The 117,015-nt window shown below is 42.7% G+C and overlaps 3 protein-coding genes across 5 annotated transcripts in view; 1 reads left to right on the top strand and 2 right to left on the bottom strand.

Moving 5' to 3' along the window:
• clcn5b (chloride channel, voltage-sensitive 5b) overlaps positions 1-24,609 on the bottom strand; it is a 35,304-nt gene extending 10,695 nt beyond the window's left edge. For 2 of the 3 annotated variants that reach the window (XR_011308757.1, XM_069671840.1), the window contains exons 1-14: positions 16,383-16,538; positions 12,548-12,717; positions 12,369-12,468; positions 11,646-11,833; positions 10,971-11,093; positions 8,284-8,490; positions 7,008-7,088; positions 6,637-6,871; positions 6,383-6,558; positions 6,047-6,187; positions 4,889-5,075; positions 1,040-1,182; positions 789-938; positions 456-561 (exon numbers count right to left, since the gene is read on the bottom strand). Coding sequence is in view for 2 of the 3 variants with exons in the window: in XM_069671840.1 (XP_069527941.1) it covers positions 456-561; positions 789-938; positions 1,040-1,182; positions 4,889-5,075; positions 6,047-6,187; positions 6,383-6,558; positions 6,637-6,871; positions 7,008-7,088; positions 8,284-8,490; positions 10,971-11,093; positions 11,646-11,833; positions 12,369-12,468; positions 12,548-12,717; positions 16,383-16,437 (2,062 nt within the window). In the remaining variant the exon portion in view is untranslated. Of the gene's footprint in view, positions 1-455; positions 562-788; positions 939-1,039; positions 1,183-4,888; positions 5,076-6,046; positions 6,188-6,382; positions 6,559-6,636; positions 6,872-7,007; positions 7,089-8,283; positions 8,491-10,970; positions 11,094-11,645; positions 11,834-12,368; positions 12,469-12,547; positions 12,718-16,382; positions 16,539-24,233; positions 24,384-24,472 lie in introns of those variants that run through there. The other variant, XM_069671841.1, reaches the window with a different exon arrangement.
• Positions 24,610-30,520: 5,911 nt separating this feature from the next.
• shroom4 (shroom family member 4) lies at positions 30,521-101,541 on the bottom strand. Its single transcript, XM_069672229.1, has 12 exons — positions 101,317-101,541; positions 72,562-72,713; positions 47,118-47,330; positions 40,596-43,560; positions 38,221-38,282; positions 35,713-36,540; positions 34,968-35,624; positions 32,988-33,117; positions 32,786-32,887; positions 32,534-32,704; positions 32,266-32,408; positions 30,521-32,115 (listed from the first exon to the last, which is right to left on the bottom strand). The coding sequence occupies exons 1-12, from the start codon at positions 101,437-101,439 to the stop codon at positions 31,959-31,961; spliced, it is 5,703 nt and encodes a 1,900-aa protein (XP_069528330.1). The 5' UTR covers positions 101,440-101,541; the 3' UTR covers positions 30,521-31,958.
• Positions 101,542-106,379: 4,838 nt separating this feature from the next.
• bmp15 (bone morphogenetic protein 15) lies at positions 106,380-107,959 on the top strand. The gene is made up of 2 exons (XM_069672626.1): positions 106,380-106,737; positions 106,968-107,959. Exons 1-2 carry the CDS (start codon positions 106,380-106,382, stop codon positions 107,957-107,959), a joined length of 1,350 nt encoding a protein of 449 aa, XP_069528727.1.
• The last annotated feature ends 9,056 nt before the right edge of the window (positions 107,960-117,015 follow it).

Here is a 117,015-nt window from a genome sequence, read left to right as displayed (position 1 = left end):
AAGCTGTCTTCACCTCAGCACCCTGCACAGAGTGACAATGTGCAGGGAGAGGAGGGGGCAGCTCTTTTGACAGTTTATTGTAAAGTCCAGACTCGACAGGTGTTTACTGGTTTCTCTAACGAGCGCGCAGCAGCAGCTCGCCCGGATAATAACCCACGTCCTGCTGACAGCTCCAGGCCGTCTCCACACATGGGGACAAAGTGTGCAATCCTTTAGTGAATTCCCCCCCTTCGAGTAAGTGGATGATATAATTCAAGGTGTGGCTAACTTCTTCTGTCAATCTCAATAGAGGCGTAGCAAAACATCCATCTCGTCCAAATATGGTCACTTCCTGCGCCAAAAACAAGACGGCGATGGAAAAAATACAGAAACTAACCAATGTGTGACATCACAGTGGCTACCTCCACTTCCTATATACGGTCTATGGTATATGTGTGTGCATACAAAGTTCTGACCTATTGATATGAGCAGGTCTCTTCTGAGTACAAATCCCACGAGCCGCTGGGACTCCTTGCAGACGACCACAGGGAAGCCGCTGTAGCGAGTGCTCTCCACCAACGTCTGGGGACAAAGACACAAAGTTATTTTATATCAAACATCTACAAGACCGAAAGGAAGAATGCTTTCAAACCCCCATAATGCTCTCAGTAGAAGTGGACACACTCTCACAGATCTGCTTATCTGTATCCACTTTACGTCTATCTCACCACATGTGCTTCCCATATTACTGTGTATTTATCTGCATTCCTGCGTGTCATGTTCCATTGTGCGCTGTGATGTGTCCTTACCTCCACCTCCCCTACAGTCATGCCCTCCTGCGTGAGCACGGCCAGCGCCGGGTCCGACCTCCGGGGCCTCATCACGTCCACGGCCAGGCTGCTGTGCTCGAACTCCTCTTTGGGCTCCAGGAACGGGTATCCGTTCAGCCTGATGTGAGCCTGCGTGAGGGGAGAGCAAACCGTCAAACCCTGACCTCTTTAATGGAACACACGTTCCTTTAAATGTACAGCCATAACATCCACGCTGCACACGCACGAACCTCGTAGATCCCCTCTCTGCCGAAAGCATCTGCCACCCATTTGCTGGTCATGGTCGCAGCCATGAGCGGGACGATGTACTCCAGACCGCCCGTCAGCTCGAACATGATGACGACCAGCGACACCGTCATACGAGTCACTCCACCTGCAGGGGGACGGGAGGGGGAGAGATGTTATATAATACGCTCGAGGGAGGCATCTTTGCTCGGGTTGGACCTGATCTCTGAGACTGCAGCCCCTTTTACACTGCCAGTTCAAGGCGGGATTATTAAGCCTCCTAAGGAATGCAATGTAAAAACACACACTGGGGGGCAGCTTCGTGACTGTGCTGCTTGGGTCAATGTAAAAATGGCAAAGGCAGCGTAATGGTGGAGCTACATCCCGCCACATGTTGTGTTTGTGTGTGTTATTAATCACATTTCAATCACTTCAAGTGTACATACTTAAAGGGCCAGTTCGCTGATTTTCAACCTCAGTCTTATCATGCTATTATGGGGAGCTAATGCCGTTATGGTAGGGAAAAAAAGCCTCGGCCAGACTACGTAAAACGTGCCATCTGGCGGAGGCCAGGGAGCTTGCTAAACTACACTTCCTCAATCTAGGACGCCCGCCTCCGATGTCATGTCTCCATCAAAGTCGTCAGGTTTGAAATGTAGACTGCAGACCTGCAGATTTTTTAGACGATCCACCGGTATATTCTTGTCGTGTTTCGGGTATTCCACTCCAGCGTCTCTCGCTGGGCCGTTCCTTTCAGAGGGAGGGGCGCAATGCATGCTGGGTGTTGTAGGAACGTAGAGTGGACGAAACCACGAGCTGTTTGTACAACTTTCTCCACAGCTGTGGCGCCAATTTCAAATATTATTGCTTCTATCGATTACAGAGAACACCAGCTTTGACGCTGATATTTGATCCGCGTATGCTGACGACATGCAGATATTATCCTGCATCCCTACTTAATAATGTTACTACAGGATGATTAGAGTGTATGAGACCGGAATACACAAAGGGCTAATGCCAGTGGTGTCCTCCTCCTGCCATTGATGACTAAAGAGCAGCATTATTTAGAGTCACATTTAGATTTTGACATTTCGTAACAGAAAATTTGAGCTCTTTATTTTCTGCTCTGATCCTAATTAAAACCACGTCTCTCGGCGCAGCTCCACTTTAAAGTGAATGCCACAGCTTTGTCCTCCTCCTCCTCCAAACAACCAATTAATTCAACGGGACGCTAAAGAGTCCACTGTGAGTGTTGTTAATTATTTACTGAGAACTTTCTATTGTTTGACTCTCAACAAAGGCATTATGAAGATGATTACACGCTGGGAGAGGATCACTTAGTGGATGTTGTGCATTATCCTTAAAAAGCTTCTTTTACGGTCTCTTAAAAGCAGAACAGTAAAAGAAAAAGAGGCTAAAAGGTCATTTACAGTCGATTTAAATCTTCCCCACAGCTTTAACTTTCTGTCCCCTTTATAAACGCGCAGCAGATGCCGTCGTAACTCCTCAGGCTGCAAGGGTCCAGAGGAAAGGAAGCTCACATTAGTTTCAAGATTGAGATGTATATTCGTGCCGTTAAAGCGTCTTAAGGTCAGGGTGTAGGGACACAAACAGCCTCTGGGTGACTGCTGCTACATTTATAGACTTGTTTTTTTGTTAGAATTATATACAGAAAGATAAATTAATTAAATTTAAATCACATGAGATATACGACATGTAGCTGGAGGTCATTCTCGGCCACGTGCGAGCGTAAAGTACAGAATGTGCTAAAAGTGCCACAAATATGTTAGTAACATATTTTAGAAACAAAGAAAGTTTGATTCTAAACTTTGCTCTAAGTGTCAGACGCTTCTCCTCATGGTCAGAATGTAGCGGCCAGCTGGTTCTTTAACATTCACACACTTTGTGACTGTCTGGTTGTTTGACTGAAGCTCTGACAAATGAAGTGGAAGGTAAAAGGAGGTGAAGGAAACGCCGCGCTCTCTCGTCTTCCATGAACACGTCTCAGATTCACAGGACATGACAGCAAACAGCAGCTAATGTGGGAAAGCTCAGTTTGGCTTAAAAATAATGTGGTTTTATTAAGAGCTGGACTATGTGGGAAATAAGTGACTTTGCGATGATGTAATATGCAAAACAAACTCCTCTCCTACTTTCATCACACTTGGTTCATCGACTCTGACAGCCTTATTAGGAGAGAGAGTTGGAGCGACACGTTCTTTATAAAATAAATACAAACAGACTTGTTGGCTGCAGTTACTTAAACGGTCATCCACCGTTTCAAACAGTGTTCAAAAATGTAACTTTAATCAGCCACACGACGGTAACTTCTGGAAACGAAAAGCTCACCGTCTCCTACTTCCTGTCGGCACACGCAACCCGACAGCTTTAAAAGGCGGCATGCGGGCGCCCGTTTAGCTCAGCGGTTAAAACGGCAGCCATGTACAGAGGCTATAGACCTCGATGCGGCGGCCCCGGGTTCAACTCCCGCCCTCGGCCCTTTGCCGCGTCTCATCCCCAATCTTTTCCCCCATTTCCAACACTATCCACTGTCCTCTAAATAAAGGCATGAAAGGCCAAAAAAACAAAAAAAGGCGGCATGTCCGCTCCGTGAACGCTCCGTTTATGCAGCCACAGCGTTAACGAGCAGGAACACAACAAGAATACTCTCACTTATCTGTGACAGCAGCAGCGCCGCGTGCTTGTTTACAGTGTACAGGCAAGTGACACACAGACTCTGCAGCTTAGCGGTCAGGTAACTCTGAAGAGTCCCGAATGTGATATCAGACGGACTTTTCCTGTAGCTTAGTGACTAAAAACAAGAAACTGGTGAGTTTTAATTTTGCAGCAATAAAGTAGCAGCTTGACGTGTTTCAGTCAATTAGTTCGCTATCGCACGTCCTGCGACATCGTAACTGCGTGCAGCCCGAGCTTATTTGTTTACAATTCGTCGGACAAAAAGTCAACCGATTAAAAATTATTTTAAAGTAGATTAAATGATAGATTACTTTTACTTATCAAGTCATTTCTGTATATAATAAATGTGTTAAAAATGTGACTTTTAAACAAGTCAATACTTCTAAATCTAAAGTTTGTCCCTAATGCTAAATACGTCCCCACGGGTTCATCTAGGAGCGTTACACGAGTGTGCGCGAGCTTCACCAAAATAAACTACAAAGAGAGTTCTAGAAGGAAAACGAAAGAAGCAGAGTGTGTTTCTTTTTTAATAGGGGGTTATGTGTCTTGGTATCTTTCTCAGCTTCAAGCATCATAAATTCAGCCATCATCTTTGTTCCATTATTTACGCCACTTTTAAGAGACTGCTATGTGTTCAATTTGACTGAGGAAAAATGTTACTTAGGACCTTGTAGCAACCCACGAGGGACTTCCCACTGCCTCCAATCACTTAACTAAATCCTCATGGTGACCTGATGCAAGACTCATTATCTAACTCCCTCCTCGGATTAAAATTTTAAATGGTTTTATGCGACCACAAAATGAAGTTGCTGCTCAGTCAGTCCATTTCACACCACTTATCTGGGTCTGGGTTGTATTTAAAGCAAATGGAGGAGAGATGTTGAGACACGCCCACATCCAGCTGCTCTCCGGGCATCCTGAGACATTCCCAAGTCGGACTGAACATGCAGTCTTTATCCCTCTGGCGTTCCCCCCGTTCTCAGAATAGATAGGGAGGCATGTTTAAAACACCCTGATCAGTTTAAACAGTTTATCTACTCCAGGCTGCGTCTGGATATCTAAGCTCCTCCTCTCCTCCTTGTGGTGGTGGCTGTTGACGCTATTTTTCAGTCACTGTATCGACTCTGTATCTGCTGAACGCTTAACACACATCTCACCTAAACACGCGGCGGCTCCCACCATAGCGTAGAGCCCCGGGGTGATGCAGTCCTGTCCCGGCGAGCACCACCCTTTGAAGATGAACGAGTCGTGGTTGTAGTAGGCCAGCTGCTCCATGCCGACGCCCAGCAGTCTGCCGGCTATCGCTCCGACCGCCATGCTGGGGATGAAGAGGCCGGAGGGAACCTGGAGGGACGATTGGAGAAGTGTGAGGCTCGACTTTTGTTGACAAAGACAATAATAAACAGAAGTGAACAATTAGTTTCAGGCATCATTTTAGCAAAAATGAGGGAAAAAAATGCTAATTTCAGCTTCTTAAAAGTGACAATTTGCTGCTTTTCTTTGTCATTTTTTCTTTTAGTCTTTGGGTTTTGAACTTGAGGGCGGTCGGGACTCGTTCTTTAACCCCAGGTTGCGCGTCTGTTCAACATTATGTGCAATACACGAGTGGATCGAGGACCCGGCGTGATTAGAAAGCATTGGTCATGATGAAAGAGAAAGTGCAGTTTTCTGCCACGAGGTGGCGCCAATGACCCGGCCTAGCGAGCGCTCCAGCTGCTTTTGCTCGGGAGGTCAGATGACAGGTCAGACTCAACACAGATGATAGCAAACTAGCTAACGTTAGCAGCCGTGGCAACGAGCAATCTTCATTATGCTCGATGCAACAAAACGGCAATGCTGCGTCTCAAGGAGCCGCGCATTTGTCATCTGTGTGCGTGACAGCAGTGGATCAGCTGTTCTTGGGTTACTAAGGGTAACTTGTTAACAGCAATCAGCTGTGAAGTCGGTGCTGATCGGGTCTGTTCCGCCCGGTCATGACCTCCTGGTTGAGTGCCATGTGCTCCACCGATGTCTGTATGCATCGTCAGCTTAACTGACTCAGTTTAAAGCATCTGTAATAAAACATCTGGAGCACACGTCAACCCCACCGGCATTTCTTTTAACCCATAAGTAGACCTCCACGGAGCCACATGACTGTGAATCATGCTGCTGTGAATCAGCGTGTGAACAAGGGAGTCCGTTACACCGTGTCTGGACTGAGTCACGGGTTAGACAGTGACATAAGGGGCCGGTCACAGAGAGGGGAACATCAGCGAAGATGCCGAGTTTGACGGGAGAGTGGTGATACTTGTGTGTGTCTGTGTGAGTGGACTCACCTTCATGCCAAATGTAATCACAGTGATCATCATCTTGAAGGCTAAGGCCAGGGCGAGCTGCCACAGAGCCGTGTACAAGCCCTGGCCTGCCGGCCGGTCAGCCAGGCTGTTCCCCACACCTGTTTCCGATGTGTTGGTCGGCTGGAAAGTATTAGCAAGTAGAGAAATAAATAAACACAGGAGATTTTAATGATTAAATAATAATAAAAAAAATTCTCTCTCCAAACAAACAAACATGTCATCATTCCCCAAAGGCATCCAGATTCCTCTTTGAACACAAACAAATCCCACAAACAAATCTTCGTCTCACACGCTAACAAAGAGCGAACGGCTGACCTGTTTGTAGCCGCAGAGCTGAGACGAATCGAGCAGCGAGCAGTCGTTGAACAGCTCCGAGATGAGCTCGGCTCCGCTCATCCTGGTGTAGCTGTTCGGGAAGGCGACCAGCGCGGTCAGAGCAGCGACCACCAGCACCTCGATGACGGGGTAGTGACCCAGGCGAGTGGATTTACCTTGAAAAAAGACACAGACACATTAACAGGCTGCTGAGAGGAAAGGAGAGCGTGTGTGTCCCATCACCGCACACTCACGTATCCTGCACCAGGCGATGTTGGCCCGGATGAACATCGCCCCCCACACGCCCCCGAATATTCCCAGCAGGATGAAGGGGGCCAGCTCCACCAGGTGCCACGGGGCGTGGAACTCCACGTAGAACAGCACCAGGCGGCTGTTTCCAAACGGGTTGATGGAGCGCAGCGTGAAGGCGGCTACGAGGGCGGCGAAGAAGGAACGCCACAGGGTCTTCAGAGGGAAGTAATAACTCACCTGGAGGAGGGAGAGGACAGAGCTAAAAAAACAATCTGAAAATGTGTGTATCCTGACGTAGTTGTGAAATTCTCGTGGTGGATTTCTAAGCCTCGTGCTGCACCAGACATCCTCTGATGTTCTGTGTCGCGCTCACCTCCTCCAGGCTGAACAGGACTCCTCCTATGGGAGCACCGAAGGCGACAGACACGCCCACTGCTGCTGCCGCTGATAACACCTACAAGCGGGGACAGAAACAAAACATCTGCACTCAGTTTGCATGTGTGAAAAGATTCAATAATATCAGATAACAGACTAAGACTTTAAAAACTTGAGGGAGTATTTTCCACCCAGCTGTCAGAGCCTCAAGATGCATATCTGGTATCTGAGATAAGATAGCATACACACAGCCTTACATGGTGTTGCCCCTTTACAAACGTTTGCATGCCTGTTCCAGCTACAAGCCACTCCGGTGACCTCCACAAATCCAGGGGTGGTTGTGAGTCGTCTCCCCCCTCTGTGAGATCAGCCCAACTTTTCCCAACAAACCTCAACATTCTGAGAGTGCGTTCCCTTAAAAACTAGCCTCCGCTCGCATGTGGAACATCAGTACGCATGACCTTCATCCATGTAAAATAAAGCAGAAACTTAAACAAGAAAAAGTAGGCAACAAAAGTCTGTCCTGTCAGCTAAAGTCTGGGCAGTGTGCAGTCCCCTTAAGAAGGACTGCCAATATAAGATGTTTTTTTTTTAAATGGAACATCTGCATCTTCTCCAAAACCTGGAAACCAAAGCAGAACAAACAAACAATCCCTCGAACTTCATCTGTTACCTCACAGCAGCTGCTTCAGAGCCAGAGTTCACTAATGAAAATAATGTTCTTCAACGACCTTTTTACCATGACGAAGACGAGACGTTGACGAGCTAAAAATAGATCGCTGATAATACAAACTAAATGTTTGACTAAATGTCTAATCTGTCTGTCAAAATACAAGCAATACATTCCTGTAACTGGGCAGTTAGAGATTACAGGTGTCACCAAGGTAGTTATGAAATTCCTTCGTTAATCCAGGCTGCTTCAGGCTCTGAGCATGCTCAGAAAAAAGGACGTTTTAACGCACAAAGGGAGCGATCGTCGGCTGCTGGCTTCAGCCACACTGTTTACATGAGATGCGATGATGAAAAGTGATCTTTAGATGCTGTGTCTACATTGTTCTTTTACTGTATGGATGATCTGCGGAATGTTAAAGTGATTATTTTGTCTGAAGCAAACAGGAGGGAGACCGGAGGGGGGTCATATTTTCTCAACAGAGAAAAAAATTTGATTAAAATGTGACTTTTTATAAACTAAAACTGGATATGTTTTTAGTCGACTAACATGGAGAAAAACTAATAAACATTTTCGTCCAAAATGAACGCTGCTCAGAGCTCACCTCTCGCCGCTTTGCCTCGTTCTTTCGGTACTTGGTGAACAGATGACACAGTATATTAGCGCAGCAGCAGGCCACGTGCACCAGAGGGCCCTCCTTCCCTAAACTGAGCCCGGAGGAGACGGCCAACACCAGCGTGATGGTCTTTATGAGGAGGGTCCACTTCCCCAGGTAGCCGCGGATGATGAAGCCACTCAGGATGGTTTTAATCTGACAGACACAGAGAGAGAGAAAGTTTGTGTGTGTGGAGACGGTCAGGATGTGTTGGTGATAATGTGTCTGTTTATGTAAGCGGGGGTCCCGCGTGTGTGAGCGTTTACTGAGAGAAAGGAAGTGTAAATATTTACGGAAGGGAAGGAGAGAAAATGAAGTTAATGTCGAGTGCGCGGGCGCGCCGACCCCGTCTGACCTCTCAGTGATGAGAGCGGATCCGTGAAATTAAAGTCAGACTTCATCTGAGGGAGAAAAAGGTTTATGTTTGCAGGGGAGAGTTGTGTTTATGTGTTTGGCTCTGTGTATATGAAACGGGTGAATCACTTTTGCGCTCGGATGGGTTTTCCACTTCCACACGTCTTTCCAGTAAGTAAGCAAATCGTCAGCTCTTTGCTTCCTTAGACACAAAGGAGGGGAGAGTAAACACTGACGGCAGGAGAGCAGAGGGGATGGTTTAGTTAAAGATATAATCTCACTGATCTTTTATACTGCTGTACTTTGCAATAAATCAATTTGAGTTGATGCTCTGCAGGAAAACTAAAAGAGCATGGGTAAAGGGAAAGAGAGACGCTCTGTCGTAAGGAAAACATCTTTTTGAGCATCTTTTTCAATTGCAAACAAAGAAGTTGGAACAATACGACTGTCCAAACAGTCCTCAGAGTAAATCCAAACATGTCCGCATGGTTTATTCCTGCTAATGTTTGTGGCTTTTGTTCAAAGGCATAAAAAATAAAAAGTTAAATCAACATGAACATGTGAGGTTAGAAATCCTGTTTATCATCCCGTTGTGGCCGATTGTGTTCCCTGCACTGTTTGTCCCTTTTGCCTTTCTGTTGTCTTCCCAGCTCTTCCCTGCTGATTGCATAATGAGCTTCACCTGGTGTTGGATGATTAAAAACCCCAGACTTGGCATCTGGGATTCTGTGTTGTGTTCTAGTTGCTTTTGTTAGACTTCAGTTAATGATTAGTATTGTCTTCAATAAATCCCTCGGTTTTGACTTTTTTAAGGTGTTTCCTGTGAGTTTGTTGGGTGGATAGTTGTGGGTGGGGCGTAACAAATGGGGGCTCGTCCGGGATCGAACGTCCATGAGGTGAGGTAAATGTGTGATTTGTTGCCTTAGTTTTAGCTTGGTAGCCATCCCTTTTGTTACATGTTAAGTAGAGATAGACCGATATTTTTTTTCAGGGCCGATACCGATACTGATTATTAGTAGTCAAGGAGGCCAATAACCGATATTTGGAGCCGATATTTATTTGCAGTAAAAGTGAAAAAATTGGTGTCAAAATTTTGAATAATACAAACTCCAACACTTAACTTTGTTTAAATGCCTTTAAGCATATGTTTATTAAACAAACAAACAAAAAGCGCAGGGAGTTCCCAGGGTCAGCAGCATCTCTTATAAAGTTTACTGAAAATGTAAATAAATAAATAAATAACTTCCTGAAGTTTTATTAAGTAAATAAAACAAAGTTAAATAAAATTTGCAAAGAATAGAAGTTTTTCTCCTCTCCGCCGTGTGTGTGAGCACTCTGCACTCTTATCGGCCGTCGGATAAAAAAATAATTAAAAAAAGGTCGATTCCGATATGCGTCAAAATGCCGAATATCGGCGCCGATAATCGGCCCGGCCGATAATCGGCCCGGCCGATAATCGGTCGATCCCTAATGTTAAGTCGTTGCTGCTTCCTTGGTTTTTATTTGAGCACCCTGATAAGTTAGCCACCGGGCAGGTAAGAACTTGCCACTTTGTTATTTTGCCTGTCTTCTTTTTGGTGGTAATCCTGAGTGGGGGCACGCTTCAGAGCGTTGTAGTTGGCTGTATCTAAGGTCTCCTGTGATGCACTGAGTGAAGCGTTTAAAGTCGCCTCGAGCTCGGCAAGCCACTGAAGACTAGTCAGGTCTAAGTTTGACATCTGGTTAGGCAGATAGGGGTTGGGGTGACTCACTACAGCTTGTTTCCCAAGTTTATACCATAAACCATTAAACCATAAAGCGGTTACTTGTGGTTTGTGACCTTTGTTCGGTGGTAACTGCACTCCACATTCGGCGGGTCACTTGTGAGTTGCTGTTTAGGTGTAGGTTTGCAACTATGTGTGTAGTGTTGACTACAATGTGACCATTTTGTGTTGTGGTTGTTGCAGTCCACATTTTGGTGTGGTCACTTGTGTGTGTGTGTTACTGCTTTCGTGTGTTAAATTGTGGCAAGTGAGTTGTGCTGTGACACTTTTGGGACTGGGATGTCGTCACTCCACAGATCAGCGGATCTCATTGCATTCTCATCGCATTGCGTCAATGATTCTGTGTTCCACGTTTGACCCCAGTCGACCTTTTTGTCAGCAGCAGTCCCATTCTGATTGACTGATGTAAATATTTTAAGAATTTAATACAAGAAGAAAAGGAAGTAAAGACCCAAAGTTTGTGCAGAAGAATTTGTCTACAGGCTGATTCAAACATCATTATTGGAGTGCAGTTTTTACCTCTGGTATTCCTGAGCCACAGGCGTACGGAGCGAAGGCCCTGACCAGCGTCACGGCCAGGAAAGAGAAGAGCAGAGCCCAGAAGATGTACATCAGGTAGTTCACGATGTAGGCGAACGCACCCTGCAGAGACACACACACAAAGACAGGCTTATTAGTGGACAAGTGGAGGTATATGATTGACAAGAGGCTGCAGGTTGGTGCAGTGGTTAGTTGTTCTCCTCGTGCATGCGTGGGTTCCCTCCAGGTACTCCGGCTTCCTCCCACAGTCCAAAGACATGCTCGTTAGGTTCATTGGTGACTCTAAAATTGCACATAGGTGTAAATGTGAGCTTGAAAGGTTGTCCGTCTCTGTGTCAGCCCTGTGATTGGCTGCCGATCAGTCCAGGGTGTAACCCCGCCTCTCGCCCCCTGCGACCCTGAACAGGACAGATGATGGATGGATGATTTAAGAACAGAAGCTCAGCTTCTGTGCTCTCTTGTGTCATGACAGCTTAAAACCAGTAGATGGAGCCAAAGCGCTGAGCTTGAGTTCACAGTCCCGAGTCATGGAATTTATTCAATGTTTTCCCTCTGCAAACAAAGCTTTGAGAAAGCTACTACATTGAAAGTTCATGGATCGAAGCAGAAGAACATATTCACTCTGGATGTATTTGGTTTATAATGTTCTCCTACCTCTGACGTCCCCGTGATGAGCTCGCCCCAGGTCTGCCACTGCGGACAGCGGTCCCTCTCCTGAAACGTCGTCTCGTTGGACGTCCAGCAGCAGTGCTCGTGGTTGTACCAGAAGCCGACGAGGCAGACCCCGTCCTTCATGTCCGTCAGCCAGTGGGCTGCGATGTCGATGCCGCCGGCCAGAGCGCCTGGATGAGAGAGAGAGAAGAAGTTAGAGAAATGAGAATCACTTGCCGCTGAACTCAGGATTCAAGCTAACATAATAAATATTTGCTTTCTTTAGAAACATGTCACCATCAATGCCTATTTTTAGCGCACCATGAGTGCTAGTCTGCTCTCCACCTGCTGTCTGTCGCCACATGGGAATTAACTCTCAGCTGGTGCAGGTGGAGGAGAAACAAAAGGAGAGGTATGAGCAGGTATGGGGGAGTTTTGTGCTTTTAATAGCCACGTATACACATTTTAATTTGAAATACGACATACAAAACACCACTCTCTACAGCGGGGTATGTTCCCATCATGCCCTATTTACATGAGGAGTTAGACAGCTGCTGATTTGAATGCTACACACACAGCGATAGAGGGGCTGGGCTTTGATATGGTCAGGCTACATGGAGCTACGCAGCTCTGCGGATGGTTCGAGTTTTTGTTTCCTGCGGCTTTAAAGATAAACTTGCAACACAGACACACACGAGGTAACGCGATTAAAAGTTAGCGCACTACCTGACATGAGTCCCACCAGCAGCATGAGCAGCCATCCAGAGAAGGCGTCACTGACGCTGTGCAGCAGAGCCACAGTCGACTGTCTGCTCTTATTAGTGATCTGGATGAGAAGACAAATAAACAGTGATTTGTGTCCTAATGCTACAGCGCTAAAAACAAGCCTCCGCTCTGCTTCATACCTCTCTGTGTCTGTCTCTGTCCTTGCTCTTCTCTCTGACCCAGTCGATGGTGTTGAAGTCCTCGTAGGTGCCCAGTCCGGGCAGCGGGTCCTCCAGAGGGTCCACCAGTTTACTTGGGCCGGAACCGTTCATACCTGCTGGTCGCTGGCTGCTGTACTCCTCATAAACTCCTGGGAGGGAGAGAGAGGGAGATGTTAGCATCCTAACGCACAAACTAGAGCATCTTGCTCGCATGCACGCTCGTCCTGCCTGCTCATTTTTTCAGTTGGCTCTAATGAGTTTCTAACGTAGACATATTTTGTTTGTGACTTGGAAGACATCTATTACAGACATCTTTCATCAGTTTTCATTACATACAAAAGTGTTGACTATAATAAGGAATGCACTAATGTTGTTTTCACTTTACTTTTTTCTTCAGGGGCGGAGACAAAAATGTTAAAGGAGCGATTCACCTGGAAAAAGCTGCTGTCAGTCAAAGCTGGTGTTCTCTGTAATCGACAGAAGCAATGATATTTGAAATTGGCGCCATAGCTGTGGAGAAAGTTGTACAAACAGCTTGTGGTTTCGCACCAATTCTACGTTCCTACAACACCCAGCGTGCATTGCGCCCCTCCCTCTGAAAGGAACGGCGCAGCGAGAGACGCTGGAGTGGAATACTGCCGTTTCGGCATTAGCTCCCCATGATAGCGTGATAGGACTGAGGTTGAAAATGAGCGAACTGGCCCTTTAAGTTTGCAAAGGGAAAGGAGCTTTTGATTGATTTGTATTTGCACAGTTAATTAAAATACTTTAAAAAAACACAACGTGGTTAAGTGCAGCAGCCTTTTTAAACTGACTTGCGCACACACACACACACACACACACACACACACACACACGCACAGGCCTTGAGAAAGTGCTAACAGAGGCAAACCCAGAATTATTGCTGACTCTATTGTTACAGAGCAAAGAGAAGGGTGCACAAAAGAGCAGCAGAAAATGTGTATTGTAACTCAATGGTGTGAAACTGATAGTCGTATTCTTCACAGTACTGTATAAATGAGTGTTTGAGACAGAGACACACAAATCTCTGAGATCGACAAACAGGCCGGAGTACGTGGCAGTCTGAGCTGCAGTTACCGGACCATCGGCGGCCAATCAGAAACAGCTCCTGAAGGAAACAGGAAGTGACACAGGAAGTCAGGAGGCTTCTGGCTGGAGTCATTATGAGACTCCAACAATCGTCCGAGCTGAAATGCAGTTTTGAGTGTTAATGGAAGACATCACATAAACATGGTGCTTCCTTTAACTAACACTTTACAGACTCTCATGTATCAGAGAGAAAAATGACATGTCGCATTGCAGTTAAGTTTGCACAGATGCACATGCACAACAGCTGTTCACAAAATGTCCTTTACTTTAAATCTACACCATCTGAGCTGCACAAACACCGGCTATATTTCCTGCATGACTGACTGTGCGAGGAGCAGAGAGGCATCCATGGAAACAAAAGCAGCCTTTCTACACCTGAGCCGGCAGGTTGGACTGGTTTTAAACCTCACTAAGAATGTCCTGAGCGAATGTTACTCTCTCAGCGAAGAAGAATGTCTGACTACAGCTAAATTAATGTGACGCCAATTTCCTTAATGTGGCATCTTGAAAGGAAACATCTGAAATTACATAACGCAGATATTTCAACACTGAGGAGTTTTTCTACCACTGGAAGACAACAGGGAAGTCAGAGTGTGTACAAAAGCAAAACAAGTAGCGAACGCTTCCTCATTCCTGAACAGAAATGTGTAAATATTTAAGAATACCGTCACGTTATTTGTTATGCACAGGAGCAGCGTTAAGGTGCCGCGCTCGCTGGCACACTTATAAGATGTAGTGTGACACGAGGGAGCGAAACATGTTTATTATCTTTGTTGCAAATCTGGGTCTGAACTTATGCAACACATCATAATGTATGTGGCTACAAGTCAGCTGATGGTCGTGAAACCTGTAATGTAACTCGAGCCAGGTGTGAGGGACTGAGCCGGGATGCACAAAGGTCTTTGAGGTTTTCAGAAGGCTGCTTTCTGAAACTTTAACTTTGCAAGCAAACTTCTGCACGCTGTCCAACTTGCAGAAAATACATTCATTCGGTTGCAACGTTTCAAAATTGACTGTTTGCCTGATGAAGGTCGAGTATTGAAACGTTGAAAGCAAATAAATGTATTTTCTGTAGAGATAGACCGATGTGTTTTTTTCAGGGCCGATACCGATACCGATTATTAGTAGATAACCGATATTTAGAGCCGATATTCATTTGCAGTAAAAGTGAAAATATTGGCGTCAAAATGTTGAATAACACAAACTCCAACACTTAACTTTGTTTAAATGCCTTTAAGCATATGTTTATTAAACAAACAAACAAAAAGCGCAGGGAGTTCCCAGGGGCAGCAGCATCTCTTATAAAGTTCACTGAAAATGTAAATAAATAAATAAATAACTTCCTGAAGTTTTATTAAGTAAATAAAACAAAGTTAAATAAAATTTGCAAAGAAATGCGGTGTGTGTGAGCACTCTGCACTCTTATCGGCCGTCGGATAAAAAAAAAAAATGGCTGATGCCGATATGTGTCAAGATGCCAAATATTGGCGCCGATAATCGGTCGATCCCTAATTTTCTGCAAGTTGGACAGTGTGCAGGAGTTTACGGATTTTCTTCTCTCCTACGCACCTGTCTTATAAAACAGCGACGTTTTTCTCTACATGAAACTATAACTCGTGTAACAGCCTGTGATGCTCTGCGACATGTGCTGCAACCGGTGCTGAGAGGAGTGCAAGCTACAGAGCGTGCTTTACTGCGATGACAATATTTCTAAATCAAACACAAGCATCATTTTCTGCATTTTATGTTCGAAAAAAGTTTTCACATCAATGCAGATCAGAAAACATGCACTGCAGCTGACAGATATATTGTTTGGGCTTTGATCTAAAAGTATTCAATCTGTTTAAAAATAAAAAGATAAGCTAAAAGCTCTGATGGCACACAAATTTCAACTATGCGATATTTGCCAACCAAATTTGCACCTTCAAATGCATCCACTGAAGGAAGACACAAAGTGCGACCTGTACACAAAAGTTAGAGGTCTAACTTTGTCTGGTTGAATTTTCTATCATGCATACAGTAAACACATTTACGCAGCTTAAACAGAAGAAATAAGGTGCATGTCTGCTTAAGATAAACAACCAAAAGCCACTGCTATCATAAAAGTTTATTTAATGTGGATTTGTTCCACTAAAACACAGCTGTGACTGAACTTTGCACCGTCGTCATGGCGCAAAAAGAGAGTTGCTAAAGCTCTGAGTCACACAGGATAACATTAGTACAGATACTGAGTAATAAGTACTATTAGAAGACCATGCAGAAAGACTTACATGATTCACGGAATAAAAACAAGCTCTGATTTTGTCCTGACAAAACGGCGTGTGTGACCCCGAACATGCATGTAGTAGGAAATCCAGCGACACTCACTCAGGTGAGAGTGTTTGAATTCATCGTCTATCCATCGCTGTGTCAAACACACACAGCGACCGAGAAAGGTCCATTCCGGTAACCACATGACCCAGTGCCTGGCGGCCCGTAAATGGTCTTAATGATTAACTCGGTCATGGTCAAATTAAAAGGCATCAGCGGAAACAAAACAAAGCCAAACTCAACTGAAGAATTAGACGTTTTTAACAGAATCTAGCGTGTTTGTACCTGCAGGAGACGCATGTACAGGTAGCAGTGAAGGTGTTAAAGATAAAACCTGTTGCTCAAGCTCGATCTGTGTCAGCAGAAGGAGGAGAAATCAGAGCCCTAAACTCACCGTTCTCAACCAGCACCTCCTCGTCCAGCTGCTTAGTCCAGAACTCCCAGGCCATCTCTCATCTCGACCCCCACGAGTACCCACAACTCACTACAACTCAAACTGGAAATCTCTTCCCTCCTCTGAACTCCTCAAGGAAGTGGCCTCCAGCAGAGCGACTCCTCATTGGCGAGGAAGCTCAGGGAGTGACTAATGATTGGCTCATGTGTCTGGGAAGTAGAGGGGTGGTGGGGGGGATTTGCTGAGCTGTTTTTTATAGGGTTTATGAGCTCACCGCGATTGGCTGAGGCGGTTCAGTGCGTAAAAGTGAGGTCACTTGTGTTTTTAAGGTCCTGACTTTTTGAATCTTCCGGGACCCTGAGAGTTCTGAGGAAGACGATACATGTTGCGTAACAGAGTCAAGCTGTGGGTGTGTTTATTTTCCAATTCAGTCCACTCTGGCAGTCCGAATGAAATGTTGACATGAGGGACTCACAGGATTCAAATCAACCAAACAGCACCTAATGGCCTCGAACCAACAAATGGCTAACACACTCTGAATACTGAACCCAACATATTGTAATTGACCTCAAATTAAACGACAGTAATCCTTCCCCTGCTATGACCTCAGGAGAAATGTTACCTCACTTCCTCTCACACAAAGGGTCCAAGTTAGCCCTCCAACACTGTGTGTTTAAAGTAGATATGGCTTAACCAACACATTCTTGTGGTTCAGCGCGCTTCAGTGGTGAATGCTCGCTGTACAAGAGAAGTTTGGGAGCAGATTTTTTTTACCAATTACTTTGGGAATTTGACTTGTATTTTAAAGCCCAGCTCCAGTCATGTTTTAAGACATATAAAAGGCTCTGCTTGAAATAAGAAATTGCAAAAAAAAAATGAAAAAATGAAATAAAAAATATGCAAATTTACTACCGCCCCCTCCGTTGTGAAAACAAAACACCTCACTGCCATCGTTTAGTGGCAACTTGTTGAAACGTAGCTTGAAATGTAGTAATTAGCAGTAGTAACATTAACGTTAGTAGTCGGTAGTGCAAAAATGACGATGGCGGTTACAGCTGGCTTGCGCATCGGCAAAGTGGTTGCCATTGGTTACACATAATGACATGCGTAGCGTCACCCCGTCTATTAAAGGGATTGGCTCCTTAAGTTTGTGATGTCTCAAACCTGCCAATGTGAAAACGTGTTGTTCAGCCTGTCCTTGGTACACTGCAGTTTAAAAGCAGACAGGCCCAGCCGTGGAGATGACTGCTGGTGTTGTCCCTGATATGTCTTGTCGCACATGGAGATGTTTATAAGATGAAACACTTGATTTTCACTGGAGGGGGGCTTTAAGATACACTCATAAACGTGAAGCTATTGTTTGTATCTGGGCCTTTACAATTAAAATCAGACATAGATGAGGGGTTTCTGGCAGACCCATACACTAGCTAAGTACCTTATACCTATAGCTGTGTATTTATCTGGCCTGTAGAGGGTGACTCCACTGGTTGCAAAAAGGTCCGGTTGTATACAAAACTAAATGACCCTATTAACTCAGAGACATTTTCCTAATGAGTTTATGGAACCAATCACTTGTTTTGAGTCCTCTTTAATACAGTATGATGTTACATTATGGTCCCATTTAGAGTAGTAGCAGTCTGCTTGTGATTAGCAAGTCAGAGCCTGAGAAATGACACACTGAGGAGTCTGCTTTTCATTTCTTTATTATTCAACATTTCGATTCAAGGCCTGTTTTTTTTTGCTAGCTAGAATTAGCATCTTAATTAATGAATTACAGATGCAACTTGCTAGCCAAGCTTGTGCTAGATATAAACTCAGGGTTTGCCAACTCCTCGCTCCTCCAAAGCTCCACCCTTTTGGTAAATTCTGACTCCAAAAAACAAAAAGGTGACAGTCAAAATGCCAACCTCAGGTCTTCAAAAATATAGCCTGTGAACAATATATAAAAATATATTGATATTGTGTAAACAATATATTGTTTACATCTATTTACAGAGTTTAAACTATGTCCAAGAGGCTTATAGAAGGGAAGCGGTCTTAAACGGTTACAAGTCCAGCAGCACTTCTAACATTCAGAGTAACTTTATTGTGAAACCTTTCAGCCAGTGTCCCTGGATGACCCTTGTTCGCACTACAAGCAGTTAGCAGAAGCACCAATAACAGGGAGTAAAAGCTAGACCGTCCAGTGCAAGGAGCTGAACCCTTTCCCAGCATGCGCAGAAAAAGAGAGAGAGAGGCAGGATACACCTAGGGCAGGTCAGACAGACTATCCCAGGGTTCTCTGAAAGATTTGAGCATGCTAATGGGAAACTTAAAAGATATCTGTACAACAAAGCACACGGGAATCATGCAGACAACTTAAGAACACCAAAAGCAGAAGGATCGCAGCTACATTTTGAATGTGCAGCGCAAACTGATCCAGCGTTAGCGCTTCTCAGAAAATGGGTCAACAACAGAGTCTGTGAAGCAACCGGAGCTGGTTTCCAGCGAAGAGACGTCCTGCTGAGCTCAGCACTCGCGCCGTGTGGTTCCTGAGGGGGGCAGAACCGCACTGAAATCTTTCACTCGATATCAACACACACACACACACACACACACACACTTTATACTGGAAAATTCGACACGCTGTTTTAGTCATATGACCGTCCGCAGCGCTGCCTGCCAGATACGTACACGGTATGTTATCTGTTGCTGAATGATATACACCCACACAAGCATAAAAAAAGCTACCAGAAAGACATGTACACACACACACTTAACAGACTGTCTCCAGCAAGGGTTTGAACCTTGAACTCTTGACGTCTTGTTGCCATGGGAATTGGCGTCTCATGTGACCCATGTGGCGCTTGATGACATCAAACATGCATCTTGCGAACGTCCTGTTTTGCAATTGAATCATGTGCACAGATGAAGTTCTTTATGTCCTTAAAGCTGGAAGATATGACGCAATACTTTATCTGGGAATCACAGAAACCTGCGCGGATGTTTCCGGAGAGGAAGGACTTCTGAGGAATATTTGTCAGCTCAGGATTTCCTTTCGTTTCTGCTGTGTTGGAGGCCGAATTAATAGAGTTCAAACCTAACTTCTACACCTGACTGAGAAGCTGGATGCTTCATACTTTGCCGCCAACATCCCACCAGGGGATTTCTGTCCTTGTGAGTAACCCCACTAAGAAGAAGATTATGAGGGTCTGAGTCACACCTGTTAGAGGTTAGATGCGCACGATTAGGACAGCAACAGAGCAACAGTTCCTTTTTTATCATTAAGAGCTAACCCACTATAAGAGCACTTAACCTCTAATTGGGGTTTAACACAGCGGTCTGTGGTCGTAGTGATAGCTCCTAACTATGAAGGGAAGAAGGGGAGTGCGGTAAAAGGAGGAATAGTCCAGAGGTGAAGCAGTGACAGAATTTACAGCTGCGAGAAAACCTCCTCCGCTCCCGTCTCACACAGTGGCCACATGTGACCTTATCGAGTCCACATTGTGGTATAAAAAAAAAAGAAAAAGGCGCCACACAAGCAGAGACGCTGTAACCAAAGCTGTGACTCATTCCTGTCAATCATTTACGACGGCTTCTTGACAGGCTGAATGAGAGAGTCGACTGCTAACCGCAGCAGCGCTCAGAGGACGTAATGTCACCGTAACGAGCAATAAAAGTGATAATCATTCGTTATACACAGGTGATAAAGTAATTGCTATGGATTTGAACTCCAGGCAGTAAAAAGACCAAAGTAAGCAAACATTTGGCAGGAAATTCCCTGATTTATTTCCTTACTCGGCTCTTGTGGGGCCATTTTTCTTTATAGGTTTTGTAAAGCCTTCAAAGACGGCTGTTTCAGGCTCCACAATGATAATTAAAAATATATTTCTGACAACATTTAGGACCTGAAAACAAAGTATGAAGGCTACTTGTTTCAAAACTGAGGCTGCAGCTCTCTCTGCTTCCTCGTGTCAATAAAACACAGCTGCAGTGACGGGGTACAAGTGGTGTCAGGAGTTACCCTTGGAGATGTTTTAAGAAAGCCTGCACGGTTTTAGCGTGAATGCATTTTTTCCTCTTATCACCTCCTTTCAGTCTCTTTGCTCCTCAAAAGAAACACCAACAACAACACAGGCAGCAGAGCCAGACGGCGAGGACAAGCAGCAACACGCTCACTTTCCCTCCGAGACCAAAGGATTTGATCTAAACGCTGGTATTTCTCTTGATAAACACAGAACACTGCGAGAGCTTGACTGATATCTCATTCGACTGATATAACGGGCCGATATGAGCCTATCACAGATACTTCAGCGATGGCGTATATGTTTTCTAATATGTTTTTCAGCTCAAATGTGTCCTGTATCAGCCGCTGTATTGGTAATCGTTGAATTTTCACTCTCTAATATCGGTCTAAAAATGTCCATATCTGCAGCGATTAAATGCCACATTGGCATTGGATGGCTGAAATTATAAGGAATAAAAAGCATAAAAAACATTCAGATTCCGCCTATATAAACAACAATCTTCTTCACACTCCAAATACAGCACAACAGGAGCATATAATAGGGATATACCGATTATCGGCTGGGCCGATTATCGGTGCCGATATTCAGCATTTTGACGCATATCGGCATCGGCCTTTTAAAAAACAAAAATTTTTAATTTAAATTTTTTATTTTTTTTTATTTTTTATCCGACGGCCGATAAGAGTTCATTTCTTTGCAAATTTTATTTAACTTTGTTTTATTTACTTTATAAAACTTCAGGAAGTTATTTATTTATTTATTTAAATTTTCAGTTAACTTTATAAGAGATGCTGCTGACCCTGGGACTCCCTGCGCTTTTTGTTTGTTTGTTTAATAAACATATGCTTCAAGGCATTTAAACAAAGTTAAGTGTTGGAGTTTGTATTATTCAAAGTTTTGACGCCAATATTTTCACTTTTACTGCAAATGAATATCGGCTCCAAATATTGGTTATCGGCCTCCTTGATTACTAATAATCGGTATCGGCCCTGAAAAAAACATATCGGTCTATCTCTAGAGAGATAACAGCGACTGAGAGATCAGAGCACCTTGATATTAATCCCAGGACAGTATTTGGACCTCCTACATCCTAACACTGAAGGTTAATGAGTCCCTGAGCAACAGTTTAACGATTACGACTGCATTTAAGAGGACTTGCTTGTCAACAAGTTCAAATGGCTGCTAATGAGCAGTTAGGGCACCAAGCAGCACTTTGCAGGGGCCTGAGTGGGAAAGAAAGGGAGGAAGGGTGAGCTGAAATACTAAAAAGGCAGGAAATAAAACTCCAGCTGAGATTATGTTCATCTGAAAGGCTCACAAAGGGCTTTTATTCTGTTTAGTTTATTCAATTATAACTGCACAGTGACCTCTTCAAGCAACATCTGCCATCACAGATAAAACCAGCTTTTTTTTAACTTGAAAAAAAGGTTGACTCCGAACGACCAAGGGTAAAATTAACGCTGATTTCCCCAGAGTCTGACACGCAATTATAAATCAGTCTGAGGGCGAGCGAAGCAGCGCTGCCAGGTTGAGACTTTGCAGCTCCAGTTCTGCTGATTCTCCTGCTTCTACTTGAATCACTACACAAACACACACACGCTCTTCTGGGTTATGATTTTCTTTCACAAAACCACCGTGTAATTTGACAAATACACTGCTGCCAGTGTAAAAGCAAGGCTGCATTTCTTCACTCTCTAAAGGAGCTGACAGAGCGGAAAACACAAACACACACGGTTCAAACCTGACAGGAGCTCCTTCCATTCAGAGAAACTCTCAAGACTTGCTTCCTGCTGGCACAGACTCATCTATCGGTGATGTCACAGTGACATCATGAGTAGCCAGGCAGCTGAAATCACATTTCTTAAGAAGAGTCCTTTTGCCGCCATGAGGGCTGCAATGAACACTTTCTTTTAATATTGATTAATCTGCAGGTTTTTTCAAGACTAATCGCTTGAAATTTGTAAAAAATAAGTAAATAAATGTCTTTAAATTTCACACACAGCCAAAAAATACTTATTTTAACATGATAAAACAGAAGAAATGTCTGCATGGAAAAACAGGAAGCGTTTTAAGTTACGTTAAAGCAAAGGAAGCACTGCAATGTTCACATTTGCATCGTCTCAAACAAGGCAACATTTGAAGCAGGTTTTCCATGTGAGGAAATATTCCGACTCGTCTTAATGTTTTTATCAAAACATCTGGGAGAACAGACTGCACCAGCACGAGGAGGGAGGTCACATGGCAACGTCAGCAGACATTATATCTATTTCATGACGTTTTATTTTTAGGGGAATTTATCAAAGATTTAAACCTGAGAAAAACACATAAGCTGGAGGTTTGTGGAGTTCTTAATCAATATGAATGACTCGGTGTTAGCCCTGCCAGGAGCTGCAGAGCTGGAAAATAAGCTCTTTTCTCAAGCCAAAAATGCTAATGATCTCTTTAGCTTGCACACATATATATTGATTCTTCTCTAAATGTTGCTGTTGGATCCCTGCTTCTTATATTATTATCTGAGTTACGCCATAATGAAAGCAAAGCAGTTATTCATGTGTGAGAAATCTCTTCTCTGTGTATTCAGAGTCATGTCGGGCCACCAGGAGTTTGTTGTGTTAAAGGTTGGAGTGGATGACGTCATCAGTAACCGGGCAGGCCTGGTACGTTTGTCACAGATTACAGGAACTCACAGATAGTCCACACAAACACGCCTATAACTCACGTTAATGCTTGTTTTTATGTTGATACAGTTTGTCTCCATGTGAGAGCATGAGAGCATGTGCTTACTGATTATTCAGATGAATGAGCACAATTCACTGGAAGCATGTGACAATCACACACACACTCATTATTTAATAATAATGAACAATTCAACAATTCATGCTGTGCAGTTGCGCCGAATCTCAGCTTAGCCATTCAGCCACATTAGCGTCTGTCGAACAGCCTTTTTATTTTTGGAGAGGAAATGACAACCACAGGTCTCTGCTCTGTTTCAAAGCGGCTAAAGGCCACAAAGCAAAACACAGGAAGGAAAATAGACCACTGATCTCAAATCTTTCAGCTCAAAGAGAACAGCTTCAGGTTCAAAAGCCACATTTTACGATGTCCTTACTCTTTAGTGCGATCTGGGGTTGAGGCAGATTCATATAAGGAGGCCATTACTGAGTGACAGGTCTTGCAAACGAGTTTGGTAGGAAAATATATGATGCTACCAAAGATAAAAGAGATAGATAGACAGACAAACATATAAAGACATTGCAGGTTATTGCATTCTTTTGTATAGGATATGATATAAGAGGTGCAAACAACCTTGTCACTCACTTCCTGCAAGGATTAAATCACAGGATGTAAAAAAAGTAAAAGATAGCATATAGAAAAGACAGGAAATAAGGGGGTGTAAAGATGAGGTTAAACCAGGGATGGTCAGTGTTTTAAGGTGTGTTAACTTATACACTTTGATTACATAAACCAGGTGATTCACGCCTCTAAAAATGGTCTATCCAAACTCCATTAAAAAAACAAGCTGTTTGATTGTCCTTTTGCTGATTGCAAGGGGAAAGAATGACGTTTTTCCTATTTACAAACCTGCATCCTGATGTAGTTATTTCGGCATCCTTTTGACCAGTTCATAGCAATTGTTCAATTAATTTCTTGCAGTTATAACGTTTAAATTGACATAAAATACAACGTCTTGCAGCCAATTCTATTATGTTTTTAGGGTGTTTAGCCAATACTTTTGCTGCACTTGTTTCTACTTCTATGCTTGATACTATCAGAGACAACCCAGAAGCTTCATGTAAATTAAATAAAATGACTTCAAGCAGCTCTATCTTAAACAGCATGTTACCTGAGCTGAGAGGGGGGACGTCATCTGTGTTGGAGAAGTCCAGTGTGCCTCCCGCGATGTCCACCATATCGTCATCATCATCGTCACTGGGGTGATGAAGGGCCTCAAAGCTCCCGGTGCGGTATCCGGCGGTTTCCATCCTTCCAAACCCTGTTTTACAGCACACATACAAGAGGGAAAGTGCGTTAGATACACAGATACAGCCTCTGGGATTATACACGATGAAAGACAGCGTTTACCTCTGCGACTGTCAGCTGCATATTTTCGATACAAGCTCATGAACATTGTCACTAAAAGACAGCGCAGCTAAAGTTGCTTCTTTAACAGCCTTCTGAGCTGTTTCTAGCGAAGTGGTCCGTTGGCTCTGTTCATATCACACAGGTCATCGTTGACAGTAATGACAGCGCATCTGCAGTTACAAGGAAGTTTTCGCAATAATTTCCGCTCCGTCCCACTGTTAGAGGAGAAACCAGCAGAACAACCGCGTCACGGTGGTAAAACAAACTGCGGTCGAGGAAAGTGGCAGATTATTAGCCGAGCGTTAGCAGCCAGCCGCTAGGCTTGTCACGAGCGCCTGTCGAACTAACTGACAAAATGTAATCGTTTGGCTAACTTCAGTTGACCGTTACTGCGCTTAACTCCACTTTATTTACACGTAGTTTTATAAATAATGAACGGAGATGCTTATTTAACCGTACCTGCGAGAGTAGAAAGCAGCCGTCCAGCCCCGGGAAGAAGTCTTGTGACTCGGATTTGCCGTCTTCTACTGTAGGCTGCTTATGTCAACAGTAGCCAATGTAAACTTAACGCTCCTTCACTGCGGCGGCTGCTCCTTGAAAATCCTGCGTCATGCTCCGTCCCCCAAAACGACGGCTTTAAAAGGCAGGAGGTGCTCTAACTGAGGCCGGAGTGGAACAATATCTTTGGTTAGATTCTCCAAGTAATATAATAGTGCAAAATTATCCGCAGTACGGCTTGTTTTTGCCACTTAAATCTGAAAACACAAAGCTAGCGTCAAGTTAGGTTACATAAGTTACAACTTCCGCTTGGGCAATTTATAAAGCTTCTATATAATAGTAAATATAACGATTTTATTGTCAATGCTTTATCAGACATTCGCGACAGCCTGTGAAACATCTTTATCTATGTTTGTTCTTTACACAAATTGTTTCTTAGTTTGCATGACACTGAATTGTGTCGTTTTATTTTGAAGCCGAATCAACAACATCCGGTCTAAATGCTAAATCATTGCTGCCTTGTCATGATCATTTGCACACCAGGGGAAACAATCGAGTCAAGAGCAATCGACGCTTCTCAAAGTGGGTCAGTGGAGCAGCTCTACTACTCGGTGATCAATAATATGTCTGGCCGACGCTGCTGTGTTTTGAATAATGTGGTTTCTGCAAATTACTACCCTTAGGTGTCCTGATGTTAGGGAAAGCCATAGAGGTTTAGGAAAAAGTGTGTAGCGTGCTTTATACTGCATGTTAACATTAAATATTAAACTCTTTCTCAAAGTGTCGGTGTCAGGAAGCATACATTTTGAAATAATTAAACATTTGATATGATTGAGTAATGATACTAAGTCTTTGTGTGTGTAAAAAATGAAATATAATGTATTATGTATGTAATAAACAGTGGCCATAATGTTGTATAATAGTGTAAAGCTTTAATTAATATGGCATAAGATGATGTGCAATAAAATAATATAACATACATAGTAAAGTACAACAATATAGCATAAAATATACAACACATAATATAGTATTTAGTATATGTGCATATATTCTGTGTCATTTCATGTTAGGTGGACCGGACCATTTCTAGGGATTAAAAACTGTTAAAAAGCGACACCTTGTGGCCATGTGTTAAGTAAAATGAGTTACTTTCACATTACAATTTGTACACATTTCTGTATCTCCTTATGTGGTGAATTTCTGTTATAAATTTAAGGATTAAGCAATATTTCATAGTGTTTTTTAATCCTCCATGGATTACCTAAACTGTACTGAAAATTATCTAAGCTTGTAAATAGCTCATTTAGAGATTTATGGTTCTCACTGGACAGCAGCAAGTAAAACACAAGATGATTTTATCTAGATGATGCATTGCTGTAGATTAAAACCACCCAAGAGTATGTAAATAAGTTAAAATTAGACCAACCTTACACATCTACAGCACTTAAATGCAACATAAACATTGATGCAGCAGTAATATCAATTCAGACACATCATATATAACAGCATAACTCTGACTTACTTGTGCTACTTTGCAGGTGCTGTTAATAATATAACTTATGTTAAGCATCTAAATGCTTTTGCATCATTGGTAAAGCATTATCCTCGCCTGGTTTATGTCTGTGTCTGTATCTCTTCTTCATTACTCCCCATGCTTTCTTGTTTCCTCCCACTCATTCATCTCTTTCTCCGCTCCGCTACTGCAGCGGACATAAACACGTCTCCACCCGGCCTCCCACGGTGTGTCTTCTTTTCGTAGGCCTGTTTCTCTTCACTTCCTTCTCTCTCCTTTAAATAAACTCAATCATTCTTTCAGTGGCAGTGACCTTAGAGTAATAAAATCCTTCAATCACACACCTTTAAGCTTTTTGTACCTTATACCTACTTAGTCGCGATATATTTCTCTTAGATGTGGGTCACTTTGCCCTCTGTGCTTTAACACGCCTCCATGTTTGGTCCTCCGTCCCTTCTTTCTTCTTCTTTTTACAGCTCTCGTTATATTCCCTCCAGTCCTCTGTTCCTCAATCTGGGTCAGGCAGAAGAATGAACTCCCTCGCCCCCCCAAAAAACACAGATTCTTCACTTTTACCACAGCTGTTTTCTGTATTATGTCCACAGAGCAGAAACCCCCCGAACACCACCACCAGCAACGCTCTCTTACAGTCGGCGAGCCCAGACATCTCTCCTAAAACACAGTCCAGCTTTTCCTTTATTTCTACGTACATCTTTATGTCTTCTTTTATCTAAAATAACGTACAATTCATGATCTTCCATCTGAGCATTGTTTCAACAGGGGTAGTACAAAAAAAGTCTCATGCTGGAAACAGGCTTTTATAATGTTTTTGATACTGAAAAAATGCAATCAATTGTTCTTTACTGGAATGACATTTTATGGAAGCCCATTCTTGCCAAGAAAGAAACATAAAACATAAAAAATTCCCATCATATGTTAAGTGTAACTGCTGAAAAATCAACCCCAAAAATTGTAACATAATTTTAGATTAGATTAGATTTTTATAAATATTGTCATTTGTAAAAATCTGTTCAATTTCAGAGCTGTAAATTTTAAATTGTAGGTCAAAACTTGAATCTTGTCATTTTTATATTTCTTATATTATTTGATTATAATTATCAATATATTTATTTGAACACAAGTAATGTTGCAGCTGGAAACATCAAGCTTATTTTAATAACTTTTTATACTTTATCTGTTGGGGACCAATAACAGTTATCTTAATCTTGATTATAAATCAATATTCATTTGTTTCATTAAAATGTACGGTGGTGCAGTGATTAGCACTGTCGCCTCACAGATACGAGGTTACCTAGTTCAAATCCTGGTTAGAGGGCCTTTGCATGTTCTCCCTGTGCATGCGTGGGTGCCCTCTGGGTACTCCAGCTTCCTCCCGCAGTCCAAAGACATGCACGTTAGGTTCATTGGTGACTCTAAATTACCCTTAGGTATGAATCTGAGTGTGAAAGGTTGTCTGTCTCTATGTGTCAGCCCTGTGATTTACTGGTGATGCCTCTTGTCCAATGTCAGCTGGGATAGGCTCCAGCCCCCCGCGACCCTGATCAGAATAAGCAGTAAGGACAATTGTAAAGTAAAGGTATCAAGTAAATGAAGTGGAGTAAAAAGCACTAGTAGAAGTATTAAGTCGTATAAAAGTAGTATAAAATGTAAATACTGATTTATACCTAAAAAAAAGTTTTAATTTCTTCCTGGCAGGTTTTGGCTTCCATAGAAATGACACCAAAGTCATTTAAGCACTATTACTAGAGTACTACATTGGAAATGACATCCATAACAGAAAATAGCTTGTTTGATGTTTAATATGACTAATCTTTTTCTGATAACAATTTAGTTTAAACTCTATAGTCTTGTAATTTAGGAACATGTAACAGTCTGAACTTAATTTATATATTTTCCATCCCATTGCTGTTTTTGATTTCTAGTCTCTGGTTTGAGACATTTATTAGGCTCTCTGGCCTCCTGCTGATCAGTCCTAAAACACCATAAGATCATCAATGTTTTAATGAGCTCTAGCATTAACGGCACAAGCACTTACTCCCTTCACCACGTCTCTCCGGCTCCCGCAGAGCAGCTGCCGAATGACTCCACTCCATCTCCGTCAACCTCCCTCGGCCATATTTACTCAACCGTCCACATAAAGAGACTGTTCGCCCAGGAGGGTATAAATCACAACAGGAGACGTAAAGCTTGTTTAAAATACTACTATTATTATTTATGGTACTTTTTACTCACAGGAGTGTTTTTGCACTTACAAACTTGCAATGCATTTACAAAAAAAAAAGGAATATATCAAAATTACAGAATAAAACACGAACAAAAGAAATATACTCTCTTACTGGTCCAACAAGCAACTTTTTCCTCTCTTGTCAAGTCTTTAAGTTTCCAGTCAGTTTAAGAAAACGGCAGTTATAGTACAAGAATACACGTGATATGTACAATACAGAACAATATGTGGACATCTTAAGATCAGGGTTTTTGGTGTTAAAACAGCAGGAATCATCTGAGAGAAAATCAAGTGTAAAACTGTGACTTAACTTTAACCAGTGAAACAAAGCAAACAATGTTAAATATGTCTGTGTTTTCACTTCACTTCACTTCAGCAAGTCCACCTTTTAACAGCCAAAATATACACACTTCCTCTTCCAAAGTCGCTCCTACCTCTTGCTGAGCTGCAGTTTTTGTGTTAGTTTTTTTATTTGATTTATTCAGACAGGCAGCTCTGAACTGTGTGAAAACATGTCCTGTCCACGGTTAAAGCTCCGGAGACTTGGGCAAACTTGCAAATCACAAGATATCAAGACAGTTAAGAGCGTATGTTGCAGTTTAACGGCAGGGTTTACATTTTTTTTTATTTTTGGCCCTTTTTTAGCTACAAGAACCGTAACGTTTTGGAAATACACTTATTGCTTTGTTGCTAAGATTAAGAGAAGATTTATACCTCACTCATATATCCGTTCTTAAAACATGAAGCTAAATTCAGCAGTCAGTTAGCATAGCTTAGCTTAGCATAAAGGCCGGAAAAAGAGGCCTCCGCCAACTTGAGCTCTTGCCTTCCTCACCTCTAAACCTCACTAACTAACAGGTTTGTTTAAACCGTCCAAGTGCAAAACACACAAGCAAGTTAGCTGGCTGTTTAAGTAAGCTCTGTGTTAGCTAGCTTAAACAGCTAGCTTACTTTTGCACTTTGGTTTTTCTATGGATTGAAAAAGCAGGATATGGCATGTTATTAAGGGGAATGGAAGGGCAAATTTTGTTAACCTTTAGACAAAGAATTTAACTTTGATTTAATCTGTAAAACTGAAGAAAGCTAGCTAGATAAGCTAGCAATATTAGCTATTAGTCTATTTCTGTGTCGTTTTTTCAACGGATTGAACAAGTAAGATATGGCGTGTAAATGAGTGAGCTTCAGAGGTGTTGTTATGTGTACGGAACCAGGCTAATTATTTCCCCGTTTCCAATGTGTATGCTAAGCTAAGCTAACTTACTGCTGGTTGTAACTTTCTAATTAACATAGAGACATGAGAGTTGTTTAAATCTTCTCATCTTACTAAACGAGAAGTGTTCATTTAGCTACAGTCTCCAGCAAATATCAACTGCACACATTAAATTTAAACTAAAGGGCTGTAAGAAAATGGCGGTTTGCATTTTAAAAGCGTCACTAAACTTTTGATCAAGCTAACGACAAAAACTGCACCTCCCCCGGGATTCATTCCCTGTCAGAAACATTAAGTAAACTTCACTCTTCAGTCTTCTTGTCTATCTTTTACAACCAATTTTTACAACCGATTCCAGTCGCTTCAAACCTCGAAATCACTATATACACATCGTATACATTATAAACAAAGTGTCCTCTGTACATAACCGTTAATATGTGACAGTATAACGAATGTGGGGTCTCAAACTCCACAGATAATACAGTAATGGGAATACAAAGTGATGATATTATGGTAGATAAACAGTATATGTAACGCTGAATGCAGGTGTCAGCCAGCAACAGAAAGAAAATAACACTAACTTCCCAATAATGCTGCAAAAAAGCCGTTTTAGTTTAGTTAACGGAAACACAGTTTCTTGGTGTGAAGCACCAGAAAAAAAACCCTCCTTTGATTCTCTGAACCAGGAGATTTAAATACAAAACACACAAAAAGCAGCATCTCAGTGACACATTCATCAAGCGAAAATGTCTTTGGCAACGTGGTGTGATACTGGTTAGTGTTGTTAGTGTTACAGTACATGTTTCAGGCACATATTGTGAAGCAGAGGTTATAATCTTTATACATCCTTACTTTATAAACTTTACATTCTTTTTTTAAGGTTTTTGCATTTTGGTCATTTTCTTAAGGGACACTTGGGGATAACGTCGTCTTCTTGAAGTTGTTTTGAGTCCATGTTCAACTTTCTTCTTCTTTAGTCTTCTTTCCTTGGCTCTAGTCGTTTATCTTTCTGACACCTTAGACTTGTGCCTCCTGTTTTGGTCTTGGCCTTCATTTGGTGTCGGAGTCGCGTCTTTCCCCTCTTTTCATTTAGCTGTTTGTTTTTGGTCCTGGAACTTCAGCATCTACATCTCTGTGAAGGCTTAAAGGAATACTTTGACATTGTTGAGCGCTAAAGTTGAAGCTAAGGCAAAAACTCTATATAAAAAGTGTACTTAGCCACTATTTGAAGCCTCTATTTTGGCATTTTGGCAGCCATCTTGGTTTTTTGGAGCCTGAAGTGACCATATTTGGATGAGAATTTGTAGCTAAAGAGGGAGCAAGGGAGGGTTGGCAAACTCTAAATTATGAGCTAGGCTAGCTTTAGCTTGGTTAGCAAGGTACAAATTGTGATGCTAATTTGGCTAGCAAGACACAGGCTTTGAAAAAAATGTAAATACCCCAAAACACTTCTCAAAGCGTCTTTTAGTAAAACCAAACGGCAAAGACATTTTTTGTTGCCTTGTAGAGCGTCAATCACAAAGCAGCCACGCCCCTAAAGAATATATTTGCGTAATTATCTATTGTAATGCCTAAATGGGACTTTAATTTACAAAATAAACGTCTTCCTGTATTGAAGAAGACTTGCACACTAGCAACTGAGACCATAAAATCCAAAGAAAATGTTCACTGGAGTAATAAATCAAGTGGGAAGTTGGCTGATTTTCTCATAGACTTCTATATATCACACTTTTGCCCGCTGCTGGTCATTAGAAAGAATGCAGCTTCAAGGCGCTCGGCATTGGCTTCATTTTTAAAACTGAAAGGCTTCGTCCACTTCTTACATACAGTCTTTGAAGTACGGACAGGAAATGGTTAGCTTAGCTTAGCATAAAGCCTCCAGGAAGTCAAAACGACATAAAAAGAGTGAGTGGAAGAAAGTAAATAAGGACCTGTCCCAAAATCAAACTATTCCTTCAAGAAACTTGGCTTGAACCTGGCTACACACCCTGCTCCTGCATCTCTTTAGGGTTTCAGTCTATCAATAATGTCCGTATCCCAGCGACATTCCCATTCCGATTCCCAGCCCCAGCCCCAGACTCTCCCTCAGCCCCCGCAGCTGCTCCTCTCCCAGCCGGATCTTGTCCTCCAGCTGCCGCTGCTCCACCAGCAGGGCGGCCTTCATCTTCACAAAGTGGCTACAGAGGAAGAGAAACTAGGTTACAATCAAAGAGCTAGAAAGTGCTGTGAATCTACATTAAACTTTATTTAGCATGCGTTATAGTTCTTAACAACACCCCACACATAACATACATAAGAGTAGATGAAAAAGGTGTATTATGTTGTACCTGTAGTCTCTGTGCTGCTCGGGGGAGAGGCAGCGGGCCAGCACCCGGCTGACGGCCTGCTCTCTGCGGTCCACATGGTCCTTCAGGTCCTGAGCCTCGGACAGCTGCCTCATGAGCTGACGCTTCTTCTCCAGCAGGGGGAGCTAGAGGGCAGCGAGAGGATGAGATGATGTTTGTGTGACTACATTTAGGACATTATTCTTGTGTATTTAAAGGCCGTCTTTAACCCCCCCCTGCCCTTCCTCTCCTCCCTGTTTTCCCTCCTCACCCTCTCGTGGTGCTCCGTGTCGGGGTCCAGTGTATCCAGCGTGGTCTCCACCCTCAGCAGCCTCCCGGACAGCGACAGCAGCAGACTCACCACCTTGTCCAGGTCGCCGATGAACATGCGGAACTTGTCCACCTCGTTGGGTTTGCACACGGACACCACCATGTTCTCCACCTGAGGATGCAGACAGAGTTATTTAACATCCTCACACAGACTTAAATGTTTAAGTTTTAAGAGGTTGAATTCTCTCCTCACCTCCTCTCCCAGCGTTGCGTTGGCTCTGATGTCCTCCTGCAGCCCCCTCTGAGCTTCTCTCAGCACGCCCAGTTTCTTACGGAGGCTCTCCATCAGCTGTTTCTGCAACACAGAACGACATCATCATCATGTTACTGACTAAAAAGAGCACATATAATAGATTTCAGACGCTAAGCAGCAGGACAGCAGCCGTCCGCGTTACCTTGTACGTCAGCTCGTCGTCCTCGTCCCTCTCTCTGTTGTCGGTGAAGTCCTTCATCTGGGACAGGAGCTGAGCCTTGGCTGCAGACGTGCTGTAATAGGACGAACAGCTGGAGCTCGCGCCCGACCGCCTGTCAGAGAGGAAACAGAGGAGAGAGGAGTTTATTTTATTTACGCAGAGATGAAACGCGGAGCGGAGCGACTGAACAGACACACGGCCGTAAAATACAGCGATTAGAGGAGAGTGCATAAACAAGAAACGCTGTAAGTTATATGAGACAAGACGGAAACAACAGACATGTGGGAAACATTTCAACTACAGACAAATAAATGAAAGAAAAATATATATAAACATGCAAACAATATTAAAGAATTCAAATCTACCTGATACAAAGAATAAAAAGGGAATAGATCATTTCTGATTGGAACTTTTAAATGACTTTCAAGTATAAATATAAACCTTATTCAATGTTTATGTTTTCATGCATTATTGTCTTTATACATGCATAAATTATACTTAATTTAAAGTGTGTTTTGGGGGCTAGTTCGGCTTTATTGTGTATATTTTTGCAAATATTTCACCTTAATTTTACTTAATGAGATGATTTTTTTGCACAGGGTTCCTGATCAAGATTTAAAGATGAAAACGTGTTTTGTTTATCACATTTCAAGAGTCTGATTTTGTTTACAGCTCCATTGATTTATCAACTTTCATTAAATACTCTGCTTTTAACTTTTAAACTAAACCAAAGGTTTGTGTCTTTTTTTTTTTGTCTATTTTATAAACCTTTACGCTTGGGGCGCTGGTTTAGCTCGGTTGGAGGAGCCCCGTGCATAGAGGTTCGTCGACATACTGCAGGTTCGCAGGTTTGATTCGGTCTGCATGTCATCCCTCACTCTCTACTCCCCACGTTTCCTGTCTCTCCTCAGCTGTCCTAAACAAAGCTCCCAAAAATCTTTACGAATAAATAAATGTTTACGCTTAATCTGTTAGTTTAGTTTTTTCAGTGTGTGCATGTTAACTGACCCAAACTGCCAGTTAACGTTTGAACTCCAGCCTCCTTTCAATATTTACTCTTTAATGGATGATTCAAACCCATCCATCAATCCATCATCTATACCGCTTATCCTGTTCAAGGTCGCGAGGAAGCTGGAGCCTAACCCAGCTGTCATTGGGCAGGAGGCGGGGTTAGACAGATCACCTGTCAATCACGTAGAGACAGATAACCTTTCACGCTCACACCGACCGGCAATTTAGAGTCACCAATGAACCCAACAAGCTTTGGACTATGGGAGGAAGCCGGAGTACCCGGAGGGAACCAACGCATGCATGGGGAGAACATGCAAACTCCACGCAGAAGGTCCACGACGTCCAAGTGAGTGTTGACATCTGACATTGATTTGAGGACACTGGGTCACATGACGTGGACTTTACATGCTAAAAATATGCGACAAAGATTCCTTAACTGACATGGTTCCCAAGGGTTAAAATAGAGCTGCAACTGACTGTTTGTTCACCGTCTTTTAATCTGTTATCGGTCTATAAAACGCTTTCCAAAAGCCCAGAAGACAACCTCAAATGTCTTATTTCGTCCGCAGCCCAGAGAGGATCAGAGGGTCAGTAAGAATCCAAAAAATATTCACATTCAAGAAGCTGTATCTCAACAAATAATCCCTCAATCTTTGCAGCTCCTGTTCGTTTTCATCTGAGCTCTGCAGGACTTTCTGTCATACGTGGCAACAACTGCCGTTCTGGCACCTGTGTCGGCCGAAACAAACACTTCACGAACGTTAACAAGGAGAGGAGAAAGGAGCTGGCTGTGTGAAGGTGCTCTGCAGAGGTTGTGGGAAACAGGGAATAAGCTTAGTGACAGGAACAGTTAGGTCTTGTACAAATCAAATGGCCTGTGTAATTAATGCACCACACACACACACAGACACACACATTCCACCCCTCAGGCTTAAGCCTCTCTCTCGTTACCTATCCAGGCTGTCGGTGTTGTGCTCCGTGGCATTGTAGGCTCCTCTCCAGCACTCCGTGCCCGACTCCCCCTCACTGCTCTGGGGGAAGAGCTCCTCCAGGCTCAGCCTCTCTCTGCTGCTCTCCCCGGCCTCCAGCTCCTCCTCCACAGAGCTGCTCTCCGCCCTCGTCCTGCAGGGCGGCGAGGCCTCAGAGTCCGGTAAGGTGTCGATATCCGTCTCCAGGACCGTAACCGGTAGAGCGAAGCACGGGAGCTCACTGGTGATCGGCTCGTCCTCCGTTGGAAGCCCCTCGTCCTCCTGGAAGTCGTCGATGTCCGTTTCCATTGGGATGTCCAGGTCAGCGTCCAGGCTGTGCGCGGGACTCGGGCTGAGGGTCGTCTCTGATTCTGTTCCTGGTTCTGGGATCTTCTGCTGGTCGACGCTCTGGAAGTTCATACTGAGCTGCTGCTGCTGCTCGTAGTCGATGGAGAAGTAGGACTCAGGAGGTAAAGCTGTGTCGACGCCTCCATTTTCTAAGACAGGTGGAAGTGTGGACTCGCTATGAACTCTGGGAGATGGGGTTCTCTCCCACTCGGCTCCTGGTCTCATGTTAGACTGAGGTTTCAGAGTAACTCGGTCACGGTCGGGGCTGGGGCTGATGTTCTCCTCGCATACGCTGCAGAGACACACAAAGTTTATTATCGCATAAATATATGATTGAATTAAAAAAATTAACAACATAACTTAGAAATGTTTGACTGTACCTGCTCTCTGTTGGTGGAAGAGGAGGGGGAGGTAGTGGCGACAAATCCTCCACCCTCTCCTGCTGTTCTCCATACATGCTCCTCAGGTCCCTCTCGCTCTGGGGCGGAGCCACCGGTCTGAAGGCCCGTCTGGAGAACATGGGACTGGGCGGAGCAACTGTAAAAGGCTGCTCCTGAAATTCAACCTGGTTCTGATTGGACGGAGCGTGGGAGAAGGCGTGTTCCTGAATCTGCGGTTGGTTCTGATTGGACGAGGCGTGCGAAAACGTCTGCTGCTGGGTTTGACTGCAGTTGCAGCGCCGGCAGCCCTCCGACACATCCTGCCTGTCTGGAGGAAGACTGTAGGACCGCTGTCTGGATGTTTCAGACGAAGAGATGGAGCAGGGAGGGATGGAGTGAGGAGCAGCAGAAAAAGACGGGGAGGAGAAGAGGGTGTGGTGGGACGCACGCCTGCGGTGGAACTGCTCCCACTTTGGGGGCGGTGGTCTCGGGGGAGGCGGCGTCTTCTTCCTGTTTGGCCGAGCGGTGCTGGCAGCTTCTCCTCCCCTGAATCCGCCCGCTCCTTCCTCCACCTCGTTCAGCGTCTGACTGGTCGTCACAGAAATGGACGGCGACCAGCGGTGGCTGCTGTCGAAACGGAGGTCATTTTCAGACATGGCTCGTCCTCGGAGTGAGAGAGGAGCAGGCGGGGGAGGGAACGCGTAGCCGTTATGGTCATCACTGCGTTCATCCACCTGCCTGGAGCTCCATCGACCCTGGTGGGGGGGCTGATGATACTGATTAACGCTCTCTGGAGGTCTGGACTCTCGTCTCCAGCTTGAGTAATCCCTGTGAAAAAACAATATATTTCTTTATAAACACACAACAACAGAATAAAGGGGCTACAAAGAGGCAGGAAAGCACCTGTTACTCTGCAGCAGTGGTTCTCAATTAAAGTGTCAATATTGAGGCTGGTTGTGTCAGCAATAATTACTACTTAAGTCATTTCTTTGCGCTAACCATTTCAGCCATTTCTTTTGGTGAACTATTTTCTTTAACTGTTTATCCAATTCTTTTAGATAACTATTTCAATCATTTCTCTAAGCTAACTATTTTGACTCCCCCCCCCAACACTTTTTAGCTTCCCTTTTACACTGTTTATCCAACAGTTTTAGCTAACTAGCTGACTAGTCATTTCTCTAAGCTAACGATTTAAACCACTTATTCATTACTTTTAGCTAACTATTTCCACTATTCTTTTAGCTAATTTAGCCATTTCTCTAAGCTAACTACTTCAACAGCTCATCATATACTTTTAGCACCGTTTTCAAATGTCTATACAATTATTTTAGCTAAGTATTTATCCAACACTTTAAGCTAACAGTTTCAATCATTTCTCTAAGCTAGCTTTTTTTAAACACTTTTTAGCTAACTATTTCAACTCTTTATCCACCACTTTAAGCTAACAATTTCAATCATTTCTCTAAGCTAGCTTTTTAAAAAAAAACACTTTTTAGCTAACTATTTCAACTGTTTATCCAATACTTTTTGCTAACTTTCTAAGTCATTTCTCTAAGCTAACTATTTCAAATGTTTATTGTACACTACATATACTCCAATTATTTTAGCTAACTATTTATCCAGAACTTTTAGCTATTTTAGACATTTCAACAATTTTTCCAATTACTTTAGCTCATAATTTAAATCAATTTTTGACTACTTTTAGCTAATTGTTTGAACTGTTTACGAATTATGTTTAGCTAATCGTTTAAACTGCTAAGTCATTAGTTAAATATCATCATTTGAACAGTATATCCATTACTTTTAGCAAACTTATTATTTCAACCATTTCTTGAGTACTTTTTTTTTAATGTTGATCCATTACTTCTGTTACCTGATCAGAATTCTTTGCCTACTTACTCACTAGTTTTCACACTCTAATGCAAAATAAACAAAATTGTTCCAAATTTCAGTTAAAATATTGTGGGATTCTTTCATCTAATATATAAAGCTAGATTTTTGGGGTCTCTGGGGTTAATAGGGATGAGATTTTTAAAGACACATTTCCTTGAGAAACCCACTTTATAAAACAAACACAGCTGGACAGAGAAAGTGGATAAATTACACTAAATGTCCCTTTTTTTGCATTCCAGACTCACTGAACTGTTCCCGTCTCAGGTCAAATATGAGTAGAGGCCGACATCCTAACATACAGAAATCACCATCCAACCACATATCATTATGGTCACATTTTAAGCATGGATGATTGCCCCACACACTTAGAGCTCATTACAGTCAAATCACAGCCAGGCATGACTGAGTGGGATTTCCGCCCGTCAGGGCACAATGGAGCGACCCCACCTAAAGTCTCCAGAGACTCACTCATAGACAATCAGACAGAGATAGAGCGAGTGTGTTTCTGCATTGCTTTGTCACATTCACAAATGTTACGAGATAAAAAGGTCAGAAAAAGACTTATGTATGTAAGTGTCTGTTTATGTTCTCTTTTTGCGAAAGGAAATAGCTCACCTCTCAGTCAGGCTGTACTTCCTGTTGAGCTTGGCTGTTTCCTGTTGCCGGGCGGGATACGTCTGTGGAAGACATTTAAAGCCGGTTATTAACACCAAATGGAATGGAGGAAGGCTTCAATTTGGGTGTTGCTCCACCTTGCTATATACTTCAATGATGATGAGGTCAATTGAGTTGGAGATATTTCTCTGCTGAATTTGGACTTCCATTTCTTTCATTTAAACCTCCCAATGAAAGCGCTTTGCTTCTGACCTCAAAATAAAATGAGGCTTTGCTTATTATAGCTACAAAATTGGATAAATCTGCACTTTGACCTTGGTTATTAACCCACCACAAACTCATTGCTTTCACATTACTGGTCAGAGATACATCAGTCAATAGATGCAGAAGCAGAGGCTGTGATAAGCTGCACAAACACACCAGTGGGGTACGCAGATATTTCCTGTCTGTAATGTAAATGTGAACATTCAGATGGTGTTTTTGTTGGAATGGTGGGATGAGAGTTTAACATATTTGGCCGTCACTTGCTGTCGACAGAGAATAAAATCCATAAAATGGTAACATCAGATAAGTTTGTGATAATACACTCTAAACCACAAGTACCTGGATTGCTTCACTGTATTTAAATTCTTAGCCTCTGGGGTTTAAGGGGCATTAAGTGATTTATAACTTCTTTTGGCCTCCATTGTTGAACAGCTAGAAGTAAAACAGACCATTATTATGCAGAGAGCAGTGAATTTCTTGAGCCTTGCCTACTCCTTTAAGCAGACATCCAACAGAATCAACGTTTTTTTAATACTACTTCTGTTTTTTGACTTTTGTTCTTTGTTTGAGAAAAAGGACATTTAGAAGTCAGCACATCTGTTACTATTAAAGACATTGGAAATTGTCAGCAGCACATATAAAGTAATATCAATCTCATGGGGTTATCACCAAGACATTAAACCAACCACCTTTGAAGGGAAAACAATCCCAACATGGAGGAAGTTGGGGTTCAAAGCTCCTCTGAGAAAACACCAAAAGCTGTGTAAGATTGAACCAAAAAAATGCTGAATTCATGATAGATTTATTCCAAAACAAATGTCGGTTTGGCTTTGCTCAGTGTCAGATGATGAGGTTACTAATAGGTTAAAGTGCAGTCGAGGTGCTGCCCCCCCTGCCAAAACATGTGAATCAGTTTGCGGTAGACATGTAACCCAACGCCGCTATTATCGCTGACACAAGTGTCCGCCGCTGTTGCCCAATCTCCCTCAGTTCTACGAGCTATTTCAAAGATCTGCTGTGCTTTCAATGAGAATTTCAGACATCGACCACATGCAGGATGCGAAGTTCAACTTCAAACCAACTGTTCAACCACGGAGGACTTGGACCGAGCGGACACTTAGCTCCAACATCCAAGTTTGGCCACTCGATCCCTTTCTGTTGCTGGTTCTAAAGAATCAAGATAGATTTCAGTCTCCAGTGGTCGTTTCAGTTCAGCCCTAAACCGCAGTCTGATTTCAGCGAACTGCAAAGTTTATGTTTCAACTCTAAAAGGCGTTACTTTCAGTGCTTCTGGGACACAGGCTGTTATTAAGCTTAGCAGGCCTGCTGTCGGTTTTGAGGCCAGGCGGCTTGTATACATGTCGTTAACGGACACATTTAGAATTGCTGACAGATTTATTTTTCTGCTTGAAAAATGATTCACGATTTTTTTCAGGTCTTATGAATATAGGAATTCCTTTATCCAGGGTTCGACATTAACCGTTGGGACAAAAAGTTATTTTGTGGTCAACAAATATTACACATAGGTGGCCTGCCTTGGCCACCAACTTTAGTCCTCATACTGTGAGCCTCCATCAACCCACCATTATGGCTAGCATCCTATTCCCTATTCCTTTGCGCTTGTCACTTGGTCCAAACCTTTGCATCCAACGTTATTATCAAAATGACTGATGATGGAAGTGTAATGACTTGACAATTCCTTCTGACACGATGCTAACGCATTAGCAACTAAGGCCAATGTTCTTCATGCTCAGTGCACCTCATGTGGAACATATTTCAAGCCCAAATGCCACTGATGGATACTACAACTCACTCCAGACATTAAACCCCTGTCCATTCTTGTCTATAAACCTGACAACAATCACAAGTTTATAAACCAGATCCCACAACTAGAGACTCCATTGAGAGCTAACTGGGCAACCTGTGTTGTGTGTTCACATCGATGCATTCTGTACCAATCGAGGCAATGCTTGGAGATGCCTACGCCCAAGACCTACTGCTCTGTGCTTGTGCTATTAAAATAGGGCCAAATAGTTTTACAAGGATGTGTTCATGGACATTTTGTTGCAGGCAAGTATAAGACTGGAATTTTTGAGTGAGAGCATTCATACCTCTGTAGGTGTGTAGATTCTTGCTGGGTATCCCTGATGAAGAAGTTGCTGGTTCTCCAATGGCTGGGAAGAGGTGTTGACTGGATAAAAAGCTGATCGCGGTACTTGATTCTGGGTTTGACTATGAGAAAAGGCCTGAGGCTTGGGCTGAAAGTCGTGGAAGTCGTCCTTGTGTTGGAAGTCTTGATCTTTGTCTTTGATGCCAGACCTGCCATAAAAGTCCTGATGTGAGGCAAGCTGAGCATCTTCTTCCCTTTCCTTTTCTCTCGCTCTCTCAAGCTCCTTCTCCCTTTCTTTCTTGAGACTCTCCTTCTCTCTGGCCCTCTCCATCTCTTTTTCTCTTTCCAACTCAAGCTCACTCTCTCTTTCCCTCTCCCACTCTCTCAGCCTCTCCTCTCGTTCCCTCTCTCGCTGAATCTCTCTCAGTCTTGCCCTCTCCATTTCTAATTCCCTCTCCTGTCTTTCCTTCTCCTGTTGCCTCTCCCTTTCTCTCAACCTCACCTCCCTCTCCCTTGCCCTCTCCTCCCGTTCTCTTGCTTGGTCCCTCTCCCTCTCTCTCTGCCTCTCTCTGCTGGTACTCACAGACATCCTTCTGGCTTCTACAGTGCTTAGAAGCAGGGCAGTTTCTTGTTGAAGGCCGCCCTGGTAGGAGTATCTCCTTTGTGTTGGGTGCTGTCTAAGCTCCCCTCCCTGAAGCTCCGGACACTGGGAGGGTCTGTTCTGCCTGCGACTCGTCATACTTGACCCATTTGACCCTGACATACCCTTGCTAGTCTCCTCAAAAAACTTCATTCTATCTGCAAATGGAAGGATATCTGACTCGTCCATCCGAGAACAGGAAGATGAGCGACTGTAGGAGGAAGTGGATGAGGAGGTGAAGGCACAAACTCCATGCCTTGACCCTGTAACTCCCAACACCCTCTCACCTAAGACTCCAGACCTTCGGTCTGGTTCTGGTTCTGGTTGGAGTTTATGCTCAGGGGTCCAGCGCCAGCGGCGGGCTTTGCCAGCAGGAGCAGGTTCCTCCACAACTCTGATACCAACACCGAAACTAGGAACTCCTGGGTCCAGAATCTGGACAGATCTGGATTGATTGTTGCTTTGTGAGAAGGTTGTTGCTTGAGGCTGAGTCTGCAAGACATCATGGTTTGATTCATTCGAGGTGTTTGATTTCTCAACTTGTGCTGTGGTGTGGGTGTCTTGGGGACTAGAAGGCAAGGTAAATGCAACTTTAGTACTCCTTTCCTGGACAGACAGATCTGGTTCTGGCCCCTCTTCATTGAGATCTGGAACCTCTTCTTCCTGGACAGTTTCCCCACTACAAAGCAATTTTCCTGGGCCATGGCTTCTCTGAAGCTGAGCCTTTTTCCTCTGGATCTCATTACGGAGGTTGGTAGCAAATCGCTCGCTACGACGCCGGTTGCGACGATGATTCCTGGATGAGTTTGACTTCCTCATATCGCTTTCTCCTTCTACATCCTCAACTTTTTTACCTTCGCTTCTTACTCTGTCCGCTGCTCTCTGCTCCTCCAGCAAGGTGTCAACACTGCCAGCAGCACTAAGCGGCTCAAAGTCTCTCTCAAGTATTTGGTCAGAGATCAACCTTCCTTGGGTGGATGATCCCGTGGGGTCACCTGGTACGCTCACAGAGCGACCCCAAGGGTGGTGATGCTCAACTGAGGGCGAGGACACTCCATTAACACTAATTCCTTCCAGCCTCTCACTTAAACCTAGATCATCATCATTCCCTTCCAAGAACACAGATCCTGGGGTGGAGCAACGGCTACCACCCAATTTGTTTGGGGTGTGGAGGTGGTTTTGAGAAGCATCTTTGTCTTCCCCCTGGAGTGATGAATGGGACCACTGGCTACTACAAGGGGACAAGGAGCGCTCAGAAGGGTTTGACTGATTGTAAGGCTCCAATGAAGAGCCGTCGCTGTCAAACTGCAAAAGCTGAAGTTGGGTAGCAAGGAGCTTCTCAGGGGCACTGTGCCGGTGCAGGTCCCGAGAAGAGTGCTTGTTCTCAGAGTCTTCGATATGAGTCTGCCCTTGACCCTCCAGAGAGGATTCTGCTGGTAAGGAATCAGGGCTGGAGGAGCTGAAGGGGTTTAGGGAGGCTGTCACTGGTTCAGAGAGTTTATCTGAGGAGGTGTCCGTATTACAGTCTTTATTAGCACTAGTGTCACATCTGATATGTCTGATATCTTTAGTCTGTCTTTGGATACAGTGTGTGTCCAAGGTATCCTCTTTGAAAATCACAGTTTTGCCACCTTCTTCTGGTGCAGAGAAGCCATTATGGATTCCCATACCAACATTCAAAGGGGACTTGTTTTCCTCATAGTAAGAAGACACATTGGAAACTTCAATAGGAGCAGAAGTGCAACGTTTATTAGTGGAATTAGGGCGGCTCCGGGTTGCCCTAAAACTGTCCTTCCTGGTTGGAGGCTGAGGAGGGCTCTTCTTTCTCTCAGGTCCTATTTCTCCATTCCTTATGATTTCAAAATCTTCTCCCCTCCGCTCCTCCTCATAACAGCAGGAGGAGGGCCTCTCTTTTACCTCCACAGGCCTTGGTCTTGGCCTGGTCAAAGACCTGGACTTCAGTACAATAAGCTGTGTCTCATCCAGGACTTCACCACACGTACTTCCCAGGGTTGAGGTATCACCAACAGGGTAGCCTCGACAAGCCGGCCCGAGACTCTGGAGGAGGTTATCCATGGAGCAGGCCTCACCAGGCCTTAGGGGCACTGTTGCGTAGTCGGATGTGTTTGAGCTGGCGGAGAATGAGCTGTAGGCAGAGTCTCTTTTGTTGTTGAAGAGGGTGGGATCAACGGGTGAGTTCTGAGAGTCTGAATACGGATGTGTGGTGGGTGTTGGTGTGTCCAAGCTCTCCATGGAGCCCAGGGAACTGCTTCTGTCAGTGGAGGAGTAAGGTCTGGACAGCTGACCCCACTGCAGGGACAAGTCACTGCAAAGACATGGAGATAAAGAAGTATGATTTAAGTGTTTTAGAAACAGATGTCAATCAACCCTTTCGGACTGTTATACTTCAGCTTGACCTCTTGGAACTTGTAATGGGCTTTTGGCCATGTTGTCTGACATTTTATAGTTATTATAGAAAAATCTAAGACTAACATTTCCCCTGAGCAAAATTCTAATTGTTAACATGTTTCGAAACTACATACAATAAGTCATCTTTAATTTTAAAGTGGCAAAATGTGATGTTCCCCCAAGACATATACAGTATATGCTCTGCAATAAAACTTTTGAACTGTACAGCTGGGGAATCTGTTTTCTATCAATCCTGAGCCAAAGATCCACAGCAGCCCCGTGGGTTTTTAAAGACCCTTGGAGGAAGCCTCTTAAGGGGGAGAGGGATTTCCTCCTCATCAACTCCCACTGCCCGGAGTCAAAATCTCTAAGTCATCCCTTGATTCCTCTCTTCCTCTTTCATTCCTTTCTTCTCCTTGTGGATTCTTCCTGTCCCATCTCCTTTACATCAAATGTGGTTTCATCGCAAAATGATTGAAAAACATTTATGGAATGATTATGTGACATAAATCAAAACAAATTTGTTTCATTCTGCTGGATAGTGGGTCTGTTAAGTTTTGAATTGATTAAAAAGCATGGACTTTCTCATTGTTTAGTCAGTACCAACTAAAACTTTCACCTCAGGGCTTTACAATCTGGACAACACATGGCAACCACTATCCTTAGAGGCCTGACTCAGACAAAGTGAGCCTCCCAAAAAACCTTATTACTCAAAAAAAGGGATAAACCTTTAAACCTCAAGAGAAAGAAAATGCTGACATACAATCAGTCTCATAAATACATTAATACATGTGGTTGCTAAACTAAAACCTGCGTGCCATTCAACCAGAACGTCCCTGCTTTTAATGTGACCTGTGACCTATCTTGCACATCACCATCCTCCTTCTGTTTCCTTCTAATTCTAACGGCCTTATTATTGTTAAAAAAAATCCTAAACAATCCAAACTTTTTGGACAAAGCTACATAAGACAGAATGATGGCTGACAACAATGGCTGCCTGAAACTGTACAGGATGTATTTAAAAAATGGCAGAACAACTGTAAAGTACATCCTAGATTAAGAGCAAAAACTTGCAACTTGGTATCAGTGTTTTATAACAAAAGAAGAACACACTCAAGGGGGAAAGGTTCCATTATCTGCATGAGAAAATTGCCTTTGAAGGAAGTGAGCAATGAATGAGAGAGGAGAGGCTGCTGTATAGATTTGACCTGGGTGACAGAGAGAGGAAGAGAGGAAATGAGACGGGAGCTGGACAGGAAATCACAGTCACCCCTGCCCAATCAGACGGCAATGTGGAACATGTGAGTGTGAGGGTTGACACAGACAAACCCGCATACACAAATACAGATTGGGTTGATTCTCCGTGTGGCATCAGATAAACTCACAAACTTGTGTTTTATCCTTAAACAATTACATATTTAGTTTTAGCACTTCCACAAAAACACAAACACACATATGCAGACTGTACAAAATGTCACTCTCCTTCACACAAACACAGTTTACTGAATGTCTTCCTCTCTTTGTCCACATGTTCTGGGAGTCACATGCTATTGTCCAGAGTTATGCCGGGAGCAGCCTCCTCATCAGATGCTGTGTGTGTGTGTGTGTGTTTGCGAGATGAGATCAGGCAGGGAAAACTGTGGGAATAAGAGACCCGCACACACACACACACACACACACTGCTATCTAATCCACGTGGGACTATTAAATCTAATAGCGGTACATTATATCACTGATTGTTATCAAAAGGAGAACAGAAGACGGCGCTGACGTTCCATGAAGCTGACAAACAAAGACAGACTATTTTTATTGTGAGTCAATAAAGCGACTTTGGTAACTTCCTCTTTCTCTCTAAAGGATTACAGTTTAGCTTTGTGAGATCATACTTCAAACAAAGACTACTGTGCACACATACCTTCTTTTTTTTTAACCTGGCTGCACAAACAAATGTCTTTTGTTCTAATTGTTTCACTGTGGTTTGAAATCATGCATCATTACATTTAGAGCTGAAACAATTAGTTGTGTAATCAACAGACTAAAATAAAGCAACTGTTTTTATCACAGATTAAACATTTAAGTCCCTTTTTGGACTTTTTCAAAGTCAAGTCAAAGAAGAAATCTGAAGATCTCACTATTGGCATTTGGCACATCTAACACCTTTAGTAATGATCAAATGCATCAGTAATGAAATTAATGTTAGCAAACTCTGAAAAGACACTGCTAATTACAGCTTCGATCGGTGTGGTATGACCAAAACCTTTTGGTGGCTAATGTTAGCTAATGTTAGCAAACTCTGAAAAGACACTGCTAATTACAGCTTCGATCGGTGTAGTATGACCAGTATTTTTTGGTAGCTAATGTTAGCTAATGTTAGAAAACTCTGAAAAAACACTGCTAATTACAGTTTCAATTGGTGTTGTATGACCAGCATCTTTTGGTGGCTAATGTTAGCTAATGCTAGCAAACTCTGAAAAGACACTGCTAATTACAGTTTCAATTGGAGTAGTATGACCAGCATCTTTTGGTGCCTAATGTTAGCTAATGTTAGCAAACTCTGAAAAGACACTTCTAATTACAGCTTCAGTTGGTGTGGTAGGACCAGTATCTTTTGGTGGCTAATGTTAGCTAATGTTAGCAAACTCTGAAAAGACACTGCTAATTACAGCTTCAATCGGTGTAGTGTGACCAGAATCTTTTGGTGGCTAATGTTAGCTAATGTTAGCAAACTCTGAAAAGACACTGCTAACTACAGCTTTAATTGGTGTAGTGTGACCAGCATCTTTTGCTGGCTAATGTTAGCTAATGTTAGCAAACTCTGAAAAGACACTGCTAATTACAGCTTCGGTTGGTGTGATATGACCAGTATCTTTTGGCTGAACACATTTTAGGGCTTTTATGCTGGAAACTTTGAAGTTTGAAAGTTTGAAACTAAAGTTAGGACAATTTTTAAATGACTCATTCTCGGGCCAACAAAAAGATTTCACCATCACAACTAAAAACCTGAACCTGGCCCCCAAAGTCTGACAGTCAGACAAAGAACAGGTCCGATTGGTTATCACTTCGGAATGTTTAAATAGAATCCTAAAATAGACCAATGGGCTTCCTGCGTGGGCAGTGTTGACTTTAGAACACGGTGATGTCACCTGTTTCCCGGCAACTGTTGGACTTTGGGGAAGACTCACAGGGACCAAAAAACCCCCGCAGTGACTTACACCCAGTGTCCTAAGATGTCATGTGCTCACAGTGTGAGATTGAAACCTACAGTATGACACAATGGCTGTGCGTTTAAATTCCCACGTTAGGCAAGTTTCTTTTAGGTCAAACTGAAATAACTTCAGATACAATAAAATAAGGAAGTTAGCCAAAAGAAGAGACTATATTTGTCTTTTATAAAGCTGTAAAACAACTTAACAGTTCCATTAAAGACGTGATCAGTAAGAGTCAGTCAGTATTGTCTGATTGAAGTCCTCTCACCTGTTGTCAGTTGTGTGCCAGGGTAGTGTGTAGGGGCCGGGGTGGAGCTGCATGGCAGACAGAGGGGGAGGAGGGGGGAGAGGAGGGGAGTCGGCAGTGGCTCGGCAGGGCAGTGGAGGAGGAGGAGATGGTGGAGGGGGAGGGGGTGGGAGGGGCAGCTCCGATAGCTTTGCCAGGTGCCAGGAGTGAGGCCGGATGACGGGAACGCTGCGCCTGTGGAGAGGAGAGGGAGAAGCTCGGGTGAGGCTCAACGACAACAAGAAATGATGACGTACAGAAGTTCAATAAAAATTTTAATGCAACCTTGTCTAACACCACTTTGAGCCCGTTTACATGTCTTATTATGGTGCATCATATAATTGGATTGTGCTGACATTTCTCATCTATTAACATAACATTTGATAACACTGACAACACCCAATTTCTTTGTTGCCTCTGTCAGCATCCAGTCTCTCCTCTGCCATGGTGTCTGTACTAAAAATGCTGAGCTAAGACCGGCTGCAGAAGAAGTCTGACAGAAAGTTGTGCTGTAGTGCAAGAACAGATATTTGGGGCACTTAGCGAGAATGAAAGACGTGCAATTCTGCCTATGACAAGTCAGTGTACCATCAAAATGGATTTGAACCGAACCCTGGAGCGTTTGTCCCCTCGGTGCGGTTCGTTTAGGTGGTGCGAATGCCGGAATGAAACAACCGGACCGTGGTCCGCTAGAAAAGACGGGTCTCGGTCTGTTTTCAAACGAACCACAGCCCGGTTTGATTCTGGTGAGAAGATAAACGGACTTAAAGCCAGACCAAATACAGGAAACAAACTAAAAAACTGTCTGACATTTGCAGAGACACACAAAAGGCAAAATGCAACATTGTAACAATTTGGTCTTTGATTCGGACCAAACAAACGGACTTTAGCTGTGAATGCGCCCTAAGACTAAAACAGCCCTACAATTAATCCTGCCTTCCTGAAAGTTTAAAACAGAGATGACCTAATTCCACATTCAAGTCTTTTAATTGGCTGCATTTTTGGTGCTATGGAGTTAAATTACGTTAACTTTAGAGTAGGGATAGACAGATTATCAGCCAGGCCGATTATCGGCACCGATATTCGGCATTTTGATGCATATCGGCATCGGCCTTTTTTTTGGTGAAATTAAAAAAAAAAAAAATTATTATTATTTTTTTTTTTAATCCGACGGCCGATAAGAGATCAATTTAAAACTGGGTTATTTTGGCTCTGATGCATATGCTTAAAGGCATTTAAACAAAGTTGCTTCAGATATTGGTTATCGGCCTCCTTGAATACTAATAATCGGTATTGGTATCGGCCCTGAAAAAAACATATCGGTCTATCTCTACTTTAGAGGTGGTCTACCGTCATTGATATTAAATGACTTGAACTGTACAAAATATGGATTTGTATGTAGCAGTTTTATCCTGCTAACAGAGCTTCAATGTACTTAGATGTGTTGTAATAAAAGATATGCCTCTGACCACGTTTACGACCCGTACTTTTGTTTGGACGTCACCATTAAACTGGATAGTTTGAAAGATTTGCGGCCTGTTTGCACTGATAACAACTGGGGAGTGACTTACAGTCTAAATATAGGCAGGTAAGCTTTAAAACGTTGGCCAAATATATATAAGCTGCAGTGTGTAACTTCATTCTATAGGTACATGTGCAACATACATAAATTAAAGTTGTCATCCTTTTCCCCTGACGGCTAATGTAATTTCCGTTTTCTACAGCAAGTCACTTTTTCCATTTTGCAACCTCATCATGTTTGACTGCAGGATACCAATCTGAAGCACGACTATATTTCTTGCCTAAATGAAATGATTGACTGAGGCTAGGCGGCTGAGATGACAGCCTTATTTGCAGCCTCAGTTGTAAGTGTCTCAGATGATCAGGGCTCCCATAAAACTTAAGCCTTACCAGTGATACCTTGCCAACCCAAATCCTGTGGAAACAACTTGTTTGCCCTTCTGCTGGGCTGCCATTAAAAACTCATCTAACATGTACAATATGTTCTGCAGTCAGATCTGGAGCCAGACATTCCAGCGTATCCCATGATATTCACTAATTCCCTTATACAGACTTCCGATCCCATATGCCGGCCAGATTCAATTCAACCCCCTGCAGACAGTGTGCGTCTGTGTGTGTGAGTGGCTGCGAGACAGAAAGAGAAACAAAAATAGAGTCTAAAAAAAACTGGAAACAAGGATAGGAAAGAGAGAACGCACAGTCAGGTAAAAAATGTTACGAGTCTGAAAGGACCATTATGTGGATATCTTTCAGATTATCACACAGTTGGGAATATTGCTGTTGGATAAAACTAACATACAGAGCATGAAAACAATGAAAGCTGCTGACTGGACAATACTCACGCTTGACTTTGACTGAGTTGAGACATGTAAGACCTCTCTTCACTTAGATGCACCACAACATAGACTTGATTAGATGACTTAAGACTTTATTGGACTCACCTGACTAAGGACACAACTTGGACAAGTCTTGATTGACCACAAACCTAACAAGACTTGCAAGTGACTTGACACTCGGGTAGACTCACTTCAACTTGTTTCTTGATTGACATGAAACTTAATGGGTCTCAATAGACTGGGATAGACCAATTTCTGTGTGGCTCAAATGACCTCAGAACTGACAAGACTAAAGATTAACTTGGACTTGACATGATTGACATGATTATTAACAAGATTTGAATTAGACTCGTTTGATTAGTCACTTGACTTGCTAGACATGTCTAGACTTGTCTGGACTTGCGCTTGACTCCTGACACTTTTCTCGATTGACTTGAAACTTAGGACGACTGGAAACTGACTTTGGTGTGGCTCAATTGACTTGAGACTTGACCAGACCCAATTGATTCTGACTTATCTTAAGACAATTGATACTTAACAAGACTCAAACTTAATTTGGACTGTCTCAGTTGCCTTGAAATCCAACAGGACTCTGACTTGTCTTGAATCTTTCTCAACTGACTTGAGGCTTGTCTAGACTTGCGCTTGACTCTTAAACTTGTCCCAGTAGACTTGAAACTTGACAAGACTCAATTGACTCCAACTTATATTTAGAGAATTGGAACTTGACAAGAATCAAACTTTATTTGGGGGTGGCTTGTTTGACTTAAGACTTGACAAGACTCAATTGAATTGGACTTTATTGATCAACATGATTATTACCAAGATTTGGTAATCAATCAATTAGACTCGTTTGATTAGACACTTGACAAGTCCTTACTTGGACTGACTTGGCTTGTCTTGACTTGAGTCCAACTTTAGTTATAATTGTTTCAATAGACGCGAGACTTGCAAAGACTCAATTACTTTGGACTTGTCTTGATGTACTTGATATTTAAGTTGAGCTTGACTTCCCTTTTTTTATTTGACCCTTGTCCAGTAGCCTGACATGAGACTTGATGAGACTCTAACTTGAGTTGATCTTATTTCAATAGATTTGAGAGACAGCAAGACTTGTCCTTGACTAGGGTTTGTCTCATTCAACCTAAGACTTAACTCAAACCTGATGGAATTGTCTCAATTGACTTGTCTTTGTTGACTTGGGCTTTGACCCCAAAAGACCTGAGAGCTTTTTAAATGGTTTGATCCCCGTCCCTTAATGTGTCTTTGGTGGTTATTGCAACACTGAGAGTACAAAGCTGTAAAACGAGACTATTCTGGGTATTTCAGGGGAAACTTTGGAGGTACGATTTTGGGAGAGGAATGCGGACCCTGGCACGACGAGGGAAAGGAAAGGACCATTTCTGAGTATTATTGTTTATGATAAAGCAGGAGCAGGAGAACCACTTCCAAAATAAACACCCTTGTTTCCTGGTTCTGAGCTCCTTAAGAGGGATTTCTATCTGAGCCCACTGATTGTTCGACTCGGCTGACAATGTCCTTAAATTATCCCCTGAGAAAGTTTATGTAGAGCCTGTGTGTGTGTTTCTGTATGTGTGCATATGCCTGTATGTGTGTGTGCATGAATATGTGTGGGAACTATCCAAACTCGAGCAGAAAAAATACCATTATCGAACCTACCACAAACACTAGCAGACCCCCCTCTCACCACCACCTCCTCTTTTCTCCCAGTTTAGTTCTGAGAGATTGATGACTATGAAACCAAAATAAACGATGTGACGCCAAAGTAAGACGTGGACCTCAGTATGATAAAAACAAAACTCGAATGTTCAGTTTTGCAACTTAAGAATGTGATAAGAAAAGCTACTGTAGTGTTTTGTAGCCATGCCGGGAGAGAAGGGAAAGTTCTTCCAGACCAAATAAGCAATGGCAGTTTAGCAAATTCCTCAGAGCAGTGCTTGAGGGGGGTCAGCAATCTTGTATCCCACAAATTTGAGGGTTTATAGTTTGACAAACTGCATCATTTACGCATGACTAAAGCTGTGACACTTTGTATTCTGTTTACGTTAGTTGTTCATTAACACCTGGTTATTAGCAGACCAAAGTTAGTCCAGCTTCAAACAGGGTTAAATTTGGTTTAAACTTTTTATGCTCAATAGACTAGATAGCGTCATTAAAATGTTGTTAAAACAAGGCCATACTTGTCCATCCAACTACAGAAAATATATTGTTTCTTCCGGAAGGGGGGAGTAAAAACTGACAGTCGGATAAATCTAGAGCTTCAAATATCTTCATCATTCATCAATAAATGGCTTCGTCTATCAAATGTCAAAAACAAAGGTAAAAGCCAGAGAGTTCCCAGAGGTTCAAAGGATCATATAGCTTGTCCAAAACTTAAAATATAAACAATATATGTCATTTACAAAACTCTAAAACATAAAAGCTAAATAAGATCTACCTGAATATAGAGTTATACCTATAAAAACAATTACAAAGAAAGTACTTAAAGAATGATTTAAGGATGTAAGGTCGTCTGGATGCCTTTAGACCAACAAATAAATCTTTCTACCTTGTGGTTTAAGGCATTTGTTGGTCTTTCAGATTGTATTGTGTGGGTTTGGGGGCGACCTGCTTACTATCAAGGATGTTGTCTAAGAAGACAGAGTGGCCTAGATACAACAGAGACTTGGGTTCAACCTTAAGTGACAAGCATCCACCTAGGAAAGGATACAGTTCTGTTCCAAAAATGGGCACACTGGCAGAGTTTCTTGGGGAGTCAAGTGTTAAAGAGGATTCCCAAGCTTTTGTTCGAGCTGTATTCAGTGACAGCTACAGAGGCTCCATAAAGTCTGAGGCTCTTTCATTTATAGGACACAGGAAACACACCAAGGTACTGGCTGTTACTGTCCGTTCGAGGTAGCATTTACCAAGGCCAACTGCACAAGCTGATAATCCCAAGAATTCCCCCTTTTCCTGTTTCTGACACGGTAACCCAGTTGGCTACCTGTCTCTGCTTGGAACAACACGCAAACAGGAATCACATGAACCTTGGTTTTTGTTGGCTTACACGAGGAAACAGCGTGTTCTAGATGTGGAAACTGAGATAATGAGCAACTTGACTGCTGTTGTAGCGACCGCAAACAACCTTGAAATCCAATCATGTTTGAAAGACACGGCAAGTTTCTATTTATAAATTCTCAGGGTGCTGATCTTGATAAATACAAACAAACATATGCCGTGGAATAAGGAGAACAGAACTGAAACAAACAAGTAAAAAGAAGAAGAGCGGGTAATTCTGGACAGCTGTCAAAGGCCGAGAAATTATGAATTCTCTGTCTTGCAGCCCTGAAAGAGCCTCTCTGAAAGGGTCTGCTGGAATGTCCCACTTAATGGTCAGAAACTGCAACAGCTGACTGATACCGCAAAGGTCAACGCGCATAATCTGAGTCACACACAGTCTCAATACAGTACAGAACGAATGCCAGACAAACAGATTTGGACTCTAAAGCACTGATAAGGACGGGAACATTTCGGATACGGGAATTGGAAAGAAGAGTAAGACTCGTACAAGGCTTGGAGATTGAAAGATTGTAAAGAAGAGGATGAAAAGATTGGGAACCAGGGTGAAAAAATGTATCATGTGCTCCCCAACCCCTCCCTGGGAGGATGAAAGCATGGCTACTGTTGACTCTACACGCCTGAAAACTTCAGATTTGTTGGGGAAGTTCCAAGAGGTAAATCTTTAAAGTTTTTAAAGAGAAGTCAAGTTGAACTTTTAGTCTTTAACGAGTCAGCAAAATCTGGAAACGCAAGAGTTTTAAACCTACCAGACTCTGCAGGTTGAAGCATCCGCTGTCAAACTGATTCCAGCCCAGTTCTGAGCATCCCTGATTCCCCGAGTTCAAGTTCAAACGCGCTCACGCAACCACAAGGACTTCTTAAAGCCCTCCTTTTCTAGATGAATCGCCTCCTCGACAACTCTATCCTTTTCTTTCCTTCCTTAAGCCGGTTGAGGTTTTGAGAAAGAACCCGGTCTTGTGAAGTCAGCAACATCTGAGACATCTGAGAAGCGTGCAAAGAGCTGATGTCCATCTGAGGAGTAGCTGGCAGGTTCTGACCAACCGACGATCCTCACATCCCCTCTCCCTCCTTTTCCTCTCTTCCTCCTCCCTCGCTCCTCTCGCTGGAAGACAAAACACGGCTATTTCTCCCTCCTGCACTCTGCATTTCTCTCTCTCCCACCCCTCTCTCTCTCTCTCTATATTCCCATGTAATTCTCTCGCTGCCTCTCTCGCCCCCTCCCAGGCAGGATGTGTGAGTCAGTGGGAGAGGAAGTATTGTGGAGAGCAGATAAAGTGGTGGACGGCTGCTAAAATAATACCCAGAGTTTCACAGTGTTATTGTTTGACGGGGGGGGGGGAAATGCAGAGGTACTTCCTCCTTGTGTGTGCGTGTGTGTTAAATGTGCGCGAGTGTTTGCAGAGCATGAAAATGAGATCGAAAGAGCAAAGAAAGCAGACTGAGATTGCTGGACGGACGAGGGGGCTTTTTCACTTTGGCAGAGAGACGAGGAAAACAAAATGTGGTGAAAGAAGGGGAATGTAAGAGATGATGGGAGGTCTGCAGGAGAAACAGGAGTCTGAGGAGTAATTACACACGAAAACAATGAGGGGAGGTGATGGTTTAACACAGGAGAGGCAGATAATATTTGACTTTATCACCTTCCTTATCACTGAGAGGCATTTCTTTTAACGTGCGTATCAAATAACGATGGCTTTGACCATGACACCCCGTGCTCCTGATAAGTAATATTGTCCTTTGCTCTGCGTTTTATTGTCGCTCTCAAAGGACGGGAGAATCGGGCACTGAGTTGAAGGTGAAATTGTTATGCACTCAGAAAAAGGAGTTAAACTACAACTTTAGCTTTGGCTACAGGAGTGTTAGAGTGATATTTCCCTGATTCAACCATCACAAAAACAAGAGGACAAGTCTGGTCTTGACTTTGGTTCGGACAATTGATTGCTTTTCCTGTCTGTCAGTTCATTTATTGGTTAAAGGCCTGTCCTGCAAACATCTTTACAAGCATTGAATATACACTACCAGTCAAACGTTTTGACACATTTTCTCATACAAGTGAATGGGAAAGTGTGTCCAAATGTTTGACTGGTAGTGTATCTGAGTTACCTCAGTTTCGTTCTCTTTGGCGGCACCAATGGCGATTAACGGTAATTGCTCTCCACCTTGGCAAGGCGACACCGGTTGTGACTCTTGATTTTCCTCGCTGACGGTGGCTTTCCTTTTTAGACTGTTTGCCTTCATCCGAGCGTCCAATTTGTTTCTTTTTCTTTGGATTTTCACTTCTTTTTGAAGTTGTATCTGTCGTCTTCGATCTTTTCTTTGTTTGTTCAGCCATAGTAGATTACTGTTTACTCGCAACACTTGCAGAGAGCAAGTGTTGGAAAAGCAGCCGCTTAGCTCCGCCTACCCTCTCTGGCAGACCAACCACTGCTGGCTGATGGAAAACGTGTCACTAACTGCTTGTGATTTTTCCCACGACAGTCGCCACAGACACCCAGTCTGTAATACTGCAAATGCAAAGGCTTTCATCAGTGGGCCATCAGCTCAATTGTGTTACCTCATTCGGCGATAGATAGTGACTTAACAGACATTCATTTAAATAAAAATCTTCAAGATTATTAATTTAAATGGCTGTAATAACTTGTCATCGAAGCAGTTAAAATATATCAATTTTCATCTATTGGTAAAGAGCAAGACAGCCCTCGCCAGGATGTGTTTTGGGTGTTACTATGGGTCAAACAAACCCAGGACTTTTACTCTGGAATCCGGGGTTTGTTTCCTGTTTGACACCAAAAGTCAAAGTTCAGCTATTTAACCGACACAAATCATCTTTTATAGTTTCCTTGGCATACCGTAATTTAGTGTTGCTAACTAAACCAAACCAAACCTCAACAGTGTCTCAATGTCTCACCATATGTTTGTTTTTGCTACTATTTTGACAAAGGTCCACTAACATTTTCTCTGTCGCTGCACACTGGTGAAAATAACTGTTACCATGATGGAAAAATGTCACCCAACGGTGAACTGGCCAATTGGTAGGTGCAGGAAGACCGTCTGAAGCGTGCTAATGGAGGCGAGAACGAGACACAAAATGACCTTCCAAAGCAGATAGAAGACATCATAGTCCACTTATAAAGAGTCTGCTGAACAAGCTGAAGTATTAAGCCTTTATGGCAAACATCACCCGAATCTCTTCAACTGTCTCTTTGGCTGACCGTTGGAGGTAAACACACACTTTGGTGTCGTCGTATGACCAACTCATAGATTTAACGTCCGTTAGCGACGGCTGGTAAAATCTACATGTGACTTTTTTCCTACCCGACTGCTAACCCGACAGCCGATGCCGCCTGTATCGGTGTCACTGCTCTCTCCTTGAACCTCGCAGGGCAAACACGAAGAGGTGTGAGGGTCCCGCGTTAACCGCGTTGAAGTTTAACCAACCGCACAGCGGCAGACGCTTAACAACATGAGGCCCTCAGCGGGCTTCAAAGGATTTCCTGGAGACTTACATCTCCTGCAGACTCCGTGTAGATGTGTGTGTGTGTTATATACATGCATGTGTGCAGATTCCTCACATTCCCTGTCTTCCCTTCAAAGGGTGAGGGGTTAACTATGCCAGAAAGCCTAAACAACCTCACCTCCTCCTCTCCTCTCTCCCTTTGTGTTCCTGCAATCAGGAGCTATTTGTTTGCTTTATGGGTCTGTGTGTGTGTGTGTGTGTGTGTGTATGTGTATGTGTGTGCATGCAATCAGACTCCTTGTTTGTTTGCCCTTATCCTCCTTCATTATGAATTTCTGTATGACATGCATATTTGTAGACATGTTTTTACTGCTTGAATGCACACATATGTACATGCAGACACACACACACACACACACACACACACACACACACACACACACACACACACACTCAGTTTTTAAATACCAGGTAATCAGTACAGTGAGACTAGGCTCATACCAGAGGTCGAAGCAGGAAGGGTGAAGTCCGCTTCAGCATGTGCAGCACAATGCTCTGTTTGTTGCTGCTCGATCCCCTACATTGTGTGTGTGTGTGTGTGTGTGTGTGTGTGTGTGTGTGTGTGTGTGTGTGTGTGTAATCACTACTGCCATTTACTTCATGCGATTGTCAGGAAGGCTTTAAGAGAGGTTTTTTCTGACACTAAAGCACTGAAAGAAACAAGAAAAGGGATGTTAAATTGAAGCATTTGAAAGAAGATGAATCAGTATTTTTAAAAGTAGCGAATGGATCTAAAATGTTCATTAGTATCAAAGAGCTAAAAGGAGCTTAAGTGCCTTTTAAAGGAGAAAGCAAGTGAGAGTGACGGAGAAAAGGAAGCAAAAGTGTAAAGCCCGACACACCAAACCAACATCCGGGCCAAGGAGTTGCACTTGAACACACCGCAACCTCTACAGCCAAGTTCTGTGCCTCACTATGCAGACGACATTCAGATCTACATCGCAATGTCACCAGGGGGCCATGGCCCCATACGAGCACTAGTTAAATGCATTGAACAAATCAATAAGTGGATGTGCCAACATTTTCTTCAGTTAAACAAAGACAAAACTGAGGTGGTTGTTTTTGGAGCTAAGGAGGAGCGATTAAAAGTCAGCGCACAGCTTCAGTCATTAGTGTTGAAAACCGCTGACCAAGACGAACCATCCCGACCCCTCAGGTCATCAGGGACAGGTCTGCTTTCTGTCCCCAGAGTCACAACCAAACATGGATTCAGTTTTTATGCTCCGTATATCTGGAACAGACGGGAGTACGCACTTCAAGATAATCCTCCCCCCTTCCGACAAAAGTATGCAAAACCTGATTATTTGATGGTTCTAGAGCTGATCTCTCCAGATGTTCCTGTGGTGTGAGGGATGTCCGGAGTGATTTTACTTCCCCCGATCTGCTCGGAAGAACGTCGTGGTCGCACCGATTTCAAATATTAAACATGTTCAATAGATACGATCCCATGTGTGGGTGGAACCCCCGAGGACAGCCGAGCACGCACTCTGTGGATCGTCACGTGGAACCAATTGGCAAGCAAGCTGACTGAACAACAACTGCAGCCATGGCGACAACATGTACAGCTCATGTTCGAGCCGTCTCCACCACTTCATCCAGTAAAAATTCCAAAAACTATCATCGCCGATTCTGCCTGCCCGTCGTCCGCCATGTTTGTTGACTCTCCACTCTCGTTTGACCGCGAGAGATTCAGTGAGCTTTCCAGCAGCGAGAGTCGGACTCTTGGTTGTTGGTGAATGAATCTGTTAGCGTGTGGTGTGCTCAGATCGTTGCTCTGCACACGCTAGAGGAGCAAAACTGTTCAATCTATCTTTATTTGTCGTAACGTGTGGGCTCTCTCACTTTTTCAACATCTGTTAAGATTTTAAGGGCCACAGAGGCTTCCAGACATTAACCAATGACTGATCCTCGGTTAGTTGTGTCAGCGCACTAAGAGTACTGAGAGACGTCAGTGTCAGCTGATATAACAGCAAATAAGCATCATAAAATAACCATGTGAGGCTTATTTAATAGATTTATGTCATGTAACAAGTCAATAAAGTTCTTCGGTTTTTTTCCCATAATAAAGACTTCTCATTAAAACTTCCTAATTTAATTTAAATTTTCTGCTTTGTCACAGCATACTGTAAAACGATCATATGACTTTGTTTAACTTCTGTTGCCGACTCTTGTTTCCTTCGTCTTTCTCTTTGTTTTCTTTGATTTAACGTCATTCATGTTGAACTGGTTGAGATTGTTTAACATTAGAGAGAGCTGGTATGAACTCAGGGGAGCAGGTATTCTCAAAAACATGAAGGCACGGACAAAGTTAAAGCTGAATAGTGTAAATGTCAAAGGGGTAAACCCGTGGAACAGCTTTGATGTAGAATTAAAAATGTGTTCTTCACTCTGTACATTTAAAAAATGTTCAAAAATAAGGTGATAAACAAATATAAAACTAATATATGATGATTCTTTCTGCTTATTACTTGTTCAGTATGAACTCTTTTGGAACTTTTCTTTTCTCTTTCAGAAGAAAACTTTGTTTTTCTCTGTTTTGGTGTGATACAGCAGTTGTAAAAAGGGTAGGCATAATAAGCCCTAGCTTCAGCCTACACCTTTTCGGTGGGTTTATCCCCAAATGTATTTATTTGTAATGTTAACTTCTGTAGAGCTATTGTTAAAGCGGACCGAAATAAATACATACAAAAACAATAAAAACTGGGTATGCACCATCTGGGGTTCAACAGAAAGAAGGACGGAAGCTACTACGGAGAAAATTGGCTCTTATTTGATTGGAAGTGGAAATAATAAATGATTGTCAAAACACAATGGAGATGAGCTCGCTATAATCTCCTCTGTGTTTCGCAACTGTCGTTAAATGTTGACCCCCCTACTAGACTCGCACAGCCTGAGAACATCATGTTCACTCTGTTAATATAACAAACTTTATAAGCTGATTTTAATCATTTGTGCGGCTGTAATTCTTTCTGTCTGACAGTTTACTCAGCCCCCTTTCATTCTTCTAAAACAGATGGATGGATGGATTAAACACGAGACCTGCAGAGGACGTTTAGGGCCAGAAAAATCCAGATAAAAGAGATTATATTTGGCTGATTTTATGCATCATTACATATAAAATGACTGTTGTGCTAATAAATGTTATTTTTAAAGTGAAAGCACAAAAAATGTCCTGAAAGCATAAAGATTTAATGTTTTTTCCTCGTTTCATATCATGGTAAAGTGAATTCATTCTTTCAAAATAAAAGCATCTTTAAGTCTTAGTTTGCGTTGACATTTTAAAGAGTAAACAATAAATATTTCCAGATAAATCCTAATGAATAACGTCATCATCGCAGCCCTATTTCAGAGTATTTTGGATGTTTTTGAGCCACAGGTAAGAATGTGAATATTTGTTGTAAAATGTGATGAAACATGTAGTGGGCGAGCGAGGTCACAGAGTTTAAGGGATTCCTCTCTCTCTGGACACATGAGATTTATTGTGATGATGCTTTATGTCCTGGTTCTTCTTCCATAACACATCTTTTGAACATGTGTGTGTCCAAGTTGGCCTCAAGGAATTTGTGTCCATCTGAGACGACCACTGTATGTGTGTGTGTGTGTGTGTGTGTCTTTCTTTGTGTGTGTGTGTGTGGGGAGTCAGGCTAGTGTCATGTATCATGGAGTTGTGGTTTAATGGGCCAGTTAATAAAAACCAGGCCAGAGGAGACAGATAAACTGTAGCAGACCACACGCGTAGAGGACAGACTCACCCACATAGATATTCAGGCACATATTTATCCACACACACACACACTCTTCTGAGGCTGCGAATTTATCGCAAGTTTTAAGATTCCTTTCGGTTTCTATAGTTTGTTTCTTCACTTGCAGACTCTAAATTAATTCTATGTGAAGTTTTACCTAAAGCCTTTTTGGATTACAAAATATCAATGTGCAAACAAAGTGAAAGATGCCGCTTGTAGTGATGAACCCTAACTGTGCGTTCACACAAATATTCTCCTCGCGTTACTCGTGCAAGTTTGACTGCCTGATCAAAATTCACGAATATTCGCCCTTAGATGGAGGAGAGGAAGCGGGGCTTATCTCCATGGTTACCAACAGCGTCAGGAGAATCTCGATGTTGATAGGCTTTCTCTTCACCACGTGACGCGAATTCGCAGAGAAAGTTACATTTTTTCAACTCACGCAAATTTGTATCACGATCATTCGCGTCTAATCACGTCATTGCACTGACTTTGTATGGAATCTTGCCGCAGATTCACGTCTATTTGCGTTCGGTGTGAATGCACAGTAAGAGATTTATCAGCTGACTCTACAGTCTGCAGAGCCTTTTAGCATCTTTTAGCTAATTGATTTGGTTTAGTGGCGTTAAAACTGTGTTCCTAAATAAACTTGCAGCAATGTTAGTCAATAAATCTCTAAAACGCTGTTGTTAACTACCTGCTCAGCACCAAACGGCCGAAAGGTAAAGTTTGTAACCAAGTGGTGAACATAGTAGCATTTAGCATCTTTAGAGCCACAATTTTCCTTTAGAAGGTGGTGGAGACCAAAACTGAGCAAACAGAGAGTGCCATTCAGTTTATCATAACAAAAGACTTGTGAAGGAGAATTGCCAATTTCAAATGTTCAAGGGGCCTTCTTAAGGCAGTATATCAAAGGAGATAATAACAGCAATATACATTTTGTATGTTGTATGTTTGTTATGTATTAGCATGCTTGCTAACACACGGGCCAAAAAACATACTTACTACTACTCCATAGTCCATTTTTTAAAGTCAATTCCACACATATTTCAGTCATACGCTCAGACCAGTTAGCTGAAATTCCATTTAAATTGCAGACAGCTTGAGTCATTTCAAGCTCCTTCTTTTCCAAGTAGATAATTAAAACCAAAATGCTCCCTGAGGCACAACATTATTATTTTTTCCTACTTCATACCATCATGGTTTGAACATACTGAGCATTGGTGCAGATCCTATCAAAATAGCATGTAGGGGCAAATCAAATACAAGACTACAGGTGAATAAATTGAGCATCTGGTGAGATTTAGAGTCTCTGTTGTTATGTGAACCAACTTATTTACCACCCAAATGAACTGCCAACCTCATAAACTACACTTCTTTATCCCCCGGGCGAACGCCGCCCCCCGTTTCTGTTCATCCTGTTGTGTTAACGCGTTCCAGCAGACGGGTAACACAATGAACACAAAAACACACATTTTTCATACTTTTCTGTCCACAATGTCCATAATTCATCCATAACAGCGTCACAGCCAAAGTCATTTACAGTCAGGGCGCTAATCAGACCCAGGATGGTGTCTGCATGCGTGTGTTTATGTGTGTGTGTGTGAGGAAGAGGTCTTGAGGTATGCAAGGAATGTCCATTGTTCACTTTGGGAAGGAGTGATGGGGGGCAGACTATTGTGTTTCATGGTTCTTGGCACCGCAGACCTCAGTCTTGCTCCAGTCTCCAGGGACCCTGTGGTACAAAAAGTCTAAACAACGGGATGTATGTATGTGTGTGCGTGTGTGTGTGTGTGCCCATCAATCTGTCTGCGGTCAAACTCCAAACAATCATATGACTCTTTGTGTGTGTGTGCGTGTGTGCGCCCGGCAGTCTAAAACAAGCTTCTACTAACAGAAAACCAACAGAGGAACTAAAATATGGAGTCAGCATGTACACAGAGAAGATCTGGAGCGTCTGAGGATCAACTCTTCCAGGAACAGATGAAAACAAACGTCTCAAGTGAGCAGGAATAAACAAACTGTGAAATTGAGCAGCTCGCAGGTCCAAACACAGGACTGAAACAGAGACGGATCCGAGAAGAGGAGGAGGAGAAGTTGTAGGATATTTCAGTAACCTTGCTCTTTGTTTTGGCTCCATATTCAACTAGGAAAAACATCCACACGGTGTTTGGACACCTGACAATCACACCAATATGAGCTTGTTGGATTTCCCATTCGCAAATAATAGCCAATAATAATTGGCCATTACAACAAAACAGCCGCCAATCTTTTGGGAAGGTTTTCCACAAGATTTCGGGAGTGTTTCTGTGAGAGTTGGTGCCCGTTGTGCCCTAAAGAGCATTTGCGAGGTTAGGAACTGATGTTGGACGTGAAGGCCTGGCTCGCAATCGGCGTTCCAATTCCTTCCAAAGGTGTTTAATTGGGTTGAGGTTGGTGGTTCATGCAGGCCAGTCGAGTTCATCCACACCAAGCTAACCTGTTTTTGGATCTCGTTTTGTGCAAAGGGGTTTAGTCATGCTGGAAAAACAAAGGGCCTCACAAACTGTTGCCATAAGGTTGGAAAAGCCCAGTTAGATAAAATGTCTTCTGTTTAAAGCTGCCAATTAATTAATTATAGTGCAAATTTAAACACATTAGTTGCTTGTCACTGTTTAGTACTTCTATAACCACCCACAGCAGCTTGATGGACATGATGGAAGCAAATTACAATCGATTAACTGCTACGTCCCTCTGTAAATGCATTGATTGAGGTGCAACCTTTTCTGTTTAATATAGACCTACTGTTGTTGTTTAAAAGCTTGCAAGCAACATTGGTTTTAATTGTTCCGATTGATTCCAAAGGACCTTCATCAAACTGTGCCACAAAGTTGGAAGTAACCAATTGGTTAACTATGATTTCCATTTTTAAAGTGAATCCTCAACCATCAATCCAAAGAAATAAATAAGGCACCCATGTCTGAACCATTTCAGAATAGTAGCACTTACAGATGGGAGGAGCAGATCTACTCGGGCAGGAATTTCACAAACTGACTTGTGGCAAAGGTGGTATCCTATGACATCGCCAAGTTTAAAGTCGCAGAGTGCTTTACGATCCAACCTAATACTAAATATATGTCTGTGGAGATATCATGGCTCTGTTATGAGCCCTTTTCACATTGCGGTTCCACTGCGGCGTCGCAACGAAGCTCCGCCGTCATGCTGCCTTTGCCATTTTACATCGGCCCAAACGACGCCGGCATAAAGCCGCACCAGTGTGTGTTTTTATGTTGCGGAAACAAAACGTGCGCGAGGTGCAGACAAACTGCCGACTCCATTGTTCACACTGATGTCACTTTGCCTCTACTACCTCTGATGCTGGCTCAGAGGCAGAACAAATTCGCCCCATCGTTCTGCCACGGTGCGTTTTACACAGAAGACAAAACGTAACAGAGGCGTACTTATCCCACCTTGACCTGGCAGTGGATAAGGGGCTATGGATTCTATGCACCTGCTTATATTGAGTGTGGCTGAAACAGCTGAACTCAATAGTTTGAAGGTGTAGAAGAAGTGTCTACCAACCATTTGTAAATAGTGTATGTTACATGTAACGGGGCTTAAGAATCATCTGCAATATTCAAGTTTTGATTGTAAAGAAATATTGTACTCAGTAGCTAACATTGAAAAATAATGGTGTTTTTCTACAAGCCCCCTTATTTCAAGCCAAATGTTGAATGGTGCCAAAACAAAACAATGGTGATCTAGGTATTGAGACTCTTTACATAAGTAGAGAAACCTCAAAGTAAAATTACTCAGATAGTAAGAACTACCAAACTCTTCTCTTTCACCTTTCCCGTCTTCTATTCTTTCATCTCCTCTTCCTCCTCCCCGTCCATCCTTTAGCAAAATAAATGTTTACTCATTGTGTAGCAGAGATCAAAGCGCGAGCTCAGATGAAAGAGCTTTGTCATGAAGTCATGTTTACCCTGTCAAAAACTTCAAACATGATATCAGCCTCTCTTGTAATTATCATTTTAATGTTCTTCTGTTGGCTCCTCCTGCTGCTGTGAACGTTTTGGTTCTGCCACGTAACTCCGGCCTGAGTCTGTTTGATATTTCTGCCCTTTAATCTGCCAGGTTTTTCTTTTCATGACGTTTGTTTTGATTTGCTACTGGATGTGAAAGAGATCTGAACTGTTTGTAGAAAGTGACATGAAAAGATTGATATCACAGAAGTTAAACAAACAGCTGCAACTTTTTAATGGGTAACAGGTGCTCTGACTGCCTGGAAACAAAGATTTAGACAAATTAATCTGCATTGGTTCGAATTAAAACATAAATTTAGAGCAATTGGTTTGATTTAAATGGGTTTCCCTGTCGGCTAAAGTGCTGCAGGGGTTGTTGTTTAGACATACCCTAGCTAAAAATGACTGTTTCGGCCAAATTTGAGACCTGAACCCAACCAAAGAGTTATTTCTCTTCCCTCTGGGCATTGCGTATCTACTTGCAACACCTGACACGCAACGCATAAAGCTGGAACAACCACACAAAGAAAATGACAGAACCCAAACCCAAAGTTTACGCAAGAAAATGAATTGCTGACTTTTTTGGCTAAATCCATTCTCATATTAAGATTACACTTGTTCATTACTGGTGACCACGTCCGAAGGTCTGACATGTTTTTGTTGGGTATTTGAAATGCACCAAATAAGATTATTCAAGTAGGTAGCAACTGGGACTTAATACTTTCCAATTTCGGTACTTATCAGTTGACTTTGCTAGGTGGGAAGGGAACTTGTTTAGACACTCTAATTTCTTATCAGCCTTAATCAAATCTTGAGGCTTCAATAGAGAAAAAGCATGCCATTGTTGGGTACTGCAGGAATGGTACCATATTTTGGGGAATAAACATATTAGGCGGTTTCGTTCTGTTGACTCCCTGAGAGGAATTGCCCACTGCCGAGCTTGCCAAGAACTTCATACCATCAACCTGTTTGGTACAACTAGCCTGGCTCTGTCCTAAGGTCACGAATCATCTACAACTAGCTCTTAAGCTTGTCATATCTTATGTCGTTCCAAAAGAACTGTTTAAAGACAATTATTTGCACATTTACAGCATCTGTGTGAGCATTGGTATCTTCAGAGTACTCTACTGATTACCAGATGCTAACCCCGACGAAGAAATAAGTTGGTACATGACGCTAAAAGGTCACCAAGCGCTGAAATGCCTTGATGAATAAATGTCTTCTAGTTCTCTTCTACCTAAACAGCACATTCACATTTATTATCTCTAGATATGGGCTGTCCATACATCATAAATACATGGAACCACATGCATGAACACCTGCATCTAAAGAGACGTTTCCTGTACCATCAGCAAACTGTTGAGTCTTTGTCCACTTCCCATTAACGCTGCTTCTTTTCCCACAAACATAAACACAAAGTTCACCAACGCCATTAAGCCCAAGGTGGACAGGAAGTGGGGTGGGAAACTTGGGAAAGAACAGGAAGTGATGCTAAAGTTGAAGAATGTCCTGCTGCCTCTTCCACGGCCGCCCACTGAGAGAGACTAACACACACTAACACACTGTGTACAGTTTGATCTAACAAAGGGGTCGGTGAAAACAGGAAGTACTATAGAGGAAACATTTCCAGGTCAAGCCAGCAAAACATCCCTGACATTCTGTCCTGTCCAGAAATATATCGGAAAAAAACATTAGATGCTTTAAACGCACGAAAAGCTTAACAGAGACAAAATACTCCTGATGTTTAACCGGCAAAGCTTTGAAAAAGGTCACTGAGGTTGGAGGAGGAGTTTCTTACTCAGCATCTATAAACTAAAAAATAAGATACAGTAAGGATTTAATGTGGTCCACAATAGTAATACTTTAGCTAACGTCTTCATTGGAATTATGCAGTTATGTACATACAGTATTTTGAATATAAACATCCAATGTTTGTGCAAGTCGTCCAGAGAGATTAAATCTATTTTCACATCCATCTTAAACCCAATTGTTTGTTTTATATGGGAGTTAAGCACCAGTAAACAAAACATCTTGCGATTACATTTGGCATGTCACTATTAACTTAAGCTTTAGAATGTATCACATGGTCTCATGATCCTCTGCTGAAAACTGAAAACTCCTTCTCAAAAACCTCAGAATAGCTTCTCATTGGAGCTTATGGTTTGTGTTTTTGTCACTGAAGACAGGTGGTGAGACAAGAAGTTAAATAATCTATTGCCAGAAAATTACCAACAGTAAGTGTAGGGATGCCTAAATAAGCACTAAGTAATTGATAAAGCATTTATAAGACGAAAATGGAAAAGGTTTGAGCCTCTGTAATGTGACGATCTGTTTGTTTCTCTGTTTTTACACACCTGGTTGGATAAAACAAGTGATTTAAAGACTTGACTTAGGACAGGCATTTGTCATAGTTTTTTCACACTTTGGACGAAACCATTTTTGAAAATGCTCAACGCATTATCCTCTGATGGAAAAAATCTGTAGATGCCGTCCTAAATCATGTTATAGTCATGAACAGCTCTTTGGTTTACGAACATTCAAACTTGAGAGTCGTCCTTTTAATCATTTTTGCCCAAACTGAAACAACCTGTCCTAAAGACTTTTCTTGTTCCACTCCAGTCCAGTTGGTGGCAGTAATGCACCAACTGCCAACTATAAATAAACTCTAGAGGAAGAAAGAAATCCACTGTCCTTTGATTGTGTTTACAGAAACAACCAACCAAGTCAAAAGACATGGACGTGCTTCGAAAAAAAACAATAACCCTAACCTAACCCTAAAAAATACTAACCCAAACCCTAACCCTAAAAAATACTAACCCTAACCCTAAACTCTAAATAAATGGACAAAAAGAATAAAACATAACAGAAAAATTTGCTTTATTTATATAGAAATAAACAGTGCCATGAGATCCAATTCCCTTCAATTATCATCTATCATGTATGTAAATAACGTCTTTCTGTATTTACGTGACCATCATCATGTGGCCAACAAACATGCAAGTACTAAGTTTATAGTGTAATATTTATTTTATACTTTTTGAGGGGGTTTCTGGGTAATGAAGTCCATAAACTGCCAACATATTCAAACTGATACCTCTGACTTCTGTTCGCTTCGAGCCACCAAACTTCTTTTGTTGATGTTATTCTGTGTTTTCTCGTCAGGGCACGCCGTGTTCTTTAAGACAGTGGATGTCTTAATTAGGAGGAAAATAAAACAGCACTTTACAGCAATGTGGCTCCTTTTTTACCATCACTTTGCCTGTTAAAAATGTCCATAAAGCATCTCTCCTGAAATTAAACTGAAATGGGTCCAAACACACTGCTGTCTTATTCTTTCACTGAACTGCTGGGCAGGCCAGTAAATTCCTGTGGTTTGCCAAATTTAGCCTGCAGGCCCGCTCTTCTTTCAGCACTGCCGGACAATACAGCCAGTCTGAATTAAATATATTTTATTTATAAAGAAGGAACAATGATGTGAAGCATGGTGGGAAAAGTTCAAACAATTACCGATAATAGATCAGAACAAAAGGGAGAGTTAATGAGAAATGTTTGGACGAGACTTTTAAAGTTTAAACATCCTTCGAGGAGTCACACAACATGGGAATCAAATGTTTTTCATTTCCTGTCTTACACAACTCCTTATTAATGTAATGGAAACCTTTCACCCGTGTTTAAATCCCATACAAGCCTCCATTTCCAAACCTACCAGCCAAACTTTAGGAGACAAACTTGCACAAAAGCTCCATTTTCCAACCTTTTTCTAAAGCCGAACAAATCATCATCTCTGCTCGCCAACTCCTCATTTCCTTCCTCTGCATTTACATCATATAATTAAATCCAATATGAACATTTTCCTCGCCCACTGCTTTGGTAAAAAGCCCTTTTATTCACAAACACTCCTACAGTAAAGTGAAGTACTGTACAGGGGGAACCCTGAGGTGTAATTTCCTGAGACAAGCGTATTGGGTATAAGAAACCCGTGTGACTACTCTCCACTTCAGGTTAGATTTAGTGACTTTTAATTGAGCTTGGAATAACAGAAAAGGCACAAACCCAAATTACTACCACTCACTTACATACATGTACACACTTTAAACACACATATGAAGACATGCTCAACAAGCTGGCAGAAAACAGTTGGCAGACAGCCAGCTTGAACGACCAGGTAGTTATGGTGGAGACGGAGGGTTGCAGTGCATAATGAGACTGTAGTTTTAGTCTTTAGTCTTCGCTTTCCGACTTTCATATTTATTACATTATTTTATTATAGTTCAGTTTATGTTTTTGTGTATGTTTACTTATATTTACTGTATATTTATATTTTCAACTGGTGCTCTTTTTGCCACTTTGGGTGAAAATATTGATGCATTTAGTGTCGCAACCCCATTTACTGTTACTAATTTGATGTTTTTGGTTTTGTTTGTTTTTGGCATTTATGCCTTTATTTATCAAGCGAACAGGAACAGGTGTTGGAAACAGGGGGGAGGGAGAATGGGGGATGACACACGGCGGGGGGCCGAGGGTGGGAGTTGAGCCTGGGGCCGCTGTTTGTACACGGGCCACCGATTTAGCCACTGAGCTAAACCGGCGCCCCGAGTTTAATGGTTTAACTTTGTGTTTTCTTTGTAGCTAAACCCCCGACCACTAGATGGCAGTGCAATAATCTATCTTCACTTATTTGACTCTTCCACTGCAGAATAATTAAGGCCGTGTCTACATGTACACAGGTATTATTGAAAACTGAGTTTTTGCCTCCTTCGTTTCAAAAGAAAAACCCGTCCACACAACAGCGGTTATAAAAAATCCCCGTCCAAACGAAAACGCAAAAATACAACAGAAACGCTGTCATGAGAATACCACACCAACAGGCGGCGATATAACCTGGTCATGCACAGAAGAAGAAGAATTGAAGAATCCCGACGCCTCTGTTCCTCAATGTAGCAGACAAGTAACTGTACATGTATGTGTAAACATGTACGCCTCATTACCCCTGGATCCCACAGGATATGTCTGCGTTCAGTCTGCACAGCGTTTCTGGTCCGTCAACGGTGCAAGCCCTCGCCCACAGGAAGCATGTCTTGAGCTTGACGCGTGTTTGAAGCGGCCTATGTCAAATATAGACCTGGCGTGTATCTTTTGCGGAGCAGAGCGGAGACACGCTTCTGGGACGCGCCGGAGAAGGACCGCGTCGCGTGCTGTGGAATCACGAGCATGGACTTGAACGGGTGCAATCGACTCCGGCTGTGGCGCACACGAAACGCGCCGGAGACGGATCCTGTGGAATCGAAGGGTTAGTGATGCCTCAAAGGAGATAACGGCGCACAGCCTGACGTCATGAGCCCAAAATGCCGTTTACCTCGTCTACACGTCTCCGTGGAAACGGAGTTTCTAAAAGTTTTACAAAAGGTCCGTTTTCAGTGACCTAAAAGGGCGTTTGTGAGGACGAAACCCCAAAACGCAGAGAAAAAGCAACGTTTTGAAAAATACCTGTGTACGCTTGGACATAGCCTTAGACAGAAAGTAGTAAGCTAATATACTAAGAACACAGGCCTATAAAAACCTTAGAAAGGACACCTGTCAGGCTCGGATCCCAGCCTCCGCCCTTTGCAGCATGTCAACCCCACTCCCTCTTATATCCACTGTCAACATGCTGATATTTGAGCTAATAATTACACACCAGTTTTATTTTTACATTTCTAATAACGACCTGAGTCAGAAAAAGAAAACACACGCCACCTCGAGCCCCGCGTGTTATTAAAAAGGTGGTAATGACTTTAGACTTTTGACTAAGAGATTTTTCCACTGTTAAAACTGCACTCCAATTTAGCCGGTGTGAGAGTTTCATCACCTCCGAGCGAGCCGTGTGCATGTGTGATGTCTGGCAGCGGGACCTTCCAGAGGGTTCCTTGTTCTCTGACAGTAATGAGGGAAAACCCGGCTGGCGCAGGGACGAGGTCAAAGGGCGGCACGGTGCCGCCCGAGTACTGGAGCTGGGATCGGCTATTAGCGTCAGAAACCTGTCAATCAAGTGAGTTTAACTCATGCGCGGAGAGGCCGTCGGTAAAGTGCTCATGCTAGAATATAAATAACAGGCTTAGAGAGAGATTATAAATCAATAAAATAAAATGATCTTGTATGTGAATCGATGAGGCTGCAGGGTTTCTCAAATGCTGACATTGCTGGCTCCACACACACAGCGCTGGGAAAACCCCTCGGAGTCAGACATGCAGCACATACCAGACACTGACACACACAGCCGACTTCACTGGGTGGCATGCTCATATCCAGCAGCATTCCTGAACACATACATGTCCGTCCATGTGTCCGTCTGCGTGCGTGTTTATACTGTGTGTGTGTGTGTACGCGTGTGTCTAACAGCATTAGATGTGGGTCGCGCCTGCTGCAGAAACAGGAGCAGAGAAAACCCCGGCTGCTGATCTGGGTTCAAAAGACAGAACGAGGCGTTCTTCGTGCCAAACAGCTGTCTCAAACTGTCCGAGAAGGCAACGTTTTATCGCTCTGACACCAGTTAAATCTTCCACACTGGTGTTAAGTCTGAGTCCAGTTGAGACGTGGAGAAAGTATCAACAGTAAGGGAGCAGAAAAGTTGAGACACAAGGTGTGAAAAAGTCTCTTTTCTCTGCAAAGTGAAACAAGCAGCAAGAAGTTGCATGAAAGCTGCATTTCCACTTACGTCCACTAAGTGGCAACAAAAACCCTGAGCGTTGGGGTCAAGAGGTAATAGATTCAAAATAATAATAATAATACAAATATTTATAAATACATAAATAAATATATATACGGAACAGATGGGGAAAATAAAAGAAAATCCAGTAAGTAAAGTAAGAATAAGGAGCTAATTGAAAACGTTCAGCCTGTAATTTCAACAGGAGCTGGTTTCCTGTTACATCTCAGATCTGCCGTTTCACCCTCTCAGTCTCCTGTAAGATGCCAGCTCGACTTTAGTTCACAGAGTGGAAATATTTCTGCCATTAGTTCTGCTTCCTGAGCCAAAATCCCAACGCAGGGCTGGAGGAGAGGGTCGGAACAGTTTTTACTATTTACTAACTAGCGCCAGAGGGCTTTAAAAATAAAGCTGCTACATTAAAAATGGATTAAAAGATCGCACATGAATTATCAGCTGATTCTGCGAGCTTCTCAATGAGGCTGCACGATGATAATCATGATTATTCATCGATTTTAGAGATGTTTTTATTGCACCTTCATATTTAAATAAACACTTTCAGTTGCATTTTGTGCTGCGTTCAGAATCGTGTACAAATCCTGCATCAAACTAACACTTAAAATTTGGTGCATCATGGGTAATTTCCGTGTTTCTGGGAGGTCTGATTTGACGCTGGAGGACGGGGAGTAGCTCGTTCTTCCTCTTGGCCTTCATGTTGTTTTTTCAGCTGCTTGAACGAGTTAGTCGTGTTGCTTTGTGGCGCAGACGCAGCTTTTATGCACTTTTAGTTTTTCTTGCTTAACATCACTCGCCCTCAACCTGACATACCTCCAGACTGACGACGAGCCGCTTCGGGGGACCGGTGTTTCGGTTTAACGAGTGACTCGCTCTCTTCATGTTTTAACGCAACAACAAGCAGCGTTCACAACACGACTGAGCGATAGCAAGTATAAGTATATTTTGAGATTGTAATGAAAATGAACAGAGAGGTATTTACGCAGACAGTTACATATTATCTTCCTGTTTTCAGCAGCTGCTGTAACCACGACAACCACAGACACATCCGACTAAAAATCACCAGTTACCATGGCCACTCGTTAAGCCGACACACGGTCTCTGTTGTTTACTCTTCCGCTCTTAACTGCCGCTGCAAGGTCGGCGCTCATCACATGACATGCCCTCTCCGTCGCCCCCTAGGGGAGTGGCTGTTAGTTTAAGGGGCGCTTGATTTGATATGCAGCAGGGTTTTTTTTTACGGGGGAGCATTTTAAACGTCAACATCACCATGTTTATTATAATAGTGGGAAGATAAAATCATGCTCGGGATTAATATTCGATTAATCGTGCAGCCCTGCTTCTCAGCAACTTTAATGTTCAAAACCTCCGTCTGATAGCGCAGGACTGAAAGAAGAGTGAATATATTGAAAGACCCGGCAGTCCTAAAGTCCTAAATATTTCCCTCAGGAGTTGGTGGAGACCAAAAAAGAGCTACAAGAGCAGTTAAACTTGTTGAGCGTCCATAAATCCAACTCCTAATAAATTCCTGCTGGATGCATGAAAAGGCAACTTGTTCACTCACAAGTATAATAGAACTTTATAAACTTTTTAAGGTGATAATATGTCAACGATGTGTCCCAAAAGTTGCTAAAATAGCAGCTGTATGTCCACACGGATTTTACTATTCCCAAATTATTCCAACTTTTTCATGTATCTATCGTTTATCTTGTCGTTGTCTGTTTCCTTTTAGATTATTCCAAACACACATTCCCAGACGTCCACTCCTTCCCCGCTCCTCAGAGTTTATCAGCTTTCCTTTCGACACCCTGAAGGTCAAAGGTCACTTCCTGTGAAATGCCGCCTTGATGTCTGTTTGCATGTAGCAGATTCTCTTCCCCTCCCTCACCTTCCTTCCAAATTTGGTGAGTCAACGCCAAGAACACTCGAGTGTCGGGAAGAAGCGCGAATAAACAGGAACGAAAGCAGAAAAATATCAGTGATGAGCGCCTTCTGCACGTGTTTTAATGTGTTGTGTTGTTTACCTCCTGACGGCCAGCTTCAGTATCCTGTACGACCCCTTGATGAGGATGAGCGCTTCCTGTCTGCTGCCGTAGAGGGCGGAGCCATTTATGTTAATGAGCTCGTCTCCGACCTTCAGCTTCTTGCACAGCGCCGCCTTCCCTCCATCCTCGATCTGCAGACACAAAGAGACATCCACTTGTTTGAGATAAAAGAGAAGAGGTTGGAGCGCGAACAGAAGCTCATTCAGATTAAGAGTCGCTTCGACGCTGCCAAGCCGACTCCTTTAAAAGACATTTTTGGAGACATTTTTGTTAAACTGTCGCTGTTTCCATGGCACAAGCTGCGTTAAAGAGCATCTCCAAAACAGGCTGGACCAAACATCCCACAGAAAGCCGTCACATTCCTCTATAACAGACCGTGTGTGTGTGTGTGTGTGTGAGCATTGCTGGGATGTTTCAGTGTGCTTTCTGCAGGGCTGCAGAGAGCTGAAACACGGCCGAGCGTGCGGTTCGGTGTGGTGTGAGGTCTGAGTTCGGACATAAATCAACTCAACAGACGTGAAAGGATGAAAGAGAGAGAGAAAGACAGGAACACACACGGATGAACGAGGTAACTGGCCGACTTTCTGACTGGTTTAAGGGCAGAAAAAAGAAGTGGGCCAAATGCGCTGGTTCAAACATAAGAGGATTTGAATATTTTCAAGAAACAGAAGATCTTAAAAGTTCACAACATACTTCTCCAGTTTAGGAAGTGTCTGAAAATATTTACAACTCACACGAAGAACAGACTCTCGCTGAGCGCCCGCAGCGGCAAACACAAAACCATGTATGGCGTCATTCAAGTATTCAAAGTTACAGAAGGTATTGTGATGAGTCCTATTGATCTCTGACAGCAATATTAACATCTCTTCCTGTAGTAAAAGCCACAGACATGGAGAGTAAAGTAGGTCAACACTTCCGGTATGCTAAGTAAAAAGCCGGATCTGGAACCTGGAACATTGTGGATATGCGCGCTGCAGACGTAGGTGAGGACAGCGGAGGAGCAGCCCCGCCTACTACCCGGACAAAGTATCCAGAGCCATGTAGAGAGAGAGTCGCGTCAGTGGAGGGCCAATATGCTCCATGATCCGCCATTGCGATGTCGCAACCCTCTCTCTCTATAGCTCTAACAGTACCGTCACTCAGTCAGTCACATACAGACCCGTGTGTAGGGCTGACCCTGGCGGTCAACCAAAAACAAGCTAGGTGCCTAGAAAGAGGCTGAGCTAGAGCTAGCGGCAGCCCAGCTAGCAGCCCCTCCCGAAGTCCTGTTTTCTCGGAAAAAAAGTATGGGAGGAAAACTGAATTTTAACATGACACATGAACTTTATTCAGTGTTTCAATCACTTAGTCGGTTTGATTTGGTAAGGAGGAGGCCTCTGCGGATGATCTGGCGCTCAATAAAAACTAAAGCTAGAGTTAGCAGCAGCTCAGGGCACCGCCCCTGCAGACATGATACTTTAACAAAAAAGGGTCATAGGAACACTGACTTTTAACTGAATTTATTCAGTGTTTCGACCTTTTTTTCAACACTGTTTGTTTTAGTCAGGGGGCAACCTCTGCAGGTACTTTGGTTAAAAACCTTGTGAAAGACGAAGTTACCGCAACAACCACAGTCACAGCCTCTTTCTCACTCTCACACAGAAACACACCAGAAACGGTTGTTGTTTTTCTGTTTCCACCTATAAAAGGATCGTTGATTACGCTAAGCTTTTCCCACACACACTGCAAAACCGCCGACAATACACACACACATTTACACACATACACATACAATATATATACACATATATACACTAAAAGAGCCTCTGGCGTGCGTCGAATTCGCTGGACATGCTGTTTATGTTCATTTGTTTCTAATGAGTTTTTCATAATGAAAACAAACCGGAGGCAGAAACGGCTTCAGTGGTGGATTGTTTAACACTGTAACACACACACACACACACACACACGCACACTGTTCTCAAACAGAACATGGATGGTTAAGAAATGTAAATAAACAGCGATAAAATGACCTCTCATTATCCAGCAATATTTCACATATAGGACCCCACTGCTGTAAACAACGCTGCTGGAGGACTTAAGCACACACACACACACACACACTATTGAAACTATAAATATACCGTTAAGCTAAAAAAAATATCATTTTCCCATCGATAACATAGAGAAGGATGAATAGAGGATGGGAAAAAAGAAGGGAAGGGGATGAAGATGAGGATTTAAGGAGGACAAGTAGGACACGAGGAAGACAAAAGGAGGAAGGGAGGGATGATGGGAAAGTGAGGAAAAGCAGAAGGAAAGTATGAGCAGCATCGGAGAGTGGAGGAATGGAGAGATACAGAAATATAACAAAGTAGGAAACAAAGATGAGGAGAAAAAGATCAAAGCAAAGACAATAAGGATGAAAGTAAGAAATAAAAAAATAAATGGGGACGGGAAGGAAAGAAGGGAATGTGATAAGGAAAAAGGAGGGGAGGAAGTAAAGGAAGAGGAGGTTTTATAAACTTAACCCCAGCAGGCAGGAACGCTGTGATTAATTAGAGCGCAGTAATAAGAGAGTTTATTATGGGCAGGGCAGGCAGATGTGTGTTTTCTCAGTGTGTGTGTGTGTGTGTGTGTGTGTTTGGGTTATAAACTCATTAACCAACAGGAGGGGCATTTGTACATCTTGTTTGCACACTGTATCCTCAGCATTGCTTTAAGATGTAAGATTACGTCAGACGGGTAATGAGGTGCATTATTTCCTGATAATGGACACCTCTGTGTGTGTTATTCCAAATATACCACGGTCGCTTTCCAAAGAAACACTAAGAAGAAGATAGATCATTTAATTATTTTATTTTGCGTATTTAATCAAAATCTTAAGTTACCCCAAAGCCATAACTCTATTTTTTTTTCTGTTCCTGCTTTAAATAATACCTGGAAAAATCTAAACCAACTCCTGTCTTGATCAGAGCTTGTGTTGTATTAACAGCTCATAAGGTTCTACTTCAATGGAAACCTTAATCACTACCCAAGTAGTAATTTAAATACGACTGTGCATCATTTAAAATGTTTAACAGACAGTTTTAATGGGGCTTCTTGGTATGTGTCCGTTATCACAAATAATGGACACCCTGCGACCAATCAGAGTTGAGTATTCACCCAGACCATGGTACAATAATGGTTATAAGAGGTCAGAATACACAATACTTTCATGGCATGTTGCTACCAACAAAAACTAGTAAAATAACTTAACAAATAAAGGATTCTTATGTTAATTCACTTTATTTTAATGCAGCTTTTAAGTGTTTAACAGAAAAAAGTATTTTTTATTCGACTCAGTGACTTTTGCCATCGTTGAAATATTAAAAAGTCATAAACTTGCAAAAAGCAGAACTGACAGAACAAAATAATAAAAACTCTGCGGATGCAACTTTATTATAATTATTAATTATTTGTCTCATCCTTTGCTCCTCATGATTCTTTAATGTGCTTAATAAACTTGTCTCAGGTGTTTCTGAGTCAGTTTCACAGCAGCTGAGCTCAGTTTCACTCCAGTCTGACCTACATGCCAGTTCAGTGTGTGTGTGTGTGTGTGTGTGTGTGTGTGTGTGTGTGTGTGTGTGTGTGCCATGCTGCTGTGGGATGTCCAGACAGGGTGAGGTCACCCGAGGCACGGGGGAGACGGAGAAGAATGCCCTCTCTTGTGTTGTTGAAACACACACACACACACACACACACACACACACACACACACACACACACACACACACACACACACACACACACAGGTCAGACACACCCTTTTATTTATAGATTATAGGGGTGACTTCATGGTGTACGTGTGTGTGTCTGTGTGTAGTGGCGTCGTGCCCGCCATTGAGCCCTGGAAAAAGTGGGAATCCCCACGGCGGTCACAGGTTGTCATCGCTTAGCTATCACCTGACACACGCACACACACACTGCACAGAACAACAGCCTCTTTATCAAACACTGAAACGATCAGCTACAGTCTGAAGATCATTAACAGTTGGGTACAAAACGATTCTGCAGCAGCGTGTGTGTGTGTGTGTGTATTTCTGTAGTTCACACAGGGATGATGAACCCAGCAAACATCTGCACGTCTATATTAAACAGCAGGAGTTACCCAAGTTTATTTTACTGTACACATCTGTCCCCGTGCGTGTGTGTGTGTGTGTGTGTATTCCACTGAGAGGCGGTGCCCACTGTAAACATGTGCATGTTAAACCTCACATTACTGAAAGGTCGAGACAGAGAAAATGAGTAGCTCGATGCTCTGAGGAAGTCTGGAAGCCAACAGCGTGTTTATACACACGTGCACCGCAAAGCATGGGACTCTGTAGCACACGCACACACACACGACAAGATGCTCAAACACTGGCATTGGGAACAGTTTGGAAAAACTTGTGTCATTTCTTTAACCGTGAAGATATGCAACTACTTAAATCTAACACACACTTTCTCACGACACAAACACACACACACACACACAAAAGCTGCCAAAAAGTAAAGTAAAGGAAACTGTTTCAGATTTGCTTACATGAAAACATCCAGAGAATAAAGGGAGATCTGTGCAGGCCTCAGAGATAGGAATCAGTGTGTCATAAGGGACGTGCAGAGAAGGATACGAACATGTAAACACAAAGACGTAAATCTGATGTCATATGTTTACAACTTCTTTAAAAAAAACAGTCATTTTAAATGTCCCTGGATTGCGAACAATTTCGACGTTGGCCGTCACAGCCAGAATCTCCTGAGTCCCTTCATCTCTCCAATTTGCAGACATCTTTCCTCCTGTCGTCTTTCTCTGATGTTTTTGATCACCCTGTTACATGCAGGTCTTCTTGTTTCGCACCGGTCACGTGATATAAGCGTCCTCACTCCACCCAATTGTCGGGGTGTAAAGTTTGGCAGTTTGCATCCACACATGCAGCTCACCCAGACGATGTCGGGACATTTTCTGGAGCGCATGAAAAGGGGTTTAATTAAACTAGGCTTAAACTTAAAACTCTTAGCCAACACTGAACAACGTTGTCCGTCCATAACGACGTGCAGACAGCATTCCTTAGCCTCAAATTCCACATGATCCGTCTCCGGCGCGTTCTTTGAGCGCCACGACCTCCGGAATTGCGCCCATTCAAGTCAATGCTCGTGATTCCCCAGAAGTGTCACTCTGCTCCGCTAAAGGTACGCACCGAGTCTATTTTTGAAGGAGCCCGCATCAAGCACGCGTCAAGCTGAACAGAGCAGATCGTTCCAAACAGGAAGTCAGACACGAATACAGCATAGAGCATCCGGTCATTTCAAAATAAAACACCCTGTACGGACTCCGTTTTTTTCTGTTTTCATGACAACAACACACTGAAATCTTGAAAAAGGAACACATTTAATTAAGTTGTGTACTCAGCCGTGATCTCCAAATGAGCAGATAATCAACCTCCGAGGTGCAAACTGAACTGTAGTTTGTGTGTTGCTCTGTTTAACATTGATGTTATCGCGTGATTACGCAGATCTCGCGAATCCAGCTGCTAGGGCCAGCGCTCCGCTGAGCTGCAGATCAGACACGCTTCCTGTGGGCGAGGGCTCGCGCCATCTGACGGACCAGAACCGCGGCACAGACGGAACGTGCCGGGCACGTAACAGGCGTTACAGGTGTAAAGTACCATAAAGCTGCAACTTGAAAATTATCAACCAGCTCCAAATAGAAAGTACCAGTACCAATATCTCAACAAGCCTGTGTACAAAAACATAAATGTAGGACATTAACACGGCTCCAAGATGGATTTGGAATTGTTCCTAATTACGCCTATTTTTTGATACAATCCTCAAAATACAATCCTGTGATACTAAAAACCTAAATGTGAGACAATAAAATCACTCCCCGATGCATTTAAGGTAATAAAGGTCCAATTTTTAAACCAATTTTATGAACTAAGCCTTTGTTTTTTCCATCTTTGGAGAAAATTCTTGGTCAAATTTGTATCAATTCCTCAACCTATGGCAGGAACTACAGCTCTGCTGAGCGCTGATGGCGGATGAATATAACCAAATATCTGTGATGCGACTGTTCTCACCTGGTTAGAAAAGAACTCAACAAAAGTCTGCTTTAGTGTTTGATAATATCTCAAAATTACGAGCCTGCGAGCCTGACATAAATGTGAGACATATCCATCGCTCCTAGGTGCATTTTGGGTAAGAAACTTTTTCAATCCAAATGACTAAGTCATGCCTTAATTTTTTCTGTTTTTGGGGAAAACTGTCAATTCTTGGTCAATTCTGCCACTCTGGTGTGTTTTGGTTGCGATTTCTGCTCTGATTCACACCAATGACTGGCTTCTTTTCAATAGCAACAGTGCCTGTGGCTCAATAGTCTTGCAGTATTTAGAGCGATGCACCACAACATAAACAGGTTTGGTTGTTTTATTACCCAGGAGGCTCCAGGAGACAATGATAGGCAACATTTAGGACATCAAAGCCGCTAAAATGCCTCCAAAATGCACCCGACTCCTGCCTGTCTTCTTGGTGTTTCAGGGCCCTAAATAGAGCCATCAAACCTGACAGGTCAACACATGCTCCAAGACCCCCTCCAGGAACCCCGTCAGCTCCCCCCAGGACAAAGACTCTTGGGGGGAGGGAGGCTGAGAAGCTCCCTGGACCCCCTGCTGAACACCAGCTCCTGCTATTGTCTGCGCTGCCACCGTTCAGCTCCCAAACATAAAGTCTTCGCTGCAGATATTCGGACACGGTGGTTTGAAACATGGAAATATGGCTCAGGATGCGGAGGTGGACGCTGCCAGGGCAATTTGTAGGTAAAGCCCAGTTCCTACCACATTTCCTGTTTGGATTGTCTTTGAGTTCACCTTTATTTCCACTGCTGGTTTGGAGCTGCTTATAGTCACAAGTCTGTTTGACCTACTCTGCAGAATGAGGTCAATGCAAGAGTTGCTGAATAAACTCAGCTTGTGCGTGGGAAGAGCCAGAAACCACCAGATTCAGGGGTTGAGCTCAATTCTCTAAATAGACACCTGGAGGTTTTTCACTCTTTAAATAATAACATTACTGCTTCCTTGGAGGAATCAAGAATCTGAGAACATAGGGAGATTCAAGACACATCTGTGATTTTTGGCATCATGGGTTAAGTAATTTGATACCGTTCCCAATGGTCTAATTGGTACTTTGGGTGTTTGAGCATCGAAAACTTGCATAAAGAAGTAGAAATATGAAGCAGAAACTCTGTGGAAACCATTGACAAGGCTTCAATTGACCAAGACCAAGACTTGCTGGACTTGTGGATTCAGCTGGAAACTTGGACACATTGAAGGAGGAAATATAATCCCAATAGGAACCAGGGAAGTGATTTAAATGTCCAATGTAGATGTCCAAATTTTGATTGATCAGATTACGTCACAGACATCTTATTCATGTTGGCTTAAAATGGACTGTTCTGTTTTGACAGCGGAGGCAGAACTTGGCCAAACACTCAAATCACAAGATCCATTTAGTTGATTTTATTGAAGATTCAAGCAGAAACATCTCGGTAGCTAGCAAAATTGTTGCCCCTTCGGAAGTCCACATAGGACAGTTGGTTCCAACCCTTCTAACCACCAGAAGTGTTCTTTAAAGAAGCGCACCAACCAATGGCAGGCGACACTTCCTCATACCGAAACATTCATACCGTACAAACAACTTGAAATGGTGGTTGGCGTTGTGAAAGAATGGTATTTATTGTGGTTAGGATTGGGCTACCAAACTACTCAAAAAAGTTTGATTGCCTTAAATACATGACGAAAGGGACGTGACATACCTGAAGTTATACGTGCAGCTTAAAGGAAAGAAACACAGACTTCTGGTTTTCACACCTGACCTGAACTCTTGAGTTAAAGTCCTGTGTTTGTTTGATCCATCCATCGCCCCTGTACGCCACCGAAAACAGACTTCCTGCTCATTATAAACATCACCTACCTTCTTCTACAGCCACCAGAGGTCGCCAGCTTGTGCAAGGACAGCCTACAGGGTCGTAGTTTTGATGCGTCTCCTTGAAATGTCCGGTTATGGTCACATTGTCGACATGAGCAGGGATCATTTAAACCAAGAAGTGACTTTAGGAAGTTACAGAGGTGAATCCAATTGTCAAAGGGTAGGATATGGAAGTTGGATGGGTACTGACGTACGGCATCATGGAGAATTTAAAGGGTGTTTTCTTGGCCAATAAAGTTCCTAACTAACTACCTAACACCAGCAATCACTACCAGATTGAGAGGTTCACTTCTCCATGTGGCTCAGGTGACGCATCTCAGATTGTTCCATGTTTGAGTTTCCAACCTCAGAGAGCGCCAAGATGCACACATGACAAACAATCCTTCTTCTTAGCTCACACACCCTCCGTCAACCTCTGCCCTCCAGTCTGAGCCCTATGAGGTTCTCCTCCCTTCCTCACACCCACGCTCACACAAGGCGCTCTTTATCAGGGCGGGAGGAGGGGAGCGGCGGGGATGGAAAAAGAAAAAAGCTCCCACGCTCACACCAAAAGCACCAGCAGTGAGTGTGTGTGTGTGTTTGCATGTATATATAATGCCGCGTAGCTTCGTTAAATGTTGTAACTGCGCCGTGTTGTCCTCAAACGGCTTTTCCATGGAGGCATTTAAGGGCGCAAACGAGACAATGATGCCCCAGACAGACAAGCCTATTTTTGGGAAGATGCAGCACAATGGCCCAAGGATCTAAAGCTGAGAAAAGAAGAGGAGAGGAAAGGGAAGGGAAGGAAAGAAAGAAAAGAGTAAAAGAGAGGAAAGGAAGGAAAGGAGACGGACGAAATTAGAGGAAGGAACCAGGAGGCGAGAAGAGAAGAGGAAAAGAGATGAAGGAGAAATTATGGGAGGTTGGAGGATATAAAACGAGGAGATGGGTGGAAAATAAGAAAAGAAAGATGGCGAAAAAGAACAGAAAAGGAAGGAGAAGGAGAGGAGAGAAGAGGAAAGAAAATAAGAGACAAAACAACTGTGCAGTGTTTGTGTCTTTTTATGATCGACGAATCTTCCTGAACATCCTGAATGTCACACTTGAAGCCACAGAAACATCCTGTGGTTCGGTCACATGGACCAACACCAACATGTGAGCAAACACTCATCCCTCCTTCTCTCCTTCCCTCCTTCAGGTTAACAGTGTGAGGTTTGTTTCAGCCAGAAGAGGAGGAATGCTTTTCCGAGTTTTGACATTCCCTCGATGTGTTTGCCTCTCGTGGCTTCAACACACACACAGACTGTCCTTCGCTGAGATGGACCTGAGGCCTCCATGCAATCAAGGTTATCTCTCTTCTTCCTGATCTGTCCAGCAGGGGGCGACTCCACTGGTTGGAAAAAGAAGTCAGACTAAAAATAGACTAAGGCCTGAGATATACTTGTTTTTTAACCTTTTGTTGGTGTACATATCCGGGAGTCATGAACGTAATTGTTCACATACTTGTCTCTGCATTGCGTGTGTTACTGGAGGATACCGCTAGTGGGCGCACCCGAGAGTTTAGGCCGTAAGCAACTACCGTCTGTTCAGGATGTAAACAACAGCCATGGCGACACTCAAGGAGGTTACCGTTATGTTCATTCAGAGATTACAGAAAAAGCGACAGCTTTCGTGTGGACAGAACACTCCGTCCGTCTCTCACACACGTTCCTCCGTGCACGTATGTAATGGTCCAGGACTTCTTTCCATTTAGTTTTGCAGGTTTCCATGTCGACTTCTAAAACAGAACTTATCTGTCTCCAGCTGTTTGACAGGCCTGTTTGTCTCGGTGCAGTGGCAACGACAAATCGTACAGATGCGGATAATTGCAGACTTGGTCTATCAGCTTGTCTTCAGAACTTTCTGCCTTTGTTGTCCCTGCTGCTGTGTTGACCCCGTCACATCCCTTCTGCCTCTACACTGCACCTACTGTTCATGTGCATTCTGAATCTTGCGTACTGTTAATTTTTGAGGATGTGCACAGCTGACGCGCCCAACAGACGCAGGGAACACGTGGCAGCCGTCATGAGCACGCAAACGCATAGTTAAAAGCAAGTATATCTCTGGCTTATAAAGCAGGGTCTGCTTTAGAACATGGCTACCTGGTAATTTAATAGTTGATTCCATTGCGACCTATTGATAAGAATAAGGATGTAGCAACTCGTATCCACCTTCTTGTCCAAATATGGTCACTTCTGGCTCCAAAAAACAAGATGGCGACAGCTAATCGTCAAACTCAGAGCTTCAGCCCACAAACCAGTGGATGACATCACAGTTATTTTTAAAAGTTTAGTGTTAAATAAACAACAAACAACATTATGAACATGTTTGCTAAGAAAATTGAGCTCCTTTTGTGGGATGGAACAATGACCTCTTTGTGTATTGTCCTGTTGGGTCTGTCGTTGAGCAAATTTACTATAATGGTTTTTGAGGACCATATAGTCTTGGGTCGTGTTATTGATCTGAAGCCATCCCCATTTACTAACCTGAGGGCGGTATGATACCAGAATAATGTAATGTATTCTTCCTCTTATATATGATCCTATATATCCAAACACTCCTACTCAGTGGTTTCTTATGTTTGTTTTTAATCCAGAATATTCTCAGCCATTATTTAAAACGTGCTGCAGACACTTTCTGGTGGGTCTCCTCACTCTTATAATTTTTATTAGCTGCGTTCCAAGGAAAGTAAATATTTTAAATTCAAATTAAACGAACCCCAAACCTCCAGCCCTTTGCTCTTGCATGAAGAGGAGCCAAGAAATGTCGGGATACTTGTTTTTGCTCGGCTCAATTGCACAAGACACACTGAGATTAAGGATGCGTCGTATGGTTAAGTGTCATGATGAAGCACATGGAAAGGCTGTAGATTGACTTAAAAGGCAGTTTTTCGGTGGGAAGCCGCAGGAGTTTGCACGACTTTCCCAGCAAGACAACACTTTTAAATCAAGAGAAGAAGAGCAGGGTTGTTGCATCATCAGTGTTAGCCGGTTAGGATGAAAAAAGAAAAGAAAAGAAACTTAATTTCAGGAAAAAATCAAAGAAAATAGACGCCACTTTGCCGCCCACAGCGTTTGATTGACAGCTGATCTTTGGGAAGAAACCCGACTGCTTTACACAAAAGTTCTTACCACCTTAAGCTGCAGTAATACCATTAAAACCTAACTTAATCTGTGAAAACAAGCCCCTCATTACAGACTCTGAGCTGCCGGCCACATCAAAGCCACACTACCCAAAATCCTTAGCAAAGGAGCACAACTAAAAGCCCCCCTACTCTGAAGAAACGCCGACCTGTCGAACCTTAACCCGGAGCCGTCATCCAGATCAATACATCATAAAAACACACACTCCGACTCCCATAATCCACCACAACAACCCCCACACTCACACCCGGGTCCTTTTAATCCAACATGAGCCTGACACTCAAACTGTGACACTTAACCTGACGCACACACCGAATTCAACGTAACAGAAACACTCTGATAGTGTGATATTCTGGGTGTCACATGGGAAATGAAGTCCTTATTGGGACGTGTTGGCGCTCCTGGGGTTGATACAAGAACAACACAAATAAATAAAAGAAGACAGTGGAGCTTTGAGGGGTTTTATGAGGACAAGTTGCTGCTTCAAGCTAACACAAACACAGAAAACACACATAAACACAAAGGGAACAGTCTTCTAATTTGGTTCTGCCATAAAGGAGGGATAATCCAGCAAAATATCACATGGATGGAAACTATCTTTTTTTAGAGGACTTTTAAGATGAATTCAGGGAAGGAACAACAGCAGACAGCATTCTTTTAACCTTTTAAAACTGGATGTTGTTAAAACATAAACTCTAAGACAGAAAATTTTGTTTGTCGGCTGCTTCGGGCGGTGTTGAAACTCCTCATGTTTGTAACATGGAATAGGACTGAACCATTAATTGCATTCAACATCATTAGCAAAGTGCAAGGGGTGCGATTTAAGAAGCTGTGCAGCATGTCTGACCCAGCAGTGTCAGCGGTTTTACAAACATGTGCTGTCCTCCTTGTGTCCTCATGCACTGTTCACGCCACCAATCAGAAGTACAGCGCGCCTCTTGCACTGTTCACGCCACCAATCACAAGTGCAGTGCGCCTCTTGCACTGTTCACGCCACCAATCAGAAGTGCAGCGCGCCTTGTGCACTGTTCACGCCACCAATCAGAAGTGCAGCACGCCTCTTGCACTGTTCACGCCACCAATCAGAAGTGCAGCGCACCTCTTGCACTGTTCACGCCACCAATCAGAAGTGCAGCGCGCCTTGTGCACTGTTCACACCACCAATCACAAGTGCAGCACGCCTCATGCACTGTTCACGCCACCAATCAGAAGTGCAGCGCGCCTCGTGCACTGTTCACGCCACCAATCACAAGTGCAGCGCGCTTCGTGCACTGTTCACGCCACCAATCACAAGAGCAGCGCGCCTCGTGCACTGTTCACGCCACCAATCACAAGTGCAGCGCGCCCCGTGCACTGTTCACGCCACCAATCACAAGAGCAGCGCGCCTCGTGCACTGTTCACGCCACCAATCACAAGTGCAGCGCGCCCCGTGCACTGTTCACGCCACCAATCACAAGTGCAGTGCGCCTCTTGCACTGTTCACGCCCCCAATCAGAAGTGCAGCGCGCCTCGTGCACTGTTCACACCACCAATCACAAGTGCAGCGCGCCCCATGCACTGTTCACGCCACCAATCAGAAGTGCAGCGCGCCTCGTGCACTGTTCACACCACCAATCACAAGTGCAGCGCGCCCCATGCACTGTTCACGCCACCAATCAGAAGTGCAGCGCGCCTCGTGCACTGTTCACGCATCGATAGATGTTCAGCAGAAGAAGGTATTGTGTAAGGCCTGCCGTGGTGCAGTCTCCACATCGCGATGCAACACCACCAACCTGCTCACCAACACAGTGCACTCACAGCTCAAAACAGGGCAGGCTATATAAGGCCTTTACCTTTATTCATTCCGGTTTTGCACCCACGAACACATTAAAATTTTAGGCCATATCACTTAAAATCAAATAAAAATGCTTGTATGGAAGCTCAGATACAAAAAATATGGAGAGGAATAGTTTGGAAAAGAAACTCTCATCTGACAGAAATAGAAAATATACATGATCTGCAAAGCTTACTGTTTGTTATAAACTCTCACTAACATCCTGAAACCAGAGTGGGGGAGGGGCTGGTTCTAGTCAAGAGGGCAAGGTCATTTAGTGCCCATTAGGAAGTTAATGTTTCACCCTCATTTAAGTGTGTGCACGTTTGTGTGTGAGAGATAAAGGGGATATACACATGCACACACACACACATGACGTTGATGGATCAATCCACTGCGGCTCTGGTCCCACCAGGCCGCCGACCTTTTGACCTTTGCTATTGTCAGCGGCAGTCACCGGATCTAATGGCTTCCATACTCCACCAGAAACTCCCAGCCGGGGGTGTGAGTGTGTGCGACTGTGTATGTGTGTGTGGTGTATTTAAGCCTCTTTATGGTGTGCAATAGTTGAAATAGATTTTAAAAGATCGTGTAAGGACAGGTGATTCTTACACAGATTAAAACACAGCTCGTGATGTGTTCAAGGACTCAAACATGCTCACAAAGAAGCAGGAAAGGATCACCTCCCAGCTGTGTCCAGTAATCTGAACCTCACCTCCTCTATCTTTTGATCCATTATCTCTCCATTCATCCATCCGTTATCTATCTATCTATCAGCCTACAGCTAAAGGACCTTAAGACAACCCCCGGCATTCTTGTTGCTACTTAATTCAAAATCGTCTCGCCACTTTTCCTCTATATTTTCCTGTGTTACACATCCTGCTTTGGCCTTTTCCCTTCATTCACCTTTTTATCCTCCCTAATCCTCCGTCTTCCTCTATCCTCCTTACATTACTCTCCCTCTGTCTGTCCCACTTCATTCATCTTCCTACATTTCACCCTCCCATCCATCCCTATTACACCGTCTGACTATATATCTTATTTGTATATAAAACATGAAGAAACGTTCCTCTTTGTCTTTGAACTTAAACTTCTTTTCTTGTCTTGTGCATCAAGACCTTCACTGCAAATATCTGCACAGGTGCTTGTTGTGCTTTTCTGTTTGTCTTTTTAATTGTTTAACTCGACCTCTTTGTAAATGAGGGCTGCCCCTCAATTATCTCTCGAATGAATGTTGCATTATCGAGCCCTCTTTTCTCCCAGACTCCAGCAGAATAAATCTACTTTTTTTGTATGTTTAAAGATTATTGATAGGGATGCACGATATTGGATTTTTTGCCGATATCCGATATACCGATATTTGACAACTCATTTAGCCGATTACCGATACCGATACCGATATTTTTCCCGCACACCCAATTGCAGAGATCATCAACTCTCTTCTGTATTGAAATTAGCGTACAGTATAATGGTGATACTCTTATCACATTTGTTACAACGGTCGGGGTGATGGGTCTTGAGATGGTTAATCAAGTTTGTAGTGTTGGAAGACTTTCCCTTGGCTCCTCCTCGCATCACCGAAGCTGAGCAGTCATTGCAAATAGCAGTTTTGCTATCTAAATCGGACACTTTGAAAAACTTCCACACCACGGACATTTTGGCTTCCAACTCTCTCATGCTGCAGGTAGACACACGTGACGTCATCGCGCTGCGCCGCGCGGGTCTTCTTCACGCCGGGGACATTTCGCCGAGGTCGGGCGTTTAATCAAGTATGCAGCAGCCCATTATTTTATCGGTTAATTATATCGGCAGATATCGGCGTGTTGGCCGATATCCGATAGTTAATTTTTAAGCCAATATCGTCTGATACCGATAACGTGCCGATAATATCGTGCATCCCTAATTATTGAACATGTTTTCAACTGTCTCACCGTGTGCTGTCATCTAAAATGAGAGTTGGCTTTCTGCAGAAGTTTTGATGTTTTATTTTCATGTGAAACTTAAGAAACTTTGATTCTAAATTCAGGTTAATCAGGTTTGTTTGTACTCCAACTTCAAGATCCTTTTTCATTCTTTTTAGTGTCAGGTATTTGTACTTTTTCCTTTAAAAGAAGCCGCTTTTCTGTCGAGGTCACAAGTCCAAAACAAAGACAGAAACATAAGAATAAGGTAAACCTGATATTCGTGAATGGAGCTGTTGGAAGTGTCAGGCTCTATTTTCTCCCAGCCCCCTCGAAAACCAACAATATAAATCCATTTCTAAGATTTTTAACATGTTTGACTTCGAGTTTTTTCAATTAAAAACCACTTAGTCAAAGCGAGGGTTGGCTCTCCTGTCGTTATTATTCACAGCAGATTTGTGCTTTGCTTTTAAAGCAGCAGCTTTTCTGCAGACGTGACAGGACTTTGAAAAGAAGTAAAAATAAGAATACGGTCAGTTTCATATGTAGCAGGTGATTTTAGTAGCGGCTGCTTGAAAACCAGGAATATAAAGCACATTTTTTGGAAACTTTGTTAAAGTTTTTTTTCATTTAAAGATCATTTAAAGGAGGTGCAATTATCCCGCAGTCTGCTAATCCATGAGGGTCGTCTCTCCTGTCATTATTCATGTGGAAAGTATTTAATTAGTCCAGTTTTTGTGGTCAGAAATGCTGCTTTAGAGTCTTTCCTTCATTATGAATAAATACAATTCAAGTGGAGACATTAAATCCTTCTTTTTTATGGGAAGAGACACATTGATTATCAGCAGCTTTCAGAAACCCAACAAAAATGAAGCCAAGCGGAGGGGAATGTGACACACCTACCTTCCCCCTCGTCTCCCTGCACCCATGCTGGTTCCCCTCTCAGACGCTGCTTTAGTCGAATGTGATGGGTTAGTTATGACTCCCCCGAATTACCTGCGTCGCCCCGACAGGGACGAGGCGGGAGAGACGGAGGGATGAAAGGATGTTCCCGCCAGACGCCATCGAGGTTCAGACGGGAGGGACGACGACGACGGGAGGAAGACGCAGCGCACAAAGAGAGTTTTGTGTCGTCTCAGACCTCAAACTGGAGTCGCCTTGCCAGGGTTAGCCACGAGAGGGGACCGCATTGCATTGAGGAATGTGTGTGTGTCTTTGGTTCGGGCATGGCTACGCTGCAATAAACCGTAAACATATAAACACAGTTACAGCCCGTTTTAATCCGACGGAATAGCTGGGAAAATGCCTCGAATGTCAAAGCTAATGGTTGCTGTGTGTTTGGTGGAAAATGTTAGAAAACCAGGAAGGAGTCTTTAGATGTTGGGAAACTGTCAGTCAGTGTTTTATAGCTTTAAATAAACTCTTTATTCAGCTGTTGATGTTTCTTGTTGGTTAATGTGACAGTTAATTTCTCAATATGCTGATTCATTGTTTGGTCAATTGAATGAATTGATTATAGTCTGTTTCACCATGTGGCAAACTGTCCACTGCGCATTTAAGACTATCCCTCCACTGTCTGAGCGGTAACATTTTCATAATCCATTTAAAGACATGACACAACAACAGACATCGAGTTGTGGCGTTTTCTTCGGCAGCAATTTCACACTTTTACTACCAGGACGAGCCGCCCATAGTGCAAATGTTCCACCAAAACAAGGTCCCACTCGAGTTGACGCTACTTTTCAACAGCAGGTGTCCTGTGCTTTGCGCTATCCAAGAACGATGTATTTGGTTTAAGGAAATGCACACAACCCAGAGTGTTTTTTCCCCGTAGTGTTGAAAAACTGGAGAACCAGCTACTAGCTTGGTTTCCATCCAAATGTAGCCGAATTTTTTACCAAGATTCAAGAAAATCTGCAAAAGACAATGTGAATTAAATGTTTCCATCCAATCCTACCTGTTAGAGCATGCAACACAACCCCTGCTACAGGCTCTCGTGATATCACGCATTGATTACTGCAACTCCCTCCTGGCAGGCCTTCCTGCACGCACATTCAAACCTCCACAGATGATCCAGAACGCAGCAGCGCGACTGGTCTTCAATCAACCCAAAACGGCACACGTCACTCCACTGCTCGTATCCCGCCACTGGCTTCCAGTCGCCGCTCGCATCACACTCCGTCCCGCCCACTACGCTCCGCCAATGAAAGGCGCCTGGTACTCCCATCACAACAGGGCCCTAAGTCTCTAACTAGACTCTTCTCCTCAGTAGTCCCCCGGTGGTGGAACGAGCTACCAAACTCCATTCGGTCCGCAGAGTCCCTTTCACCTTTCAGAAGAAGCTAAAGACCCAGCTCTTTATGAACACTTTATGCTGACTAGGATTTTCATGATGATGATGACTTTACTGATCTTGTTGATGTTGCTGATACACTTCCCTATACACTTCCTGTCAGCACCAGTGTCCGATCGCACTTGTTTGTCGGCTCTTCCTGACTTCGTCCCCTCCTGTCTCGATCGTTGCTTGTGTTGTATTAACTCTCAGATGTACGTCGCTTTGGACAAAAGCGTCAGCTAAAGCAAATTGTAACATTGTAATAATTGTGCAGTTATTATTAGGACATGGTTTCATGGAGATGTGGTGCTAATAATTAAAGTCAGAAGCATTAGAGAGGAGGACGCACACAACAAGGTGGCATAATTAATGGCCGCGATGTTCACCACGAACAAAGAAAAACAATGTAGAAAACTTTCGGTGTATATGATGATCATCTGCTTGGAGAATTAATTAAACCATTGTGTAATTTTGGTTGCAAATTAAATTTCAGTCAATCAACTCACAGCAAGGATTTCATCTTACAGTTTGAGCTCCCTTGTTTTTGTCCTTCTGATCAGCCGACAAAACTTCACTCGCCTGTCTCGTAGGCAGCTGGACTTTTAGGTCACATTTTCCAAATCAGCAGAACATTAAACCCAACAGGCGTTTCTGAAACTGTTCTCCATCGCATCCAGGAGCAACTTCAGTGTAATCTGAGAGGGAAAAAACATGGCTGACGTGTGTGTGTGTGTGTGTGTGTGTTGCCCCCCTACTGAGCGTTGAATAAAAACAATAACAACTGCAGCAGCCTCAGGTCGGGACTTCTACGCCCCCCAAACACACACACACAAATATTTCATCCAAGTATGATTTATATCTGCATGTATCTTTAATATCTATTTCCCATCACACACACACACACACACACACTGTAGTAATAACAAAGTCGTGTGTGCTTGAGGGTCACTGTACTGATGTATCTACACACACACACACACAGAGGTTGTTGTTGTAGTGTGTGTGAGCCTCCAGACGTGGCCTAAAAGAAACAGCTAAAGGCTCCACAGATCAGAGATAGAGACATTCCTGCCCCACCCAAACACACACACACACACACACACACACACACACACACACACACACACAAACACACACACACACACACCCCTGCCTGTAACCTAACTTATCCACCATCTACATGGTCCTGCAGCTGATCCAAACATGCAATGAAACAATGTTATTCCTTTCTCACTTCACATGTCCGTTTCTCTCTCTCTTTCTTTAATACAATCTGAATGTCTCTCTCTCTCTCTGTATCTCGCATCAATTCTTATACGGTTATTATACCCATCTGATTTCCAGACAATATCAAAATATGTCTATTTTTCACAAAACATTTTATCCGATTCACTTCAAAATTGGAGGGTGTATCGAGGGGACCCAAGTGTTACGTTTGTTGGATGAGAAATGTAAATATATTTTCCAATATGGCAGCCAGAGAGCGGACACGTAAGTGTTGTTTTGACATAAATCACTGGAGCACCTTCACTCTTGGCGATTTATTTCTGAGGACTCAAGAAAGTCTTGGGTTTGCACAATGGAAACTGGCCCTCCTTTTCCAACTGTGCAAAGACTACAGGGAAGCTGTGGCTCAGTCGGTCGTCTCTCGATCGGAAGGTTGGTGGTTCGATCCCTGACTGCTACAGTCACATGTCGAAGTGTTCTCGGGCGAGACGCTGAACCCCAAATTGCTCACAAAGGCACAGCCATCGGAGTGTGAATGGGCAGAGAGCTGATTGGAGATTGGAGAATGTGTGTGCGAATGGATGTATGTGACATGTAGCGTAAAAGCAGCTTTGAGTGGACGCTATAAGCGCAAGTTTATATAAGTACGGTCCATTTACCATTCCATTTAGTTGTGAAAGTATCTACAGGTGCTAAAAGTACTACAATTGGTCGACAGAAAATACAACAATGGTAATGATAAATTATTTCTTTATGTCAGCTATCAGGAAAAAATGCCACAAATATCTTGTTTCAGCTTCTTAAGCGTGGTTTAAAGTGATTATGTTTGGATCTTGGTCTTTTACAGTCTACTCAATCGGTCATTATGAAGAAAAGTCCTTAGTTGCAGCCCTGATACATGTATCAAATATGTTTATTATTGATTTTTCAGAGTAGATTGATCATTTGATCATTCAATCATGTTTTTATCAGCTAAGAAATATTTCCAAAATTTGTTCTATTTTAACTTTTAAAGACACAGAGACGATTTTACATGCTTTTATATCTTCACGCCTCGATTACTGTAACATCCTTTTTACCTGCCTAAGTCAAAGATCCATTGATCGACTTCAAACTGTACAGAACTCAGCTGCCAGGCTTTTAACCAGAACCAAAAAATACGACATCACTCCTGTTTTAGCATCTTTACACTGGCTCCCAGTATGTTTGAGAATTGATTTTACTGATTACTTTTAAGTCTCTCCATGGCCTTTCTCCCAGCTATATCTCAGACCTTTTAGTACTGTATGAGCCGACACGTACGCTGAGATCCTCGGGCAGAGGTCTTCTGTGTGTACCAAATGCCAGACTGAAAACTAAGGGCTTTTGCTGTGAGGGCTCCGAAGCTCTGGAACGACCTGCCCGAGGAGGTCAGGTCAGCTGAATCAGTGATCTCTTTTAAGTCCCTTCTTAAGACATACTTTTATCGGCGAGCCTCTCCGGATTTTACTTGAATTTTAATTTAATTTTAATAATTAATTTAAAGGAATGTTATGTCATTAGAGTTCTTTTAAATGAATTTGATATATTTGTTGAATGAATTGTTATTTTAATATCTGCCTTTGATTTTATGACCTGTCTGTTTTACTTCATGACCTGTTTGTTTTGCTTTGCTGCCTCTGTAAAGCACTTTGTAACTTCGATTTTGAAAAGTGCTGTATAAAATGTGTTTTAATTTGGTTGTTTTGGGGTTTTTTGCCTGTAAACGTCCCAAAAAGCCAAAGATTTTCAGTTTTTCTGTCACAGAAAAACAGCATTACCAAGGAGCAGGAACTTGTAACTTGCTGGTATGACTTGATATGATTAAATCATCACCAAAGATGAACTAAGTTTCCTTTTTCCATCCTGCTCTTAATGTAAAACTCGACATAATTAGTTGGAGTCATGAATGCGCTCATTCTTTGGTTTCTCATCAATATGCTCTATTGTGCACTCTATGTTCAACATATGTTTTTGGTTAGCTAGGACAGTTAGCGGAGCAAGTCAGGGCAGAGGACACACACACACACACACAAACACACACACACAAAGTAGAGACAATAGCATCTCTATCTGATGGCATCCTCATCTACCCCCCGCGGTGCAGATTGCTACTGGAGGCTACCTTTACAGGAATGCAAGGAGTAACACACACACACACACACACACACACACACACACACACACACACACACACACTGTTTACCAACCCGGGACATTTGGTTGCATACCTTCGACCACATGTCAAAACATTCTTTAGTAAAATCCCTGGATTTCTGTTACCGTCAACAGAAGGAGCAGGGGGACAGATTATCATCTCCATCTTTGTTTTCAAACACTCTGCTGGAATTCTCCCCACAAGACACGCGGCCTGATTTTAAACAGCAGAAGAAGAACGAGAAGAAGTAGAAGAAGGAAAATCCCTTTCAGCCACTAATAGGAAACAACAAACTGTTTGAGCAGATCTGTTTGAGTTTAGCTGAGGTCGACTTGTGCAACAAGATATTTCAAAATCCAAAGCATCATGTCCTCATCAACTTGGCTTCCATTACAGTAGATGGATGATTTAGTGAGGAGGACTGTCAACAAACAAACAATAAACTAACAAATCTGATGATCTGCAAGTCAAAGAATCAAGATCACAAAAGTCTCTGATAAGATTTTACAGATTATCTCATGATCTTCTACCTGACCCTACCTTATAGGTCGTCTCGGCAAGCTGCTTATTTACACAACTTGTAATCTCCATAGTAATTATAACAGGAGCAATGGAGGAAGACAGGTGATGTAGTTTTATGAACGGAAAAGACCATTTTGGTGTTGGTAATGGTAAATGGATGGTTGAAATACAAGACTTTAACCAACAAGATCCGTGTGCGTGTCCCGTGAGTAAGTAAGTGCCTAAGTTGACCAATGCAACTTACGCAACTTGTCTGGCGTTCCAAACTTAGCTTACAAGAATTATTTTAACTATTCTCCTTTAACCAAACAGCGACTGTTTAAATATGGTGACTTAGGGTTTGGTGGTTTGGTGATGTTTTTGGTGATGTTTTTGGTGATGTTTTTGGCGCGATTTGGCGCGTCAAACAGAAATTGGTCGGTCATCACAGATTGGGGACAGTAATCCACTACTGAGCCCTCTGCCATTGAACCCTGTGATTCAAAAGCCATTGCCCCTATCGTCCCCTCCTTCTAAGCAACATCATTGTCTATCGCATTGTTTCACTCTTGACATGGTCATATGCCAATTAAGGAGGCATACCCTAACCCTATATAAAGTCGTTTTCCCGCTGGTCAAAAAAACAGCTAACGGCCGGCTTTTTTGCTTAATGAGAAAGGTTACAATCGGCATTCAGACCCGGGTCAAATGACTCTGCAGTAGACCCGGGAAATTATCGCCTCGGCTGCGATCAGCATTGATGGGAACACAAAACCTGGGTTGACGCGCTAATCTCCGCCCCCTTTCCGGTGCGATGCTATGCTCCGTCGGTTACTTCTGAGACTCCTCGTCATCTCAGCTACAAATTCCGCCCGTCTCCGTCCGAGCAGCGCTCGAACATGGTTCCTAATTCGTCGGCGCCAAGTTTCATTCGTGACGTCAGACAGTGACGCAGCAGAAAAGAGACCGAAAGCAGGATACTCCACAGGCAATGGGATAAAGAGAGAATCAGCATCTATTCGCTGGTCTTCCCGGGTCTGAAAAACCTGCATCAACGCGCTAATTTCGGTGGGAAAAGGGTAGAACTGAGTGTTTCTCAAGTTTGTCCGGTAGGCTTTTCCTCTCCAGTGGTCATGTCATTTTGAGAGTGATTAGCAATCAAGGTATTCTGTTTCTAATTATGACAAGGTGTTGCCTTGTAAGGTGTTGTCTTAAACATGTAAATCATTCACAAAAAATGTTGACCTGTGCTGCTAACGCCTAACCCTATTTATTGTTACAAATGTTTAAAAGTGATGAGATGTCTCGCCTTGCTTAATCTTCTCACTTCTTTACTTCTTTTGGCATAAAATGATTAAAAACACAACTGCAGGTGAACTCTAGGTAGAAGCAACTCCATTGATGAGGCTGTCTAGGCTGCACTCTAGAGAGTCTCTGCTTCAGGCCACTCAGACTGACTCTTGTACAACATGAAGCGTCTGATGTTCATTAAGATAAGAGGCATGTCTGGTCTGAAGGGATCTGGTGGGAAAAACTCTCTGGTCCAGACTGGTATCCATCAAAACAACTGTGCTGGAAAAGTGTCATATTGATTGTTAAATTAACAGCATTTATTGGAACAGCTGATTTATGGTTGGGGTAAAAAGGGGCTTGGCCTTCATGCAACCCGACAGATTCCATCTGCAAATGAATTTTAACAAGGCAAAACAAAGACTATTGCACATATTTCTGGTTAGCACATTGTCCCATGGGTACATTGCATTACAGGCAGGGATCAGAGTGCAGACGAAAACTGTTGAGGAGGCACAAACTCACAGGAACATGTTCCCCAAACAGAACCCAGCAGAGACCTCTCTGTAGATCATAAAACCACATGTGAAAGTGAGCTGACAGTTCGGCAGCAGCTGCTCAGTCGGATGCAACAATGGAAGGAACTCATCATAACCACATTTGACATAAGACACAAAGGGACATAAAACGTGTTGGAAAAACACATGGGAGCGACAACTGGAAGAGTTTTAGGTGATAAATTACCCTAAAACATGGCTGTATGTTGTTTAGTCTGTGGACATGCAAGAGGGTCAAGCCCAGGCATGTCCACTGATCAAAAAAGCTAATAAAGTTGCTGTTTCATGTTTTTTATTCAATTATGTTTCTTTCAATTGTTTTCTGTATGGGGAAAGGGGAGTTTCCAAGCTTCTCATTTGGAAGAGAGCCATGACACAACATGGCATTTAGCATTTTAAATCATTGTGTTGGTTTGTATCATCTATAAAAAAGTTTGTATCATCTATAAAAAAGTTATTGTCTATAAAAACCAAAGAACCAAAGTTTTCTACTCTAATTTCAGCCGCTTATAACTAGTTTATTGTCTTTAGCCTTTAGCAGAAACCTAGCATTAGCACATCATTAGCATGCTACATTATGTTTGAGAAGTGAAGGGAATATTTAAAGTTGTCCTTCAGTGGCTTTGATCTCACCTTCAAAGCCTTTTCTCTGGTTAAATGTAAACAAAGTCAGAAAGACTGAACCCGTTCCTTCTTCGTTAAAATGGAATGTCAACTCGTACTGACATTTAGGGATGGAATCTGTTAGCTGGAGACTTGCTGTTGAGTTAGCATTAAGCCATGAATATAGAAATGTAAGGCCTATTCAAAACCGTTTAGCAGAATTTTCATTTAAGTCAGGTGGAAATATTAAAATGTCAGACACATGACAAGTTGTTCATCGGTTAGTGAGCAAACTACATCCTATAAAATCTGGCAGAGACATTTTGGCACATTCAATGGTCACTAGCCAAAGAGACAAAAAGCTTTTATCTACTTGTGTCTGCCAATAACGAAAGCCAATTCTCAACTCCAAAAATAATCCTAATCAATGGCATAAAAAATAAACCCATAGTGTGCAATTGCTTCTTGGTGTACTGCTCAATCATTCAGAATTTGTTTGGCTTCACAGTTGCCAATAACCTGCCAACAGACCGACTCACTTAATAGCTAACTGAGTAGCAAAGCTAATGTCTGACTGGCTAACTCGTCAGATCAGATAAACCTGAAACTCATCGTGACATCAAACATCTAATCGCCAGAAAACTATAAGTCAGACAATTATAGTATTGCACACATATGTAAAACAAAAAACACACACTGCCCACTGTGGTGATTTGTTATGCTCCAGCAGGAATGTTGACCAAATGGCTTATATCCCTCTGCTGTCTCAGTCTGGGGAAGCCACCCCTCCCCCCTCAAGCGGCGTCCACGCTCTCAAAGGGCCACGAGCACACACTCCTCAAAACATCGACATCCTGAGAGGGCAACTGGCACATTTTTATGCACTCATAGTCCAGGAGTACCCCAAAAGACTAATTCAAACTGGTGAAAGCCAAGAATAAAGCCTCCAAAAATGTACTTCAACCATAAATCTGTGAGTATTGGCTTATTCACACAGGACTGCAAGTAACTAATTTTTTCATTAACTGCTTATAATAAGGACTTTTAGGGCATTTAGACCCCAAAGCAGACCCCAAAACTATCCAATCCTGCTTTGGATTCCCAATGGAAGAGCTAAAAGGTAGAAGATAGAGAGAATGGGCTCCAGGCTACTTTTGCTTAGCGATAGCAAACACCCACACCTGAATTGGTAGCAGAAAATGTCCAAAAGCCCAAGATGATGTCCTCCAAAGGCTTGTTTTGTTTGACAACAATCTAAATCCCAATGATAACCAATCTATGATGACGTATTACAGAGGCAAGCAGCAGAAATCCACACATTTAAGAGGATGAAACCAGCAAATGCTTAAATGAAGAATCGATTCTCAAAATAGTCCATTGGTTGAATAATTGCTACTTAGTTGACTCCATAACATCAGTCCAAACAAAGAGGGACTTATTGGCTTAAAAATGAACTATCAGACATCGGCCAACACGCTGATATCCGCCGATATAATTAACCGATAAAATAATGGGCTGCTGCATACTTGATGAAATGCCCGACCTCGGTGCAATGTCCCCGGTGCGAAGAAGACCTGCGCGGCGCAGCATGATGACGTCACGTGTGTCTACCTACAGCATGAGAGAGTTAGAAGCCAAAATGTCCGTGGTGTGGAAGTTTTTCAAAGTGTCCGAAATAGAAAGCAAAACTGCTGTTTGCAATGACTGCTCAGCTTCGGTGATGCGAGGAGGAGCCAAGGCAAAGTCTTAAGACCCGTCACCCCGACCGTTGTAACAAATGTGATAAGAGTATCACCATTATACTGTACGCTGATTCCAATACAGAAGAGAGTTGATGATCTCTGCAATTAGGTGTGCGGGAAAAAAATATCGGTATCTGTAATCGGTTAAATGAGTTGTAAAATATCGGCATATCGGATATCGGCAAAAAAAACAATATCGTGCATCCCTAATCACTACCAATCTATCCGGGTTTCCACCATAGTTAAAGTAATATCATACAAACAACCTTGTTTTCAGCACTTACATGGACGTTTATGTCCCACTCATTATTACCTAACCCAGAATAAAAACTGTCTGGATTCAGCACATATTTGTCTCGTCATAAAGTATGCGAATTGCATCAGTACAGTATGTCAGTATGTTAAGGGTTAGCTGTCTGGCCGAGGAGAAAGTTGTTCTTTCGAAATAGGTCCAGAAGTTTTACTTCTTGTTTGTTAACTGAGGCAAAGAAAATGGAGCATTGATGGCATCCAATGTGTTGGATCAACTCGTCCCTCTCTCTGGGAAGTGCAGGATTATGACTGTACTCAGCTGCGGTCCTGTCACAGACACAGTAAACCTCTGTGTGGAGGCTGAGGGGAACTCTCCCTAAACCTTAAACACATTAAACACTCACGTCTCTCATGCACACACATTACAGACGTCAACTTTACCTTCTCTTTATGTTTCTCTCTCTCCTTCAAGGACTCAACACTTAATCATTAAACACGTTTCTGCAGCTCTCTGCGCCTCGGTTTCTTTATTGTGTGTGTTTTAAGTAGCCACTGGACACAAAACAGCCATAGAGCACAGTTAGATTTTTATCTCCTGTAGCAGTCCCAGTCACATTTTCCCAGGGGCCGTGTTACTGTGTGTGACTTAATGTGTGTGTGTGTTTCCAGATAACTGAGCCAGGCTTTTCCATTCCCTGCTGTGGTGAATATCGAAGCACACCGGCCAACATTTACACCGCCGCTGCTGCTGCTGCTGCTGAGACTTTTGGACAGAGTGGGCGAAGAAGTGAAGGAAAAGACTCAAGGAGCAGAGGTTGCATGTCATTCGGCCTACTTATGCACTGGACTGAACACACACACACATACACACACACACCGGCAGACGGACCACCCCCAGCAGAACACACACCAGTAATTACTTGCAGTAATTCAAAGGCACCCTCCTTGTTTCCAGCAGCTCACCGCCCGCGGCGTGAAACCGTGAGAAGAGGCCGGGAGGAAACGTCGCCCCCCTCGAACTTTATCGCACAAGGCGAGGTCACGTCGTAATCTGAAAGCACACACTAAATCTCTAACAAAGCTCTCGGACTCAGAGAGAACACACCTGATATTAAAACTAACCTCTAAGAGCTCTGCGGGAATAACAACAGACCCAAAACATGTGATTCTGTACGTCTATCAACTACTAGAGACGTTCTGACACAATGTTCTCCATCTCCAATGATGACTCTCATACCTGAATTTGGTGGATTCTACTCAAAGATAGCATGACTTCTCTGTCTTATGTCTGCTTGAGAGCATTGGAAAGACACCGAATTTTATGTTAAAGATACTGTAAGGTCTTTGCTCGCGTTAAAAACCTAAGGAACGACAAGAAGTACAGGACTCCTAACCAAAAAACAAGCAGATCGCCTACAGATAAGCTAAGCTAATGCTACCAGCAGCTCGGCTTACAGCTCCTTGAACCTATTAACTGTGGGCTCCGTAGGCTGCATCCTTTAAAGGACGCAGCCTACGGAGGATGCTCCATTCGTCTTTGTAGACGCTACAGACGAACTTGAAATGAGATGGTCTCGTCTTCGGAGGATATCCTGTCCCGCCCTTAAGCTTGCGTCAACAAACGCCGCTCCTGCCGCCTAGTAACAGGTAGCTAGTGGGCTAACTAGCTAGCATAACTAACGTCACGTAACTTTAAGGGCACTTTAGTTTTTTTGTATCGCTAGCTATTCACTTGAGTAGAAACAAAAAAGTATATTCCTCGTCCGCCATCTTGTTTGAATTGGCGCACAATGACTCTCTGGATACGTTGCGCCACAAAGGATGCACCTGATGGATCCTTCGTGGCCCGGGAAAAGGAGGGCGCATTTGCCGGCCATATCTGAAGGAGCCTTTGCAAACCGCTGTGACGCGATCAGCCTTCAGATACAGCCTTCTAAAGGATGCAGCCCCTGGATTGGAGTGTCCGCCAAAGAGTAGGAAAAACACAGATTTACACAGTGTTGCTCAAACTAACGTTACATTTTCCACTAGCATTACAGTTAGGTTCTTTGCTATTGTCTCATGATGATAGCTCTTCTTTGCTACTCTAGGACAGTAGTTACCTGTGGCAGCCATAATACCCGAATGGTTGCAGTACAGTGCAGCTCGCTGTGTGGACTACGGTTTAAGACCAGTGAAAATGAAATGCTTTCAGATGAAACAAGTTGATTTTGTTTAGTCACAGGCTTAAACGTTAACGGTGCACAGACTGGCATACTTGCTGATACCCGAGCCGGATGCCAGCATTTCCAAAACTGGCATCGATATCAGAACGACTCTATCAACTACTTCTTGGTTTCCTTTTGAGAAACAAGCTGTTTCTTTATCCAATGTTAGTGTCAATGTAAGCTATTGCCAAAAGGGAATCAGAAGAACCACAATCTGTCTTTTCACAGACACCCCACTGGAGCGCACATTTCTCCTCCAGGCTCTGAAGCCATCTGAAGTGGTTTTATCCGTCTGTCAGCACGCGGGCGTTTTTACCTTCCAGTGAATGAAGTAACAGGGAGATGAACAGAGCCTCATTGCACCAGGGAACCCCTCGGGAACCCCTATTAGCACCCCCTGCGGGAACCCTTTGACCTCCAAGTTGCGTAGAACCCAACCGCTGAATTACATTATAATACAAGGCTTTTTATCCACAGACAGTGACAGCTGACAAACATCAACCAGCTCCGGATATTTGCTTAAGCTTTGGACAATAACTTTTTATTCTCTGCAGAAGAGAAAGAGGGGGAGGAGGTGGAAATGTAGTTGTGCAGAGGACAAAATACAAAAGAGGTTGCAGGAAAAGCAGTTTGCAGGATTTTGGGGGGCTTTTTGCACGGGGTTGAAAAGTTTAAACCAAAAGACAAGCAGCCAAGCATAGTGAAAGAGCACATGAAGGAGAAAACTAACCACAATTACTGTTTTGCTGAAGTTAGTGTTGCAACAGCCACATACTTAGAAAATAAAATGTCTTCAGTCAAATTGAATGTGTAAATATAAAACCACAGCTGTAAAAATTTACAGAAATAAACACACAACATGCAATATTTTGCACTTTCGACTCACTCTAAATAACTTAGGAACAGTTTAAGGCAGTTTTGGAGGATGTACTTGCCATTCCCATACATAAATCAGTGTAATTAATGTGAATTGTTGTGGTCAGCTTACTTTAGTGATGATGAGCGGCTCGCCGTGCTCGAGCCCTCCTTTCAGCGTGAACCCCCAAGGCGCGCCCCCGTTCAACTGGACCTGAATGTGGTGGAACGAGACGAGCTGCTCAACCGTTTCCATTCTCTCCCTCCGGTCCGTTAGTTTTTTTTCTCTCACTGGTGTATTGTTAGCGTGACACAAAACGTAGCTCGCTAACGGTGCCGGTAGCGGTCCCTCGGCTTCTCCATCACCGCTCTAACAACAACAACGAATGGATGGATGGATGAGTGGAAGGACGGAGTGAGTGAGTGGAAGAGGGGGAGGGAAGAAAGTTTTAGCTTGTGTCAATTGAAGCCAATATGTCGGTTGCAACTTCCGGTCAAGCTTTTTAACGATGACGAAAAGTAGATGTTAGCTTCTTTTACGGATGAAATCTTGCTTTTACACTTTTTATATTGATCTACAAATACTTTAATTGAAATATTTCATCTCAAGATCCGATTATTTCTCCAAAAACAGCATGTATATTGCTTTTATTTTGGTATCTACATCAATTATTTCCGGTAAACTTCAGGTTAGCTTGACGCAGCAAAAAAACTTTGGGAAAACTTTGGAAGTCGACCCCCGCCCACTATTCGAACGGCCGGATGTGATTGACAGAAAGGTCTACCAATAGCAGAGAGGCTTTGGTTGAACGTGTCCAATGAGAAGTGAGAAAAGGGAGGGGCTAAAGGGTACAACAACCACTGTATTGTAATAACATCAGGAAGGCTCACGGCGGCAACTGCAGCCAAATAACAGTATCAGAAGAAAGTGGCTGGCCTTTCATTTGAAATATGAAACCCGCCACTTTGCCACCAACCCCAGCTAAAACAATCATCAGTTCATTTTACTCTCTAAAGCCAAGATGACCTTTACATGCCCACCAAAATCCAACAGTAACATTTAAAAGGAAATAAAGCACAACTTCAAATCTTGATAGTACATAAATTATTGTCCCATATCCAAATAACTGCTGGACCTGATATTTGTTAAATTGATTCTCTAATTTAGAAGAAAACTAATATAGTCCTTGTATGTCCCTATAGCTCAGCAGACCTGCAGTTTGAACAACTACAGCACACAGTCACTATGAGGCCAATAAAAATATTTGATATCACGTCCCACACATTTCTAAGCCCCCACCAGTCGTACCAGTCTCCCTGTCTGACCACCATATTAAGAAATATTTGAACAAGCAGTTAGAAGCTCTCAAAAATGAACCTAGCTTACTGCCATTTATGTTAATTCTCTGCTCCAGCGACTCTTAGCTAAAGCACTAAATGTTTTGTTTGAGTGTTTTGAGAACGATACAGCAAATTAACTCTTATCTTTGTTTAAATGTGAATCTAAGCTTTACTTTAACGGAGCAGATCGTTCATACCATTTAAGGCTCTGCATTTAGCCAACACTGCGAGTGTATTTTTTAGCTAGCTATGTAAGAAGTTACATGAATATGAACATGAAACTCATGATAGACTCGTCTCATTTGTGTGAATTTATAATGGGAAAGACCCTTTTAGCTTTCTTTTAAAGAATAAGATGGTGATATTACTACAAATCTCTTGCTTGTGTGCTTAGTAGCCCACAGAGCTGGTTTCTGGGCGTTATTAGCCTAGCTTAAAGTTTGAGACAGGAAGTAGGTGAAAACAACTAGCCTGGCTCTTTTCACAGGTAAAAAATATGCATTCCAACACCTCCAAAGCAAACTAATTAGCACGCTACACTCTATTGTTAAATTCTTACACAAAAAGAAATGTAAAAATTACATTTTTGTGGTTAAGCCTGCCAAGCTAGGCTAACAACATCCAGATTCAAGCTCTGTAGGCTACTCTAATATCGTTCAGACAATAATTACGAGCAAATGAGACACTAAAAAGTATTAGAAAGTGTCTTAACAACTTCCCAGGTGCTGAACAACAACAAGAAGTGCATTTCATGATGTGTTGGTCCAGTTGGGCGGCCAGTGAAGCAGCGAAGAAGAACAGTGTGCATCAAGTTAACATTAACAAACAGCACCAGGCAAAACCTCGGAAAACTACATAAAAAAACATGTCAGAAATGTGGTGTTTATGTTCATTTTACATTTATGGATACATCAGCTTTCCACTAAGGGTAAAACCTTTCAGACCTTTGAATGCATAATTGGTTAATGTGCATTTAAAAAGTTGGATGGTAACGTAGCACTAAGAACACTGACTATTGATTTTCTCATCTACTTTCTAAGGAGTCTACAAAAAAAACAGAAAAACCTTCAAACTATTCCCTTAAAAACGGCGTCTACGGGCAAAAATTGTGTTAAATGGTTCATCTACCAAATGAGTACATAGGTAACATCTTTAAAATGTTTGTTTCATGATCAAATCTCTCCCATTCAACATCACACAGTGGAGATTTCTGGGACTTGAAGTTGTCTCTGCCTTTTTTGGTGAATTTAGCCCTTACAGCCATTTGCTGCAGTTTTCCCACACTCTCTCTGCAGACTGAAATGATTGAGATTGCAGATAATCACTGTTGTGGAATGCCACCACGCTGCAGTGCCACTTAACTGCATGTGTGTGAACGAGCGGCTATCTTTGTGTGTGTCAAGAGAAAGAACAAGAAAAGGCGAGAATCAAAGAGAGAAGGAGACAGATTCAAACACGCCCGGACGTCTCACCTCTCATCCCCACCACGAGGAGTTTGTTTTGGTCCCATCAGACAACCTTTTTTCTCATTTTCAACCCAGAAACTCAGAACTGTAATATTTGGTTTGGTGGTGAGAGCTGCTTTCAAGTGAGATCAAGTTTAAAAGACCCCAAAAAAAGTTTCCTCCAGCATGTGTTTCTTTCATTTTTAGCAAATTTAACGGCATGTCATCCGATCTGCTCCTCCCAACCGAGAACAATTCATTTAGCAGAAGATCCCAAAGTTCTCAGGCTTCAAATTATAGCAGAACAAACAAGCATCATATCAAAAAACTGCAGCTGGAGTCGGCAAATTTAGCCGAAGTCTGGGAGTAGTCCGAACACAAAACTCAACCACAATGCATACCGAAGATCTTTGGAGCAAAGACAAAGGGACAAAGTCACAAAGTCCTCTTAAAATACTTAACTCATGTAAAAGTAGCAGAACCTCAGTGCAGGAATACTCCATCAGAAGTGAAAGCCCTGCATTCAGCAACAGAATAATGCACATTATATTATTGAATTATAATTATTTGTGTACTCTACTTCAGTGTTATGTGTGGCTTCTAAACGTGGAGCTTATTTCTTACTATATTTACTGCTGTTTAGGAAATTAATTTCTCCTCAGTATCAATAAAGTCTTATCTTAAAAAGTCACAATTTGTTGATTATATATTATGTATCATTCACTTTAATAATCAAAGCAAATAAAGGTACTTGTAGAAGTCTAGAGTATCATGAAGTCAGCACTTCAATTTATTTTGCTCCCACAGGTTGTTGGTTTGCAGAAGAATCCCTCATGGAGAAATATTTTGATTCTACCACCTGGTGGCGCCAAAGTGCATATTCAGATCTTTCACACAATGGACCAATCCAAGTCTCCACTCTGAAGCCTGCAGCACTGAAATCCTCACGGACTTTACTGACGTCAGGCGTGCAGCGTGGGAGCCTGTGATGGCTTGAGATGATGTAAACATGAGGAATGGGACACACTATCATGAACTCACATGTTGCCTGGGAACAAAATGCGCCATTATAAAATAAGAGAGGCCGACGTCCAGTATGTAATTTGGTGTCTTATATTACAGTTCAAGAGTTTAATCCAAAAGGTAACTGGACTTGGTTGAAGTACATTACAGTGTTTAAAAAGAAAAGCCATTCATTTAAAACCTTTGTGACTCTTTGACTGAAAAATCTCAAGTTTTTTATGTTTAGTATTTTTTCAGACTTCTATTTCATTATACAAACATTTGTTTACATTCAGAAGGGATCTGGACCATCACCTTCTTCACGTCGCAAAGATCGCAATGAACTCTGGGTAACTACCAAAGGAAAGTCTGCAGATATGCAGACTCAGAAAGATAAAAAGGCCACATCAGAGCGGGGTCGCTTATGAGCAAACTGAAGACTTTTCCTTAAGTCAGCTGCTTCTTATCCAGAATTAAGACACGTATTTTTGCTTAAAAATATCAAACATGTTCATTTAAATTGTGTTATTTGTCTTTTATTGTGCTCTTAATAGGAGGAAAATGTCAACTCTGGTCTCCAGTATGTAATCTTTGATGGAGCGTGAGAAATGTGTCTTTTAGTTATGAATAAGATATGAATTAATGCATGTAAATCACATAGTTTGATTAAATTATTGGCTCAGTGCACAGTTTATATCTTCAGATTATTTTGAGTACTTTTGCTTCTATCTACTGTGGCTGGATTTGTGATTTTTGATTTTTGAAAATTTTGATTTACATGAGTTAAATTTAGGTTATCAATTATTGGCTGTTTGCTTCTGGTGGTTGGCATGAAATCCACCCGCACTGTACAAAGGTAATCATAAATCAAAGCTATGAAACTTTGGATGCTGAAAAAATTATTATTATTTAGTAGTTGGATACGATAAAGCGACAAATGTAAACAGAATCTTTTAGAATCTAAAGCTTTATACAGAAACATCTAATTTATCAAGAACATTGGCCCAAATTTGAGATAAAAGTCAGTAAAAACATTAATATAATATGAAAAGATATAACAATGGGAAGGATAGAGTGATATGTAAACAATTATTGTTATTAACATTTAATATTTTGTGCATAAAGTGACATAAATGTGCAGTTAATGTAAAACAAATAATTTCACAGAAAGGTACCAATTGACACTTTAACGCACCAATCACGTGACTTACTTACGCAACTTTCGCCGATTCACGCGCACCCGAGGGGTTATATGGGGTCACCGTCGATCTCAAGAAGTTGATTGACATGTTCAAAATGGCCAGTGATCAGGTGAGCCTGTAAATCCCGCCCTCGGCCACGCGGACGATGGTTGCCGACTCTAGCCTCGTTGGTGGAGCTCGCTAGCACCGGAGGTTTTACCCCAAACATGAGGGCGACCCGCAGCAAACACAGCCTACTGCGTGTCTGCGTCCTGTCCTCCTTCATCTTCCTCCTGTGTTCCACCTGCACCGGAGTCGTGGCCGGAAACAAAATGGCCTCTCGTCACCCCACGTTGAGGCGCAGTCGTCGCAGTCATCAGAGCGCGAGGCTCAAAGGCGCGCAGCACCACCGGCCGCTGACGGAGGAGCAGGAAGAGGACCAGAACCTGCAGTTCATGTTGAGTTTGTACCGCAGCGCAGCAGAGCCGGACGGTAGGCCCAAACAGCACCGGAAGTTCGGCTCCAACACGGTGCGTCTTCTGAGGCCATCGGCGTCGTCAGTGCACTACCTGCCAGCGTCAAGAGGTGAGATTGAGCTATATTGAAGTAAAGGTTTCTGCACCGACCAGCTTGAACACCGCCACACACATCTAACTGGCTAACTTAAGAGTAAATATGATATCTAAGATCATTTTTAGAAGAGGACATGTTTAGGAGGCCACACATTTTTTTTCTTTACTCACTTTATCCAACAAAAAGTAGCAGTAAATATATGGATCCTATACTTCCTGTTCTTTGCCCTTGTTTCTCCTCAGACCACCACTACAGCTTCACAGTCCAGTACAACCTCGACACTCTTCCCTCGGAGCAGCTGATCCGAGCCTCATTCGTCCACCTCCGCTCTTCATCCTCACCATCCTCACCCTTCAGCACAACCACCCAGGTCCTCGCTCCTCCCCGCTGCAGGGCTCAGATCACCTCGCTGGGCAAAGAGAGCCTGGTCACCCTGGAGCCCCACGAGCGGTGGACAGAGACGGACATCACCGCACACGTGCGACAGGGGAAGAACCAGGAGGCTGGGGGACACTTGACCCTCACTGCCCAGTACTGGTGCACAAAGCCTGGGGAGGCTGAGGAGGACAGAGGCCTCTCCACGTGGTGGACTCAAGGAAGAAAGGGATGGAGAGGTGAGCCTCATGTTGAAGTCCCAGCTCTGCTTTTATACCTGGAGGAGGAGCGGGAGGTGGAGGACTGGATGGGGGACCTGCTGGGGACTGAAGGGGAGAGCGTCATGAGGCGAATACGTCCGTGGCATCCTGTGCGGCGGGAACGCCGCTCTAAGAACCTCCAATCGTCGGAGCTAAAAGATCCTTCGCTGGATGCTCTGAAAAACGCCCCAACTTCCTCCTCCTCCTCCTTGTCTTTCTCCACCTCCCCCTCCGCCTCCATCATCTCCGACATCCCCAACTACAAACGCAAAACCAGCACGCCAAAGAACCGCTGCAAGCTCCACTCGTTCCGCCTCTCCTTCGACGAGCTCGGGCTGGGTCACTACTTCATCGCCCCGCCGGTGTACAACCCGCGCTTCTGCAAGGGGAACTGCCCGAGCGTGCTGCACTACGGCTACCACTCCCCGCACCACGCCATCATCCAGACGCTCATCAATGACCTGGGCATCGGCGACGTCCCCCCTCCGTCCTGCGTGCCTTACAAGTACATGCCCATGAGCGTGCTGGTGGTGGACAAGAAGAAGGTGGAGTACAGGGAGCTGGAGGACATGGTTGCCGAGTCGTGCACGTGTCGCTAAAGACTCGAGGAAAAAGACTGAAGGGGGAAGATTTGATGGGTGTTTGATCTGCAGCTCGAGACTGGAAGGAGGAAGCTGCTGTGGTTTCAGATCTTCTCCATCACTGTTGAAGCACTTTAGTAAAGAAGGAGGCTGCTGGATGAGGCCTGAGAGGAACTATGGGCTGTGCAGACAGAAATATGTGTCTTGTTTACTGATGTTGTAGAATAATTGTTCTGTGAGTTGTTTGAACACTGTGCAGACGAGTAAATGTGCTTTCCTACTGAGAGCAGAAGCATTGAAGCAACTTAACTGGATATTTAATTAAGCCAAACCTCGCTTCAAGGGTAGCTTAATACAATCAAACTTACTTTGACGGTTACTTGGTGAAAAGGACGAAACATCATGGGTGACTTTTTAAGAAAACAGATATATTTCAAAGAGTTGTTGCTCATAAACTAAATAAAGCTAAAGTATATCAAACTAAAATACAAGGACGAAGACAAACATAGAATCCATCTTCAATATCCGACCTGTGACCGCAGCCATGCTATGAATAATTTCGTTTTTGCGCACTACTTTTTAAAAAAAAACCTGATCTGTCTTTCACATCACGGCTGAGACGCTTTAAAATAACCAGCAAAAAACTCTTTGTGGGTAAAAAAAACAAAAACATTTCTAGATAACTTGTTGGCACTTTTTGAGAAAGGAATCCGAGCTAAATTTGAACCTGTTTTAATGGAAGAGGGGTTGAGCAATGTGGACTACAAAAGGCCTTTTGATGTCACATTTTTGCTTCTTACAATATAAAATGTTGCATTTTGTACGTATTTATAACAGGAAAGGTCTCGAAAAACAAAGATGCTGTTACTGGCCTGTCTTAGATAAACAAGCTGAATGAAGAGACGAGGGAATGAGACGTAGAGGTGTAACAGCATTGATTTAAAAAATTTAAAAAAAGCGATTGATGGAAGTGTTGTTGTGGAAAAGAATGCAATTTTTATTACGAGTGAAAATGAATAATAAATAAAATGCATGTTTTCTAAAACCTAATTTCTTGTCATTTTTGATGCCGATGACTAAAGTCAGTTTTGTTGTTTGACATGGACGAGCTGAGGCGCTAAGACAGTCGTGGTCTTATTCGCATTTGCCTGTGAAGAAAAATCCGCGCCGTACTTTTGTTCAAGATTTCTCCCCCTTCATCATACTGTTAAACGTTTTATTTACAGACAAAAAATAAAGAGAGACTACATTAATTTAAACCTCTGGTGAGGTAACAGAGTAACAGCAACCGTTTGTATCATCAAACGAGCTGATTTTAAAGTTTGTGTGAGAAGCAAATATAAATATAACTTGTATGAATGTTTTTAAATAACTACATTTTTAACATCGGCTTCTTCTATGCAAGCAAACATTTGTAAGAGAAAATGGAACCTTTAATTTTATGAAAACATTTTTAGTAAACTGTATTATTGCATTGAGTCCTACAGATGGAGCTCTTGGTGCATTACAGCTCTGGGAAAAATGAAGAGACGCTGCAAAAAAACATTTCTTCTCTGGTTCTTGTATCTGTAGGTTTGTGTTTGTGTGAAATTAACTTTTGTTTTATTGTAAACAACATTTCTCCTACCAAATCAAATATTCTCATTTAGTCTTTTATTCACGGAAAATGACGACTGGTTAAGAAAACCAAAAGATGTTTTCAGAGCTGGAATAATACAAGGAAAACAAGTTCATGTTCATGTTTAAGCAGCAGAATACTAAAGTTTTGTGTGGTCTGGAGCTGTTTGTTTCCTGAAGCAGACACAAATCCTGAAACCAGCCACAGATGCTGGTTTGATTTCTTACTAGATTTATCTTTCACAGAACAAAAGATGACCCTCGTATATTGTGGGATCTATGAGGCTTCTGAATTCAGTTTCATAAACATTTCGTGTTTGTGCCTTTAATGTCTCCTTGACCTCTTTATCGTGAGAGGTCTTTGAGGAGGTCAGGTGGGATTAACATGAAAAAAAAGGTCAAACTAAACACAAACACAGGCAGTTTTACCATGCGTCACTGGGCCTCTTCACCCTGGAACCTCATGAATTTGTGTTATTTATTTTATTAAATATATATAAACCACTTACCTTTCTTGCCTCTGTGAAATTATGATTTATATTATGTAAAAATATATGTTCTCTCTAGAGGAAGCAATTTGAAAGCAAGAAAAGTTTGCAAAAAAGCAAAAAGAATTTCTAAAAAAGGAGCAAGACGTAACATTTGCAAAACAGCCAAAAGTACCAGAACTAACAGGTTGCCTGTTGTTGACCTAAAACAATCAAAACCATCTTTGTTAAGTTAAAGTTACTTTAAAGTCAACCCACAATAATTACGTTGAAGTTATCAATGAGTTCTGGCCTGTTGAACGCATATTTAAATGACTTCTTCAGGCCAGATATCTGCTGGACCGGCACGTATGGTTACTGAGAAATGTATGTAAAAAAAATACAAATTATACCCATAAATAAGTCAGTAAGAATTAAATTGTGAATCCTTTTATAGTTGATGGACGGCAGCAACTGAGTCGACATGTTATGAAATGCGCTTTGCTCCGAATCAAACAGGGGCCGTATGTGGGTCATCATTCGACAATGTTTACCGACAGACATGCACGCACACCTCAACATGGATGTGCATGAAAACGCACCCCTTCACACACACACACACACACAGGTCATGCAAACATACACACAAACTATGTGTAGGTCATGACGAGCTGCGACCTATTTGGAAGCCAGTTTTTATTATATTCAGCATGCATCTCTGCATGTGGAGGTATATAGGGCAGCTTTAAGTGTGTCATTCTCTCCTGTGGACTGAATCTCGCCTGTTTATTCACAGGTAGAGAGTGCAGTGAACTGTGACGTTTCTTCCTGACCACAGCTAACTGGCCCTTGTGTGTCACAGTAACCCAAATGTGACTAACCAGCTGTGAACTTGTTTTCCAACATGTATATTGCATCACAAAATGGAACAACGACAACCTAATGGGAAATAGAGCTTAAGCTCCCTGAAGTGACCTTGATGATATCTTTTTCAGGGAGCTGATCAATGCCAGCGTGACTCAGAGTGATTATTTTGTCCTGTGCAAAGAAGTTTAAAAATAAAAGCAGCATCAATTATGTAGCTTTGGGCAGTAATATGGTTTTATTTAATAACTTTTTACTTCTAAACAGGAAGTAATTGGAGTTGCTGCTGTTTTCCTCTGGATTGTGTGATTACAGCCGAATCCCTAGCAACGGTCTGTTCTTCATAGCAACGGTCTGTTATCTAGAAAGACTTTGGAATGCCTTGATTAACCAATCAGAATCAAGTATTTGACACAGCTGTGTAATTATTATGGATAAATATGCACTTGACCATGTACACACACATTTTCTTCCCATGTAAAGCTAAAGGTGGGAAAGTCAAATGCTACTATAACATCATATAATTTGTATAGATTTAGGCAAACGTCACTGCTTATACATTTATCAGCAACTGAAAAAACCAACAACCTGTCATGAACCAGGGACCAAAAGGAAGGACTCAACAGCAAACTCAAAACCAGTGGACAGATTTCAGAATGGTTAAATGCCAGGCAAGGTCCGGTACACAAAATAAGCAGTCAGGAACAAGCAGAGGTATCCAAAAAGCGTGAGGTGAAAAGGCAAGGTAAAAGGCAAAACAGGGTCCAAATCAGAGGTAAAAAAACGAGAGCTAGGAACAAAACGCTGGAACGCGACACAAGGGTACAAACGAACTGGCAGCGAGACAGGGGAAGACAGGGGGTTAAATACATGAGGTAATGAGGGTGATGAGACACAGCTGGGGAGAGCACAATCAGGAGCAGGTGAGCACACGACGGGGGAGGGGCAGGACACAGACCTGAAACAGAGAGAGTGATTTCAAAATAAAACAGGAAATACCAGACAGGACACATGAGGAAAAAATAAAAGAAAACTTAACCTAACGGACAGACATGACACAACCACTGAAAATCGGAAGGAAATCTAGCCAGATGTCAAGCTAAAGCTAAGCTAACAGCTAACGGTAGCATTCATCCTCTTGCTAGATAATATTACTGTTAGCTAAAAGGTGTCTGAAAGCTAATGAAACAGTTTGGTAGTGTTACACGAAACAATACCAAAGACTTAAGTTTCAGGCTAGCATAAAGTTAGACACTGCTGTCTTTAAAGAAAACATCGTTCATCATAGTCACATGGCGGCCATTTTTACTGCGGTGTTTTGGGTTCTTAGTGGTTTAAATAAACGGTTTCTGACAACTGTTAATTCTTTGCGTCTCGATCAATGAGCAACTTAAAAGACAATTGATATTGAAATCCAGAAGAACATCTGGTCATATTTCAAGTAAAAACAATAGCTAATGGCTTAGGCAACAGTTAATGTTAGCATTTAACAACTTCCTAGCTAACTTAAAGCTAATGTAAAGTTAGCTAGGAAGTCTTGGGTCTGTATGTGACTGACTGAGTAACTGCCTGACTGACTGAGTGAGTGAGTGACAGTACTTTCACAGCCATAGTCTTGCTAAATATCTAAGTTGCTCGTTGCTCGAGAATCAGAGAAATAAAAATATAGTGAATGATGTTTTCTTTTTAGACTGCAGTTGCTAACTTTACGCTAGCTAAAAACTGCAAAGATCTTAGGTATCTTTGCTATTGTAGACTGCAGTTTTGGACTTTATTCAAAACTGCTGCTTGTTTATATGTTTTAAAAGAATGTGGCAGCTGTGGGTAAATCTTTAATTCCAGTAAAATTGTATTTAATGAAGAAACTCAAGCTTAATCACGTACTGTAATCTTATTTAACCCGAGGATCTGCAGTGCTGGTGTGTTACCGTAACATTAGTTTATAGAGTGACTGGAAATCCTCAGTTTTACAAGACCTCCCTGTCTACCTCCTCCAGGGATTTCTCGTGTGTGGTTTTGTCCTTCTTATCCCAATCTCTCCTGGCACACATTGTAACACACACAAGCACACTTCAGCAAGACTGATTCCAATAAACGTCACACATGGCTGCATCACACAGTGAAGAAGTGAGCTGTTACTAATTACATTAGACAGATGCCTGATGGGACATTTAATTATTAAAAACATTTGAGTGGTGTTACTGGATCTTGTGTGAAGATCGTTGAGTCAGGCCGACTTTATAATGAACAGAAATGTTCATTTATTGGAAGCTGTGTGCCATTGTGCCAAGCATATTACCCTTTTAGAGTTGTAGCATGCTAACATTATCATGCTAACATGCCTCTAGCTGTTTGATTTTTAGAGGAAAAATTGAACTTTTGGGTTTGTCCAGATCCAAATGCCATTGACAGTTGTACAAATATTCAAACCTACAAAAAATTCAGTGTATAAGATGCACTATTAATCAATTGTTTTTCATCTTGAAAGTGGGCTGCGTCCTATATACTGGTGTGACTAATATACCAGTATAAAATTCAGAGAGATATTTCATTGTGTCACGATATTTTACCCAGACGATGGAGCTATAATCTAGCTTAAGCTTTGTCACGGATGTGCCGTCATGGTCGCCAGTGCAGCCGCCATCCTCACAACAATCAACGTTACAGAACGTAGGCTGACCTGAACTACCGCACCGGGAGCTAGCAGGATTGCTAACTTGACATGGTGAAAACAGATGGTAGTAGATGGAACTCTCTCATGCTGCAGGTAGACACGTTATGTCATCACGCTGCGCCGCGCAGGTCTTCTTTGCGCCGGGGACAGCCCATTATTTTAACGGTTAATTATATCGGCGGATATTGGCGGATATCGGCGTGTCGTTTTTAAGCCAATATTGGCCGATACCGATAACGTGCCGATAATACCGTGCATCCCTAGAAAGGATGTATCATGGTTTTGGAAAGCTCTTTTAGCATTATATCATAAATTGCTTATACAGGTTGCAGGACTTGTTGCTAATGAACGAAAGCTTTGGAAAAATTTTTGATGCTTTCACTGGATTCCGATAGGTATGATTCATCCTCGACATGAATGTTGGTTCCAAATTTGATCCATCCAATTGTTGAGATATTTCAGGCTAGACTCACTTTTTCTTCGGGGTTATGCAGGATGGCTAGCCTACTTTCCACCACGGATGATCAATATGACTTATTTATTTAAATATAAAAATGACTGATGGTTAAACATTGTCTCAATGTTCAGACAAGAGCTGCCTGTTTGCATCATATATCAATAACCCTGTGATTTTTTCAGCAACGGTTGACAATTTTCCAGATCACACAGGCATAGAACAGTCAACAGAACATCTGAGTCAACAGTTATTTCAGCACAGGCAAAGCTATAAATACAAGCGTTAAAAGCAAAACCGACCAAACACTATGTTTCACCATCAGCGTCTCTCGCCTTGCATAACACATTTTGTTCATCTAAATTCAAGAGGATTTCCTGCGCTTACTGCTTGGTAATATCTTGACCTGAGCTTAATTTCTATGGCAGAAGTAGGATTAATGTAGGGACTACATGCTTTTAGAAGGAAGATTCAGTTTGTTTGAGTGGAATCAATCCAACTTTTGCAAATATTTAGCCACTACTTTGGAGAACTCTGAAATACAGAGTCGCATCATCAACAAAAGGTCTTAACTCCCTATTTAACAGCTCTGTCATTTGAGGAAACAATGATGGAGAATGAAGCTAACATTTTTTTAGCTGTGTAGCAACATCCATATTATTAAAATTCCACGTGTACATAACTTTCTTTAGAAGAAATACATGGTCAGTTTTGAGACGGACGCAAGGTTCAAATACATCTCCCCGACAAAGTAATTTTTCTGTTAGCAATCATGCTAGCTAGCTTGTTAATGGAGAAGTGGTTGACTAGCGTTAGCATTTTAATGGCTACGTGGTTTGCTAGCTGCAGAATTACCAGCAGATGTTTCACACTGTTGAATTCATCTACAGATAGTGGAAACACGTCAAGAAATTCTCTGCAAGGAGGAAGGAACTCTGAGGAACTCTGCAAGGTAGTGACCATGGATAAAAAGCACTTGAATTAAAATACAAAAAATCAGCTTTCCAAATGTTTTATAAGGAATGAACTACACTGAACGCCTTTGTTCCACCAAAGTGTCTTGTTAAGTAAAATTAGACGTAACATAACTTAATTTCTGTATACAGCAGTCAAGTAAATTAGTTTGTTACCCAGAATAATGATTATAAAGCTGTACATTCTTGCTATTAAACAGAGAAAGAGATAAGAGACAAACATTGCCAGATATGAACTGTCACCACAGCCACTATCAGAGGATTATTGGCTTCAATTCAAGGCCTGTCCACATTTATAGGGCTTTCTGTGTAACCCATTTCAGTGAACATCACCCTGCTCAGTCCACATGAGCACTGAAAACTGGTCAGATGAGGGCATGTCTACGACCTCGCTTCGATCCGTTTGTCCAAGGGAATTATTCCTGTCTTTGTTCAGAACAAATCAAAGTTTAAAGTTCAGAAATGCTTTTTTTCCTGACCAGTCGAGCGTGATTTGGCTGTGCCAGAAAGAAAACTGGCACCTTCTGCCTCAACTTTGGATTCCTGCCCGTTCCAGTGGGCTTTGCCAACAATTAGACAGCTCCCCCTTAAGAGAACAAGTCAGAGGTGTTCATGAGCATCCCGGGAAGTATAAAGCATTAAGGGAAAGCCTAGAAAATAGAGTCCAATGGCAGCAATGGTAGAACTTGTTTTCACAACTTTCACCTCCAATATTAAAACCAGTTGCATAAGTCCAACACGTTTTTCTCCCCCTATCTGTATTCTCTGAAGGATGATCATGAGCCATCTCTTGCTCTGCAGTTCAGCTCTGCAGCTGCTCAGCCTGTCAGGCGTTATTTGATGAGTCATGCTGGTTGATAATAAATCATGCAGATGTTCTGGGTTTATGTCGTACAGGGTTCCTGTCAATCTCGTGATCCTCTGGAGGCCTGTCGGTGATGAACAACCTTACTGGAATGAGCACAGGAATTTTCCGTAACTTCCATCTGTAATCCTCTGGGCTACTTGATTAAATTAACTGTACTTGTTCTCTCTTCTTTACATTCTCTGTAAGTTTTGATACTTTTGTTTAACATCCAGCCTCTCTGTCCAAGGCAGGTGTTTCTTTTGGATAAAAACCTCCTTAGCTCTTGTCTGTGAAGGCTCTAATTCATAGCTTAATCCAAAAGGGCAACTGGACTTGATTGGAGTTCTTGAAGACGTTTCACCTCTCATCTGAAAGGCTTGTTCAGTTCTAAACTGACTGGTAGACGGAGCTTGATATAATGACCTACTGAGGTTTATATTTCTTGCTCCGTCCACCAGTCAGTTTAGAACGGAGCGGGGCGCTGGTTTAGCTTAGTTGGTAGAGCAGGCGCCCCATATAGAGGCTGCAGTCCTCGATGCACTGATCGCGAACTCGACTCCCGATCTGCCGATCATTTGGTGCATGTCATCCCCCACTCTCTACTCCCCACATTTCCTGTCTCTCTTCAGCTTTTCCTATCTAATAAAGGCGAAAAGCCCCAAAAATAAACTTAAAAAAGAACGGAGCAAGCCAATCGGATGAGAGGTGAAACGTCTTCAAGAACTCCAAACAATTCCAGCTACCCTTTTGGATTCAGCTTGGAATCCTTATCTCCTCCAGGTTAACCTCAAATTCCTTTGAAAATGTAACTGCATACATAAAACTGGATACGTAAATGCTAGTAGTGATGTACTTACCGCCTGTGTAACCCATTTCAGTGAACATAGGATATGAACAGAAATAGCTTTGAAATGCCTGTTAAAATTACATAACCATCCAGCAGGAAATTGATTATTTGAAGACACGTCTTGCAAATATGTTGGCACTCTGACCTTTGTCTTACTAACCCAGTTGACAAGGTCAGGCCACGTGCACACGGGCCTCTGTTTTTGTAACCCAGTCCAGGTAAACTCAACGCAATGACACATGTGTTGCTATTCCATCTTTGTATGGGTCAAATGTTTACAGACACGATTGCAGCTTGGGAGTACAAGTATATATAGTTAGGAAAAGCTGC

This window comes from Semicossyphus pulcher, unplaced genomic scaffold, assembly GCF_022749685.1.
Source record: "Semicossyphus pulcher isolate SPU_LCO1_2020_fin unplaced genomic scaffold, fSemPul1.0.p SCAF_21, whole genome shotgun sequence".
Taxonomy (NCBI): Eukaryota; Metazoa; Chordata; class Actinopteri; order Labriformes; family Labridae; genus Semicossyphus; species Semicossyphus pulcher.
Note: the sequence above shows the minus strand (reverse complement) of the source record. Positions and strands in the feature narration are given on the sequence as shown.

Coding starts and splice junctions, on each gene's coding strand:
- bmp15 (XM_069672626.1), top strand. CDS start 106,380: ATGAGGGCGACCCGCAGCAAACACAGCCTACTGCGTGTCTGCGTCCTG. Junction 106,738..106,967: donor CTACCTGCCAGCGTCAAGAG/GTGAGATTGAGC, acceptor GTTTCTCCTCAG/ACCACCACTACAGCTTCACA.
- shroom4 (XM_069672229.1), bottom strand. CDS start 101,439: ATGGAAACGGTTGAGCAGCTCGTCTCGTTCCACCACATTCAGGTCCAG. Junction 72,714..101,316: donor AGCCGCTCATCATCACTAAA/GTAAGCTGACCA, acceptor TTGTGTCTGCAG/ATCGAGGATGGAGGGAAGGC. Junction 33,118..34,967: donor AACACCGACAGCCTGGATAG/GTAACGAGAGAG, acceptor CCTCTCTGACAG/GCGGTCGGGCGCGAGCTCCA.